We start from the raw sequence: 122,709 nt of genomic DNA, 5'->3' as shown, positions 1-122,709 counted from the left end.
AGACTGACTATTATATGTGCAGGAAAAAATTGTTCAGAATGATGACCTTGACAACATATTTTAAGGTCATTGAAATCGGAGGTGGCTCCCTTATTCTGTACAATTACCAAGAATTATTATGTACTTTATTAAATTATTGTTCAATTCTAATTGAAAAATATTAATAGACTGTTCTTCACCGGAAGAATGTTTCAGTTATTCTTTTTACGTGTAATATATGTGAGAAGTTATTGGTGTAAATATACAGTACCGAACAAAACCTGAATGCAATCATATTTTTTAGTTAAACAAATAATTCCTTGTTAATACATTGAAAATTTTTTGCCTCGCCAAATGTATATACATATAAGCCTTTAATAAAGAATCTGTAATCTGACTTCCTAACATTTTATTTCACCGTTTTCAAACTTGAACGTTAGTGTAAATGTTGATATTTCTATTGATATAAATCAAAAAAAGGTATGAAGAAGTTACACTACAAATACGGTCAATTATCGTACGCACTAATAACTGATTAATTACTGCCCACATAATAAAAACATTTCGTTAGAATTTTGATAATGAAAATAATTGAAAATATTATAATAATATTAATAATATAATTGAAAATATACATGGGTATTAGTACTATAAAAGACAAAAGGAAAATATTATTCGTACTTCTGAACATATAGATGGAAGTAGCTTAACTAATTCGATTATACTTTGTTCTTGTATCGGGCATTCAAATTTATGTGGTTTTATCGTGTTCACTGTAAATACACCTACAGCTGCCACCAATTAACATGGTTACACAATCTAAATGGAAGCATTCAGTTTAAAGTCGACCATTCTGTTTATCCTCCTGGAAATCCGCGCGTTATCATCTTCTCGGAAGTGAATGTTTCCACTTAATTCCCATCGAATTTACGATTATTCAATTTGGCAAATTAAGCAAACAATAAATAATACAGATGAAACATTAACTTGCTTCCTATACAATTTGTCGATCTTGTACTTAAAAATGATACAACATCGACAATTCTACTACTTTAAAGTAGACGATTCTTTTCAAAACCCTTACATACTGTAACCGATTAACAAAGATCTTATTCATGACTAAATCAAAATAAAAACTCATTTATTTCCTACTGAACACGGCTGAACAATGAAAAAAAAAGAGAAAAGAATTATTGTTCTGAGACATCTTTGCCAAAATTTTCTTTGTCAACGTTGGGTCATCACTTTCTACGTTTGCATAGTATACTCTTGTATACTGTAATTAAATGTTAAATTGTTAGCCAAGTGTCATATCTACAAGAATATTTTAAATTACAAACAAAATTTCCCTCTCTATCCTGTCCATTAAGAACTTCCATGTACACTAAGTTAAATTATACAATATATTACTACATATAATATAGTATAATTTGGAACATATACTGAGTAGACTGCGGATTTTCTGCATCAATAGCCAATAGGGATCTGTAAAATACAATAAGCAACAACACTTTCATTAGATTCAATATGATGCTTAAAGGGAGAAAGAAATTTCTACAGTTGCTCTTGTCTTTATGGATTACTTCAAACAATATCATTTTGCATAAAAATCCGCAGTTCAATAATGAGAATGTAAGTATAAATCACAACTATAAAACCTCAATGATTTCGGTAATAGTAAAACAAGACATCTAAAATCAGTCACTCGTATTTGGTAGGTTCTAGTGTCAAGTGAATAAATGTTTACAGTCTATTTTACAATTCACAATACGACTTTGTTCACCGAGCACGTCGTGTTATGAAATGCGCCTTCGGCAACGCAACCGGAACAGATTTAATTCCCCTCGATTAGATTGATCAGTTGCCCGAGCCCTTAACGAGAATTCTCTCAGCCGCCGGTTCGAAGACGAAATCCTCGTTAACAACCGCACGCCCGAACAATGAGTTCGCCGGCATCCTCGTTTCTCGGTGATTGCACATAAAGCTGCCATTATTAGAACTTCAGTGGGCGGCTGCTGCTTTTTCCAGCCTAGCGTGATCTTACGCACAATTCCGCTGGTGCATTCGCGTGCGTTTCGTCCATGTGGCTGCCAGTTGCACAGTCGTCGCGTCTTCCGCCGCGTTAATTGAAGTTACGCCGTGCAAATTGGCGAAGAAGTGATAGTGATTCTAGTCGCTTATTCATTACAGACCTGCGATACAAATTATCGTTTGGCTAGTTACCGACTGGATGGTGTTGTGTGGTGAATGAAAATGGGGAATTCTCACGTACATCCAGACACAATACACTTACAATTCCCTGCAAGCTACACATCATCGAGTCGTTGTTTTTGAAGAATTATTCGCGTGTTCCTTCGCTTGCCACGGCCGAAAATGAAATCAGAAATCCTTGTGTGACGAAGAACCCAACGATCGAACGATGTTTCGTGAATCTCGAGCTGAGCAACTTTACTGAGACTTCATTGGTTTCATCATGAAACGATTGAAGCTGCTCAGTGTTCTCCTGACCACGTGGTTGCTGGGCACAATCGCGACTAAATCGAGGGTGACGGAGTTTCTGCAGAGTCTGCAAGAGTACGAGATCGTCTATCCGAGGGTGATTGTCAATGAGAACGCTCGTGGACGAAGATCAACCGTGGAAAGGAGTGATGAGGAAGGAACAGTGATCATCGAAATCAATAAGTGGACATTGAAGACAGTGGTGAACGATAGACTGATACTTGATTCGAACTTCAAAGTGGATTGGGTCTATTCGGACCGGACGCAGTCTGAAGTTTATGGGGACATATTGGGTTGTCAGCTTCGGCAGGGTAGTCTGGATAGAGGCAACGGTTCTTTGGTAGTTGTGACATTATGTGAGAAGGAAGTGTATGCAATGATGGTGACCGAAAGAGCATCCTTTTTCGTGGAGCCTCTGGTGGATGGAAGACATGTGATGTACGAGTCATCAAAAGTCAGACGGTGGTCAGCGAAAGGAGATTTAGACATTGTGTCTCTCGAGCAAGAAACAGTGGCAGGTCTCTAGCGTTTGTGATAATAAATTAGAAACGTGACACATGAACCACTAAATGAAGCGAAGAATTTACATAGTTGGAATTCATTTAAATACTTAAAAAAATTAGATATTTGAAGTATCATTTAGGAACAGCGATATACATACATCGCTTGGTGGATATACTTTCAGTTCATTATCTTCACTTGTATCTTTTCAGTATTACAGACTCAACTACTCTACTAAGTTAACATTATTTATTTCTTCCTTATTGATTTTTCTAATGGACAAAATAAACGAAGTATGGTGCACAATAATATTATTAATTTCTTCCGTACACACTTTTACTATTACTATTAACACTCAAATAGATTTAATATGTATTCCACATAGATTAATATATTTCTTGACAAGTACTAAGAATTGACAAATAAATCGAATTATTAGAATATTATTTCATTATTACTTATCGAGGCTTCGTTCCGTGTGATTCAATATGGCGGATCACGGACTCATTAAAATGAGGCTGTATTAACGCAATAGAATTGCGTAACTCAGTGAACAATTATTAACTAGATGGTCCGCATAGCTCGAGTTACGATGGAATTTCATACGTGTACGCGAGAAATTCGACGGGTGCATAGTTCACGAGCTAATTAAATGATCTACCCATTAAATATAATTAATTCCTTAATGGTTCGTGTAAACAATTTCTTTACAATTGCAGGACTCAAGCATGAAAATGGAAAACCAAAACGTAGGAGGCGAGATTCTACAAATCATTACACACACGAGTTCTATAATCTATCGAATGATATGTTCGATATGGATTACCCAGAAGTTGAAAAATTAGTTTTATACGATGACAAAGATGAGATATCAAGCGAATATAATGACACGCTAATGGAAGAATTGCTGGTCAATGAAAAGTCGAAGGATCTTAGTTATTTTTCCGGTCCCTTCTGGCAGAGAAACAAAATACCAAGTGAGTGAATAGTTGTTTTGAATTTGATTTTAAATTGAACCACTATAATTTAAAATGTGGTTCGAATATGTAATTATTGATGTAAATTGGATAGCTGGAACTTCAATTTGAACACTAAAACTTGCAGTCTACTGCTAAATTATGAAATCAAACTATGTTTGATTTTATAGTAAATAAATAATACTCTATACAAATAAATACACGAGATACAATTTTATTTTCCATGTAGCCACTGAAATTTAAGTTTTATATTTGAGATTTTTTTAGTTACTTTTGTACACTCTTCAAGTAATTATTACATTCATTGTTATTAAACTAAAATAGAAACTGAATTATAGAAATTGTTCGTGTGCAATTGACACAAGTTTTAATTTAAAAAACAATTACGTATGGTCACTTTATATGGGTACAACTGAGTATTGAAATTTCAAATTAAATTTTTTTAATGTATTTCTAGAAAAGAAAACGATCATCAAGGAATCGTCACCGCGTTGGCTCGAACTCGGAATAGCTGCCGATTATTCCGTAGTGGATTTCCATGGAAGTCGTGTACAACAATATATTTTAGCTCTCCTGAATATCGTAAGCAAACACAGAAGTTTAACGTTCAATGAATTTTCTTGAAGAATATTTGCATAAATCTTGTGCATAAAAATGTGTGTTTCTGTTCTCTCTTATTACAATTGAATTATAAAACAATAGATCACGAAACCTATTTAAGATTTTTGATTATAGGTCAGCGCTATTTATATGGATCCATCGCTCGAATCAAATATGGTTTTAGTGATCGTACGAATGATTTTATACGCAGAAAAGAGAGACAGTTTGGTAAGTGGACAAAATATTTTTTACTCTCATTGTTCCCAACGAAATAGTTAAAAGCAGTGCAAAGTGGAAGGTTATCCTTTGAAAGCAGAAAACAAAAAGTAACAATATCTCGAAGTCCGTTTCGGGTCGTCACTATGAGGATAACCCAGAATTTTGAATTTATTTTCCGTTTGCAATAAAGGAACATGGTTCTGTTGCATTCATTTTATTATTACCTATTCGTATACAGTGCGAAATAACTTTTTTATAATTGGCTCAGTAATATTCAGAGAAATTACTTTATTGTACACGATAATATTAAACTAATTATTTTCACTGCTGATTTATATTCTTCTCTTGCACATTGCTACGCTACGGCTTTTAACCTTTCGCCCATTAACTAATTAATGCTCTTTAACCAACCGTTGCTTTTTTACTTTATCAAATAAATGAACAGATATTTCACAGTTATTGTCATAGTGATTTATAATAAGAATAAGAATAGATATACCCTTCTCATGAAAAAGTTTTTTCTAATGGTGTACTTTAACAGTGTACGGTACATAATACTAGCACAGCGAAATGATTAAATCATTAGGTTTGTATATTTTAAGTGTTTTATATAATTCGTCCCTTTTTCCAACTATTTATAGTTTCTTGTATAGATCTGCAGTGCTAACTACCTCCTTTCTTTACTCTAGTACGACCTTCTTTGGAACAATTACTGTATTCATAATTGAAACCTATATAATCCTGTCCTAGTAAAGGAAATGTAGAAACTTGCAATTATAAGAGGAAAATTATAACATTAAAGTCGTTCCCGTACTTATGGCCGGTACTGTCTACATACATATATTTGGGGATTTATCGTTTCATTTTATAATTTGATGAATTTATCTTTAAACCAAAATTCAACAAAGAGACATATGGTGTATATATTCGGAGAGTATACAATTTAGACAAATGTCGGGATATTACTACGTTATTAAAAATTGTGGATTTTATGTCATTATAGCCTACACAAAGCTTTGTGAAGTATAATAAAAAACAAAACTTTTATCAGATGCAACGAGTTTTCTATTTTATTTTCAACTCAATAAGATATTTAAGAGAAAAAAGGAACTTCTATATTTCCATCTGTCTTTACGAATTACTTTAGAAAATGTGATTTTGCCCCAAGAATCCGCAGTCTAATTAACTATTAATAATGGAACAGGTTCACCGAGGCGATGCCAGGCGATCTCTTGAAAACGTTAACAGATGGAATAGGAAAATGTTGTCGTCTGCAAACGTAAATCACGACGTTGCGATATGGCTGACACGTTTAGACATCGGAGGCCCGTCTGGATACGCGCCTGTCTCTGGAGCGTGCAATCCTGCGAGATCCTGTGCCTTGAATCGAGACGAAGGCTTAACCAGCGCTTTCATCATTGCTCACGAGGTCGCACATATGTAAGTGTTCCACAAATCTGGCTAAACCTTCATTTATATGGCAGAACTCTGACTTCGACCGTTGAAATTTAAATTCGAATCTGGATTTGACGCTTAGAATTTTAATTTACATTCCATGAAGCATGTTAAATTGTACTGTTATAGAGCATGTTGATATTACGAGCGTAGGGTAATTGCAATATAACCATGCGAATGTTCTTATAACGAATCGAACTGCACCGTTTGCAATTCACTGACCAGGAGTCACCTCAACCCTTGTGTAGGCAGCGGGGTAACCAGGTACCCATTTCTAAATTTACTTTCTCAATTTTTTATGTTTTTGTCTAAAACAGCACTTGGTATATTATTGGAAGGGAAAACTAACAGTTTTGGAAAAGTATGAAAGTAAAATTATCTATGTTTATCTAATCTGTCCGAATAGAAGTATTCCGATTGCTCAATAACCATGGATATTTTGGTCGTCTACACAAGGGTTAAAAAATGGATTTTAAGTTCGTGACATCAAAAGGGTCGACAAAGAAATTACCAAAAATTTTGACGCGAGGATACTGTAATTAAAGTGAAGTACACCCAAACAGAAAAGCGATAAGCTTGGAAATACGAGCTAAAACATTTGTGTTTCATTGTTATTGCAAGGATACATTGGGATTAGACGTCGTCCCTCTATTATTGTGCACATTATTCTAATGTGTAAACGCTCTATTAAATCGTTTTCGGCCACATGATTCTTAACACTACATTGCGCTACCATTATTAAAAGCCTGCTTACCGCTACCATTGTTACTACCATCATTAGCATATTTTAAACAGTCCATTTTAAGTTTTTCTAGTATTTCCATATTAGCAGATTAAAAATAACGAGAACTTTCCATAGATTAGCATACAAAAATCGCTACTAGAATTACCTATCATGCTCCCTAAAAGTTACAATGCTACTTTAAATAAAAGTAAACAACATAAGTACGTTTAAAAAACGGGGCAATAGTGAACTAAAATGTTATATGTACTACTTAAATAAATATCAAATATGCAGTAGGTGAGAAAGTACAATGTTTGGTTCAATTACTATTTTAATCTTCGGTTTCAATTCATATTGAACCAGTTGTGATGTTTAATTGAACAGCGTACAAACATATTTTCCATAGTTTAGGATTAACTCACGATGGGGACGAGTCTGCCGGAAACACTTGCAGGGACGAAGGATCACGAGGAAGCGTGATGGCGCCCATGGTCGCCGCAACGTTTCATCATTTCTATTGGTCCTCCTGCTCAAAGAAGGAATTCCATCGAAGGATCAAGTAAGAAAAATCATATTTCTCGAACAACATCCCTTTGTCGAAAGATATATTGCTGATTTAGACATTTGCAGACGGTGGTCCTGCTTATTAAACAAACCAACGTACGACAGTTCCACTCCTCTGAAGGCTACAATTCGAGAAACTTTTACAATGGACGAACAATGTCGAATGGAATTTGGCGATGGGTGAGTCTTTCTTACTCTCTTTAATTGATGCAACATGTCGTGGGTGTACTGGAGAAAGATGTTAAGTTAAAAACTGCCAATTGTTACTTTATGGTGACAACAAATAGAAATTAACCCTCCACATAATTGTTATATACACTAATTAATTATTAGTGTAAGTATTCTAAGAGCGGGTAGAAAAACGAAATTCTGACTATCTATAACATATTTTAGAAGTCGATATAAATTGAACTTAAATATTTAGTCTTCTGTATTGATACATTAAGAGACGCAAGTTTTCCAAAAACCAAAACAAAAGAGGAATTAAACGTAGCAACCACAAAGAATTATCAGAAAATTTGTAAACGAAGCATTCTCACAGAGCGTACGTGACCGGTTAAGTGTAAACAATAACATAGGAAATAAAGGATTTTCTACTAAATTAAGTTATTTATTCTCGATCTGTGACATGTAAAATATATTAAATAGAAACTTAATTCAGTTCCTGAGAAACTATACATGGTGACTTTTTACCATTACTCCCCCTACCCCCCTCCAAAATGCGGACTGGCTACCCCGTCCAAAAATGATTGAAATATGTAAAAAAAAAACATTCGTCGGTTAGTAGAATCTTATGTTATAAGCAGACTGCGGAAATTTAGGCAAATTCATAATTTCCGATATTAATATCTAAAAATTCAAATGTAACACAGTTTCGAATTCAGTACTAGAAACTTTATTACGTTAATAATAAATATATAAATAGTATAATATTTATTAAACCTTTATCTTATTGTATTTTCAAAGTTAAGTGATGCCATAAATGCATAAATTTCCGGAGTCTAGTTGTAAGAAATAAATACTTGGGCCGAAATTCAATACCCGACTAAATACAAAAAATACAGTACTATATTACTGCAATCAGTTGGGGTACCTCGGAACAGGCCACTCCGCGAACGTAAAAAGTAGCCTATTCGCGGACACCACTGTATTATTGAATTAATCGATAAATGCAAAATGTAACATTAAGTATTTTATTTTGAATCAGGTACGAACTTTGTAAGAGCTTCGATGTTATGGAGCCGTGTACTCGTTTATGGTGCGGTAATAGGAATATTTCTGAAACGTGTAAGACCAAGAAGGGACCACCATTGGAAGGTACATTGTGCGGTGTATCGAAGGTTAGTGAACTATGACATAATTTGGTACCATGAAATAGCATAATGGCGACTGATTTATTCTGATTTTTTCACGATAATTTCAGTGGTGTATAAACGGTCGGTGTCAGTCATCGAAGAGGAAAAATTTTGATTTTGGAATAGCGTTAAATAAACCCAGAGATGGAGGTTGGAGTCCGTGGAGTCAATGGGAGAAATGTTCGAGGACCTGTGGATTAGGAGTGCAATGCCGAACACGAAAATGTAACAAACCGCTGTTAGTAATATTAACTTAGCACTTAAATATACGGTTGATGGAAAATAAATGGCCATTTCATGCAAAAAGATAGGGAACAATATTAATGTATTTACACGGTATGCCCCAAAAGTTACCAAACTGAAATTAAAACAGCAGTTTAATTTAACAGCAGCATGATGGTACCTTTTATCATCAAATATTAAAAATTGTTTTCTTTTAAAGTGATATAGGATGTTCCTAATAATCATAGAAACATTGAAAATGGCACTGATTTTTCTTCAAGATGGTAGAAAGAAAACGATCGATACTTTTGGCGTTACTTGTCATGAGTTTACACAACATCTTGGTGTCAAAAGGTATCTCACAGTTTGATTGGCCTCCGTATTCGTCTAATTCAACTATATTAAACTAATTCCTGTTATCAGCACTTGAGGAGAAAACTACTTTCAACAAAAGCTGATGAAACGCGTAAATACCATACGAAAGTCTTGTTGTTTTAACTTGAATTCGGAAACTTTTGGAACAAACCGTGTATATCAATACGAATAATGTCTCTATAGAACACTTTGTAGATAAATTGCATACATAAAATATCTTACGTATTAGTATCAATCACATTTTATTCATATCTTTTAATGGCATTGAAGTATAAATCATTCATTAGATATTTTGTGATAGTAGAACTGACAAGACAGTCGAAATGATGGGTACGTAAATTCGTGTAAAAACTATTAAAATATTATAACAGAGCTTTACTGAGATTTTTTGAAATTTTCATTGTAGTATGTAAATAAAGAAATTAATTAGTTTCTAAATTTATGTATTTTTAACAATCTTTCATTATTATCAAATAAGTAATAATCATTAATTAAGTGGATAAAATAATTCAACTCCAGATGTACAAAATATACGAAATACTCTATATAAATGTATATTAATATTAGTAACTTTTTCTTGTACAGTCTTATAGCGATAAAATTAATGTCACTATGAATTATGTGAAATATTAAGAACTAAATGTCCTGTATATTAATATATACAATTACTTTATGGAGCACATTACAGATGTTTGAGGTAAATCAAATACTCTCTAAACTGATTTCAATGATTTCTTCCTTTGATAGTTCGTAGTTGGTCAAGATTAATGAAACATTCGTATCACGATAATTTAGGCATCCTATAGGTTTACGATATTAATTTCTTGTTCAAATATTTTGCTGTTTATTATTCACCAACCTAACAGGAAAAAGTGATACTAGAACAAAGATTTATTTTCTTTCGCTAAGTGTGCTCTTTCCAGGAAAAAGATGATGTAAGTATTGATCCCGTTTTCTCATTTTCTCTGTAAGGCCAGCCCATGGCGGAAAATACTGTTCGGGTCCGAGCGACGACTGCAAACTCTGCGATCTACCGAAATGTTCAACGTCGATCGATCTCAGGGCTCAACAGTGTTCCAAGCTCGACAGTGTTATGCACAATGATAGAATTCGGTTGAAAAACAACTTGTACACTTGGTTACCGTACGAGTCGAAGCAGGAGAACTTAAAGTGTCAGTTAATTTGCAGGAGCAAGGAGACAGGCGAACTATTTTACTCGAGGAAAAACCTGATCGACGGAACACCGTGCTCTTATGGATCCACAGATATATGTATACAGGTGATTTCAATCATAAAAATAGAACAATTTCATAAAAAATGTCACCATGACAGGAATATAAGCTTTTCTGCATAAAACATGATTCATTCAATCAATAGAAAATTTCAAATTTAATCGCAGAAATTGGAATTTGAATTTCATTGCGTAAAAGTTACGATTAAAATTAAATTTGATTCTGATCTTTGTACGTCGAATTTAACAGTTGGAATTGAAATCTGAATTTGACCCGCCACATTTAAATGTAAAATCGACCACGGAAATTTAACCTTCGTGTACTGCGCGGGTCAATTTGACTCGAAGCCAATATTTGATTCTTAATTATATTTGTTATTACAGAAATTTTTATATTAATTAGATACCAATAGCTTACATATACAGGGTGCCTCACCCAACATGAGCAAACTTTAGTGTCTCATTTGCTTTTGATTTGTAGAACATGTATTTTAATAAATGCTCAAAGTGATGTCCATCAACTTCAATACATTTGTGCATAAATCCCTCTGTCGTAGTTATTTTACTATTTAAATCTACTCTCGTACATTTGTGGATTTTTGGTACTGAAGGTCCCATGAAGGTCACACTATTACAAATCATTGAATTGGCCTTTATCACAACTATTATGCCATGCTGATAAAAGTATGTAGTTCCATTTAAAAAACCATCGATGACCTTAAAATTTTGAAAATTATGACCTTGAGAACAAATTTTTGCTTATCATAATATTTACTCCTTCCAACCAAATAGTACTTTCCCCTCACATATTTTTGTATCTTCAAAAACAAGTGAGATATTGAAGGTGCTCACGTTAGATGGAACACCCTGTATTATAATCTAGTGATAGGCAAATATATTTCCTTAATTCGTTTTTAATTCTGGTCCGATTTAATTCAAGGAATAATAATGCAATAGTTTGTTGAACAGTCCACAAAGGTTAAATTCTACAGCATGCACTTTAACACTTAATTCGAACCAGAGAAATACTGTTCACAGGGCGAGTGTCATAAACTTGGTTGCGATAATATCTTCGGATCGAAGAAACTGTTGGACCTATGTGGAGAATGCGACGGAGACAATTCCACCTGCGAGAATGTCATCAGCAAGTTCCAGCGAAAGCTTCGCAGAGGTCAGTCCAGTCACCGTTCAAATTGAGTTATTAGAAGTGCCGACCAAGTTCCCGTCAAAGTCAGATGGCTAGGGTGGAGTAACATCCCTAATTAGTTTAAAGCAGAGGAATGTCGTGAGTAAGAGAGAGAGGGAGGGAGAAAAGTGATTAGTTATTAGCCGGGTCGCCTGAGAGGAACGAGACTCGGAGTCTTCGTTTTTCTTTACAATTTCTGGGCATACAATAGTTACGACGAAACGAGCAACTTACATTCGCAGAAAATAAATCACACCCCGGCTGCAATACTGCCGCAAGTCAATAGTGCATAATTTTATAGAAGAGCTTATCAAAGTTTTAGCATAACATTAAAATATCTGAAATAAATGTCTATCAGTATCCCTCTACTAGAGAAAAGTAGGAGGTAGAGTTGTGCCAGGTTTGCAGCATGCAGAAATTTGTATTTACAGTCTTGCGACACATAAAACTAGAAATTCATATCTTTTTAGCTATTGCGGTATTGCACTCGGGGGTCGGGGTGCGAAATGGTCTCTTTACGCTGCATCTACACTGTATACAGCATAACACGTTATACAGTAAATCCTCGATGAGTGTTCGAAGGAATATTAAGGAATATTAAGTACTTCATAAACTAATCTCTATACGTGACAGAAGCAAATATCATTGGCCACAGAATTCCAAGCTCTAACACTTGTGATAAACGTCATTAACTTAGATTAAACTCCTTGTTAGTAACGAGGAGCCTTCGAACACTTATCGAGGCTTTACTGTATAGCGAAGTTATAAAATTTGTTAGATAAATAGGCACAAAAATGTTATATAACATGATGTTACATAACATTCTTTGTGTTATATAACAAGTTATATGCTATCCATCAAGTGTAATGCCATTATTAGAAATAATGAGAGACAAAATGTTGTGCAAACTTGTTACATCCTTGTCTAAAAAGTATAATCTTGTAACAAGTTATAAAAATATGTCGCATATATAACAATTTGTTACGTAACACTGTTTTCCTATACAGGGTGTCTTAGCTAACTTGATCACCTCGAATAATGACTCAACGGTACACTTTATGAAAATTTTGAGTTGTGGAACTTACATGGCAGAAAGGTGCACGTCTTATAAGGTACATGCTATTTTCGTGGGTGGGCGCATTGCAGAGATTTCAAGATCACCTTGAATTTTTTACAGAATGACCTACCTTTTGTACCGTAGATCGATAGAGTATTAAATTCTGAGTAAAAATATGTTGACCTTCATACGTTTTAAACCTAATAGTTAACAAGATATTTACAAAACAATTTCAGTAATTTTCAACTCAACTTCAATACAGTGATTATTTTGTAAATATCTCGTTAACTACTAGGTTTAGGACGTATGAAGGTCAACACATTTTTACTCAGAATTTGATACTCTATCGGTGTATGGTACAAAAAATACGGCATTTCGTAAAAAAATCAAGGTGATCTTGAAATCTCTGAAATTCCCCCACCCACGAAAAAAGCACGTACAATATAAGATGTGCCCCTTGATGCCTTTTAAATTCTACGCCCAAAATTTTCATAAAGTATACCGTTAAGTCATTATTCCAGATGATCAAGTTAGCTAAGACATCCTGTATAGTGTACACACAGCTTTGGTCTAATATAAATTCTCGTAGATATAGGACGTTTCATTTATCTTCGCACTTTTCGACACAGAAATTCTCGACATTAGCATACAAATACTTACAGCCCTCCTATAACACGGTCTTTTCAGAACATAGTTCTGATGTAACACTATCGAAAAATTACGGAACACCATCCTACAACATAGTATTTTTGTAACACGCTTTTCATATAACATAGAAAACTTGCGCGAAACTCTTCTATACTCCAAACATGTAACCTTCATATTGCACTGCCTTTTTCGTACCACTGATTCGCAAAAGTTTTAGTGAAATGTAAGGAAGATTGAAAATGTGTGTAGAATAATAAACATGCATTCTCGGAGTTTCGTTTAACACGGCCCAAATCAATGGTATTATTGAAGGGTTACCTGTATTTGTAGCTAGTGGGGTTGATTGGATAACAGACCGAAGTTCCAACTCCTACTGGTGGACGTTGAACAGCACCGACAACAGCTTCCACCAGGTCTTGGCCAAAAATTGACGAAGTTTGGCCAGTTCTTTGTAACTTTCGAACTAGATGTACCATAGCAACGTCTGGGTCACATAGGTCACTTGCTCAAAGGTACCTTCCCGAAGTTCGTTTTGTTTAGTTTAGCCAAGATTTACAATTAAAATCTGGATGACTTGGCTCTGCTCCGGTCAATGTTACAGAAAATAACTAAGTGTATTGGAAAAATTTCGTCCTTTTATACCTGTCTCAGTTTATGCCCCTACTACCACCGTTCGCATTGTTTTGTAACACTTGGTACCTGTAGCGCCGACCCGACGATTGCAACGATAAAAAAAACATAGCATTCCATTAAAAAAAATAGAGATGACCTTGAAATCTCATCTATGTCTTCATCAACGCAGAAAATGTCTGTGTCACAATATGCCCCCCTCTATACCGTGTAAGTTTTGTATATAACATTTTTTCATATTATCACAAATAACGGCAATATTCAAAGTGGACATAGTTATTGCCCCACCCTGTATAAAATGTCTTACACACATGTCATGTCCTGTTACAGGATATTCCATTTAAGTTCTTCTTTTTTAAAGTACTTCCAGAAAGTCGTTATCATACATTATGGGAAGTTCTTTGTACACCTGTACAAGGGTGATTCATCTAACTGGACTACTTGAAATTAGATGTAAAATATTTTTTGTACGAAAAAGTGTATGAAGCAACAGTTGCCTGATTCCAAAGGGTACATACATTACAATAATTATTTTTTTCAACATTGTTCACACATAAAGTTTCGAAGGTTACCATTATTTTGTCTAATGGAATACCCTACATTTCTTTATCGAAATTGAAAGAGTATTAAAAGCTGAGTAAATAAATAGGCAGTTATTGAAATATAAATAATGAAAGTTTTGTTATAAAAAGTGTTATGAACTATAATATTTCAAAGAACAATCGTGCATTTATTGCCAACTTAACGTTTTCTATTATTATGCGACAATGTGTGGAACAGACCTGGATATTTCAATAATTATTTAAATAAGAAATTCTCCCACGTAATCATAAGTTAAATATTTTTCTTCTGAATCCGTGTCAAATAAAGAATGGATTAGAAATAATGAAACGGAATGCTCCTCTGTTACAGAAGTGACTCGAATCGCTATAATACCTCGAGATGCTCACACTTTGCAGATGAATATTACGTTACTGGGTGATCAGTTCTTTTATGAAGATAACTTGACGATTGTAGTCGGCGATGGACGAAGAAGGCGAAACGTGCAAGAGAATTTAACTTCTCGTAAGGGAGACGTAACGATTGTACAAGGCGCAGCCTTTCGAACCCAAAAACGTAATAACACATACTCTCTGAAAGCAGACGGCACTGCTTTCGAAGACGTTGTGATTTTAGTAAGACATATACGAATTTTCAATTAGTCGAATTGTAAGAAAAACTTTCTTCCTTTGCAAACAAACGATTCTTAAACTCGACCATTGGTATTTCAGTTTGAGCTATAAAATTTCAAGGAATTACATATTTAACCGACAATCTTTGAATCCTTTTTCGGTTTGGACCTCTGAAGTTCTTTTTTGATTATTAATATTTAAATTGGAATTTGATCGTTGAAAGCTACATACATTGAATTTGCATTTGATCGTTGAAAGTTTACATTGCATTTGAATGTGACCGTTTGCATGTTAATTTAATTATTGCTATTTATATTTTAATTTAAATCATACCGTTTCAATTCTAAACTTGTATTCAGACTCGGATGAAAATATTTCATAACATTTTAAGGAATTTTCTGTTTCACGACATACGATTTTTCTTCGGATAGGTCGTAGCATCAGGAAATATCGTAGAGCAAGGGATCTCCGTGGCAGTTTCCGTGCAATATTTTTTAAATCGCGACGACAGGAACGCAAAGAACAGATACGTGTGGTTATTCGGGGGTTGGAGCTTTTGTTCGGTGAGTTGCGGTGGTGGAACGCGTCAGAAAATGATAGTCTGCAAGGACGAGCAAACTGGAAGAATAGTTTCACGGAGAAAATGTCCGTTGACCACCAAGCCGAGTCAGGAAATAGAAAAATGCAACGTTTTCAGGTATTAAAACATTCGAAACCTCTCATTTCAAAAAAGATATTATATTTCATACGTTTATTCATTTTTTACTCTTTGAATAATCAATGCTTCGCACAGCTGTAGCTTTAAATGGCTACCAGGGCCATGGGAAGGCTGCTCACATGTTTGCGGTAGCTTCGGTATTCAATTACGACAAGTTTACTGCGTCCATTCGGAATTTAATGGAACCGAGGTGAACAGGAATAACGAATTAGAAGTTTATCGAACGATGGTGCAACCGTCCATTTGCAAAACCACATCTATGCCAGAGAATACTCGAAAATGCAATAGGATTCCTTGTCCAGGACGTTGGATTTTTACGGATTGGTCATCGGTAAGAAAAAATTCTATGCACCCGAAATCGCTTGCTCGCGATCCCTATGGCCAAACAATTTTCAAGGCATTACGATACGAAGTGTGACCATAAAGTTTCGAGACTGATTCATTAAAATATTTTGTTTTTAAAATTTAACAGATATGAAGCTGTCATCTTCAAAATAGTCCTGTGTAATAGTCCCTCAAGATAGTACTAAGAAAATTAATTGGAACAAAATTATTCTCGATACTTTATTGGCTAATCTCATATACTAGATTGTTGCATGAGCAGTCCGTCATTTTTTCAGTAGAAAAGAAAGAATGTTATTCTATCCGAAAAAACTGCCCTTCAAAATAATATTCGGGAAATACGACCATTGTCAAGATATTATATACACTGCAAATATCTTTGTATAAATTAAAATTCTCGTCGAATGCATTCATACAATGCATTCATACTTTTTCTTTACTAGTCCAATAACTGTTAACCCTTTAACCGGAGAAAGAATTTTCGCATGCTGTACTGTAGAATATTTGACTTTAATAAGCTACTAAAAAATCTAATTTTTAAATTTAAGTATACACAAAAAGCGTGTTGTTTTCTTATAATATTATTAAAATGAAGTGATATAATGACCATTTTTGTGATGTCAAATTATCTAGTACCGACTTATCGCGACGGATAGTTCCGCTCTTTCCATTTAAGGGGGGAATCCTATTGTTCGGATGAAAAACTCGATTTTTTTACGAAATCCTTTAATTTAATGTTTCAAGAATATCTCCACAAAATTTCATGTCGAAGTTCGTAAAACTTTCGGAGTTACATATGTGCTCTTAACCGACTCGAGCGCCGATATAAAGTTCATTACGGGATAAAACTTTAAACGCTATTTTTCCGAAACTGCTTTCTTTCGGGTGGTGTGCATGATATTTCTGAAACCACTGAACCGATTACCTTCAAATTTGGTCTGTATATTCAGCAAACATTACTTTATCATTTCATGAACCAAAATAATGATAAGTTATATATTTTTTTCTATATATAAAAAAATTGATGAATTTTGATAGCAAAAATTAAGGTTTTGATATGGAAAATCACCACTTCCTCCATAAATATTTCTTTTCTTTTGGTTCGTCATACTGAAACTACATATGTATAAAGTAAAACGCCGTTTCATTTTTCCGTTTAAGATTACTTGGAAGATAGATATGATGCACACCAACGGGCGACGAACTTTGCGTGGCGTGATGGTCGATCGTGCATAGCTTCTATATTTATTATTAAAAATTAATTTAAAAAAAAAAACTGTAACACCTTCAAAAATGAATAAAAGCATGGCACAAATTTCAAATGAATCGAATCGCTAGTTTCTTTTTAAAAAATTCACAAATTTTGCTATGTTTTTAGCCAGAGAAATAGGAATCTCCCCTTAGGGGGTTAATATGTTCACAAATTTCACATCCCTGTGTTTTCGTAGTGCTCGAAGAGTAATGGAAAAGGAATCCAGTCTCGAATAGCTAGATGCATTCCACCAGAGAACGAAACATTCTACAGTTGCGACGGCGCTACTGTGAAGACAGAAATACGCACTTGCACCAACCACGTCACACGTGCCATCGACTTTCCATCTCGTTGCTGGGGAGACAAAAATTGGTTTTGTTCTATATTCAGTTTCAAACGCTATTGCAACGTGCCAGAATTTCGAAGAAGGTGTTGTCGATCCTGCGAAGCAACCAGCCATCGACTTAAGCTGCAAGAAAAGGCCAGCCAAGTGGTTACTAATCTCTGAATAATTCTCCGAGAATTCTTTTTTATCGTATACCAGCATTCTACAATCAAGCAAATCCCGAGCTACGAAGTACTGAAGTTGGCCTGACTATTTCGAAGTGTATAGAGTTACAGGTTTCACTGCTTTTTATAGACTTTACTATTGCCCATATTTATTTCAATAAATGAAAAATTAAGTTGAAATAAATGTCTTTGGACCTTTATTATTGGAATGGGGGTGGCTGTACAGGGTGTCCCGTAACTGATGATACAATCACAAGATGGTGATTCTACGTGGACAAATAAAATAGCTAACAATATAGTTTGAAATATTTCACTATTATACTATATCCCGTCGGTGATTACAACTAAACTTCCATAGAGGCGTATTCGATTAAAATTGTCTTCCGTTGACGTAGAATTTATATCTTTCCAGTTACACGCGTCACGGAACATCCTGTATAAAAAAAAACTGACTTCACTAGGCATTGCATATAGTTCTTTTAATAAGAAAACACATGTGTTTATTAAAATTTTCTTTATTCCTTTTTAAAAGGTTCACAAATCGGTTCACTCTGTGCCTAGAATTCTGAAACACACCAGTATAGACATGGGTATTCGATTCAAAATTACAGTGGAAATGATTATTAGTCGCAATTCGTTGAATTAATGCCCTTACTACGTGCTCGTTTTTCATTTTCGCTCTACAAAGTTACAATAGTAATAAGTATTGTCTGATTTCCAAGTGGATCCACATTAGTTTTATTTCCTAGTTTTTTTAGGGGAGGGGGCGGGACAGGCTGTTGGTGTATCGTCCTGGCGAAACGTTCTTGAAAAAAATTGTCGATATGACACGATCCTTTCTGCTCGTAGTATGGTACTTGTGATATCGGCGAAAAAGTCTTAGCTTATCCTGATTATGTTGCGTGCACTTTAACACGTGCATTGATAATTACGCCATTTAATGATATCTATAATTATATGTTTCTATCACGTCGTAACTATATCATGTAAACCGTCTATACATTATATAATTCATATATAACTCTGGGTACAAATAATCTTTACAAAAATATTAATTTGGGAAGGCAAACTTTCAATTACAAATCCCTTACCAATACTCATGAATATAACAATAACATGGCTGTTGTTTTTTTCTTTATCTACAATACCAAACACAGACGGAAACCGTTGTTCTTCGAAGTATTTCACTCTGGTATTTTCTAATTAAAAATCTCGAGATTGGTACGAATCTTGATAAAATATTCATCATCCCAGATACATTGAAACCAAGACAAATGCGCTACAATTATCAATCGGAAGATTTCTTGAGTCACTGCCGGCTCGATATGACCTCCACTTACAATACACACGATCTCTGACCCTCGAACAGCTGCTTTTGATATTGACAAGCTACCCCCAATGGCTCCGGTTCAACAATTTGATTAGTAGCCATCGAGATTAGCTGTTTTCAAGCTCTGATACGTTACAACGTCCGCCAGACTTCGCCTTCGTGAATGGTATAATAAATAACTAATCGTTATCGTACACTACTTACACATTAGGTAACTTTACGTTAAGGTTTTTGGTAAAACCGACGATCAGGTTGCCCCTGAGAGCAACGTGTTTGACGTCGCGCGATTGGTTAAGAGGAAGACTGTTTTCTTTTTGTCCCTTATTATCGACGCGTGAACGAACGAAGTTTCGTCTATACTAACGATTTTAGTGCTTTGGTAGAATTAACCTGCGGTTCAGTAATCACGGCTCGTTGCTCATTCTCACAATCTTTCGACGTAGTTTCCCGGGAAAGTGCCGAAGTAGCCGGTTCTCTGACTCGAACCGACGTACCAACCGTCGTCACATTTTTCCATCACGTAGACCGTGTCTCCTTCCTTCAATTCGAGCTCATCCTCGTTCTGAGGTCTGTAAGGGTAAAGAGCTCGATACCTGGAAGAAAGGACAAGAGGTTATCCTACATTTTATATGTTTAGTTTTCAATTACAATTTAGTACCGCGGATAGTGTCGAATATACTGTTGATACAACGGTATAAAGCAGTAATGAGTAGACTGCGGATTTTTATGCAAAATGACAGTTTATAAAGTAATACATGAAGAAAGGAACTAAAGTAGCAATTTCTTTCTTCCCTTAAGTATCTCAATAGGTTAAGAATGATATCGATAACTACATTGCATCTGATGAAACTATTTTTTTATTTTATTTCATAGATCCCTATAAGCTGTAAATGCATAAAATCCGCAGTCTAGTGATGAGCAACCTTTTTTTGCTGTGGGCAAAAATTGAAAACCCATACATCCAATCGGGCTGCTGATACCGCAACCTTAAAAAGTCTAATTTATCAATTTAGAAACTATTGATTTACTTTACTTTTTATTTAATCTTTTACATTTTAGCTGACTAAAATGGGTTGTAGAAATAATTTCAATAAGCCACGGGTTGCTCATCAGTAGTGTAAATGATTCTCGTGCCACTAGGGCTGTTACATTGTCTTCTCGATAGTATATTTTCTACACAGTAAGAAATCGTCGTGACTTTCTACACTTTGCCCCTCACTTTTACCTTACTAAGAGTGAAAGTAGGAAAAATAGATACTAAATTTTAGGACTTTAATTCTTAATACGGAATCAAACATTTTTCGTATAAATAATTAAATATTACGCAATCATTTTTGCGAAACGAAAAGAACCTCTGAACAAGTAGGTACCAGAAGAGCTGTTTTGTATCGGATCCATTTTACAAAACTTTAATCACATTGAAACACTTTTCCTACTCTGTTTACGATTTATGATTTGATCTTGTTCGCAAGCAAAACGTAGCAACGGGGAGCGCTCTTGCTCGCCAGAAATTCAGTTGGATATGTCTGTTCTACACGATAACAGCTCGTCATTGGATTTACCTCTTATCGAGAAGATACTGTAATTCACAGGTTGTAGTGACATTTAAGTTGATTTGAATTATTAAACAAATATAGTAGCATCGCTGAAAAGTTAATTAATTAGTGATGAACCGATGTGGTTTTCCCATAACCACCACTTTTATCAATAACTAAGTAATTCTCAATAACATATGGTCTTGATGATGTACAGAAACGGACAAAAAAGTCACCACTTTTTCAATTTAAATTAGTTTCATTATTTTTTAAGTTCAACTTTAAACTTCAGTATGTGTGTAATATTTATTCTGATAGAGAATTAAGTGCTGTATAAATCCCAATATACTAAGGTTTTTAGTAGATGTTAAGAAATAATAGAAATATAGAGAATCAAAGAAACTTTTATGTTCGCTACTGTAAATGACAAACATAAGAAGTCAATCATTTTGTATGTTTTAACGTTTTCTAATTATACGGCAATGGAATATATTGCCAAGTAAAAAAATACTCATTTTGATGAAATATGTCGTTTTAAAGACTTTGTTGCGGATAACCGAGTGGTGATGATAAATAAGATAAACAAGAAAGGAGTGGAAGAAGGAACTCTCGTGCTTTGCGACAACGGTTTGTTTGTAGTTTCAGAGGGATTACGATATTTATAATACTTTCTTTTATGTAAACTTACGGTATCGGCTCGGAGTGTGTGTCGATGTGCAGTGCTTCGTTAAGTTGCGTGACATGCAATTTGCTCCCTCCCATACGTGGCTGAAAATTTTATAACGTAGAATGTAACATGACAAGAACTTTCAAGAAACTCAAGAATTTTTGCTTTAAAGACTACACAATATTATAAAGAGACTAATTTAAATTTAAAATAATATAAGGTGACGTTTTATGTGTAAAATAATCCTGTACAGAAATTTGATTTAATTTACTTATTTTTCTATTATTGTCTGGAGACTTCACTGCTAAAACAAATCACGTGACTAATAAAGTACTCAGATAAGGAACCATTAAACAATTGAAGAAAGCAAACAAAGTCTAGGTCTAAACATATTTTTCAAATCCGCTGAGATAGACAGGGTGTGAATGAAAATGCTGCACATTTTCACATGCCGTACGAATTGTAAGACTGAAGTCAAGAATGATGGAATTGCGTTCGAGGCTTCGTTTCCGATTCACGGGTTCTATCGATGATCAAGTGAATCTAACGAATGAAATAAAATCAAATAAATGAAACCAACACCTGAAACAATTGAAGAATGCGCCTCTCAAGTAGAATAATCCACCGTGTCAGACGTATTTTGCACCTATTTCGCCCATATTTTCATCAATTAATATGATATTATTACTGGAATAATAATTATTGTAATAAAATATATTAATTTAACATTTAATATAATATTAAACTAATTATAATGTTATAACTTGGAAATAAGACCTCGAACGTAATTTTCGTCATTCTTGATTTTCGTCTTAGTTTGGCATACAAAATCCACCCTCGGAAAGTGTCCCACATTTTTCTTAACACTTTGTATACCTCATTAGCGGAAAGAAATTTTTGTGGAACTAACCAGTGAGTTATAGTGGGGCTGGGTTGTGTTTATATTAACTGGTATGGACGGCATGTAGTGGTGGGGTCCCATACTCATTTTTCCTCCAGCAGATCCATTAGCCAAGAGGCTGTGCGCCGCTGGGGAAGCAACTGGCTTGTTCTGTGTTGGCGTTTCTAAAACCAATCCCCGTCATTAATAAGCAAAGAAACGTGCAATAAAAAATAATTATTTCGCTACGTCAAATAATAGAATTGTCTTTAATCATGCATAGCTTAGCAAATCAAATTCTTAAGATTTAGTTACCTAGATATTAAATTAGCTTTACAAAAATTGATGGTTGGAAATTATGAATTCGGAATTGAACTAAGTGTCACTCATCTGGAAAATTTAGTATATCCGCCAGAAAAATGACGTCAAAATCCGTCAGAAACAGTTCTAAAAATTGACACAAATAAGCATCCGTTTATAATTTCTTGACTTTTTATGTTTTTTTTTGGATACATGTAGGTAAAGTAACTGAAAAACAAACAAATAACACCAACATGGGGTCCAAGTCCATTTTACGAGACTCAGCGATTTGCAGGTACAGTCCATCAGTCGGGCGGCGCAAAAGATACTGAAAGGTTGCCCGAATTTTTTCTTTCTTCTCTAGTTATTTAATTTACATGTATCCAACAAACCTTGAAGTCAAAAAAAATTATGAAAGAAATGTTATCTTTACGCATTTTGATAGCTGCTTATGGACGGACTGTGACGCTATTTTTCTATCCGATACTGAATTTTCAAGTCCAATAACTTACAATCATCATTTTTTAAGAATTAATTTACCAATCTGGGTAACTTGTTTTGTAAAGTATAATACCTGATCTATGCCCAGGCTCCGTGATAACTTCCACGTAAGATATAGGAAAAATTCCTTTTCTGTTTCCGATGCGTCCTTCGTACCAGTTTTCATCCACCCTTCTCGTCAAAACAACGAGCTCCCCTATAAATTAAATTCATACGTCACACAGATTTTTTCGAATTTTATATCGAATATTTTACCTTTGGCTAGCGACAGTTCCAGATTCGTCTGAGCAACGAAATTGAACTTAGCTCGTGCCTGTCCCTCGTAAGGTTTCTTTGGTGTTGTTCGCATGCCATCGTACGGTAAAATCTATAACACGGGTGAAACGACACTTATTTCGATATAGTTTACAGACACGTAAAGTTGTAAGGATTCAACAGAAGTCACACTATACCTTGTATAGTGTGTCTTCCACTTAGAGTCTGAGAATCGTATGGAACAATTAAACATACAATTGTACTTCCGTAAGTCGAACTAGTTGTGACGATTTTGAACTGAATTTAGTTAAACTTGAATACTACCCATTTTCTTTAAGTCAAAGTGAAAGATTCTTTGCTAATTGTGACACTTAATTTTTTAGCAAAGTGTACACTTATAATGCACACGAAATTGATTTTGATCCTGAAAAATTATGAATGATAAAGTAATTCCATTGTGCAAAGTTGTCAAGAAAATCGTAAGGCAACGGGTTAATTGATAAAGTCATGAGGACAGAAAGAGGAAGAAGAGGAGAAACAACGTGTAATTCAATTATAGGTATTACCTCAACATAATTCGACGGGAACAATCCGATCATGGCATTATGCTCCCCTTCGTACCAGTTCTTGTCTACCTGGCGACGCACAAATATTATGTCACCGCGACGGAAATTCAATTCTCTCGAAGATTGTCCGATAAAGTTGTAAAGTGCCCTGGCTACGAGACGTGGTTCCGGTGTTTGCTCCTGGGATCTGCTTCTGTGGCTGAGATCGTCGACAAAGTCGTCGTAACGGTTCAGAGGAATCGGTGATTTCTGAGATGGTCTAGAATAAACAATCATTTCACGTTAGTGAAACTAAGAAAGAATCAATAAGACATTGACAATGTTTCTTGTATGTTGATAAATATTCACAAACATTCAGGAATCATTCAGAAGAATTATAAACATATACGTTACCAGCAAAAGTTTGGAAACAATCGACGTTATAGAAAAATCTGAATTTCTTCGTTAAACAAACAAGGTTAAGTTGCTATAAATAAACAGTGATTAACAACAGTGGAGAAAAAAAAATTTTGGTAAACATGGCTAGAAATATCATCGAATCACACGAACAATTGACGTAAATCATAATTTAAAACTGGCAAGTGATTACAAATTTTCATCGGCATTGTGTATGTGTTCGAATACGATCTAGAAGCTAGAGATCAGGGTCAAGAAATGAACACAATCACGGTACAAATAGTGATGAAAATACAGAGTTTTAGTGACGATATATTATTACATCAGTAATATTTTATTAGATATTACTCATATTAATTATTTTCATTATTCTCAAAATATATGAGGAACCATTTATTGATATCAACATACTGAATTTATTTAATCAGTTTTCAAAGTTTTGAAGGAAAGAATTGTTCACATGACTGCACAGTGAATTGAATTACTGATATACCGCATATTAATAATAATAATATCAATGTCACCACTACAATAGCATATCAAAAAACAGGTACTGCTTTTAATCTACTGAAAAAGTTAATACTAATATACAGAGTGTTTTCGATTTTGTACGAAGAAGAAGCTGTATGTGTTTCATTTGTTTCGCACACCTGTAAAGAATTTGAGGAAGATATTCTACGGATCTATACACTGAACTGACTTGTTCCTGTTCCTCAGCGATAAAATATTTTCGGTAAAAGTAGGAAATGGGGGACAGTACTCACATGAAGTTATCGGTATGTCGTCGTGAATCGATGTCATGCAGTTCTTGGAGATATTTGCGACGACGTTCTTCTTGATAAACGCGTCGCATATTCTCCGCGCTCCGACGAGCGAGCTCTTCCTCGCTCAGTGGCTCTTTCGCCTCTGTACGCACTGGCGAACGGTAGTGGATGGTCACCTCGCCCTCCACGTAACGCCTCGGTGATTCTGCGACAGCGAACCTCCGTTATTTTCAAATAATCAATATTAACTGTGTTGAAAAATTAACAGAATTTCCTTATTCGACCGTTTTTGTTGTATTGACGATTATACGACCTACAATGTATTACTCTTCATCCCAAGTTACGCAGTGGATGAACAAAATATTAGCATACAACCACTTTTTTTTTTAAATAATTGCTTTCAAACGAAAGGTTTCTTATTATTGTACAGAATGAGTCATGGAAATCGAAAAACTACTTACATCAAATTATTTTCCCGTCGAAACTAATCAATTATTATCTGAAACATTTCTTCGGAATATCTTTGGAACCGTTGATGATACTGAAAAATGTTTCAGATAAAAGTTGAATGGTTTCGAAGAAAAAATAATTTGATCTCAGTAGTTTTTTTTAACTGGACGCGTAGAGGACATGTCTAGGTCAAATTTTTTTTAAAAGGTAGTCTTATATTGTTTAATCCAGTAATAGTAGTCGCTGCTGGTCATCATGCTCTATGAGAAAATATACAGTTATTTATCCCAAAAAGGTATTAGTTTAGGAGACATTTTAATTTTTAAATTTCGTGCGATACCACGCACTACATCTAACAAAAGGACGTACTTTTGAATATTAATTTTAAGGGGGTGAAAATCATATTACTAGTACCGCTTCGCAATTTTGAAAATAAAATATCTCCTAAACTAATGATAATTCGTCATAAATAGTTTAATAATTTCTTATAGAGCGTAACGAGCTGCATCAACTAATCCATTATGAAATATATGAGTCCATTGAAAAAAATAACAAATTTGACCTTCACATGTTACCTACGCGTCCATCAACAAAATACTATTAACGTCAAATTATCCGCCCCATCCCCCTCCAAAAAAAAACATTCAATTCTTATTTGGAATATTATTCGGTATCGTCAAAGATTTCGAAGATACAGTGGGGGACAAAAGTATTCGTATACCCTTTAAAACGGAACAATTTTTCTAAAATTAGTCCAAATGACTTAAGTTCTTTTGTGAAGTTAGGAACATTAGTTTACTAAATGATGTGTAAAAAAATTTGAAAAAGTTACAATTGGTCCGAAACGCGAAGAAAGTAGTAAAGGTTGCTTTTTACAACCTTTTTTATTTGAGACTGTAATGAAAATTTAATAAATACAGATCTAAGATTTATGTTAGTTATACATATGTTGAAAATTTCATCAAAATCGATTAACATTGCTACGAGATACAAACAATTAAAAATGTTGATAATCACAGTTTTTCACGACTTCCAACCTGCAACTATGGTAAATGTAACAATTCTTACATTTTTTTATTCCTGTCGCTCGTTTCTGTATCAACCGATTTCAATGTAGGTTTCAGTATGTATATAACTAACATAAATCTTCGATATGTATTTATTGAAATTTCATTATAGCCTCAGATTAAACAGTTGTAAAGCGACCTTTTCTATTTTCTTCGCGATTCAGACCAATTGCAACTTATTCAAATTAGTTTACACTTCATTTAGTAAACTAATGTTCCTAATTTTACAAAAAAAACTCAAGTCATTTGAACCAATTTGAAAAAAGTTGTTCCGTTTTAAAGGGTGTACGAATACTTTTGTCGCCCATTGTATGTATTCGAGGGAACCGATTTAAATAACTCACTCTGTGCAAGTCTGGATCTGTACAATATACTTAGTGTAAATGACCTGAGCGTGCAAATATTTCGCTTGCCACTGTATATAAAATTTCTCCTTTCGTTTCTGGTTAATAATCAAACTTAAATGTACAGCTAATAATTACTTAAAAATAGCGAAATGATCGTAAATTTCCACGTTACATCATTTATGTATTGTACTTCTCGTAATGAATTCTAAAAACGATTCTGGTTAATCATGAAAAATGAACGTAATATAATTACGAATGGAATTTCTAGTCGACATTCATGATATTATAATCGTAATTATTTACCGCTCAGACTCTGAAATCTCATGTTCTGTAAGATAACACTCGCGAAACGGGAGACGTGTATCTGCATATCGTGTATCGCTGTACTAGCTTATCTAGAATGCTGATCTACATGCACGCGAGATCACGCTAATTATTTAAATTTTGTGAAATGTGTTTGTACCTTTGTTACTACATTATACACAGAAACAGTTTTATGATTAGTAGAGTTAGTAGTTAATCAATAGAGAAATCACTCAAGTCGTAGAACGTCACTTTGCTTTTGGCAAATATATAACTTGAAAACGAAAGAATCGATACATAACTAGAAAACGAAAAAATCAGTAAATCACTGATCTCGGGTTCATACACGATGCACCTTTTTAGTAATAGGATAACCTTACGTAGTATGGAACACTCGATTTTGAAAGCTTGCCAAAAATGGAAAAACGGCTTTTTTAATCAAACCACATGTACGTAGTTAAAAATATAAACATTTCAATCTTTTGAAATTATAGTCAAAAAATTAAAAAAAAAGCCAGTATTGACGATTCGTAAAAATGATATCTAATATGGAAAATCTAGGAATTTTCGAAAAACTTTAGAAGCATTAAAAAATTTTACAGTCATATAATTTGTGTTCCATTATATTCCAGAGGACATTAAAACGAATTGAACCGGTAGAAAATGTGACATTTTTATTTACGCAATATTGAATTACAACAGTGGACATGGGAAAAGCGTACGATGGCTCACGAAACGACAGATGCGTAGCACGCTTCGACTCTGTGCTTTTATCCGGTCTATTGTTTTTATTATTGTTTCAGTATTGTGTAAATAAAAGTGTCATATTTTCTACTGGTTGAATTAGTCTCAATGTCCCATACAATGTAACGGAAAGAATTGTATGGTTCCATTTAAAAACCTCAAGGTGACCTTTGGTTTACTATAGAAAAAATGTATTTTCGCAATGTTTGTGATCGGTATGTTGTTCATATAAATAGATAAATTTTGGATGAATACTTTTTTTTATTAGACTCTTAAAAACAGCTAAAAAATTGTAGATATTCCTACTATTTTTAACCGTTTTTCAACAGTTAGAGTACTGCTTGCACGAAAAATTATTATATAACAAAAATATATAATAATATATAATATTAATATAAAACTTGTTTCATATTCACCACCCACGCGCTTCGACAGGAAAGTAACTATTGTAGTCAGAAGGAAATAAATTTATCGGTAAACACGTTTGAACAATCAAAACAAACATATTTAATCATAAATCATACAAAGGTAATATTTTTGAATACTCAGAACAAAATTGATCTACTTGACTCGCCTCTCAGAAAGTTTTGAGTACCTTCTAAAACAAACATGTTTTCCCTTCCACAGCGCATTTTTGACTGAAGCTCAAATGTCAATATAGCTGTCTTTTAGTTATGGGGTAATTTGTACATGCTGGTTGGTATATTTCGTTACTTATTTGTCGAAATCTTGGATGTCTCTATATTACGTGCGGTTACCCTAAATATTTATAAATATATAAATTTAGTTTTATTTATATACGGATTTGAAGTAGAAGTGTTTACTTATTCTCATTTACAAAAATCAATAGTTAATTCCCATAAAAATATTTATTATTGTTTAATATTATTGGAACATATTTATTACTACGAGAATTCATGAAATCATTCATATTGTGTTTTAAAAAAACATTAAACTATGTTATCCGCCGTCAAAGTCAACAGTAATCCTAGTTAACAGACCAAAAGTGGTTAATATTCTTATTATTCATTATTTAATTATCATATTACACGCAGTTCTTCATTACTGTTCTTAATGGCGTAATTAAACTACATAAAATCGTCCAACTATAGTCATTACTTTGCAATATTATGTATATGTATAAAATAAATAAAAATTTTATTTTTGTAATTTGAAATTATATTATTTCACCAAAGAAGATCACTGATAGGAAGAACATTCATTTCATTTGCATACACATATTGTCATTCGTTCGAAACTTTAGATTCAATTTCGTTTCTATCTGATTTAAGTATTTTACCAAAGATTTCACTAACAATTATACGCACGTTTATTTGCTTGAAATAAATCGTTGCCCCGTTAAAATCAATTTCTACAACCACTCGCAACTATTTTTGGAGGAAGGTCAGTCATAGGAAGAGAACAAGTTCACGAAATACGTATTATGTGCATGTTTACTGACTGTATGGAATCGGTCCGTAAACCGAAGGAAGCGTGGTTCCGGTCCCGGAAGCTCCACTGATCGAATTCAACTGATCGGACAAAGCCCTGGTCAACTCAGCTAGCCGTGACCTCTGTAGATCTGTGCCCGTTTGCGGATCGATCACAGAGTTTTTCGAACTGTTCACAAGCTGCGGCGAGAGCAGTTCCTTCGTCATCGACCATTCGTCTTCTTTTCCATCTTTTCGTTTCGTCGTAAATCTCTCTCGAAATGAGGAAGAAGAATTTTCTCTGAAACTGTCGTCATCGGAGCATTCGTCCTTGATCACTGTCGCCAGTCCCTTCAGAGGACGATCGTAATCGCGAATAAGGGACACGTTAACATTTTCTAACGCCTCCAACTCTTCGTACCTCTCGTTCACCTTGGACAGATCCAGAGGAGCTGGAACATTCGTGATCTTCACTCTTCTCAAGGCTAAGCTCTGCGGAAGACTCTTCAGATCGTTTTGAGAGGCAAAGCATTTGGGATTTTCGTGGAATTTCACCCTGGACTCGATCCTATATTTACACGGAGAGCTCTTTTCCCCGATGTGATAATTATTTTGCACAGAAAACGATAAATTCGGTAACGATTTGCAGAGATTCTGCTGGCAATAGCTCCCTCGTTCTTCCCCAGACGAAATTTCATTGATTTCTGTTGGAGTTTCCCGCGCAATGTCTTTTCGAGCGGGAGATTTAAACTCGTAAAGGTGTCTATTTGATGTTAAGTCTTTTATTTCATGGTTCTCGTGAAACTTAATTGTTTGTTTGCTCTTATCGTCATTATCGTGCCATATCTTGCCCGGAACGTTCGTTCTGTTTTCGAAATTTCTCAAACTCTGCCGATTGGTAGATTGATCAGCCGTGTAAACCCGCCTCAGTGACTCATCGTTAAAACAATTTTCTCGTTCATCTCTTTGTTTAACATTCTTTAAGTGAATTTGCTGAACGTTTGTCGGTTGTAAATTTTGTTCGGAGATAATGGTACGATTAAGAGCTCGATTATCCTTAGAAGTTTCGTGAAAATTCGACAAAGCATCATTCTTCGAATAATCTTTGGGTGAGCTTCTCTCCTCGAGTTCCGGCGTGATATTCACACGGCTTTGTGCTTTTCTATCCACGCTGCTAATGGAAGACTGATTACTCTGACTGGTCAATGTTTCCGTGCTACCGAACCCACTACTATTATATTTTCTTCTACTGTCGAGATCTTTGGGGAAATCGGTGACGTAGGTGGAGAAGAATTGTCTTCTCAGGTATTTGTTCCTCTCGAAGATTTCTTGAAGCTTTTCCCTGGTCCCACTGGAATCAGAATTCGGGACTTTCTCTTGGTTCAGGGGTCTTTCCTGATTTTTCTGACGCTCGTTGGAAGAACTGTGAGACTTCTGAGTATCGTCTTCGAACTGGTTCTGGCTATAATCGTCGAAGAAGTAGGTTCTTTCGAATTCTGTTTTGGGTTTCCAGCTCCAATGGTCGGGCGTTGGTTCGCGACGATCTTCAAAGTCGTTAATCCAAATGGACGTTGCTTTTTGCACCTGGGGCATCGAGTGCCTCTCATAATTCTGGTATTTTGGTAATGGCTTCTTGGAATGACGATGATTGTTTAGATGGCACATCTTCTCGAGATCGTTGATCTCGTGCGCCAAGCTCGTCCACTGAGGACTCTTCTCCAGATCCTCGATACACGGTAAACTTCTGTTCGACATTTTTCACTAGCTGTCTTTCATTGTTCAAACGTTAATTTTATTGTTCGTTGTTATTTCGATGGAAGCACTGTTTAGCGTCACCGAAATGAGGCATAATTAATCAATGACTGTAAACTCACATTTTTCGTGATTGTTCTTTAAGTATAGTTTTCCTGCTACTGTAATAATAATGTATAAGATTCATAGTTTTCTTTTCAATTAAACTACAAATTTCTGTGTAAATTTTCACTTTTATTAACCAATTTACGAGAACAAAAATTTAATAGAGCTAATCTTCTGCAACCCTTCTGTGGGAAACCAAAATATTCACCAAGTTATTCAGCAACCGGAATACTCCTATTCTGACAGAGATTAGATAAACATAAATCATTTTACTTTCATACCTTTCTGAAACTCTTAGATTTCCCTTCCTATAATATACCGAATCCTGTTTTAGACAAGCACATACAACATTGTAAGAGGAAATTTTGAAATGGGTACCTGGGTACCCGAGTACCATGTTGCTTACACAAGGGTTAAGGGATTAGCCCACTCTGACCGTTTGGAAATCATAGATACCTTCGAGAGTATTTTCTGGGAATACAATAAACTACACTAGAAATCAGTTGTAAAATCTGTAATACACATATGTTCATATATACAAAAATATATTTCTTTTCCATGAAAAATATAACTTTTCGGCCGACTGTTGAAACCAAAAAACAAAAATTTTTCATTTTCTAGAAGAAATTTGCTGGAGAAGTACGCAGAATTGCTAAAAAATGTTTAGTTTTGTAAAAATAATGAACATTTGGAATAGAAAAATCGATTTTAGCCAACAAGTTTTATACAAAAACATTTGTAAACAAGAAAGATTTTGAGATATCGAAAAAATCCTAGATACGTCTTCAGTAAATTTCTCCTAGAAAATGAAAAATTCTTGTCTTTCGTTTTAGCTCAAACCTAGTGAACGTGATTGATGCCATCGCACAGTCGGCTGAAAAGGTGCTTTACAGAAGTGGCACCAACACCGTCATTTTGTATGAAAAAAAATATTTTTGTATATTTTGAACATGTATACAAGGTGTCTAAAAATAGGTAGAACTTTTTTCTTAGCGAAAGGGTAAGGTAATAGAAGTAATTGACATTCAAAATGTATTGCCATTGACTTGGTAAAAATGGTGCGAAATATTGATGGTGAAAGACAAACAATTATTGAAACAATAAAAATCGCGAGGGTCCTTAATAAGAGATGATGAATTATACAAACGATAATAGATTCATTCCATTGGTATACCTAAGATAGATTCACAATCATGCATACAGTTACTGTCATTAATATACATCAATGTCAACTGCAAAGTATTCGAGACCAAAAACTAGAAGTTGCAATTCAACTCTATATTTCAACGACTTTCTAAATTTTTGTACTTGCAACATTTATTAATCGTTATCTGTACTATTAGAAAAGTTCTTTTTTAAAGATTATAACGAACGTTACGGTTGTTGCACAACGCCCGATGGTGTCTTATCTGACGAGCCTCAAACCTGCCGGAAATTTGCAATCCGCGACTTTCGTGTTTTCGTGCAATTGAAAGTTTCTATTTTTGTTTTTCTTTTTTGAAATAAATTAAAATTTATGTTTATTACATTTGTCGTATAGCAAGAAGCGTTACACTTATCCGATCGATTTTACACTGCGGTGAAGGACTTATAATTTCAATAAATCGTAATGAATCATTATGAGCATCATTTTCATTGAAACAGCTGAAATGTACACAGTGCTCTAATTATTTCGTTCGCCGTTAAAGTTTTTCAGGAAGAAATTCTTCGAATTAATAAACAATGTGTTCGATTTCTCTTAATTACGACGAAAATACGTGAGAAAGAACTATTGGCCCGAATGTACAGACTGTTATAGGAAGAAATTTTCCCCAAATCAGTACACTCTTCTTTGTGTAGTTTACGAGAACCGTTCGAATAATGCATTACACAGATTCTGTGGCGAAGAAGTGGATCATTAGAGTAGGTGAAAACGTTCCCTGATAAAAAAAAAGCGTGTTGCTCTTCCTTGTGAACAAACAATTCTACGATGCAGGCCGGGATGGGACTCCTAATTTGAATAGAATGCCAGTTATGAGCGTGCAGCCTAGCACCTTTCTCAAGGGGAGATTTCGCCTCTGAACGTAACAAAGTAATTGTGTTCCATTGCGGTAACCAGTTAATCTTAACAATCGCAGCGTTAGACGAAAAAACATTCAAAGAAAAACGTAATTTGACAGAGAGAATTTGCACCATGCGGTGATAATTTCTCACGCATTAAAATCTTATGGGCTGATCTATTGGCCACTGAAATATCGTTCATGTTCAAAATGGTATAACTTTAAAAGAGATTAATGAGTCTTAGTTTCACTTTCAATTTCATAAATCTCTCGAACGTGAACATAAATTTCACTTTCAGTTATAGTTTAATAATATTGGAATCCATAGAAAGAAATAAGGGTTTTTTAAAGAAACATATGTAAAGTTAAAAAAGGGATTGGAATGATTCTGAAATGACAGCTAATTTAATTGCACGATAAGATAAAATCTTATATATCGTGAATCACAGAGGAAACATCAAATAAATCGAAACATAAAAGTTTTATCGATAAATTTTTATTTTTGCAATACTTTCATTAATTCTTTCCAAAGTAGGTTATTTATTAATTGAAAAACGTTTTTATTGAAAAATAATTAAAAGAGACATAAGAAACATCTCGGGTTTAGAATTTAGAATTTCCTTCAAATTCGTAAAGAGCTAATCGTTTAGAAAGAAATAGTATGTTAATGAAGGTATCGAATATTCTACATAAAAAATGTAAGAAAAAGATATTTAATTTTTTAAAGCACGTGATTTTATGTGCAACGATGTATCAGATGATAAAGTTTCTATTAAATTGGTCATTTACTTGAAATTTTCTCCAGTAACTAGATCGTTGAAAATTGATGATTATATTTCTTTTTAATCGAAAATTCCACTGCTACGATGAAGGCTCTTCAAATAAGTATACTTTTTTCTAGCCTTGCCAGTCTTAATAGGAGAACCTAATTAGTCATTTAAAAGGTTAGAGATTGTGTGAATTGTATTTACTATCAGTACCGGCGTTTTCATTGTGTAATTAAGGATATTAATTAAAATCCTGGCCACCGGTTGCTCAACCAAAACACACTTTCTATTCCTCATCGTTGATTACCACGCAATTAATTCTGCATTTGATTGAAAGGAACTAGCCACGAAGTTTCTCCACGGAGAACGGTTCGTGGTATCGAATGTTCAAGTTCCACTTTTTTCTAGATAGTTCGTCAGGTTAGGTTTTTAGAATTGCATATAGCATACTTCGTTTACTTTGGCCATCAGGAAAAATTAGAAGAAATATTCATGTGTCCAGACTAACATCGACAACTTTCTCAAATATCTTGTAACTGAATGAGATAAATGACACATCCTCTACATTAATGTTAACAATGTTGTCTTTTTCGTTTATTATTATAATAGTACAAAGGAATTAAACATTTTATGAATTAATATCCAAAATTTGTTCACTAAAAATATTTGAAACTAAGTAAATGGAACACCCTCCTATAAGTAGTCATTATGAAAAACACGATATGTATAAATATTAATAACTTTTCCTAGTACATTTTTTTAATGGTTAAATTAATTTCAACTATATTAGTATCGAGAATTTTTTCTTGGAAGAGTTTGTACATGAATAATATATATGAAGCACCCTCTAGTTGTCTTGACAAATGCTCTATATTCATATTAATAGTTTCTTTTTCACCTATGTATTTATTAATATGACAATATATTACTTTATAATCATAATCCTCCTTATAAACAACATGCATGAAATATCTTGTATAATAATATTAAAAACAGTTTCTTTAACTAGTTTGTGGACAAGTAAAATATACATAACATCTTCTGCATTAATATATACACATCCTTCATCGTGTATTGTAGTGTCAAAAGGAATTGCACATCCTGCTGACGAACGAAATAAGCAGTTCACTTTGTACATTTCCAGTAAACACGATTAGTGAAGTTTAACCTTGATTTTGATGTAAAAAAAATTCAAGAAATTTAGCAATTCTTGCCATGTTGTATCGTGTTTTTTATCAAGATTAATCTCATGAAGAGTTTATATTTACGAGTATTTTATCAAACTCGTGTCACTTTACACGTACGCGTATTCTTGTTCGAAAAGTAAAGAGGAAATATGTTCGAATATAACTAAAGTAAGACTGCGACATGGATGAATATTATGAAAACAGATCTGACGTAACAGCCAAGAAGGCATTATTCAACGAAGAACGTGGAACTTCACACATTAAACATACTTCCGATGATGGATATTATTTATCGAACATTTCAACACTTTACACATTAATTATATTCCGTTGATCAGTCTTTTTACACTCGATTTTTAATTTCACGTTGACACTGTTCCACAATGAACAACTTGATATTCTCACTTCTTTCATTCTCTTCAACGCTCGAACTGACACGTTTCGCTTTCGACTCGCGAAAACTCAACTTAGTCTCGTGTGACGGAATTGGCGAAACAATTTCAGAGATTGTCAAAGGATTCGATGCTCCACCGTGGAGGCCAAACCGCGACTGATTGCGATGAAAACTTATGAGTCGATGGAAAAGCAGACTGAAACGCGTCTGGCCACGATGATCGGTTGATAAAATTATCGCGTGTGCACGTTGAACTCGCCAGTCACAAACAACGGTTCTTCTTCGCCGTGAACAGGCGAAACGAGCCGATTCGCACTCCCTCCACTTTCAACGCGATTCTTCCAATCGACTTCGTTTTTCCTTATAATTGTCTTAATCTCCGTGTGCTCAGAAAATTTTAACAATTTTTTTTCTCACTAATTATTTTACGTCCCATCCACTGCCAAAAGTGATTAGCAACGACGATGTTTAGTTATATTACACTTGTAAGTTCAATAAATCCTCGATGAGTGTTCGAAGGCTCCTCGACACGAAACTTTAAATATTTTATAAACCACTGGCCATATACGGCTGAAACAAATATTATTGGCATCAGAATTCCAAGCTCTATCCCTGTGTTAAACCTCATTATAAAGTCAACGATACACCTGTGGACCTCTCCTTGTCAGTGCCAAGGAGCCTTCAAACACTCATCGAGGAGTTACTGTAAGTAGTTTTGTTTCTTTGAGGAATTGGAGCAGTAGACGTATTTTTTGTATAGTTGGGAACTGCTCTTTTAAGGTGTAGCTTATGTTGTTTTTATTCGTAATATCGATCATTTACTGCAGTGTATATTTAAGAGGTTGACAGTTATGCTTCAAGGATGTCGAGTATCCTATCATCAGTAGATATTTTATTGTTGATTTTGAAAAATGCGTTCATCGAATCGGTGAAATTAACATATAATTTGTTTTCTTGTCCTTCACATGTTCCCTCTGCAGAGGTTTCTGCCAGGAGATTATTTTTGTGGAAAATGTAAAACAATTTACAATAATAACACGAAGAAATTAAGAAATCGGTCGACTTTATATCTAAGACTTAATTCAATTTATTTATGTTTTCCGAGAATTTACGTGGTAGTTTTCATTGTCCAAAACAAGTCCCTTATTTCACTCCTAGCAACGAAACAGAAGCATTAATAATTAATAAAGATCACAGTTTTATTGTAAATAAATGATGTCTCAAAAAAATGAATATTTTCTAATTTTGATTTTTGTAATACGGTCCAAGGGAAAAGAAATATACAGGAATATCCGTAGTTTATTATGTTAGCAATAATTTGAATGGATACGTGTTTTTGTTTATTATTTTTTAATTAACTAGACTATTAGTTTGAATTAATAATTTGAATACGTTCGACCAAGTTTTGCGAAATGAATATTCCAAACGATAGAGCGAGACGTGCGAAGCGTTATCAATCGTTGCCAGAGATTAGATAAGTCCATAGTACACAATCGATATCGTGACGTGATTCACTCCATTTTTGTAACGCGAATGATTTCAATGACGGATGAAGTTCAATTGAGAGTTCAACACTGTCAAGGTTTCCTTTCCATGAATCAACCTTGCGCTGCTTTGATAATACGTGTACAGAGCGTTTCATGTATTCCGTCGACTAACAAGATCGTTTATTTCACTGGACTGCTACAGCAAATGTGCGAGGACAAAGCAGTTGACATTAATGTGTATGCTTCAGAGAATAGCTGATGCACTATCTATGACTCCAAACAATTCTCCTCGTTGTTCATAACTTTCTGTGACGTTTCTGGCAAAAATTGAATTCCTCGTGGATAAAATAAAATAAACCAACTTAAATTCAACGCCTATTATTTTACGTACAACTAATACAAAATGTGTATTATTTACGTCGTTCATTAATGAAGTATTCAAAGAAATGTTTAATGTTAATATCTTGGACGTTCCATAATTTTTTATCACCATAAGGGATATTAGTGTGCAGAATGTTTTATGCCTAACAATCTATCAAAATTGACGTGTCTTCGGGGTGTTTTAATTATCTTGCTTACTTACTATGTAAAATATTAGAGATAATATGTATGGTACTAAACATGAGCCGGATAGTTACATACATATATTAAAACAAAATTACTGATTTTAATATACACAGTTCCCCGTATATGTATATTGTCCATGTATTCACGTTTCAACTTATTTTGTTCACTTACAAAGTACATATTTGCAGATGAAGTTATTGATAACTTCTCTACAAATACTAATATTTCTCCTCATTTTTTACATTACAGTTCAAGACAAATGATACGTCCTATATACATAAAATTATAGTACTTGAGAGATTTCTACGTTTTATCTTTGCATCGTGAGATCGTCCCATTCATGTTCGTACAATTCTATTACGTTTTATTTTTTTCATTAACAAATACTTCTATACGAAATACTACATGCCTCGTACACTTGTACATGCTTCATTCATTGCCAAACAATCACTTCCGCTACCGCATAACATAAAAGATGGCGTCTTATGTCATGCGTAGCGAGCAAATTTCATGCTCTGTTTCTTTCTGGAGCAGTTACACTTCACAAAAATAACTCGGATGATATAAAACGCACAAAAAACGTAAGCTATGCACAGTTACTTAAAAGCATCTCGATGATTATTCTTGATTTAATATAAAAATGAATAACACGTATGTTGTATGCTGAAAGTATTCGAAATAATACTTGCCACTCGTAATTCCCCGGTTTACGGTACGAACGGCAAGAATTATTCGTTCAGCCGTTTGCATTGGCATTTGATAACACATTTCTCGTACAATAAAAGAAGCTTTCATTATCAATGTTACGCGTCACATTTGCGTAATATTTTCGTTGTGAGTTCGATCGACACAGTACCATGTTAAGTACACTATTTAATAAATAACAACAAAAAAAAAGAAGAAATGATCAGCATTTAGCGTTACCTTGGCTGTCGTCTCTGTGATGTTGAGATTTTGGTGGCGGCGGGGGTGCGATCGAGTATTCTATGGCCGAAAAAAAAGGAAAATAATAATTAGCCGCGCTACAGTCAACAAACGAACCCAAAATCACTCGCCATGGAGCATCACTGTGGACATTCGACGAACTTTTTGGTTAATGAAGAACTCTATTGCTCGGCATCGATCGATATCGGTGTCTCGGAGTGATCTTTCCTTCTTTGGACGCAAACTTGAACGTCTAATTGCACTTGGAAAACTTTTAATGAATCAACAAGGAATCGAGGAGAATGCACATTCACCGATTTTGTTGTGTTTTTACGTAGGATCAACTGACTGTGCTGAGTGGAATTCAATGAAAACTTGGTATTTATCTGGTAACTGTTTTAATTGGATTCTAGTAAAATCTTAGATTCCAGTATCACTGCTACATGAAACGTAATGAAAAATTAAAATCCAGTAACTTTGTTTCTTCGAATATAAAGAGATCGTGAAATCCAATAAGTACATAAACTGTAATCTAGTAACTGTGCTCCTTGGAGTGATTATTTTGTCTATCAATGTGGAATCCTCAACATATACATTTCATTCGAGTACAACTACCGAACGAAAAAATAAACAAAAGAATAACTAGGTATCTATCTTGTAAATAAATATTTTTCAAGGAAAAATATTTATTGTTTGTCAGGCAATTTTGATCGTCCTAACTGTGACATCGTCATGACACTTAGTTACTGTGTTCACAACACACCGCGTAGTCACAGAATAAATCGAAATAAAGAACGAAATGGTTATTTAAAAAAAAATCGAATATCGATACTTTGCAGAAGCTACCGTTTACAATCTACCATTCAGACCTTCGAAGGTGACAGTGGGTCGGGCTGTGTAGATCGGAATTGGCGAGCACCAACTGCGATTCTGACGCAAGGATCCTGAGGATGGCGGCGGAGGTGGTTGGTACCTAAACCTAGGTCTGTGCTTGTCAGGATCAAACTGCTGATTCGATGAATCCTTGGCTGGAGCAACTCGCAGTCGTCCCAACTTCTTCTCTCCATTAATCTCTGTTTGCTTGGCGTTTTGATGGGCGTTACTTTTTGAAGAAGACTGTCTTCCAGCGAGATCCGGCGGTGAGGACAACGAGCGCATATTATCTCTTCGATTGGGGTACCTATGAGCTACCCAACGTCCAGCCAGATACGGAGCTATATCTCTCAACTCATGGACATCAGGAGACGAGGTGAACATTTCACCTAATATTGAAGTCTTCTGGCCAAACTTCTCGAACTTCCTCCTCATACGACAAACAGGCTTCTTCGCCTCCAGTTCCTCCGTTTCTGCTTTCCTTGCCAGACCATTGCTAACGGTCGCAGAACCCAACGAGTCTTTCAGTTCAGCTGTTTTGCTGATCACGTCGATATGAGGCATCGATAAGTCTTCTTTTTTGAGCGGAACACGTGGAATCGGTGGAGACTCACCCCTCCTGCCTCTTCTGGTCTCGTATTTCCTTCTCAGCCATGCCACGTCCGCTAACTCCCGAGCCCTCGATGTTCTACACTGGTCCACCTTGCGCAGGATACTCCGCGCCAGCTCAGGATCGCTACGAAATCTTTTTGGCGTCTGAACGTTGCCGCTGGAAAGATCTTCGGCGCTCTCGAACTTGACCCTCAGTCGCTTCACAGTCCCATTCTTAATCAGCTTTAAATAGGCGCGCCAATATTTGCCTGGATCCGGCGAGCAAGTTCGCTGATAAACACTTTCTAGGCTACAAGACGAACTAGACCGCGTGGTACCGCGACACGGACTGACGCTGTGTGGTCTGTCGCGTTCACGGTCTCGTGAGCAACGAAACTGTCGCGTGCTGGCATTCGGCTCCCCTGGCCTGCTTCCCGGCCTCTTTCCAGGCAGAGTTGCAAACTTGGCTGACTCTATTTCGCCGAAAAGTTCTTTCAAATCAGCGAAACTCTGCGATGAAGACAATCTGGCTGGCTTCGTTCTTTGAGGAGAGGTCGCTGTTTTAACGTTTTCGAAGAATTCAACTTTTCTCGGCACTTCCTCTGGCTGGATACTCTTCTGGATCACTGTTTTCACTGATGTTTCGGAGCTCTCTGTTGTACTATCCCTCTCGCTACTCGAGTTAACTGTCTTCGCTTGGTCGTTGTTCTGAGGTAATGCGATCGCCAGAAGCGGTGGTTTCCTCGACCATTCCTCCAGGACACTCTCTACCCGCTGTCTGTCCGCCGGGCTCCTGTTGCTAGGCGTCAGAACTAAGAGAAAGTCGTTCTTAGTCTTCGAAAAGTCTTCAGCTTCGAGAGAGTAGCAACTTCTCGGTGAAGTGCTCGTTACACTCGGTGGACAGTGTTCTTTTGGGGTTTTCTGTGTCGCTAACATGGCCGCTACGCTGCCGCGAGTCTCTCGAGGAGTTAACGCTACTGACAGCCTCCTCTGAGACACTCTGTCCAGGACTTCCCTTCCAAGGGTAACTGAAAGTCGCCTTTTCTCTGATTCACTCATCGTTGTTTGATTCGCCGGAGTTTTACGTAATTCTTCTGGGTACTTTCGAGACTCTGGACAACTATATGACAACTTCAAATCGCTTGGACCTGGATCAGACGCGATCATCGAATGGCATCGCACGTGTAATCCTTTACCGTCGTCGCGAGAACCGCTGGTTGACTCCGGCACTACAATTTCGTATTTTGAAATAGAATCTGGAACATCGACGACGACAGGATCCACCTTGGAGGATGTAAGTTTCTGTTGATCGCTGCCATAAATTTCATTCAACTGTTTTTTCAAAGTTGCCACTTGCTCGATGGACAAGCTACTCCAAAACTTGTTACTGCCTCCAAGACTCCTTTGTAGATGATCCAATTTTTCATTTCTTTGCCCCTCATTCGTCGACATCTGCATCGTATTCGCAACATTCATCACTGACCTGCCTCTCCAGAGAGGTTTGTACGCGTCTGCAGTCGCTTTCCGTTTTGAACATTCCGAGTTTTCAATTGACAGCTTCTTCAATCTCTGCACAATATCATCTACCGAGCGCTCTTTGCACTTCAGGCCCCAATCACCTTTCCACTTCAGCTTGTCTAGGTCTTTAGTACTGAACAGAAAATCCTTGTCTCTCTGGACAGCTTTCAGTTTCCCGTAAAGCTTACTCATCTCAACCTCAGCCTTCTCCTGAGTCCTGACCCTCCTCCACCGATCGTAATCTACTATGTCATCGCTTTTCATTCTTGCCAAATCGCTAGACGAGAAGGTCCTCTCCAGCTCCCCGAGTCTCTCGAGACTGGAATAGAAGTCGTGTAACTCTTTGTACCTCTCTGACTTCCTTCTTTCGTGCAACAATCCTAGTACATACTGATGGTATTCTTCGCGATCAGCCGGTGTTAAAGACATTGAACTTCTCGTTAACGATGAACAAGATCCCAGTTTCGATCTTTCCTGGTGTCCTTCGGCGCTTCTAGCCCTAGGAACGTCAGACTTGTCTTGCTTTAGGCTCCGTAGACGTCGACAGGCTGCTGATCTGATCACAGAAGAGGATTCTCCGGATTCCGGCTTCAGTGGTGGCTCGCTCAAACTTCTCTCCTTGATCTTCACCGAATCTGGACTCCGATTTCTCAAATTTGTAGACGATCCAAATTCCTCAAACTTATTGATGGAAGAGATATCCTCCCAATTCTTGAACCTCGAGTTCGATACGGGACGCTTGTGGGATAGATAAATGCTCAGAGATTTCAAAGATGGCTCTGATTTGCAAGTCTCCTTTGCGTTTTCCTGGTAGATTCTAGCGCGCTCGTGTACTATGGATCTCTTCGAGACGCTTTGTGTCGGAGGCACAGATCTTAGGAACAGATTCTGAAAGAACGCATCTTTTGATGGTTTCTGCCTGATATTGGGCTCCACATTTTCGATGTTCTCTTTCTTCGGATTCTTCGACTCTGGATTTATCAATTTTTTATCTTTCTTTTTCTTTGTTTCGATCTTCTTACTCGGACTAACGTGGATTGTTTCAGGCTTGCGTACGGTTGATCGGACGATAGTTTGAGGCTTCTCCAGGAGTCTTTTTCTTCTACTTGCTTCACTAATTGCTTCAGAAGACGAAGATGTCACGGAATGTAGGCAGTCCCTGCTCGAAACCAGTTTATTCGATTGCTTGATCGCTGCTCTGGATGGCTTTGCATCTGCGAACACTGTTGCAGAGGACTTCAATGACGATAATGTCGATGTTCTCGTGGTAAAAGGCGAATCAATCGACTTCTTAACAACTTTCTGACATTTCGATAACACCGTTGCCTTCGTAGATTTGTCATTCAAGATTTTTGAAGTATGCGCAACCACGTTTCTGCCAGTTGAAGCAGGTTTTTCGATCGTGTCACCAGATTTTCCTAGTCTCTTGCTCGACGGACGTGTCCTTGGGGTGTCTTTCTTCAGGCAGGCTTCAGATTTCTTCGCTGCAACAGTTTTCAAGCCTGAACTGCTGAAGGTGGGGCTCTGTAAACTTTCACGACCCTTTTTGTTCCTTTCCAGGCTGAACGAAATATTGGATAACTTGTCAGCGGCGAAACATTGTTTGTGTCTCGACCTCAGAGTCTGAATATTGTCTTTTGGTTGTTGCTTGGCATACATCTTCAGAGTTTTGTTGTTTCGCGAGGACTGTCTTCGAGGCGGAGACGGTGGCCTCAATGGAACTCGGGAACTATTCATTTTCTTGGTCGAATTCGAAACGACGGAAGTCCTTTTCAATGTATTCGTTGAAGATGCCGCCGATGATTTCCGGTGAACGCGGATACGCGTCAGAGTGGCCGAAATAGGGAAATATTCGACGCCTGAGCTGTCTGTGGACAAAGTTTTCATTTCGTTTTTGTGGAATCGTGTGAAATTCCTGGATCCCTCTCACCGAAAAATATATTTTTTGTTTTTGGTTTTTAAAGCTAGTGATGCTGAAATTTTTCGTCCAACGCAGCGTGAAGATTGGAATTGTTCCTCTTGGTGATGATAATAACTGCGTGTGCATCGTATTTAGAAGGTTTGAGTAGAATTAAATTTTGGACACCAATATCAATAGATACCGAGGCGAGCGGTGCTGTGTGTGACTTGTAAGGTTGAAAAATATGCATCAAAAATGGAAGCTGGACTAGCTAAGGTTATAAGCAGCGTTGGATAATATTCTGGTTTATTACCATAGTCATCATCAGAGACACGAAAAACGTCATGCTTGTAGGCACAAAGTGTAACTCTAACAAGGATCATTATTTAAGCGACACACACATATATATAGTTTGATGAGACTCTGCGAAGTATTTAAAATATGAATTTGTTCTAGGAAAGTACAGTATTATTTATTCCGATCAGCATACAAACATCGAAAGAAGAACTTACTAATTAATTATTTTCATCGATAAAAAAGTATGAAACGTAGAAATTATACGGGTTAACATACAGGATGTTTTATTTGCCGTGGCACATGAACGGTTTCTTAAATATTTAATGCAGTTACAATTTGTACATATGTTATACCTATTGATATAGATGTTGAGTTGAACACGATAAACATGAAATATGTACAGAATGTTTAAATGTTCTAGAATTCTTACAAAGTATGTGAAAAATTCGAGATATTAATATGCATACTGATATCGATAGGAACTCGATTACGTTAAAAGTATACAGAGTGAGTCGCGAAAAACAAAACACCTACATATGTATTTCTGTTGAAATTGAGGATAGAAGAATATGTTGAAGATTAAAGTTGTATTGTTCGAAGGGGCAAATGTGGTGGATAAAGAAACATTTTGTTTTATATTAATTGATTGTAGGGCATGAAATTCATAAGAACGTGAATATATTAATAACAGATGTCCTCATCTTTTCACAATGGTCAAGATAAATAGAACACCCTGCGTAAAACTAGAGAATTTAATAGTTGTTTCTACCAGCCTACGGATAAGAAGATATTATTATATTTCGAATAAAACTTTGATCTTTATTTCCGAGATCGAAAGAACTGTTTTCATAGTTGGTACGTGTTGCTTAAATAGTATGTCTCCAGCGAGATAAAACGAAATCAGTGACATAAAAATATCCATGCACAGATTCAATCAAACGTATCTACAGTTAGTAATAACACACAGAACGATAATACATCAGGCAGAAACGAGCAGTTTTATGCGTACATGCCTGTTTGCATAATATCAAACAACACCATAAAATAAAAAAAACTTAAGATTAATTTAAAAAAAAAATAAAAACGATTTCGAACAAAGAACATTTTGAATGACTCACCCTTCGGCCGTTCAGGGGCTGGTTTGCGGAATCCATGAAGGGGTACGTCACCACCGCTCTGCACGGTTTTGTAAGCCAATCTTTGTTCGAGTTGGCTCAGTGGACTTATATCCTCTTTGCGACGGAATACCAGCGTCGAGTCACTTTCGTAGCCAGATTCTTTGAGAGCACTGGAAACAAATAACAATACTTTGAAACATCGTTCTCGTATTTGCTACAATTATTCTGTAAACTATTTTACTTAGAAAGACTCAGTTCATGTACTTCCATGAATATATTTACTCTGTTCAAAAAGTTCCAGGAGAAAGTTGTTCGCAAAAAGCAATAAAACGTATCTGTACATTTACGAAATTGAAAATAAGTAGATGTTTAACTGATGGTAGGAGGTGATTCCACGTGAAAAAAATAAGTCGAAAATGTAGGTTAACTATTTTTCATTTGAGAGTTTGTTTTCGAGAAAATCAACTTTGAAAATTAATCTAAAACGTGTGTATTCATGATAGTTAGTAGAAACGGAATACAATCATCAGACACGCTAGCCAAGTCCTACTAAATTGCACGTGTATCCAGCAGATTTTTATTCTATATTTTCGACTATTTTTTTCACAAAGAATCACGCCATACCTGGCTGTACCACAAGTTGCATGATATGCTGCATAAATAAATTATATGTAGACATTATTAAATATGGTATCAACAAGTTTGTAACTCTTTGACAAGAGTGTTTATTTAAGAATATACACAGTGTTTAAAAAATACGGATACTTCTTTTTTAAAAATCAATCTCTTCTCAAACGCCAAACGAAGTAAATTATTTAAACTAACAGCGTGTTCACTTACTGTGTCATATACGGTTTCGCTGGACGATTGTCGCGTTGATCGAACGGCTGCAAGCAAAAATGAATAAAAGATTTATTCAATCGTTTTTTAATGAATTTTCAGCTTCAACGCGTAGATCATGCTTCCGGTGATCGATAGGAACAAGTGTAATTCTGTGTAGAAGAAGAAGAAAATTGTCGGCAGATACGGATAATCGATAATGTATCCATAAAACATGCGACATTCGGCTAATGCAAAGCGTTGGAAATCGAAAGAGCAAATAAAACGTGGTTTGAGTAATATGTCTGACAGAATAGAGAGAAGGTAGAAGAACGAGAGTATCGTGTGTGGACATCGATAGAGAGACGAGATAGAGACACTACTGAAATTGTGTATAACACATTCGACAGATTAAAGGGAACGACGAAGAAACTAAAACAAGAGAGAAGAAAGAAGAATATATTAAATCTACGGGAAAGTTCTGTCAAAGATTGCTTTCTTATATACCAGCGTATTTTGTAGCATACATATATTATAATAATAACTTAAAAAATGTGAGTGGTTTTGGGATACGATGGACACGCATCAGGGTGTATATCACTAATTTATTTGAAATTTGAATAGTTCATCAGAACTGTTCATGAATACAAACAGAAATTTTTCTAATTTCAACAAATGAGTCCAGATACGATGTATTAAAGACAATTTTGAATTCAACTGGATAACAGCTTCGATTAGACAATTCAGTATTTGACGACTGAAGTTCAAATTTGAATGTAACTGTTGCAAATAAAATTCATAGTTGACTGTTACAACTTATATTTTGCAGTTGAATTGAACATTGAATACTAATTGATATTATCAATTTGCGATGCAATCATAAAATTTGAATTTGAAGTCATCCGTCAAAATTTAAACGATACGACCTAACCCAGACCGTCATTTGGCATTTTAATGTAACCGTTGAAAACTTCACCTTTGAATTTCACTTCGACCGTTACTCGTAATATTTCGTACCATGAGAAAACCGTACAGAACTTTCCGATAGATCAATCAGAACATAACGATTGAGGAGACAACATCATCGTGCACTCTACTTGACGATGACTGCAGCCTCTAACCCGTGAAATGTTTCCAGTAAGAAGAGAAGGTTTCGCCGTTAATGGTGAGGGTATCATAATATGATTGTTGCTAGAGATAGAAGAAGACGTGGAAGAAGAAGAAGTAGGCGAGACACGATGGTGATGATAATGGTGGTAGAGATGATGATGGTGGGGATGACGATGGTGTTCGTCGCTGGTAGCCTGCAGGATCACCGATCTCTCGTGAATCGGCGAGTTCGAACGATGCAAGCAACGATCCGGTAGCACGAAGCTCTTGGATCTTCCTTCCAACATGCCAGCGTGCCAGACGCAGTCGGCAGCCCGATCAAGAGGTCGTTGGATCCGATCTTTCCAGGGATCGTCCTTGACGGTTTCGTTCTTTCGTTCGAGATTAATTAGTCGTGAACGATCGAGCACGCTGTTGCTCGACCATTGTTTCGTTCGTGGTTTAGCATGATGGATACCGACATGAAAGGATTCCTCTAAGGTTGGACAAGATCTAGGGACGACCTCGAGGGCTTTCGAGCTGCTGACCGCTGATACCCTTACATTGTCACTGAGACCACGATAGCTCAGCTGTCCGTTCCGAAGATCCTCCAACCCTGTACCCTGAGGATGTCCGTTGTCGTGCAACCACTGTCCGGTTGTTAGTGATGTACCAGCGTGATTGGTCGTCATCCACAGACCACAGATGAACGTTGAAGATGTACACGATACGCAAACAGCGAAGACACACACACAAACACACGGACATCGATCACAAAACGTGTACAATCTCTCAAAATATATCGTCTTATTCCTAGGGACATGAAGCTAGCACCATTTGCTAAATCATGACGCTGGTAACTTCGTCATCGTTTAATAGCAGGTTGTGTGATAGTAGTTAGGAGGTGCTAGGAACATGATCCCGTTACTATTATCATTTGCAAAATGATTTCTGTGATAGAAATTGGGAAGCTGTGTGGGATATGACCTTAGGATTATCTTCCGAGACATGACATTATTAACATCATCATTTAATACGAACTCTTATGAAAGAAATTTTAGTAACAACTCGAATCATTATGATGTATTAATCACCGAGTCGAATTCCAAAGCTCAATGAATTAAATCAACAAAAGTGATGCACTTTCTTCTTCAATTTCCATATAGATTTTAGAACTGAAGAATATATTTATAGAAAGATAGTTCACCAAATATTAATTATTCAGTTCGTTTGCTGAACTTAAGATTGATTAAGAAAAAGGCAGTATAAAACCTCTCAATGAGTCGTGTTGTTACAGAAACAAGGTTCTTGGTAGCTACCCGTCTAGAAATTCGAAACTGCTACGGACTATTGACAATATGAATCATTAAAAGGCATTGTACACACAGCTCACATAATTCGCTTTTTTCTTGTGTATTCACACAAATGCTCGAAGGGAATCTTACGTGAGATTTTGGATTACAGAAAATTGAAATTTGAACTCCCCTTGTTTCCTTGTGCGAGTGCATAGTAGAAACGCGAATTAGATGAGTAGTATATGTTCAGCAATAAAAGAAATTAGTTTTTCATTTCACTTCTTCCTCGCAAGAAACGCAACAAAACATTTCATTTTTGTCTATTCTATAATCTTTTCGAATAAATTTTTATCCTACTTGGAAATTATTTTTAAAGTGCAAAAATATAAATATATGTTTATAAACACATATTTCTATTTTTCCACTTTTTTTTACAAATACTTTGCTCTACAAGAAAGAATTTTAAAAATAACCTTACAACGAAATACTAATTAACTTGTTAATAATTAATTTTTTACATATATGGAATGTTTTGAAGCGCTTCCTTAGTTGCAGGCGTGAAATGAATAACTATTTTGTTGTTCAATAGTATATGTATATGATTGGTAGAAGATTAGATTTTGCAGACGAGAACAAACGACTTTGTATTAGGATGAATATTATTCACAATTTCTTTAATATTATTGCTTTTTTTTATTTGTATTATTATTATCAAACAAACTGAGACGGTTTCTTGTATAGTACTCCAAGCGAATTAGCATGCATGTTTGGATAACTGACACAGGAAATGGTGACATTAGTTAGACCGCGAAAAGCTGTTAATTATATCGTTCAACAATTCTAATACTTGAAATCTGAAGACGATAGAAGTATGTTCAGAATTGTTACTAAATAGTATTTCCAATCCTTATTGAATCTCTAATTCAATTTTACGTAACAATCTGCAGTGAAAAATAAATATTTATGCAAACGGAAATAAACATCTATGACTTAAACATTTTCAGCGTCGCTCTGATTTATTTATCTTAATTATTGAAATTATGTATTTCTTCTGTCGATAAAAACGCGACTACTTTTTATACTGACAAATTTGAAAAGAATGGAAATGATATTTCTAAACTGTACCGAGTTCTTAATGTAATTTTAATTATCAACTGTTTCATTTCACACAAATATTTCGTTAGATGACTTATTTTAATTTATTGTTTAACCAACTCAAATGCAAAGGAAGCGAATTCATCAAATTAATACACAAATATAATGGAATAGATCTTATTGTTAGTCCTCTTCTCATAATTTTCATAATATGACCAAATTAAATATGAATTACCAATTTGTAAACATAGAATAAATAATAGAGTAAAAAGGGAAACATAGGATGAAGAGAAAGTATGGCAACAAAAAATTAATACTCTTAATTAACTATGAGTATATGTAAAAATGGCGTACCCCGTCAAATATGTCCATGACCTCGTCCCACCACTAGAAACATAGAATTAATAAGGCGTTAATATACGCACTAATCGAGTGAAAGGTTAAAATGACATTAAAATTAAAAAAAGAAAACATATAACTGAATGATTAAATGTATTCGGTGACTACTTTCCATCTAAATTTTTCATCGTGACAACATATAAGTGGATAAGAAAATAATTTTTAAAAATTTGACACTAAATAAAAGTAGAGTTTAAATATCTCGTACCGTGGAAATCTCGAAGAGAGCAAATCGTTATTAGACGGAAAGTAAAGTCAGCCTCTCAACAAATGATCACTAGAAGCAGCGCTACTGAAGCGAACCAAAAACCGAGGAAGTGATCGAGAAATTACGAGAGTATAGGTCTCAGCGAGAAACGTTGAAAGACAGTCTCGCGAAGAAAAGAAGCCCCGAGAAAAACGGAGAAAACGAGTTTGCGGTTGCTTCGTAAACTGATTTCAATCGTTCGATTGATCGTTACCTTCCTTCTGGTCCGTGTGACAAAAGTCGGCTAGAAGCAAAGCCATGTCAGACGATCATGTTTCAGACACACTGTTTGCATTTCGAAATGTCTCGAAATTCGATCGAATAAATTCGATTTCGAATAACGTGCACAATATGGCGGAATTAGGGAAAGGAGATATTATGTACAGAGAAGAAGGACGTATGGTTTAATTCTTGCGAGTTGAATGAATATTGACAGTCACACGTTTAGATTGATTATTAGGTTTTTCTCAGGTGATTTTAGTGAACTTTTGTTTTAAACCAATGAATTCACGAGAGAATGCGTCAGTTTTCCTAGGACATAATATGCTTACCTCTTTGGCTTCCTTTTCGGCGATAGACGATCGTCCTGGCTCGTAGTCCTCGATTCGTCCTGGCTGATTCTTGTAAACGTCTGAAGAAAACTTCAACGTTCCATTTCTAAAATTTAAACAAATTTCAGTTAGCAACAATTCTTTATATGTATAAGCCATTCAGAGGTCAAAATGACTAGCTCGACTTTTTGAATTTTTTCAAATTTTAGTGCCAAAGTAATTGATCGGTGCTTATCCTTTTATAGTTAGAATTGATCACCACGGACTAATTCGGCTAATTTGACGATCCCCAATTAATTATAAACTAGTAATGTTACAATTAAACGCATATTATAAAAGTCAAACAACTTCCACCATAGTTTTTCTTTACATTCTTTACGCAGAAGTTTTTAAGTTTGGAATATTTTTAATGATACACCTTATGACTTTGAATTTTATAATTATTAATATCATTAATCAGTCATTCTTTTCATGACATGTAAATGAATAGGATACTGAAATGTAATGTATATGAACAGGCTCACTATATTATAGTAACATTAATAATTTTATCCTACATTCGCATAATATTTTAACGTAATAGAATATATTAATGTCATGAATTTCTACCTCAAATACGTATTTTGTAGGTAACTATTTCAAGCATTTCATACACTATAAGCACTTATAGTATAAGAGTGCACAAAACAGTTTTATTTATTTTAATCATTATGAAAATACAGACCGATATTAGTACACAATAAAAACATTTACGATAAAACATTTACCAAGGAAAAATATAATATAAAAAATTCATATGTAAGGAAAAAATTATTAATATTAATAGACATAATAAGATTCATATTTTTTTTCAATTCCATTTATAATTTTCTAGAATTATAATATGCGAAAAACATATTAGTGCCAATTGATAATTTCTGATCAATCCAATATTATTTTATATTTTTTCAATAAGTATCAATAATGGTCGATATTTATAAACGAGCCGTTCACAGACCAAAATGACTAACTCCATATTTTGAATTTTACTACACTTTGGCGAATGAACGGCTGAAACATTAAATATTAAGATTAATTAAATATAAACTGTATTCCTTACTTTCTGGGCATAGTAGACGTGGAGAAGTCATTTTCCTTGTTGCGCAGGCGTCGATGGCTATCAATCGTTGCAGAACGTTCCGAGTACAAGCGATGTTCCGGTTCGCTTAGGTAACCACTTCCGTAACCGTACCTCGTCCCTGAAAATATATGAAATTTCAGTTCATTAGAAAACGTACGTTTACACGTTTGAATACGTTAAACATCATCCATCACCGAGAAGCTATAAATAACTATATGCATTAAGTCCTAAATTCATTGTTAAGAAAGAAAAATAAAACTGTTACAACTGACTATGAGAAACAACTCTAAATTTCTAACAAACAACTAGGTATCGTGACTTCTCAAGTTGCCTCTGTGTTATAATTTCGGTTCTCGAAATAAGAATATTAATTTAAATGTAATTTTATCGTTATCATTTTTTAGTGCAAAGCAGAAAATAGGAAAATTAGTTATAAAACAATATAAATTGTAAAATTGCATAATATATACTATATATTTAATTCTTTACTATAATTTTTGTATTTAAAATATACGAAATTTCATCATACAAACCACAAACAATATTAAAAGTTATTCAGTTTGAAAGAAAATAATGTAGCTTTTTATAAGAATAATTTTAAAATAGCTTAATTCATGCATAATATAGCTCATTATCAAACTTAAGTTCAAGTGGATCCTGTCGTCGTCGGCTGATCTGCGTACGATCCAAACGACAAGAATCACTTCGTTGCATAAATTTGTGAATTAAACACAAAGCTGTAAGGAACATTAACTGTTAGCAGGATGTTAAAATGAAGAAGGATATTATTTGTATAAATTATTTATTGGTTACTTTCACGCATTAACAATTAGTTACAAGACACTGACGAGCGTGACCATTCTCGTGGGATGTTAAGTAATTTGGATAAGCTGCGTTATCGTTAGTATTTTTGCTATTGCAATATTGGAGCTCGATGCGTGTGTATGTATTCACCTCTTCTTGGTTTGTAACGAATGGTTACGTAATCATCTGAAAATTAGAGTGAAAATCAATCTCGCGATCTGCTTTTTCTCATCATCATTTACAAAATTATTATAAAAATTAGGTACACTGAAAAGTAATTTACTACTTTTATCTTTAACAAGATGTTGACATTGAAATGATTTTAAAATACCCCCTACTTCCGCTTAAAGAATCTTACGTAATTTGAAGAGTAACGGCGAATATTTTTAGCACAATAAATAAATATCCAATTTGGCAAAAATAGTGGATTACTTATCGTTACCTACTACTATTATTTTCTGTAACGAACGAGCTTTCATTCAGAGCAATGACTGGAATTCTCTATTGTTATTCCTTGAACCAGATATAATTGAACTATAATACTTGGTATACTTGAACTATAATACTAGAATTGTATTATAAATAGTAAATGTATGACAACTTACCGTTTTTCTCCGCGCGATGCAATGAGTCGTACATTTTCTTGTACCATTTTGTTTGGTTATTCTCCTTCACTTCCTAAAACGATTTTACTCAATTACGAATGCGCGAAAATAAGAGATAATAATTACTGTTATTCGATTTAAAAACCCGCGAATTATTTTACCCAACTTAATTTTGTATAAAAGTAAACGCCAAGGACAATGCTGAGTCTCATAGGGAATATTAATATACAGGGTGTGTCGTTTGTTTTGTAAGACAGCAGAGTCATTCACCTTTTTTAAATATTGTAGAAATATAATTTGTTCTATAAAGGGTGTTATATTTTGCGTTGTACCATTTAAGGAAGAATATAATAAAAATACACATTCGATCCATTGACAGTGATATCATTTCTCTCATCTGCTTACGAAATACTTATGCAATTAACAGTGTTAGCGATATTAAGCTGATCTCATTGAAAATGTATGTGGATATTATTCATACTAATATATAGAGTATTACAATTGTTTTATCCGTATGAAAGTTCATGAAAAGAAACTTGTAAATGTTAACCTACAAGAGACATTTACATAAAAACTGGAATTTACTTCAGTAAGAACCAACTGCCTTTATCTTTACACGAAGCATGTGAAATTTACAATGATATACGTTCACATTAACGTTCTCAAAGTATTAGTAGTTGTCATGACAACCTTATTATGTAGTCGTTATTTAAGATGGCGAACGACAAACCCATTGCAGCTATTGCGCAGCGTATCACTATTCACTTTCTTGTGAACAAAGATGTCAAACTCACTGAAATTTTACAAAAACTAACAGCATAGCTTGGAGGACAAACTCTGAAGAAGACACAGGTGTACGAATTGTGTGCACGGTTTAAAGAAGGGCGCGAGTCTGCTTCTGACAACTCTGGAAGACGAGGCTGAGATGCCACAGTACTGTATTAATGTGGTTCACACATTAGCGCAAATTCTTGAATTCTGCTGATATTAACGCATTAATACGTCGATGGGGAAAATGCTATAATGTAAATGGAGATTATGTTGAAACATAAATAGTCTTTATTGGTCACAATTTTGTCTCTTCATTTGTATAAAAATGAAATTCCGGTTTTGACGTGAACGTCCCTCGTATATAGGCAATTTTACTCACTTTGTCCACTTAAAAAATGTTAATAAAAAGAATACTGACAGCAGTGTAAACAACCTTTTTCTTCATGATTATTAACTTCTCTACAGCCTTTAAGTTCTTTTTAGTCCAATGGCGTTTTCATCTATTCAATCCAACAATGCTCCGCTCGAATTTTTACGCCTATGTAACTGCTTTGGTATTTCTTTAAAAATTTCTCTAAATTTGAAAATACCAAAGCCTTCTAAAAATTTGGTACGGCAAAAAAAATTCACGAGTTTCCTCTATACATATTGTCCACTTATCTGGAAGTGGAAAATTATCTGAACGGACTTAAAGTGTCTGAACAGCATCCAATATAGACTCCTCTCGATTATCATCTGGCTTGTTCTACACGATTATTGTCCAAGCATTGTCCCCACCACTTGGAGGAGGAGGAAGGGGGGGGGGGAGGTCGTGAAACCTGTCGAAGGTAGACTTTGTTGCCCCTCCGCTTTTCTTGCCGAAGCTCGGGCATAAAAAAAAACGAATTTACAAGGGTCTGAAGCATTTCTCCTTATAAGATTATTGTCCCGGCGCGGACTCGAGTTCGGGACGATAATCGACAGGAGTCTGTATAAGTATAATATTAGGTTGTTGCATAATAAATGTCGTCTTTCAATGCACTTTATGTTATGTACCCAAGAATCATTTAACGTGTGATTGAGCGGCTTGTGACTCGTTGGTAAAAATCTGTCGACCCAAGTGGATCTTTCTCCGATTAAAAATTGTCTGTTCAAAATAAGTCATAATCGTTCGAACCCTGCAGTTTAAAAACCACACTTATTACACAAAATAACCTAATATATGAATTGACTGCCCTAGTAGGATGAATTACGGTCAAGATAAACGAAGTACCCTGTTGTAACCACAATTATCTTCAAATGTCTCGTAACGCTCAACATTGTCCATCGAATGAAATTTGAACCAGACCAAACTACCATACTGGCAAAAAGTACTTCCTCACTTGTACACTAGTGAAACATTGTCGAAATTCAATGTTTCATAAAGTTAAAGCTTGAACACTAATTTTATTTTAAAATTAATTTGCTTCTCATTTAAACAAATTTTGACGACTATTAATTTTTATGACTATTAACAAAGTTATGATACTTTGAATTCCGACAATTTTTCACTGGTGCACAAACGAGGCAACACTTTTTGCCAGTAGTGTAATGACGAAATAAAGGAACAGAATATGTAAAAAAAAAATACATTCGATTTTTTTATTTTAAAAGCGGCAGTTAGGTTCGAAATAAAACTTGTGCTTGGTAATATCGAATCAGTCGACAAGTCAACTAAACCTACCGATCTTAACACAAGAGGGATACCCTCCTTAGTTGTTGGGCCAATACCCTCGAATTTACGAGGACCCAAATCGGCCATCTTCTTCGGCGGTTCGCTTTCCGTTTCCGGCTCGCTCTCGTACTCTTTCTTCACGGTGTAGACTGAGCGGACATCAGTTTAACTTCACAAATTTAGTTAACACTCGCGCAAACACGTTTTTGTTTCGCGGATAACATTTAACTGACGGTTTCGATCCGTCGCGTGCATCGTGCTAACGTATCGAGCCACGTGTATTCCATTTTATTCGACACGAAGAAAGTACATTACACTTTGAAAAATTAGTCGACGCGTGGAAACCACGGAGTGATTACGGACAACGAGATGTGGATAAACTTGAATGGTTAACAGCAGCAGGTTGCAAAGAATTAACAATTTCGCGTTTAAATCAATATTTTTACTCACTTATTTCACCTGGACTGATTAGCGGCCTCTCGTCGCTCGGTGGACGTTTCACTGTTTCGTTTTCTTCTAGATAAGCTGTCCCTTTCGGTAATTGTCCCTCTGAAACAATGAATTTCGCTTAGTTCTGATGGAAATTATGCAAGGAGGAAATCGCTAACATTAATACACAGGATCATCAATTTCTTTCTCTCATTGTGTAATTATTACACAGAAGAAATTACTGGAGTATGTACAAAATTTGTGTCATCTATGTTCATCACTGTACAAATACGTAAGGAAAATATAATTTATATTAATACGTATATAATGTTGTGTTTACTTTAATCAGTATAAAATATTGTAAGGAAAGAAATGCTAACGTTAATGTCAAGATATATGTATTTTAGTTATTATAAAAGTAATGTATACATATAAGATATCATTAATATTAATCTACAGTATAATTAATTAATTTTAATTCTGATACAAATATATGAGAAAAAATTACATATTGTTTTTAATATCTTCATTCATCGTTAATAACAAAAAATACAATTCTCTAAATTTTGTTTAATTTCCTAGATGTTCCATTTAAGATTTCATTTTCTTGAATCATATTTTTCAATTCATAATTGCAAATTATATTAAATTTATTTTACATTAAAATCCATAATTTCAAAAAGAATTTAAACTTTTACATACTTAACTATTTACATATGAATATTTATTGATTTTATCGTCCTTTGGTATTAGTTTCATTAAAAAAAAATAGCTTCCCTATTTTTGGTGAGCTTTTAAAATCGAATATTCCATATTACATATGGTTATCCTACACATTCTTAACATACGGACACAAAATATTATTACTGTCACGCATAACAAATTAAAACAAAGACTTAACAATTTATGATCGTTACCTCGAGCTTTCTGTAGCAATGTGATAGTCGGATTCTGAGCACGGGGCAAACGAGTCGTCGAAGCCAAAGAATTTAATCCTTGCGACGGGGCTGAATGAGAATTAACAATTCGGGAACTGCTGTCGTAACTAGTTTCTATGGTGTGCTTTTTCCCTTCTGCTTCCCAGGGCGGTGGAGCCTCGTGTGTCACCTGAAAAATATATGAAGGAAAAATGATTGAAATTATTCATATTATTCTTCATACATATACAATAGACTCCATAAATTTCCTTGGATTTGATAGGCTGCATATACAGCGTGCTAATAAAAATGTGGGACATCCTTATGGATTTTACATGCAAAACTAAGAACAAAATCAAGAATGATGAAATTGTGTTCAAAGCTTCGTTTTCGAGTTATTAAGTGTTGAAAATACAGACACAATACGCATAAAATACGTCTGACACGAAGGGTTATTCTACTTGCGAGGCGCGGTCTTCAAGTGTTCCACGAGTTGTTTCATTCATAAGTTTAACTAGGTCATCGATGTCGTGTATCAGCTAGGAATCGACTGTTGTAAGTAGTATAACCCATCGCAGCAGGCATTTACATGTTGCCCGTATTTTCAAGAATTAATAACCCGGAAACGAAGCCTCAAACGCAAGTTTGTCATTCTTGATTTTCGTCTTAGTTTTGCATGTACGAGGATCAGTCAAATGAAGACCGTAAAAACGTTTTTAGAAATAATTTATTGAGCGAATGTAAAACACATTTGCATTATTTTTCTACGTAATCTTTCCCACGCTCAGTTCAAGTTCCCCAACGCTTACAAAGTGCCTGAATCCCTGTGAAAAAATATTCTTTTGGTTGGCACAGCAACCAGTCATGCACCTCGGTGTACCTCTTCATCCGATCAGAATTTCTTTTCCACCATTTGTGAATTTTCTACTCCACTCGTACACTTGCTGATGTGACAAACATGCACCACCATACTTAGCTTTCATTCGACGATGAATTTCAATAGGTTTTACACCTTCACTTATCAAAAATCTAATAACAGAACCATGGGCGTAGCTAGGGCTGGGCGGGAGAGAGCACTTGTGGAAAAACGAGGCTTTTGCCCCACCCTACAAGAAAATATTGGATTTTGGCCCCCCTCCCTACACTGAGTTACAACATTTTTGTATAATATTTAATATTACAGTATAATTTTAAACATGACCAACAGCCTCTATTAACAAAACGCATACATTTTCAATGATTTATGATTTTAAAAACAAAATAAAATGTTGTCTGGCTACGTACGGCCTTTTTTACTGTGGCAGTCAATGTGTTAATCAGGGATTTCTACCGAAACATAAAATACCGGTATTTTCGGTTGAACCTTCGCCCTATATAACCCTATATAAGCCTTACCCTCATAGAAACCGAAAAGATACCGGTATTTATTTCGGTTTTCCTTGGTCGGTATACCTTTGATGGCATAATATCAGTATCAAAATCATACCGATTTAAGTCCCTGGTGTTAATATTTTTGCCCCACCTGCTTCTCTTGACTCATAACCTGGCTACGCCTATGAACAGAACGCTGTTTTTCTTTGGTGCATGTCTCAAGTGGAGTGGCCATCTTTGTACTGCTGGTATGACGACGCTTATTCATTTGCACTCTTCTGCCACCTACTGGACATTCCTTACACTACTAGCAACAATATTCCCAACTTACAGGACAGTGGCGTCAAATTTTTAATTTTTATTTAAAATATACGGTTTTCATTTCACTGACCCTCGTAGAATCCACCATGTGACAATGCTCCAGATTATTCTTAACATTCTGTATACGGAATGATCTTCGGTTCACTTATGACGTAATCGAAGGTGTTAACTTACTTCTTGCTGTGGCAGCTTTTTTCGACTTAGAATCGGACTTTCGAATTGCACGGGGCGAAATTCTTTTTTCTCTGGAACGGGGCTGGCGGTAGCGCTAGAAGGTGTCCAGACTGGTGGAATTCCAGCATTCTTCTCGGACTCTCTTTGATCGGGACTTGGTTCCTTCGGCGGTGGTGGTGGCTCGCTTCCAGGGGACCAAACGCCTAACAATCAATATTTACCTCATTATGTCATAATACATGATTTCTAAGAATTGCTATGAAAATGTAATATAAACGGAACCCAAATAAAAACTGGGTTTCCTACACAGTTCTATGTATTAACTGTACCAGTGAGTAATTTACTATTTTTGTTTTGACTAAAATGGTAACATAGTTTACATTGAAAACACCTTCCCACCCTTTTCAAAAAAGAAAAATTAACAAGGAATGTTGGAGAACGATTTGGCAGAATTTCCGAAATTACTTTTTTTTATTTCTTTGATGAATTTCACGTCAATACAGAAATATTACTTGAGAATAACTGTTCACAATCTTCAAGGACATAAAATAGTTAGTATGTATATACAAAGTAAAAAACGACAGGCAGTGTTATTTTGTTAATACATTTAATCATGTTCTAGGCCAGATGCTGACAATTGTCAAACAATAACTCGTCGTATCATTATTTTCGATTATTTTGACGCTTTATTGTTCAATATCCTTTTCGGTCGATGCACTTACAAGGGATGTTCTCAAACTGATACACGCCGATTTTTCTGTAACTGTACAATCAATTATTTATGAGACTAACCTAAGAATTTTGCGGTACTTGATTGGTGCTGCTGGTGGATAGATACATATTTACAATAAGGAAGCCACCTCCGATTTCGATGATTTTTTAATCTGTTGTGAAGGTCATCACCCAGAGTAATATTGTGAAGTTTTTGGTTGGGGATTGTCGTTTGAAAAAAATTATTATCAAAAAAAGTTTCGTATCATACTTTAGTAGTAATAAGTAAAATGATCGTTGACCTTGACCCATAAAACTTTTTGTTTCAAAATACTTTTTTGAAAATGTTTCCCTACCGATATATAGACAATAAAAAACGATATAAAATTTATTTAAACTTTCTTTTAATATCTTTTGTAGTTTACGAGGTACAAGCGAATAAGTGAAAGGGACGCTTCGAACAAAAAGGGTGGTTTCTTCCTTAAAGTCTAAAGTTAGCAGTAACCAAGCACGGAAAAATGCTTAGGTTGGTCCCATAAACGATTGAGCAAAGTTACAGAAAAATCAGCTTGTATCACTTCACAAACATCCTTTGTTAGAAACAACCGACGGATGAAAACGAAGTGATGTCGTTATGCAACCTTCAGAGTTTCAAAATTCAAATCAATTAATTACGATTATAATTCACGATTTCACATAACAATTTGTTTGCGCAATGACTATAATACTCAAGATGTTCCAAGATATGTGCACTTTTTTTGTATTTATTTAGATAACAGAATTAAAATGATTTTGCTCGTGTTCGAGGTAAACAATGATCGAACAGAACCGAAAAAAGATGCGTTAGGGTCTTTGCACCGTAGCAAACACGTGAATTCGTCGAGAACGAGCCAAAATCAACAGAGACTTGCTAATCTTGGCCGCGTGGGCGTATTATATAAAGACTTGTTCCTTCCTCGTCGATTCCTCCGTTCGTTACATCAACAGATTTCAGAAAACGTGAGAAGAAATTTATGGTACACATATAAACGATAATTATTAAATTAAATAGAAATAAACAGATCAGTGATATTTATAATATCTGGACTATTAGCACTTTGTGAACGAATGTCGTCGTAGTATCGTGATCAAACTTTTACTTCTAGGAACAAAAATCGTTACTGTGATAATGACTAACAAATAAAAAAAAAGACTAAAAGAATACATATTTTTCATGATTCCCAGTACTTCAATCTTCAACGAATAATTTTGTTTTATATGAAAATTATAAGAATATCTTTGATATTTAAATAAATTCTCGTTTGTAATGTAGTTAATAATAAAAGAATAGGATTCTTTCTCTTTTATGTTTATCATACGAAACTAATATTTCCATGGAGCTGTTTTTGCATAAACTTCCTCGTAAAACATATCTGTATTTTCGTTGTAAAGGAAGGAACATAATACATATTCGCCAAAATGACATATTTCGTGATATAATAGAATGGGAGAACAATAGAGACATTCTTATGAAGCGTTAACGTTACCCAATTCCGTTAGCATTTTAACGTTCATCAAGATGAAAATTGGCATTGCGTGAAACGTCTTGCTTCAGAAAGCCAACTGAGCATCGTATTTTGGTAACCATCGACCAATTACAATTAGACGTACCTTAATATCAACGTCCTCGAAAATCTAATTTTACGGGTTTTCAACTGCAGCTCGCTTCCTGCTCACGCGCCATATATAAATAGTGACAGCATAATGTATCATTTTGCTTTGATCATTTATCGCGGTACACACGAAATGCTTCATTTTCTTTAATTATTGTAGAAATATGTGAGAAAGACGATATTATTATTAACAAACAAAGTGTTTTAGGAAGTTATTTTATTCACTTACACGATACTCGAGACAGAAATTTGTTATACTAATATTTTTATTAATTTTAATAATTAATGCACATAATCCTTTCTACTAGAAAGAATTATTAACAGACTGATTAATAAAAAATTAAATTGAATCATATTAAGAATATAGATATGTACAGATACATTGTGTTTGAAAGACGTTTAATTTATTTATATAAACACAAGGCTATACTAATACTATATGTATACTGAAGAAATTACTAGTGTGATATATGTATAGGATGTGCCATGAGGTGTTTCATTGATCTAGTACCACCCATAGAGTTCTCGGACGAAATTCACAATATTAATATGCAATATATTCCGTTTATCTTAATCATTATGAAAATACAATACCAAAAACTTATGTTAATACATAACAGGATGTTTCATTTACTTTTTATACTTAAAACGGTATAATAGAACATCAATATCATGTAGTAATGTTAAGATTCTAAGACATTCTTGTTTATAATTGAAAAGGAAATGAAATATCTTGTATAAAACGCTAATACCGCGAAGATATGTATATTAATGAGCCGTTTATTCTCCGCCAATCTAATATATTATTCTTAATTTAAAATTTATTACCATCAATTGATTAATATGTACTTTTTTAATAGTCATACAATTCACAAGGGTAAAAACATTCCGTTAATGTCACACAGTCATTTGCAACTGTACCTGGTGTCGCGGACGAGGCTTTAAACGTAGGAGCGAACATAACGTTCTCTGAAATGATTAAAAATGATTTTAACAATTCCACCAGTTGCACTCAATAAGAAAAGGTTAATAATTACAACAATACACCTTCAAAATTCTACACAAATTTTCTGGACTTAAAGATTCAATGCCGCAATAAATAATCGATTACTAAACTTGAAAAAACCAATCATTCTGGTTTCCTGTATGCAATATTTATAATCAACACAGTCATATCTTTCACTTTAAAATCTCATTTACCGATTGGGAAATAAAAAGCTTATAATCCAAATAACTGAAATTAAATGTTTTCTTTAATATATAAGAATAATTTTAAATTTCATAAAAAATTATCACCTTTGCAGTATCAAAATAATTAAATGTTTACATTATTTTAGATTCAATGTAGCTTTAATTACATTTTCTGTGTGTCTTAAGAATTAAGCGTGCAACTAATTGTTTCTGATTTGAATCAGTGTGTTCAAATGGCAAGATATTTCATCAGTTTTTCGAAGTTTGAATTTATAAAAAGTCTCAGGGTATTATGACTGTAAACGTTGTGCCGTAGAAGGCTGAGACGTTGCTTTTCAATCTTAAATCGCGATAAAAGGCTCGCTTAATTGCTTCTTTCTGAGACCGGCGTAGGCCATTAATACGGAAGCAAGCTTGATGAGCTTGAAACGAAAAAAGAAAAGCGAGAAGACCAGAGGGAAGCGGAAGAGTCGTCAAGGTTAGGACTTACATACATTAACGGACACTGAATGTTTACTACCGGTCGTATGTACACGGAAATCTGGATTTTAAAATGTTTCATCTGCATATTTTCCTGTTTTAAAAATAGTAAAGCCTAGTTATCAGTCAATAATACCGAGTAATAAATAATTGTATTATCACCGTTTGCCAAACTGTATTGCCAATAACCTACAATGCAAGTTGTCGAATTATTTTTTAAGCACAATAAGACGGTTGTATGTAAAATCAATTGAACAGGAAAATATAACTAATTCTCTGATTCTTAGATCGTAAATTATGTCACTAATTTTACAGATTCCTTACTTTTCTTAAGGTTAGTTGAATATCGAGCATTTTTTTCATTATGAATAAATATATTGCGCATAGCCTAAACAGAATTAAGAAACTTTGAAACAAGTGAAACGTATGTAATCAAAAAATTATTTTATAATAATTTTCAATTTAGAATATCACTTTATATATGTATACTATAGAATAGACAATTACGAATTACTTTGATTTTGTTCTTTTTATTCTGTAATTGCATAATTCGATTTTTATTATACTAATATGTATAATAGACGTATACATTGAAATTTTTAAATAAATACTATACTGCAGATTTTGATAAAAAATTAAATGTTTTTAGAGTGATGTACAAAAATAGAAGTTAAATAATTTATATATTTCTTTTAGACTTTTACTTGATTGATAATACAATAATTACTTCACTAAACTTCATTGAATTTTTAATCCTACCTATCTCAAATATTCATACGGGTTTAGGTCCAATTCTATTAAAATTGAATTAAACCGAACAAAGTTTAATAAAATTACATTTATATTTTAATTTAACCAATCCATTACGGAAGGAACACGAAAGGGATTAATATTTATGTATAACCGTTTATCGGCGAATTAAGGATTTAAATTATTTTCTGCTATTATTTAAATCTCCGTTTTGCCCGCACGAATATTTCCGTCTCTCGCCGCACGGTACTCGTATATTGCAATTTCGTGCAATCTACAGAACGGTAACACGACACCTTTATGTAATCGGTATATGGCCACCAGCCGTTTTATGTTTTCCATTGGTCTACTGTTTCCCGTACATTTAGTAAAGAACACATTTCATTCGAACCCGATAATCGCGAAAATTCCGCTCGTAAGAGGTGAAAAAAATTCTATCGGACACTTGCCGCCTGCCTGTGCCGTCTTTCAAGCGGGGGCAACCTGTTGAACGAATCCTCGGGGCGTCGCTCAATGGCCAGTTTCGTTAATAATTTCTAAATTTAAACGTGGCTTAATGTGTAAAAATATAGTACAATTAGTTTAGAATATATAAATTTTCTTGGAAGGATTAAATCGATTATTAGTCCAATTTCATTTGAATTATCATGGTATTTGATTTTCCTTAATTTGTATTATTATATGTTTTGTATTCATTTGGTTTGCTTATTGCAGTTTGTAAATTAATAAAAAATGTCCAACAGTTTTTCCAAGATTTTGTTTGGAGCAGACTACAGAACGCAACACGATCTTCCCATTCCACCATTTTGCAAATCAAACGCAAAGTGTATAACAGAACCTAACAAATATGACTAGAAATGAAATAAAATGTCTGTTGGTTTATTGATTTTGTGATAACAATAATACAAAAATAGTGGCGTTCTATGAAAAACCATTCAAAAAACTACTTGATTTAATTCATTACTCCGTCTAAAATAACAGATAAAGTATTGGAAGTTAATTGTTAATTAATTAATTTCTACGTGTTTAGAAGAATAGTTATATTAATCTTTGATAAATGAAACAGTGTTTACATGAACCACTCATAATTACTTTAACTAATTTTGTTCTCTCGGGATTTGAAAAAAAGGCAAGAAAATATCCAAAACCGAAAATATTATTTGTTGTGGTTATCATCTTATTAGTGAATTCGATCTTGCAATTAAAAATACCGGAGAAATTCTATTGGAAAATTATTCTGTTTACTTCGGTCCATAATTGGTTTTGAACAATCAGTTTGATTTAAAATTAACTCAAACTGGCCACAGATGCGCGTTGCACTTTTCGTCTTTGATTTTTTTTGTTTCGTTTCTTTTCACTTCGCACTTTTTCGTATCAGTCAAACACTCACTTTTCTCTAACATGACTTAGCCTTCGGTTCTTTTTCCGGATCGGCAAAAGCTCGCATGCGTGATCGTGTTTCGCGCGGAATAGGGAAGCTCCAAGGATGACGGACTACTGAGAAGCGTCGCGACGCTGCCGTCGACACCGCCACACACTCCGCGTCGTCGTTTAACTACGCAGAAGCCGGGCGATTCAGAATAGTCTCGTGACGCTTAAAAATTTGCACAGCGTGAGTTCCCAACCTGTGATGCGATCCCACGCAGGCTCTCGTTTTTCACTCAATCAAAATTTGAGTCACCCATTTTTTTTAGAAATATAAGAAAATTTTATTTTCTTTTAGCTCCTAACTGGTAAAGTGGAAATATTTTATTACTTTCATAGATTTTAATTATTTCTTATTTTTTGTTTATTATACGACCAGTTGTATAAACTTGTGTTATTCTGCATTTTTATGGAAGAAAACATTGAAATAAATAAGTATCTCTTTAAGTAGCTAGTGAATAAAAATAAAATATTCATGGGGTTCCTCAAACTCCACCTCACCAGTTGTGTTAGCATATTACATATCGAAAATTTTATACTTCATTTGGTGATGGAAGTTAGTTATATAAATTATGAAATGTAAGTTATTATGTAGGTACTTTCACAATGGTTTAGGAAAACTGAGCACTCCGCACTATTAGTGCAATACAAAGAATTTGTTGTTCGGACTATTTATAGGTGTGTCAGATACATAGAATACTTTGTGCATTACCAATATTACGTTCTTCATGGGCTTTCATGGTAAAGGAATAGGTATTATTATCTGTATATGGAATATCAACAGTGAGAAATCCTGTATGTTCCTATCAATAATTTCTTCCGTAAACACTTTGCAATACGACTAGATAAATGAAACTTTTTGCGTATTAATAGTTATGACTTCTTTTACGTAGGTTTGGATAATGATCAAGTTAATGTGTCGGCGCGTGTATTGATGTTAATGAAACATCTGTAAGTGTATAAGACAATGAAAATACCATGTAAATAAATTACATAAATGAAACGTCTTTTGTATCTTGAAATCAATACGATTTTTTTTCACTTAGTAATAACAAAATAATGTAAAATATAAAGGAGTACATCGTAACTAACGGCACCTATATTTCTATTTTTCATTTTAATATGAAAGATAATTATTTAAAGGTAAGCTAACTTCAAATAATACAATATGAATAGTTTATCGATGTATCACTATTTTATATTAATATTTTAAGATATAATTATCATTATTTATTCTTATTTGTAATAAAATTAAATCAAATATGTAAAATCTCAGTCTTTTAAAATTTATCATTGATGAACCCTTAATGATACTTCATCATTACGTCTTCCACATTACTCATAATAATTAATAAATCTAAACAAATAATTCTTCTAACGGTTTGTTTGACAATTTGTCATTTACTACTGCAATCAGCGTAATATTTACTGAATTCAAGTTAAAGCAACTTAATAATCTTTTTTCTTTAGTTACCAATCTTGCCTATTTCTGTCAATTTTTCCACATAATTTGTAATTAAAAATACATGCTTGTATATTAGACAGTAGGACGTAACTGATTTAAAAAATTTGTGAAATTTATTTATAAATCATATCTATTTATTACGCTATTCAAATTTATTCTTATGCCTAATATTTACCAATTATTTAAACTTCAAAACTTAATTTTTTTTAGAAAAGCATGCACCAGTTAAACGCACCTTTACCAAACAGAAATCCTCGGCCCACCTTCAATGCACTGTCAATCTCGTGCAGTAGATCGGTCTCATTGCCATAACCAGCTCTCTCAACTACAAAAGCATGCCCAATACATCCCGAATAGAAAAAAAATAGAAAATAATAATTATAATTAATTATATACACATATACGTAATACATACATACATACATATAAGGCTCAATCTGTGTTATTTTAAATGTGCAATTTAGTAATGCTTTAGAAGCGTTAGGAAAAAGGCTCGTGGAATATTTACGCTTCCTCCCTCTTGTGTATCTAGAAAGCTTCGTCTAAACTGTGAATAATTTTCTATTTTTACCGATCCAGCAGCTGAGAGTTCCGAAAAATTGAAAAAAAAAATTCAGAAAAACGAGCTCCCTGTGTCTACCTAACTTAATTACAATTCCTATATCTTCCATTATCCTGAAGGTAACTGTTCTTTCAATATGTATCACAGTTTCAGTATTGAAAGTTCATATCTACTTATAAGAAATATAAATGATAACGTAAGAAAAAATCATATTTTCGTGTTAATGCCTGAAATATTCCACGACGTTCGTTTTGCGTTAGTGAGTTTGTTGATTGTTACGGAACAGTACGAAACCGGTTAGTAGTTTGTGTTGTTACTAAAGCCATGACTTTTGCCAGGATCTTGTGCGACAGGTAGGTAAACTGGAAAAGGGTGAAGGTCTTGGAGGCAAGGAGACCCGTTTAAAATGGCGGATGTTGGCGATGTCGCAACCGGTCGGAAATAGCCAAAATGAAGACGGTGGTTCCGGCGTGTGAAGCTGGACACGTAAGCAAATGTTCTACGGTTCTACGAGCACTGGCCTATTTCTCGATCCTCCCTATATTTAGCTCCTTATTTTCGAATGAATCATGAACTCAGGTTGCAACCGACCAACCTGATCTGTGATTCGTTCACGTGATTCGACATCGAAGACAAATAAATCGTGTAAATGGATATCCGTCCTGCTTTCAAATAAATAAATAAACTGAAGTAAACTTTTCACACCGTTATAAAATTTATAACAAATGTATCATAATTTGTATAAAACAGAAGTAGGTTTTAAAACAGCGCGATCTTACGCTGAATCTCGTTCTTTAGATACTTCTAAACAATTATAATTTGATGTTCGTTGTATAATCTACAGTATATAATAAAAACGTAAAATAATAATAAAAAGAAGAACGTAAATCTATCATTTCTTCAAGTATATACTATTTCATTGATAAACTACAATGTATATGAACTTTATTATGGATATTTTATAATAGATTCCTTTCAATATTACAATTAGATTTTTTTCTACTTTATTAACAAGTGGAACTGGTTGACTTTCAAAATCATAAATTTTTAGGTGAGAAAATTAAGTAAAAGTTATGAAAAGATACTAAAAGCTCGTGGGAACAACTATTTCTGTGTTATAAGGCAGCCATTTTTCTTCCGCCGCACCTATCTAGATAACCTATGATCTACGACCAAGTTAACAAGACTCATCTCTCGACGTTTTGACTTTATTGGCGATAAATCATATCACGGTTCGTCTTCTTCATTCAGTTTCGTTAGTAACAACAACACGAGACATCTATATTCCGGGATAAAAATATAGCACACACCATATATTCTCATAAACATTACTTTCCACGCGATATATCCGATTAATCGGTATAAATTTTGTTACAATTCTAAACAACAAACACGAGAATTACCGGCATTTTTGGAAGAAAACGGCTGCTATAAAATTTACGTTCAATTTTCAATTTACCGGTGAAATTAAAATTTAATATAATCCGTGAAACTTGTTTAAAATCTGATTTTCATTGTTGGAAAGAGAATTTAAATTCGAATTTTCCCTTGCTACCCATTGGAATTAGATTTTTGAAACTTGAATATTATTTTCTGCAAAAATTAAATTTTAATTTACATTCTAACGGCAAAATCACATTTTCAAATTCGAATTAAATTCCAAAACACTTTAATTCGTTGCGAAAAAAAAACACTCAGTTCCCCCATTCTTTTGTAATTGTAACAAAATTAGTAGAAATCCGTGGGAAGGAAGTAAAATTCACAAAAAAAAATATTGTCAGTATCACGTGCTACAACGCAACTCACGATACATCTATTAATGGTACCTGTTAGTGGCTGTTACGTACTCAATAATCCTATCCAAGTAGCGATCGCTTCAAGTTCACAGTCAGCCTCAACATTCGAACACTCAAACGGAAGGTCCAAATTGGCAGCGATCAATCTTAACAACGACCAACAACACAGCAATCCTCGGTTCGCTGGGACTCACCGTCGTCGGGCATTTTCAGGAATTCTTGAAGATGCTTCGGCAATTTTCTCGCGTCGTCGAATTCCCGTCCATCGATCAGACACTTCTTCTTCACTTCCTCTTTTCCCACAGAATCTTTCTCAACTTCCGATTCACTCTCGTCCAGTTTAATTCCGAATTTGTCCAGCCTGTTTCTCGCCTTCGTGATAAATTCCATCTCGACGTTTGTGCCATTTTTTTCCAATTTCTCATCCGGCCTATGAATGTCCTCGTGTGTACTGATCTTGACCACCTTGTGAAGCTTCCTTTCCTCCCTCTCGAGAACTTTGTGCACGTACTCCTCGTACATACGTTGACGAAATGCCTCCGAGTTCTCTAATTTCCCGCCCTTTCGAGTATCATCCGACTTCTGCCCGTTTCTATCTTCTTTCTTGGTGATCACCACACTTTCGATATGCTCGGTGGATTCCTCCTCGCGAAAACCATCTCCTTGACGGACTTCCGTCTTTAGATCCCTCTGTCCGTGTTTGTCGATCATCTCAGAATGATCTTTGTCTAGGTTCGAGGACTTTTCGCTCCAGCTTTGACTCTCAACCTTGGCGTCATTTTTAGAGGTACTGGCGCCTGTCTCTTGCGTCTTCTTCAGTGTCTGAAAATCCTCGAACGCCTCTTTCTCTTCCTCTTCAGCCAACAGAACATTCTTCAGTTGATTCTCCAGCAATTCGATGTACCTTAATCGTTCCACCAAATACTCTCCCGGCAGATATGGCTTCCTGAGATCGTCAGTCTCAAGTTTCTTCAGGCTCTCCAGGATCTCCGTAGCAGTCACATGCTTCAGATCCTCTTCGTTCTTATATTTTCGCGGCTCCAGATGCTTTCTGGCCGGGCTCTGGTCGAAAATACTGGTTGTGTCGATGCAAGATCTGTCCACGTTCACCACGCGTTTCGCTGGCGCTGGCACCTCGACTCTGTCGTCTATTAGAGCTGGATTGACACCATGCCGGGGCTCTATGATCCTTCGAGGCGTTTTCTTGCCTCCAGTGTCCGGCATGCCCGGAGTTTTCTCGATCAGAGCGCTGTTCAGAGTGATGGGACTCCTTCTGAAAGGCGTTGTGCTTTTTTCTGGCGAATTCACGCCGAGACTAGTCACTTTCGCGACGTTCGACCGATTACTATCACGGTTATCAGCCTGTACTCCCTCACCCGACGGTTCTATTAATAAATCGTTGGAGAGAGACGTCGCGTGACTGGAGATGTCGCGTCTAGCTAGGTTCAACCAGTCACGGAGCTGGGTGACCTTCAGACGCTGACCTTTGTCACCGCCTGAACGCTTGGACGGATCTTCGGGCGTCACTTTCGGCTGGCTCGAGTTCTCTTTCAGAATCTCGAGCAGCCTGGTCGGTCTGTCTGTTTCAGACTTTTTCACATCGATCTTGTACTTCGGAACTGCAACGCAAGGTGATGCGTTCTCGTGGTACCTGTGTCTGTTCAGGAACTTCGCGTGAAGGTTCAGCAAGTTATCGGGAGTAGTTTTAATCGCGGTCTTTTGCTGGGACGGCGACAAACAGACGAGTAGCCGGGGGTCCGTTGAAGTGGACAGGCCCAGCCAACTCTCTGCGCTGACTTTGCTCATAGTTCCTAGGTTGCTCCGCTCTGAAACAGTGGTTTTCCGAGCGTCAGGTGTTAGTACAGCCGTCTCGTGCACACTCGGGATAGAGCGGAGGCTTTTAAAGATGTTAAACTTGGGTACTGTTATCTCGTTGATTATTTGCAAGCCATAGGGCATCATTAAGATTCGTTTTATACAGAGATCCTTCAGGGATTCGGGCCAGGCGATGTTTTCCGACTGATTTCTTACTGAACTACTGCCAAAATCCAGGGGAACGTAGTATAGATCCTCCACAGGCGAATAGGGTATGGGTTCTGGGGACACTTTTTCTCCATTTAACATATCTGATTCCTCAGCTTTCAGTAACGAAAGTTTGCTTTTCAAACTAGAAGAGTCCAAGTCCCTTTCTCTACTTTTCCTAGCTTCTTCGGCTATTATAGAGCAAATGTCAGCCTGCCAATCCTCCATAGGATTATACTTCACAGTGCTCAGAGAAGTCGCGCTGCTGGAAGAGTCTCTGAGTTCAAACTTTTCCGTGTCCACTTGTTCGGTCGATTTGTAGATCTCTTCGAATTCTTCTTCGCTGTCCTTCGAAGCAGTTGCCTCGTTGCCTTTGTTTTCAGTAACTTTCAGATATTCTGGAAGATTCTTCGGCGATTTTTCGGCCATCGTTGTTCGTTCAGCGCGACGTGCTGTCGACGACTCGGGTATCACCCATTTTTCGCGCGACTTTTCGGCCAACCAGTCACACGTTATTTCAGGACTCACGCCATTGCCAAGACGATTATGCAATGAAGCGATGCTGTCACTTTGGAAATTCCTGATCCCGTGGGCCCTTAGATCATCGATGATCTCGCGGAGATTCTCGGGTAGCGCCGACGCCGTCACCTCCCTCAAAGCATCGCGAATATTCTCGACGGTCGCGTCACTGCTCGATATAATTGTCAATAAACGTCTAACGATGCTCGGATTCTTATCTATTGCCAAATTTTCTGCTGGCAGAGGCGGGCGACTAGGTGGAGGATCAGTTGAAATTATTCTGGCTGGAGGGACCGGAGGGTCTCGAGATTTTTCTTGTAAATCAACGTCTGACAGACTAGACGACCTCTTTGGCGGCGTTGGAGGTCGCCGTTCCTTCGTCACTGCCACATTGTTTATTTCTAACTCAGACTTCGTGTGTATTTCGTCTTCTAGACTGGATTCGTTGCCCTTTACAGTAATAATCTCAGTTTCTAGTGATGGACTTTCTAACAGGTTTTCCTTAGTATCGCTTTTTGATGGTTTCAATAAGAGCGACTCTTTGATTTCTTCTGTCTGCTCTACTTTCAACTCCTTTAATTGTGTATTGGAAATATTTGGATCGTTGTTCAAATCCTTTCTCTCTTCAATTTTTAACTGTGATGTTACTTGTTCAACTGGTACGATGGCATTTACACAAACTGTTTTGTTTTCCTTCTGTTTTAGTTCTAATTCTTCGTTAACATTTGCTTCACTTTCAGAATTCAATGAAGACTCATCTTTCAATACAATATCTTTAGTGGATGCTTCATCAGCTTTCTTCATTTCTAATGTTTCTGTGTCTACGTCTTCTTTGATTTCGACATCTAACTGTGATATTGTCTCCATTTTTTCGATTTCAAGCCGAGACTCCGTCATTTTATCGGTTGATTCTGCTATTTCGTTATAAGTAGCATTTGTATCTTCAATGTGAACCTCGTTCTTCACTTCGGGCTTTAATTCTTCCTCGTCTTTTAATTCCAATCGTTTGTCTAAATTTACGTCTTTAATGTTCACTTTCAGTTCTTCATCTTTTACTGTCTCATTTAGTTTCTCATCAATCATTTTTAAACTTCCTCGGCCTGATTTAGGATCATCAACTTCCTTGAATTTTAATGTCTTTGTCTCTGATTCTTCTGTTACTTCGTTAATTAACTGCGATTCTGTGCTTTCGCGCTGAAGTTCGGCCACTTTGTCAGTCGATTCAGCATTTTCTACGCCAGTTACATTTATTTCTAAAATATTGTCCTCTCTTTTCACTTCTGCCCTCAATTCTTTATCTTCTTTAAGTTCTAATTGTTCGTTGGAATTTCTCTCAGTGCTATTTATTTCCATTTCTTCGTTTTCTAATGTTTCATCGTCGGGTTCCATAAATGTTAATACTCCCCCCTCTAAATCTTCTTCTGTTTCGTCGATAGCCTGTGATTTTTCCGTCATCTCTTTAACTGATTCTGCATCGTTCACATTAAGCACATTGCATTTTATAACATGTTCCTTCTTCTCCTCTTCAGGCGTCGCTTTCTCTTCTTTCAATTCCAATAACTCATTAATATTTTTTGCAGAGTTGCTCAGTTCCATCTCTTCGCTTTCTAATGTTTCGTCGTCGGGCTTCATGCATTTCAATATTTCTATCCCTGAATCTTCTGTCGTTTCATCAGCTGCCTCTGATACTTCCGGCATATCTTCCGTTAATTCTACAGCATCCACATCAATAACAGTTATCTTTATTGAATTCTCCGTCCATTTCATTTCAGGCTTCAGTTTATTCTCTTCTTGGAACATTAACACTTTATTAAAGTTTTCTTCCATGCTATTCAATGTCACTTCATGTTTCAACGTTTCAGCAACGGTGTTCCTGAATTTTAATACTTCTATTCCGGACTCTTCGTATATTTGACGAGCTTTTTCTAAATTTTCTTGTCTTTCATCGCTGTTAAACTCACTTCTCATAATTTTCCCATCCGATTCTTCGTCTTCCTCCATTGCATACTGACTATCGGTCCCGTCTTTCGTTGCCAGCTCCTTATCCCCCGAATTCCTCCGCCTCCCATTAGACGGTCGTTCCTCCCTCCGATATTTGCTGATCTCTTCATTAATGAAGTCTCTAATATGCTGCTCCTCGTCTTCAGACAGTTTCTCACCCTCTTCCTGTATGATGTCTAGGAACCTGTTCGCCTGACAGTGTTCGTGATTCCCGCGTTTCCTAACCTTCTTGCACGTCGAGCTAACTCTTTCCTGCCTGCATGTCTCCTCCTCGCAATAAGGGGGCAGTTTCAGGCCTTCGATGAAGCTCCTCAGCTTCCCCTCCACCTCCTTCGGCATCACGGTGTCCCAGACGCGCATCGAGTCTTCCAAATCCGTCTCCATTTCCACGATCACCGGTCGAACACTGTCAGCCTCCACGTCGCAGTCGCTGACATCGTGGATCTTCAAGCCTTCGACCGTTCTTTTCATCGACGAAAACAATTCCGCTGGCTCGGAAATCGTCACCACACCTTCCACACTGTCCTTTCTACCGATCTCCAAAATACCCACTCCCGGAATGTGATCGATCTTCGCAGCCAGCGGTAGGCTACTGATCGTCTTCACCTCGATAACCCTCACTTCGGAGTTCAAATTCCGTTTCTCGATTCGTTGCCTCTCCTCTTTCAGTCGTTTCACCGCTGCTTCTTTGGCACGTATCGTTTGATCATCGTCGGGTTCGGTTTCGATCGTTTTCTCTAGTGACTCGTTCGTTGCCGGATCCTCGCGAATTTCCGCGTTTTCCGGGTGTTCATCGTCCTCTTTCGGCGTTCTCTCGGCACGCTGGAACCGTCTTCTGTTGCGCCCCCTACGATTCCTGCGGTTCCGCGAACCCTGTGGCATGCTAATCTCTTCTGTGTCTGTCGCGTACTCCGAGGATTCGTGAAATCCTATGGAATCCCGGGACGGGCATCGTTTTTAAAGTGATCCGTGATTACGCTCGAATTTACTCGGGGTTTGTGGTACAATGAGAGAAAAAAGTATTCGTACGGAGACTACTGGGAACAAATGTCTGCTGTACTATTTCCCGTAAACAGTTTTTGAGATTTATAATCGCCTGTTCCCGCTTGCACAATAGAGCTACTATTATTAGTGAAATTTTACAAGCCACGAGTTACCACTACTAAAAAATTCTGTCGCACAGTAGTAATAACAAATTTGTTCATAAAACAAGTAAAATTCTATAAGTAAATTTTATAAATTACAAGTCAGCTTATTGTCTAATTTCATGTTATGAAATCGTGTGCACGTTGATAGAAGGGAATTACTGATTTAATATAGTGTGTTTTCTTTTATTAACAGTGGGTGTGCATTGAAAACAAATGCTTACTATTTGGACAATTCAGCAATAAATAATGAAATAAGAAAATTATCAACCATGTCTAAAATATTTCAAATTAAAAGAATAAATAAGAATTCAGTAATCAATAGTTAGAAACATTAACCTGTAAACGAAATTATCAGGCTTCCAAGACTTGTAAAAATTGTAAAAGTAAATGTAAAATTGCATTCATTGTGCAATAATCATTTCTAAAATTTCCTAATAATGTTTACTAATTATTTAATTTGTAAAAATTGTTTGTACAACAGAAGTCTAGAAATTACAACTTATATCATGTAAATTCACTTATGGTAGTAGTTTGCAAATTACTGTGCAAGAGGTTCCTGACAGTAGAATGAAAGCTATTGATCGTGATAAACGTCAAACTGATAAACTTGACGCAATTGTAGGAGTACATTTGAACCAAGGAAGTTACTTTTATGCTAATAATCATATGTAGTCCAGTTGTGCTACCGTGTATTTTTTACTACCAAGTTTTCTACGTAACGTACCGTTGCATATATACCGGATGTTTCATAAATACGTAAAAATACATTTGACAGCAAGTTTTCGCATTCAACTGTATGAAAAACAGTTTTTACATTTCAATAAATTCGAATTAATTTTTTTATCTTTTTCGTGAATCATAAACGTTATTATCGTATGTAGTTTACACGATAAATTTTTATTACAATATTACAATTCACGGACTATAAACAACTATCTTATACCTCTTTTATAATTAGTGTCTAGAATTACTTTGTAGACTGTTTCTGTAGTTTTACAAGCCACTCTGTATAGATTCCACCATCGATCAAGAAATTATTATTCGTTCGAATACTTTTATCCCTCATTGTATGTTCACTTGAATTTATTCACACAGAATTTTTTAGTTTATTTTTGGGACACCTGGCGTAGTAATAAACTAATTTGGGATAAAAAGACGAAGAAATCTAATTTTGTTCTAATCCGATCTAACTTGGGTTATTTTAATTCTTCCGAAAATTCCTCAGACAATTTCTTCTAAAACCTGTTTCTACCGGTATCGTATTAATATTTTCTAGTTATATTAGTTTCTTGAAGTATAACGCCGATTACGAGAAACGTTAGTTTCTTTTTTTTTCTTTTTTTTATTTAATAGAGGACCTTAGTCTCGATCGATTTTCGAAGCGAAAAACGGAAAATGCACGCGAGAAATGGTGGAAGAGAGAAGAAGCGTGTTTCTTTGCGTTCGTGCGACAAGCATGACTTAATACAGCATTCCAAGGTGTTGAGTACCATGTGAAACAAGTGGCAACGATTATTCTTACTTGTTTTAGTTTCGTCTCGTTGCTCGATCGAGGAACTCTTCGGACCACCGTTTTGGTTTACGTAGCTGTGACCAGATTTTGCGTCATCTGTAAATATAAAAAAATTTATTATAGTTTTGTTAACATTCAATAACATAATTTAATTATTTGCTATTAACAACGTACGAAAAATCAGACCAGGTTTATTAATTTTCACTAGTAATGCCAAATACAATAAGAATAGTTAGAATTAGAATAATGATCGTATAAGACGTAAAATTATGGGAATACGACAAAACGAAGTCGTAGGATTAAAAATATGTATCTATGAACGTATTTGAAAATAAATTATTCGTACGTATAGTATAGAACTCTAAAATTGAAAACATAAAATTACGATATTTTAAAGGGGAATTCATTGAATTGCTATATGAAACTGAAGGTCGTAAGATTTTCAACAATCATAGAAATCTTATATTGAACGTGCTTAACACTTGAAATTAATACTAAAATTAACATTACATCAAACCTGACAGTTGAATAAAATTATCTTTCCTTGATTATTCAAATTAACTATTTTATTAGATGACAACTAATTTTAAAATGATCAAATAATAATTTAATGAATTCATTCATGTTAATTTTATATTAATTGTTTATACGGAATAAATACTTCAAGATCAATAAGTATGACATGATAAACGAAGAAAAAAAGTAATAACTAAAATATATTAATCTAGCACTATACACGTTACTTCGTTTATAACTGGACAAAAGGAATTACAAAAAATTATAATCGAAAGTTCAGTATGTATGACTGCAAAAATGGAAACCACATTAAAATATATTTCCATTGTTTCCAGTTTCCGTAAGCCACAAATAGAACAGTGATTTTATTAATTTTTTTTCACTGCATTTTTCATACACTTATAAATGCATAATGTTTATAGTATAGACATCATAAACATACGATCTAACAATTGAATTCACCACAAAGTATTCGACTCAGTTTTACAAAGAAAGAAATAGTAGGACTCTAACATTATTATAAATGAAAAAGAATAGTTTCTGCAACCGTTTTGCATCCAAATGATCTCATAACTGCTTGAAAATAGTTGCGTAGGTAATGGAATACGCACGATCTAAACATTGCTGTAAATTATTTTTAAGGTAGTATTTTAGTCTTGACCTTCCAAAAAATTGATTAATTTTTGTTGCATTTCATGATACTATAGGTTGCTATATGTCTGCAGAAGAATTTACTCGTATTTGTAAAATTAACGAAGTTATAGATGCTTTAAAGAAAAACCTACAAAGCCTAAAACACGTTTTTTTCTAAATGGTATTTTTTTAAATGGCTGATACAATATCTTAAGGTTCTAATTGACTGATTGACTTCACATTTGGTGTACATTTCCGTAGGTGTGCCGTTAACTTATAAACCAGCATTATCAACAAATTATTTTCTTTCCTAGCTTCTTTAATCCGTAAATCGCGAAAAAATCAAGAAAATCGATATTTAAACCTCAAAACGCCGCCGCCATTTTTTACATTTTCTATATTTTTTTTCATACTGGTTCACGCCACAGTCACACTTATGCTAATCAAGAATCTGTTTGGCTTTTTGGTGTCAACCAGTAGAACACTTTTTTTTAAAGGACTGCATTAAACGATTTATAATTCAGTCAATTATGATTATTTTCACTCAATAAAGATGGTCAATATTTTTAGAAACAAAATTGAATATGTATGCAACAAACCGATATCAACAAATCTTATGGTTTCTTTGTAAAAAGAGTCCAAAAAGCCGGAAGAATGACACTTTTGATTAGAATTACCCCTTAATAAAATATTTCGAAATCTTTCACAAATAACTGAACAATGGAGAATTATTCGAAACGGACCTGATATGCACGGAAACCATCGAAAATCGCGGTACGTTCGCGTGACATCCACTTGCGAGTTTCGAATGAAATGTCAACGGGCCTCGAATCACCGGCATGGCCTCTAGGGTCCATGAATCGCGAGAACTAACTGACGATGAGCGCGAACAGGTCCGCCAGCCGTGAAACACGCTCGTGTCCCCACCCACGCGTGTATTGTTTATGTAATTTCTCAAGTCGACCCTTTGATTTAGTGCTGCGTCGAAAAATCCATAGGCGTATTCGATACATCCACTTAAAAAAAAAAACAGTTCCCTCGAGTAAATTCAACTTCTAATAGGTAAATATAAAAACTATTTCTTTTCGTGTGGAATATTTTTTGTTTTATTGATTCTTCGATTTTTATAGATTATTTATGGAAACTGGAATTAAATAGATAATTATAAACTCTGTTAGGGATTCTTCGGAGTTCGAAATAAAATAACAACCAGATTGGACTTTATTAACCCTCCTATGTCACACCTTTTTTTTCAAACTGTTGTTTAAAAACTATTTGTTAAATTAAGCCGCAAAAACTTCTGAGATGAAATTTGAACATTGTAGATTATATCTTTATCATTAAAAATTAACACTGAAAGTTTCATGTTTCAAAACATTCTTGAGAAGAAAAATAAAATTCTGAAACAAGTTCCTTTTGCATATCTGAAATTACTACTATGTATACGGCGCTAGTAGTACCATGTTCAGTGATGCCTCAAAGATATTTTACTTCAAAAGCAAATTTTGTATCAATTTGACACAGTGTCACAACAGAAGGTAAAACATTTTTTCCACACTACATTTTAGACAACCGAGTTTTCTATAATGTATAAAATTCACAGTCTAATTATTGCGAAGGGAAAAGAATCTCGATTGTTTAAAATGAACATTTCGCAAAATAATCAAAATTGGACAAGCAAAGATAACACATGTCCGTTTTCTCTGGAAAAATGGTCCTCTAATTTGTAACAAATGTAACGTAAAAATAAGTGTCAACCACTCAAATGTATTGTACGTTGCAGTAAATATTCGATATTACCACAAGAACAGAACGGAAGCTACAACTTCTTGAAGAGAACTTCTTGAACGATTTAAAAATACAGTTACTGTCTCAATTCCTAAAAGAAACAAAACTACTTACAAGTGTAATCTAACTGATCATTGTCATCGATACTAACCTTTTGAGGAAGAATGAGAATAAGGAAAATGATTTAATTGATATGGTAATAAATAAATATTTAAAAAATGGCACACCCAAGTGGGGACAGAATTAACAAGCATTTAGCATATGGCTTTCAATCTTGCTTTATATATTTCAAGTAATGCATTAGCGTGCATTAATGTTTAATAGGTGAATAAGTATAAATAAATGCTTTACTTTAATGAAGATACAATATAGCCTCTACTCTTAAGGTGCTTTTTTAGCGAAGTTTTTATATAATATCACAGTCACGTAAAGTAACAAGTTAATTGTAAATAATCATGGAGAATTTAGAAAGTATCCACAATGGGTACTTAGAAAATTATTCTTGTTTTATATTAATTATTTTAATTAGCTATGCATGTAAAACAATTTGTGTTATCTTTACTCTGCAGTATATTAAAATAGACACTAGTGGGAGTTATACAAAATAATGTCAAACGTAAAGGGTTAGAAAATATCAAAGAGATGGTAAAACATAAGAAATAACAATTATGAAATTACTCGGAAATAAGTGGCTGATCGCAAATCATACCTCTAATTTTATAATTGTATGTAGTTGAGATATATGGGTTGAAATGCTATCCATTAGATATGCTTTCAATTGTACAAAGTTTAGTGTTCATCATCTCATAAAAATAACCGAACAAATTGTACATATTTTGTGTTTACAGTATGGGCAAGACTAACCTTCACTTCGTCAAAGGATCATTTATTTTTCACCAATGTAATATTCATATTTAGTTTTCATCTATTAAAATATTCATGAATATCTACCGATCTTTACCTTGATGGTATCAAATAACTGAATCCATTTAATTCAATTGTATCGTTATTTAATAGAACGTATTCAATGCAATGGAATAATTGCCATGTAATAGTAGACGGCAAATAATTTACTGTATAATATGAAATGGCCGCTGAAATAGTTAGTAATACAACTCTGCTCTTTTATTCTACCCACGGTGGGTAAATCAATACTGTCTGAGCCCAGTGGGTTCGTTGCATTATATCACGAGAGAAGTCGTGCAACCCTTTTGAAATCTCGAGAAGCTAAACCTAATTAGAGTGTCGTTCACCTTTCAACAACAAAGAAAGGGAAATCACAGAAAATCTTTGAACGTCGGGACATCAAAATTACTTCATTCTTTTCGCAGCAACGCGTTCGTTTCACATTGTAAACCTGAATAAAATGACACAAAAGTAATAATCAGAAATAAACGACTTGTCTGAACTTACTTTATTATGAATTTGCAATTTTCTTTGAAACGAACAGAAATGCTAGGCGAAGTAGGTATCAGTTTATTCGGTTAATGAAATAACTTACACTTATTGATTTTAAAATTAAGCGAATTAAATAAAGCATTTCATATTACAAATTTGATATTTATATTCAATTTATATTCGTCCAAGAGGAACTAACATTGATTTAGATTGTTGAACTTTGATTTTAAAATTTATCGTTAAAAGTTAAACAGGACGTGAAATTTGACTATTGCGCATACAGAGATTAAAGACGAAAATTGAATTTTATCTTCTGTTTTTAATTCTAAAATTCGATTTTTTAGTTGGACACTACATTTTAATGGAACTAGTACATTTCAATTCAGTCAGTGGCAATTACATTAGTTACCACAATCCATCATTAAATTTTCAATTTTTTAACAATTAAATTTCAATTCAGTCAGTGGCAATTACATTAAGTACCACAATCCACCATTAAGTTTTCAATTTTGTAAATTTTTTAATATAAATATTGAGATTTAAGCCTTTCATTGAAATATAAATAGCAGCTGTACTAAAATTCGAGATTGTAAAAAGACAGATCGGTGATGAAAATTAAATAAACGAAATTGAAGGTACGATGAATGTCTACTTATGAAATAAAGTCGTGTGTTATATGAAATAGTGTTTTTGAAACAGTGTTACTTCAGCAGTGGTCGGCTCTGGTTCACGGACCAATCAAAATGGAGTTCTGGCTAGAAAAAGGGCAATGTTCTAAAAATCGATCATTCCGTTTCCATTCGAATCCTTCCGCATCGAATTCGTCGCACAGTTCTGTTGTCACTGGTGATGTAATGAAAAGTGTGGAAAATGAATGGGTGCGCTCACGATAGTAGTCGTTCTACCATTGTTTACTCGGAAGGAAGTTCAACTCGGAAATGGTGGTATTCATGAACGAGGGGTGAGACCGTGTGTCTCGAACACCTACAAAACTTTATTCAAGGTATGTATGTGTGCACGACAGAAATGAGGTACACTGTCGACAAAAAGTATTCTCCCGTTATGACATTTTTTACAAAATTTGTTTAAAAAAATATATACTAACAGAGTAATTTAAATTTTACAATTTAAATTCTCACTTGTCATTCATCGTTAGGTTTCGTGGCTAAATTTTTTTTAATTGAAATGTTATTTCCAATTTAATGTTATTCGTTAAAAGTTAAACTTAAACGTCAAGATTTAAGTCTAAATTTGTATGTACCATCTGAAATATATATTTCGCTACTGGACTTTTTAATTTTTCCATTGTAATTACCTTCAAATTTAATTTTATTTCTTAACAATTGAATGTGATCAATGGAGTTTTAATTTAAATTTACATTTGAATTCAATGTAACATAAGTATCTTGAATTTGAATGTGATCGGTAGAATGTAAATGTGAATAAAAATTTCATCACCCGATCGTTCCTGTGACTCAATTATTATTGTAAGCGTTGTTTAATAAATTGTACAATTTTCTTGTTTCGTATGTTATAAAAACAACTGGACATTAAATACTCCTATTTTTATAAAATCCATTTAGCATGGCACTCATGAGGACATTTATTTCTCTGAGCAAGCAAGTCTTTTAGAGCGTACCTATTATTCATCTTATCCATGCACACAGTATTTACAAAAATTACAAATGTTAATATGCATATATTAATTCCCACGTACTTTTTCATTTTTTCTGTATGTGTATATGTATCTAACATCTCCAATTTTGAAACTTTAAACGTACGCAATGTTCGTTTAAAAAATATATGAATAATATTTTTAAATACCATTTAAACCACCTTTTCTCATCCCTTTGTTTCAAGCTCGCGTAAAAAATCGTCGTCGAACTAATGATGACGCACACCGTGCTTATTAACCACGTAATTGTTCCGGCGTTGAGGCCAAGAAGACCATTCGTAATGCTTCAGCTAATCCGAAATTGCTATAGAGTCAAGGACAATAGCAACAATTATAACAAAGGGTGTGGTTAACTCTAGCAAATAAATTTGTTTCAATCGTTCGATTAAAAACGAAACCCATTAAATTCATTAAATACAAATACAAATGATATAAAGTTTAAATTAGACTTGACAAAAATGGCGCAGGATGCTAAATTCATAGAATAAACCCTCTTTGACTGGTATAGCTATTCGTTTATGTTTCAAATAAGTATCAAAGTTGGCAAGGGGTGGTCGATTGTATATTGATATACCAAATAATCCAACTAATTCTTATAATTAATGAAATAATAATAGTATCAACGAATTTATGGGTAAGTCTGTGTGGTTATCGGCGTCGAACAAACTGGACGGGGACGCATCAATAGGTGCGCCGGTTGGCGTCATGCCCCGCAGAGGCCAAGCCTGCATTTCCGCAGCCCGATCTTCCATCTTTCGTCCTTTACCTATGCATTCGACACCCATTAACCGAACCCTCGACAGAGATTCCTACGATCTCGTTACCTATTTAGTTATGTCACTAAACGTTCAGATATATTTTATTGTTTCTTTCATGACTCATTGCGCAATTAAAAGGCTGCGAGCCCTCCATTTTTTTTTCATATTCTTCATTCTGACTCGTAACCGTCGAAACTGGAGTTTGAATTTAAATTTCACTTTTCTAACTGAAATTTAAACTTTAGCATCTGTGTTGAGATTTAATTTCGGATTTAAATCTCATCGATGATACTTATAACGTGTACACTACTGTAATTTAATTACGAAACCATTTGTCACAGACCACGCTAGATTGCCAATACGCTGTTTAGTAGATTTTTCAGTCAGAAAGAAATCCAACACATGATTCGAATATTACGTTACGTATTCTAATTTATGTAAGTAATAAGCCACATAGAATCCATGTGTTAATTAATTTTTATGGCAAAGTTATATAATTATTACACATACGTGACAATATTGAACGGATTGACTTAATTTGACTCTTAAAATATAAATGTAAATTTTGCTTTGACTATTCGAACGTAAATGCTATTGTTGAAATTTAAATTTAAACATGAATTTTCCGAACGTTAATTATATATGAATATTAAAATTCAATTTGGAATTTGAATTGCAACAGAGGTGTTCAAATTTAATCATTGGAATTTTAATTACACTTTCAGAACATACAATTTCAATGGGACCGTTGGAATGTGAAATTTATCCTTGCAATTTAAATTGCTGTCGTGTATTTCATCGTTGGAATATAAAATCATGAGAATTTACATCTTGTTTGAATCGAAATTGAAATTTGAATTTAAGTTCATCATTTTAAGGAACCGTAGATGTAGTTCAAAACTTTCAGCAAACTTTACCGTATCGTTCAGCGACATCAGACTGCAGATCGAAGCTTTCATCGGAACAGATCCCTCCACTGTTTGATAAAAGACTACTTTTATCAACAATTTCTTCCACAGACACCGAACTTTCTTTTTCTTCCGTAGCGCCCTTGTCATTTTCTTCCATTCCAACATCCGTACTCTGTTCATCCAATCCATTTCGACTGTGTTCTTCCTGGAAACGTACAGTTTTAGCCTCCAGAAGAATATTCTGCACAGCTTCGACCTTCTTCTTCTTCAAAATGGACGGTCGCACGAATAGGTCGATCACAGTCCGCTGAATGTCGATCGTTTCGGCGCAGAATCTTCCAAAACTCGATCTCCTTTTCTCAGATTCACTAACATAATCCCAGTTCTTCGTTCTCTGATGATTCCATGGGCACACAGTAGAACCAGAATCGAAATATTCAGCGATGGGAATAGCAACGGTGTTCATCTTTCTCAAGTCCAACGTGTTCAATTTATTCTCCAAGGTTTCCCTAGTTTCGCCGTTCCTGAAGCTAGCTGGTGGCTCGATGAGAAACTTCAAGGGTTCCAGCTGTTCGCAGTAGTCACGCTCGAACTGTTTCTCGTCTCTTCTACTTCCGTTTCCCTCAACTTCGATGACTTTCGCACCGGAGTTTCCTTTGGAAAGCATATTTTTCATCTTTCGTTCGTCGAAACTCGATTTAGGAATTTTTATTCGAATTTTTCGTGTATTTAGTCGCGTCTCCAACCTTCTCGGTCTGAATCTTCTGTTACGTTTCAAGGAGAGACGAATCGAACGGACCAAAGCCAGGAATCGAGAGCCTGGACGACCAGAGGCATGTTTTTCGGTGGATTTTGATCGTTTTATCGGTCGCTTCGTAGTGACCAATGGGTCCAATCCTTCGAATGATGGGTTTGAAGGGGGATTTGTTTCTTTTATGCTTGTGAAGCATCGCGAGCAATCGAAAAATCGCATTTTTTCCAAAATTCTTCTATATGTTCGTTCTATATTTTCTTAAATTCTGTTGTGTGGTGACGAAAGCGTCTTGATAAATTTTCGTCGAAATCAAAACCAGAAACGACTATTCCAAATAATATTTGTAAGAATTATTTTTAATTATGTTATTTGAAATTGTAGGAAATAGTGATTTCTCCGAAGTAACAACGATTTAACGAGATTAATGAGTTTATTTTAACATCTGAAATGGGTGCGATAAAATTTAAATTTAAGTTATATTTTTAAAAATTTAATTTTCTTTATTGATAGTCCTGTTAAATTAAGAACGTGGCTTTTAAAACTCGAATTGAACTGGTTGCTTGTGAATTTTATCGTTACAACCCGAATTTATATTCGATTGTCGAAACGTAAGTTTTAATTTAAATGTGCTGCTTTTTGGAATTCCAATGTGAGAACTGACATTTGAATTGAAAGTTGAATTTCACTTTTGGAATCTGAACTTTACCATTTAATTTCGAAACTTATTACTCAAATTTAAATTGCGACGTTCACTGTTGAATTTGAATTTCTTCGTTGAAGCTTGAATTTACCCTCGACAATTTACATTGAAACTCGAATTTTTCCCTATAATTTGAACTTACTCGTGTAACTTTGATGTTTATGGTTAGAATTAGAATTTCAATTTGACAGGTACCTGAATTATTGCACAGCCAGAAATATTATTGTTGCTAGAATTTCGTCGTTTATCTTTTCGTCAAACAATTACAACGATCCTATCAGTTGCTTCACATCACAGTGATCATTAAGGTTATAATCATTGAGATCACAAATGTATTTCCGTTTTCAATTACTGATCAATCCAATAGTTCCGGTCCGAATTATGTAATTCACTATGTAACGAACCGACTGATACACAAACGGTAAATTTCCTATGAACTCGATCAATCGTAACTACATTGCAAATTTCCCACTCAAAGTAGAACGACATTGACAGTCTTTTTACCTTCAGGTTTTGAAATAATTGAATAACTACCCCAGATTTCGTAATTTGAATCACCTGTTGCTTCGCGTAAATCACTATGTTTCCGATCTTCAAGTAACATTGTTATAAATAAAACGAAAAAATATGATTTTTCGTTGTCATTTCAATGAACGTTTCGCGTAATCGCATACGCTGTTGGAGTATAATATATTTGTCGAGTTCAACGATAATTCCACACTTTCCCCCATCAAGAAGTTTACTAAAGGAAACACGAACAAGAGTTTTGCGAGCACACTGGACAAGGTGTATGTGGATACTGACAGAGAGGTGAGTCAAGTAGTTCGAAAAGGAAAAAGAGGGTCGCCTTCTAGGGCGTCTTCCAAGTGAACGAAGGGGTGCGGCCATCGTTCAAGAAACACAAATGGGACCTACGATTATGGAAGCAGGTGCATTGTAGAGATGGGTACGATATCCTCGCGAGCATATCAATTAGCAGGCCTGGATGAAATACATACACATGTATGTGTTTCACATAATAGACAGCAATTGGGCAAAATTTCATCTGATTAGTAATTAATAATACGATTAGAATGTACTTGTTGATTTAATTACTAATAGTTTTCATATGTGTTTCAGATAGTACACAGCAGTTAGGGAAAATATCATCTGATTAGTAGTTAATAATACGATCGGAATGTACTTGTTGATTTAATTACTAATAATTTTTATATCTGTTTCAGATAGTACGAAGCAGTTGGGGAAAATTTGATCTGATTAGTAATTAATAGTACGATCAGAATGTACTTGTTATTTTAATTACTAATAATTTTCATATGTGTTTCAGATAGTACACAGAAGTTGGGGAAAAATTCGATCTGATTAGTAATTAATAATACGATCGGAATGTACTTGTTAATTTAATTACTAATAATTTTCAGCAATGGTTCATTGCCGCTGACTATTAAAATGTTGAGTTTAATTTTAAATAAATTTAAATTTCAATTTATAGTTATATGTAATTACAATTAACCCTTTCTGATTGTGTGATTCCATTTGGAGTAATTAACTTACTTAGTGTTTATAATTCATACTAAGATTCCATGTGGCATGATTAATTAATTATGTGGTATAATAAATAATTCTTTGGTGTGATTATTTGAAAAGAATACTGCAAGTTCACAAAGAGTTTAGTACTTAGGTATAAGGGCTTATAAATATTCCAAAGCAATTTTTGCTTCAATATATGAAAATTTGTGGAAAGAAACGATTATCATGAAAAATAGACTTTGTTGCGTCAGCAAATGACCTTTAAGTTTCATGTTACTGCCATGAAGAACGTGAGATTTCAATGACACAGTCACACTCACGCGTGGATTAAACAAAAGCGAATACACACGTACTGTACTTACTCGTTTCGTTCTTCTTGCTCTCTGTTGTTATAATCCGTGTGTTCGATGTACTTGTATTTTTTATCGTCGTTGTCTCTGTAAAACGAAAAAAAACATTCTGACTTAAATCATTAGTCACGATTGATAATAAATCGTGCAAACTGTGAGATATTACGTAATACATACTCATCAGTATTCAGATAGATATAAGTTTTAATATGACAAGATTAATTAATATGAAAAATGACTTCTTTAAACTGGCTTTTTTAACCTTTGCATACTGTTCAGTAAATTGTGGCATTTACATTCCTTAAATTAAAGTTCTTCTAAACTAAAATCGAATTAAAGAAATATACTTACACATCGCTTGATCGTTACATATGTAAACTACTGATGTCAAATTAATTTACGAATTTCGCTGATGAAGAATATAAATCAAAATTAAAGTCTGAGTTCGGGTCAAACTGAGCTGAACAGTACACGACGGTTCAATTTTGTGGAAGTCCATATGTTCTGCACTACGTAAACTATAGCAATTTAGTTCTAATTTGATGTATTATACATGAATCAGTACTATAGATCATAAGAAATTCTATTCTAGATTCCTTGCTGTTATAATACAATTAATCAATTGCTGAATACATATCTGTAAAGTACATAAAAGTAGAACCGAATTGCGACTTTTACAAGAAAGTATGAACTTTCCAGTTTAAAGAAGTCAGTCAAAAGGTATGAATTTCTGTCTTCGTATTCATAAAACAAGCATATTAAAATAGCATTGTTATTTACACCAATCAGAATTAGACTGCGATGTTCATTTATTTATAGTACATACAATTGTTTAAAATATTTTATAATAATATGTTTAATAAAATATGATAATATTTTTATTTGATTTATCCAGAATAAAAAAATTTCTGTTTGCTTTATGTTCTTAGAAATTAAATAGCAACATTCTATGTTTATATAAACTTCCGCAGTCCATTCTTTATTTAATCACTTCCTATGTCTTTTATAATTAATGGTATAAAGATAGTTTTCTTGTATAACCGCTGTACCAGAGTTTGTTAAATTTGATCTGATAAAAAGGATATTTCTCCTGTTTTGATAGGCTATTTCGATGATAACATTTTATATTATCAATATGTCAACCCATCTGCTTCCGAAAACATAAAAGATTCGTTTAAAAGCCAAACAAAGATAGATGAAAGTCTGAAATTGTAATCTTGAAACTATATTCGCAAAACACTGTCGAATACTTCTGGTATCTATCCGTATCACTTTATTCTTGTGTTTTCTAAACTAATAGGTACATGAATTTAAAAATCAACCATATGCTTTCACTGTTCCTAATGTATACACATATAATATTTTCAGTAATGATAAAATATCTAATATTTTCATGTAATATAATAATACATTAGTGCCCATATCAACAACAATCTTAAAAATTAACTTTTGCAGACAATATCAGCAGACATAAATATCTGGTTATCAAGACTAGCAATAAAATAAAACATAAGCTTTGGCAATTGTATTATTATATCATTTGAAAGAAATGTTATAAATTTATTCAATAAACATAATGCTTTCTGTTAAATATTATACATATTAAATAGTACCACATGAAAAAAGTCGAAACAAAAACACTATGCCATGAAAAACACCATTTTTACTAATTGAAATGTACACCATTAAAATTAATAGCTTTTTCCAAATTATAACTAACTGATATATTCTATTTTTGCAATAATCGTATATCTCCAAATACTGCAGACAACTGCTTCTTGCTGAAGGAATACTTAATTTTTTAGGAAGAGCTTCGGATGCAGTAAGGTGATTAAATGACCAAATTACATAATTGAAAACAGCTACCTTTGCGATGGCTTAATTTAAATTCGTACAGAACCAAACGTAATTCTTTCCTGCATACCATACGGTGAACTGAATTAGGATAATGAAACAATTACAAAAAGAATTCTATAGTCAAGAAATTAGCGGAACACGATACTATTATAATACCATAAACAGTAGAACAGACAGTATTAGTTACATTAAGTTCACTGACCGTGGTTGACCAGCAAAGATTCGAATATTGCCAATTTCATGTGACACAATCTAGTATTATCAGTAAATAAAATCATTACTACAAAGCAATTCACTTTCGGTTAAATAAATAGGATATTCATACCACAGTAAATCGAAAAATCTAAAGCAAAACCCCTCGCTTACTATTAGATGGTTTTATGTTGTTATGGGGGATGATAACGCGTTTATAAAGAGGACAACAAATCGTGATTATAACGAGAGAATACCGTGTACACTCTCATCCATAAATGTTAGACCACTTATTCTCACTGAAAAATATCAAATGTTTTATACATATACATTATCACAGTATGCTAATAAAAACGTGGGACATTTTCACAGGTTGCATTCCACATGTCAAACTAATTGTAAGACGAAAATCAAGAATCACAAAATTGCGTTCAAGGCTTCGTTTCCAAGTTATTAATTGTTGCAAATACGGTCGAAATACTTTAGAGGCGTGTTCTTCAACTGTCTGACGAGTTGATTTCAGTCATTTTACTGCATATCATCACCAGACGTATTCTACGCGTATTATGCTCATATTTTCATCAATTAATAACTCCGACACGAAGCCCTGCACGCAATTTGCATTCTTGCTGTTTGTCTTAGAATTAGCTTGGCATGTCGAATCCACCTTGTGAAGGTGTCCCACATTTTTATTAACGCTCTGTATACTCTACTGTAGTCAACGTTATTTTTAGTTCTTGACATTGGCATCAGAATCACGTATTCAGCTCTAATATACTTTTAAAAAGTAGGTCTTTAACACACTCCCAATAATTTCGTAATACTTCTTCGAATTTATTTTATACTTAGAATGTGTCCGAATACTTTTGAATGAGAGTGTACGTTTCCATTGTTCCGTAAACGAACTTACTGATTCAAACCAAGTTTCAGGTGCTCCCCGGAATTTCGTAAGAGTGCATGCGCCTCGCTGTTTGTTAGATCTCGGGTGCTTCTTCCATTAATACTGCTAATTAAATCACCCTCTCTCACCCCCTGTTGAGCCGCTTTACTGCCAGGGTTAACCTGCAACGAAAATCCAAATTTCTTCCTGAATTTCGGTGAAATTCCAATAATATACAAGACTTTGCTCGCGTTATATTTAGTTACAGATAACTTATTTATATATAATTAAAAAATGACAGATTACCCATCCTTAAAAAGCAACTAAATAAATTCGCTTGAATCGTAAAATAGACCCTTAACAAACGTGTCTTATTTAGCACGTTTTATACAAGTCTTGCCTACATTATTCCGTTATAGCGCCTCCAAAATAATACTGATTGTTAAATTCTCCACACCTTACGTTTCTGTCAGTTCTTTCGTGGAAGTGTCCGAAGCACGTGTACTTCTGACCGATTCAACAGCCTGAATCTCTGACACCAAGCATAAAAAGTAGTGAAATATTATAACCAGGAAAGCTGTAAGAGGAGATTTATGCCCGACATTATGATAGTAGGGAATTGTTCGGAGATAAACCTAGGTCTAATGACTATTTACACTGCGGATGTTTATGAATTTATAATAAATTTTCACATTCAAAATTTAGTAAAATACTTTAATAAAATTTAATAATATTTATACATTATTATCTACATAATAGGACGTCTAATACAGGAAATAAGTTTCTATGTAATTATCATGTTTATAATTTTGTGTCTATAATTGTGAATTTGCATAAGCATCCGTTGTCTACTAATGACCTTAGTTTTGCCGGGCTCCTAAAACGATTTTCTATTTATGGCCTCATTAGGTCAAACATTTTGCGCTCTAAACTGGTTTGTGTATGTATCTCTTATTAATCGGAATTTTTTCACAAACGAATATTTTTAATCCCATTGAATTACAGTAAATCCTTGATGAGTGTTCGAATGTTTGGCACTGAACATTAAATATTTCATAAACGAATAGCCGTATGCGGCTGAATCAAATATTATTGGCTTCAGAATTCCATGCTCTATTGATCTGTTAAACCTCCCTAAAAAAGCCAGTGTTACACCTGGGGACTTCTCCTTGTCAGTGCCGAGGAGTCTTCGAACATTTATCGAGGATTTACTGTTGTATGTAACAGTTCTCATTTTGTTAGATACAGTAGATTTGATCGGAAAAGATTATTTTAACAATCAATTGAATCTTGTGCTGATATTCATCCTTAAATCGTCTTACGGGAAATATTCGAACTAAGGGATACATTGGGCTAATATTTCACTATACCACTATCTCCAAACATACCTATATGTACATAGGTATATTTGGCCCATCCCTGTTATTAATGTATTCGCTCGCTCCTATTCCCTGTGTCTATTTCAGCTGACAACTATCGTTCCTAAGCTAAAAACAATATTTTATTCAATATCACATAAACTTTCATTTGCGTGGATAATTGACAGCATTCGATAATGTTCGAATTTTAATGTCTAAAGTCATTTTTTATAAAAATGGTTGACCAGATACTCCTAATGTTTTACTCGTTGTTAACTCGTTGTTTAAGATAAATAATAGAGGAAGACGATGGAGTAACGTATTAATAGAAGTCAGGAAAAAATGCGTAAGCAGAAAAGTGTATACTCTTTTATAGACTGTCTCTGAAGATCTCTAGACACTTTGCTTGAGATTCTCACCGTGTACTTTCGTTGCCCTGACGTTCGGAACTTCAACATGTTGGGAACTTCCTCGACGTCTCTTCAGTTGTCGATACGTCAACGAGAACGACAGCGAGAATCGATTAGTCCTCTCTTTTACACGCTTCGGATACTCGAAACTTTTCGTCTGATGCAACAAAGACTTTTAAAGAATTATTACGACGAAGGCAACAGTGAGACAAAGTTTTGCAATAGATCTCTAGTCGGTTTATGAAACTGTTGTGAAGTCTTTAACTTTTCACGAAACCGTACCTATTGTTCGAAGAAAAATGTCTTTGCATATGCGAGTTACAAATTATCCCGTGTGTAGGCAACCAAAATATTCACGGTTATTGAGTAATCGGAATACTCCTATTCTGACAGATTAGATAAACATGGATAATTTAATTTTCATAGTTTTTTGAAACTGTTAGTTTCCCTTCTCAATAATATATCAAGTGCTGTGTTAGACAAGAACATAATGGATACCTGCGTACCCGGATACCCGGTTGCCTACACAAGGGTTATATGAGAAAGTATTAATGTAGACTGCAACACAATGTTAAATGTTGATTGAATTTATACTAACAGTTTGAATAAAAATTTACTTGCACAGCAAACAGGAAATAGTATAAAACAGAGATCAATGATTTAAAAAATACACACTCTACTAACTGAGTATGGTATAAGTTTGATCTAACTAAAAGTAACAGACAATAGTGAAGTAGCCATTTGTATGATTTAATGAATTGTACCTTCTTATTGCCCAATTCTTTTCATAAATTGTGTCACTTTAATTTTAATACTAGTGTATAATTTTTTACATTAACTGATGCCATCAGGTGCAATCATCGATAATACAGTACTTTACGAGATATTTCGTATTATTTTTTTAATACACGTGTTAATTGGATCTTAGTGTCGATACAACATTTACTAGCATTGTACATATTTTTTTACTGTTAGGAAATTATTATATTTGAAGGTATATGCGTCTAATTCAATGAACAACCATTTACTTTCGTAACGTGTATTAGATTATTTTTGTTAAGTCATCAAATGGATTTAATAAATGACGAAAAGTGAATACGTTTGTAATTGTACATTAAATGCGATAAAAGTTCAGCAGTTGCTGCAGAAATCTGTCACAACAAATATTCTAATCGAGCATAAACCGAAATACGTTCAATTGATATTAATACATTTGACTTTTTGTCGTGTTGTTTTGGAGAAGTCAACGTACATTTATTTTCGTTTATTTCATTAAATAATTTTAATAAAACTACGAAGATTAATTGTAAAAATGTGAGTGGTTAACCGTTTCATTCCCAAATTATTCGGCAATTACAAAATAATATTTTTCTGTATTTTTATCTATATTACACAACATATAAGTAACTTACTATGTAATAAACTTATATTATAATATTTTTATATACAAATAAAAATAATTTTTCTTGCATTTGTAAGGTAAACCCTCTCCAAATATTTGAAAGATATTAAGATTTATAAATTTGTAGTGTATTGCTAACAGTGGTCCATTTGAATTCCAGCAAATGAAAAAGAAGAAGGGCAATAATGTCTCCTTATAAGCTTTTAACTGCTCATTAAAATTTGTGTCATGTCCTCTATACAATGCTAGAAAAAACTATTATTGTATACCCACAGATATGGAAAAATACATGATACTAACATTCAATTTCGTAGTTTATAATGTAGCCATAGGCTAAAGTAGGAATGGGAAAATTAACAACTAAAAAAAATTCAACAATTAACAACAGAATGATTGAGTACTTGAACTAACGTTCTGGATGATATAAATTATTTTGTAAAGTGTTGTTTACTGAATGATTATACTTATACTTTTTATATGATTAGTTATCTAATTATTGTTACTTGAAGAATTAATTTATGTAGGAAAAATTATTCGATTGTATTTGAAACAAAAGTGCAATTGCCGCAAGTAAGTTCACAGATTCATTGGTGAAAAGTATTGTATCACAAGGAGGCACAATTTATTACATCACGTTACCTTTATGACTTTTTATGAAACAAATTCGAAATCGCAGTAGAGTTCGCTGTAGCACAGACGAGCGGCAGTCTGATTTACCAACTGAAAGTGATGGTAATAAAGTGCTCTACATTTGAGAAAGAAGCGTAGAGAATCATGGAACTACAACGGAAAGTCTTTCGATTTTACCGACTAAATATTAAAAATTTCCGCGTAATTTTGTAAGACTGCTTTGTTCATCTGAAATTTTAATTTATTAAATATTTTATCAATATGAAAAATTAATAATAGTATTATAAACATACATCCTACTCAATATTTTTGTATTCAGAAAAATTAATTATTAAATATTCGATATAAAATGATAGATACAAATTGATTTAATTACGTTTCATTCCTAGAATAATATTTATTACCATTATATTTATTTACCTCTTTTATGTTCAAGATTAGTATAATTTATATTAATATAATACATAATACAATCAATACAATCGGTGTAATGATATATTTGCCCCTCGAGAGTAAAGAATTTTCGATTAAAAATACTAATAATTATAAAGAAACATTGAAATATGAAATTATGTATATAAATTGTATTAATCGACAATTTCAAATAAAAAAGAAAGGAGTTTCCGTAAATGTTTATGACTTCAATCGGGAATTCCATTTAATATTAATTAACGACGTCCAAACTATGAATTAAATTACGCACTTCATATGTATAAACCAGAAAAGAATAGTTCTAACATAATAATTATAAGGATTATATCGTCATATGTGACATGCAATTTCGTTTTAATTCAGACTTTTTTAAAAATGAACCTTAAGCAAAATTTGTTTCTTTAAAGTGTCAATTATGCTAAACAAACCCTGCTCCGACGATCGAAACCTTAGTTAAGACGTCTTTAAACCCCATAATAGCTGTTCGTCCGCCACATGTCGAGTGTCTCGAGGTTAAATGGGATCAGTAACGCGTTGTCCCTACTTGCCGTTAATTACACGAGGCCCTATCACTTGTACGAACCGTCGATCTCACCGTGAATTAATTCAATTCGGACGAGACGAGAATCAAGCCGACCACCGAGCACATTGTCCACTGTCCAACGAGCAACTCAAACCGCTAAATTGTGTCCATCGAGGACCACGGAAACGCCCACCTGCATTATCGGTGCCGAGAAAAGGAAAAACAAAATTTGACGAGAAGCAGATGTTGCTTTTCATCCATAATCAGCATTCACGCTTAAAAGCGGCTTGCCGCTTAACGAGATTCCACCAACGCAACGGGCGGCTGTCAGCATTTAACATTCTCTAATCGGATTTTATTCCTGTCTGAACGGTGTTTCATAACAGAGCCAGCTGATAAAAATATGGCGTGATTTGTTATTTAAAAAATAAAGTATAGGTTGCAAATGTTCTGCTATTCCAAGCAGGGTGTCATTTAATTCGAGGTCAAAACGGATTAAAAAAGTTACAAGATAATAGACTTGAGATAGATGTACATTATATTCTCGTGACTTGAAAGTCAAGCGATATTGTAGGGTATAAAAGGGTTAGACACAATTATAAAGATGCATTGCGAACAGTATAAAATTTAATTTTACTAAACAAAAAGGTGTATCAAAGAAATTTTTGAAATTAAGAATTGTCAAGAAAAAATATTCAAAGAAACTGGTAGCGACAGCCTGAAGGGAAGAAAAAAGGAGGGAGGAGAAGGAAAAATGTGCAATAGGGTAGTAAGAAATAAATAGTAAGAAATAAGTTAAGATTTAAAATGGAAGAGATTAATTTGGAATGAGAAGAATACGTGGGTTAAATTAGTAATGTATAGTTAGGATAAGTTGTAAACCAAGTCCAATTTTCTTGGCTGTGAGGCTGAAATAAAGAATATAAGTATCTATCTATCAGTCTGAAATGACGAGACAATAACACAAGACTAGAAAAAAATATTAATAACCCTTATACACTCGAAAGGCGATGTGGAAAAATTAATGGAGGTATCCTTTTTAAGATTGTCTTATAAAGTTTACGTCAACGTCCTAAATGGAAAATTGGAAGAGGAAATGCTTTTCACCGAGGTCCCGGTGGGGATTTAAAAAAGGTAGCAAAGCAATGACAATATCCCTGCCCAGACGGTCAGAAAATATATCAAGTAAAGTGGAAACAAAATATGCTGCTTTTTTTTCACCTTCAAAGTAGACTTCCACAAGATGGTGCTTTGGCAAACATTGCGCAAGAGGACATAAGTAAAGGACTAATAAAAAGAATAAAAGGAACCTATAGGAAGACGAAGGGTAGACTCAAAGTGGGTAGTGTTACCTCACAATCAAATGGTTTTTATTAATTGAAGATATTTCGCAGACATGCCGTAATTAGTAGGCGACTGAAATTTTGTAGGCTTGTGTGGATTTGAAAATTTATTCATAAAAAGATGTCTTTCTTAGATTACTAAAATGTGAATTTTATCCCAAGGTATTGCCTCCTAAGTGATCCTAGAAACTTCCATTCAGTTATCTCTCACCAGTTTTATACAAAAAGACTTTCAAAAGTGTCTATTATTTGCGACTTCAGATAGCGCAGTCTACCCTTAGGTCAGAAGTAACTTTTGAGAAAGAAACTTCTGATAGATTAACTGTAATGGAAAAACAGTAGACATCCTAGTGTTTGTGGACAGTATAATGATACGAGACCTCTCTAGTCTTCACTCCTCAGTGAAGATGAAATACGTGTATAAATTCTGAATCTCAAAAATTAAAGAATATTATTTGGAACAGGGTAAGGGGAACGGAAAAATGGGACATAAAGATGCGAGGGAGAAGAAATAGAAGAAGTTAAATAACTTCAATAGCTAGCATATTACATAAAGGAAGGCATGATAAATTCCAAGCATATAAAATAATGAATTAAGACATGGAAAATAGTTATGATATAAGAGTGTGGTAAATTCAAATCTGAAAACTGTGGCAGATTCAACTCGCTAGCTCAAATAGTCTTTGAAACGTATCTATCTTCACACGAGAAAATATAAGTTTGGGGAAATACGAATTAGAGACGAAACTTCGTTTCTCGTTACTCCGTGCTGTTGATGCCGTACTCTTCGACTTTAACACTTGTAATCGGATAAACATACAAAACGTATATATACCCTATTTTTGCCGTTTATGGATATATGCCAACGTCGAGAATTTAATAGACCTGTCATCCTTGTCCACCGAATTGAAATACAATGATTGACAGAAGTATTCGTATCCTCTTCATCGTTCAGTTTAAATGATTGATATCTTTTTTAGAACGCACGTTTTGAAATCATTACCGATATGAATGCATGTGTTGTACTGACTAAGCTTGCAATTGATATAAACTTCATTCAGAAGTATGTAACAGTTGAGCGTCACAGAAATCACAAAAATTCTGTCAATCTTGTATTTCAACCTATTTAGTTAGAAACTTATACATACCTACATTGAATACTTTTATTAAAAAAATTAAATACTATTCTGATGTTAATTCTGTGACAGTCAACTTAAACTTCAATTTCTGTTACTGTAAATTACTGTTTCTTAATCAAGTTTATATAGTCAATTAGGGCCAACAACCAATTTTTTACCAATCCCTATAATTTCTGATAGTATTCGACGAGTAGGATCCAAAGAAAACAGTTTTAAGGTTAGGAAACTTCCGATTCAAAAGTTACTTCCGGTCAAAGAATGATACAATATTACCTAGAAAAACAGTCCCATTAACATATTGAATGCAGCATAAAAGATCAAAAGATGTCCCAGGTGGCGGATTTTTCCAATAAAATGTATCTCTTCGTGCTATTTTTGAAAATGATAAGATAATAAACGGAAATAAAATTATTTTTCATAAAAAAAACTTGAACATGGACGTAACGTCACCAGCCATAGGAAAGGATATATTGCCATGCAATTATCTTAATACGTTTACGTCACCCGTACTAAATGTGTTAATCAATTATATCAATCGAAAGCTTAGTTAATATAGTAAACTAGCCTCACCAACAAAGATTTTAAAATGTGTAAAACGTAGCAATCGTTTCAAGTCAACAGTTGAGGGGATACTAATATTTATATTACCCAATGTACAACGAATCCAAGCACTACAGTCAATGTAGGTCATCAAAGGATTACCACCTGCACCTACACTACCAGGTTACGGTTTCTTGAAAAGTCTATTTTGGTCGACGTGAGTCTTTTCCGACACAGTATTAGCTTTGCAGGTCGATACACCGGTTGGATGTCATTCCCGACAGCAGCTCACATCACAGGTGCATCACCCTACGCTGCGATACGGAGTAAAAAAACTGTCATCGTGACAGTTCTACCTTATTATAGACGGTATTCCTCCCCTGAGACTTGGAAGGTGACAGGGGATAAAGCATAAAGCCTTCCATGCAGCCTCTTAAACTCACCGACCCATGGTACCATTTAGGGTACGGTTTTCCCTTTGTAAGGTGTAAGGTCTCCCCCTCCCCCTTTCTAACCAACTTATCTCGCGATTCTTCGTATTAGTAGACCAGCATGCACACATACCCCTGGGTCGCTAACTCCCCTATTGTACCTCAATGTAGCCATTGGGGGATGTTTAATGAGACAGAGGGGTATCGTTGCAACATAAGAGATGTTAGTATCATTGCGGTGAACCGTCCAGAATATCTGAGTAGAAAGGGTTATCAATGGCACTGAGAAAACTTGCAGTTTTTTGCCAAATACTGTTGATTGAATTATTAAGAAGTCAACTGATACAAGTTTTGTCGAGAAAAATAAGAAAAATCATGGAGATATTTTTATAGCATGTAATAAAAGTTCCAAGAATATGGCACACACTAATAGAGGCTCGTGCTAATGTATGGTTCACATTAATATACAGGGTGGACCAGGAAACGCGATTTGCTTAGATTATTCTACTGCTAGCTGTTCGATCAAAATTTGTTTCGGTTAATACATCATTCAAGGGTAGCTTTAAAGTAACTGTACCAAATTTTTTGTCAACCCTCTTTTTCCAGAGTTTTCAAAGTCACCTGTTTTTTATATACATGTAGGTAAACCTATAATCTTTTATTGAATATCATGACGAATTCGGCAAGCATCATAACAAACCATTTTCTTCTTCTAAACCGAAAAACATTAAAATAATATAATTTGCCTTAATTAAAAAGATGTTCAAAATGGTGTCCATCAGTTGCAGGAGATACACTCGCGTAAACGATTAAGAAGCGACTGCTTAGTTCTAGTTATGACGAAGAAAAAATGTTTGTCATGATGCTTGCGGAATTTGTCTCCGTATCCATTAAAAGATAGACGTAAACAAATTATAGGTTTATCTATAAAAAGGACTGAAGCTGATCCAGAAAATTCTGGAAACAAAGGATCGACAAAAGATTTGGTAGAATCATTTAAAAGCTCTTTTGAATCATGTTATACCCATTAGTCACTGAAATTTTCGATCGAACAACTAGCAGTAGAATAATCTAAGCTGATCACGTTTCGTGGTCCACCCTGTATAATATACGATACCCAAATGGAAGTACCTATGTATCATAGATCGCACATGCTACCATAAGATATTTCTTGTTCCATTTGAGCTCTCCTACCATCCCTTAAAATATTAAAACGTACACCTGGGACACCGTGCATACAATGTGGGACATTAGTAGCGTAATTCATTTTTATTCTTGTATATTTGTCATTATTAATGACTATGCACATTATAATATATGAATATACATACATGAATATAATTAATCCAACATATTAATAATAAATCTTACTATCTCCTATATTCCTCAATCTCTATACTATGTTAATGTGTTAGATACTATAAGAATATAATATAGTTTACAATAAAAGAAGAAAAAACTGACCCTCTGTATAACATAATAGATCGTTGCACATGAAATGAACGATTTTACTGATAGGTCTAATTGACATTACTTTTAAGAATAAAAATTATTAACGTAGATCCTTTCTTCATTGCAAAATTATACAGTATGCTATACTTGTGTCAAGGTACTATCTGACATAACAATAAATCAATTATGTTAGACACTAAATTTAATTAAGCTAGAAAATCCATTTGATCGTGAGTTAAATTCAAATGTAGTATAATAAGAATGTAATAAATATAACCTGAATGTAACACTTGCATGTCAATGAAAAACATATATAGAGTCTATTTAATCTTACTTTGTCTAATAAAATTCGTATAATGTTCAATATAATATCAACTGCCTATAACAAACCGATCATTTTATGTGCAAGAACCTTATTGTAGATATCGATTCAGTGCTTTATAGAATAATCTATAAACAAAAATGAAATAAAAAATGAAAATCAAATAAAAGAACAACGATACATAAAACATTCTGCTTAGCAAAACCGACAGTGTCTTCATTACATATTTTTATACCAATCAATGTAAACAAATCAACCTCTGGATTAATATTAAAAATTTCTGCCCGAAATACTTACCAAGCAAAGTATTTTTTCCGCGCTCTCGGGCTCGTAGCATTAATTATTCTCTTTCAGCGGCGCAGTTTTTCATTTCGCAGTCGTTATGTCGGTTTACCCTGGATTTTAATTATTTCTTTCCCCCCTCTGAAACTACTCGTCTTCCTGTATATTTTTTCCGCGATCGTTAAACTGACCTTCGACTGATGAGCTTGAGGAAAACATAGTTCGTTTTAAAATAGCCATTTGCTCGCCGCGTCTCAAGTTTCGCGCGATTTCTGGCGGAAGCCGACACACGCCGGCATACCATTCGATTCCAATTCAAATTCCAACGGGTCGATTCCGAATTGAAGTTACAACGGTGAAATTCGTATAGAAAATTCACGTGGCACACAAATGAAATACCAGATGTATACTACATACCAATGATTATTTCCCAATTTCTCAAGCACTCGGAGCACATCGATTGAGTACTACTCACTGGTTACACCCATTCACTGATCGAACGTTTAAAAAAAAAAAAAAAGGAAACACCATTACGTTACTGTTCAAGAATTTACGAATTATTTTCCGCGAGATCGACGACAACGAGTCGACCAGTGTCGATAGAATCGAGACAGTCGGTTCACTGCGTCCGGCTTGTCGCGAGCCACCGGCCAGCACCTAGGACAATATTAGAATCGCCGCCGATTTGTAAGCGTCTCTCCCTCTCTCTCTCCCTTCGGTTCTCTCTTTGCCGACATTCTGACGTATTTCGTCTGTTTGTCTCTGTTCCCCCTTCCTGGACACCACTCTGTCTGCTTTCTGTCCTCTTTTCGCCGTCGATTTCCGTTTAATTTTATACCTGGTTATGTTGTACTTGGCTCGTTGCATAGTTTTCCTCAGGTCCAAGGACTTCCTTCGAGAGGTTACCAACCACAATTGGCGACTGCTCGGATCAATTTTGATCTGCATACGGATCGATCGAATAAAGACCTCGGTGAATCGAATTTGCATTCGAACGTTCTTTTTTTTGTTGTTTAAGTGATAAATAAATTCATTGTTATTCAGAAGCAACGAATACAGATCGGAGTAACGGTTGCTGAAAGAAGACAGGAGATCTGAGGTGCTGCACTCGGACTTTAATGAACTTTTGCAAGGTGATAGCGCTTGGAGTATCAAACTTAATGACGCGTTTCGGGCGAACAAGGTCACCGTTCTATAAGGTGTTTTAAGTTATAATTTCAATGAGTATTTATTAATGTTAAAGATACTTCACGTTAAAATTTAATTGCATTTGTTTACAAGTAAATTTAGTTCCATAATGTACGAGAAATGGCGCTTCATTTTTCGCCTGGATTCCAGTCACGTTGCGAATTCTCCATTTATTCATTCTATCGACTTACTTTACATAAAATCCACTGAACTGCATTAATTTATATCTTATATCAGTTATGAGCAACTCGTGACCTCGCCAAACGTTTGCTTGCGGCCTGCCGAAATTAATTGTACGACGTACTTTAATTAGCTAAAGTGAAAAATTAAATGAAAGGTAAGGTAGGTTAATAAATAATGTTGCCAAAAATATGTTGCTTATGGTTGTCTTACATTATATCTATAAATATCTCCTAGTTTCGTTCTTAAGTAGAAATTTCAAATTTTGTCAAAAAAGTAACCGTTTCTCCGTCCAAAAGAGTGTACTTAAGTATAAGAATCTGATAAATTTAGTTACACGATACAGAAAAATAACATTTTATAGCTATATTAGGAATACGTGTCCTCTAAGGTATAGTTTGGCGGTATCAGATGCATTAATTCTAATACCGTTTACCTAAAATGAACAACCGTTTATCTAAATAATGGATTCTCAAAGTATACACGTGAAAAACGAATTAATTTAAGAAATAAACTCTGCCAAATCGAATTACCATTTTCGGCTAATTAGACATATTTTTATCTATGAAACGAAGTAAGACTACATTTCTTCATTTACTTTAAGATTCTATTAGAATTTTTAATTTTAAATAAACGATATAAGTATTACCTCAGCGGGCAGCTTTCACGAATACAGCTTCTCTTTACTTTACCTATTAAGATATCAAGTTAAGTACCACGAGGTAACAGATAAAATCAGCAGAAGTAGTAGTCTACGTATAACGACATCCATTAGCTTGAAACTAACAACTAGTTCAAACTTACAACGAAGTCGTTTTTCTCAGAAATGAAGCAATGTATGCAAAATCTTTATTTTTTATCTCTTTCAACTTGCTTTTTTTTATAAAGAACTATCCGGTTTCCTATTAACTCATGTTTTCTAGAACATCGTACATGTATACCTAAGTCGGAAACAAGTAGCACTAAATAGAAACAAAATTGTAAATATAACAGCTTAATTGGTTTTGTACAAACAAAAGTATGGTGTGACCAGAATCTCAGAAACTTCTGGAGTTTATTGTGACATATTTTTAAACTGTTCAGGTTAAAGTAAACTTGTTAATACACGTTTTGCCACTGAGGACCATAAATTATCCAGATAAGCATGCATGTTTACTCAATTCTTGGAAACCTCTATAACGCATAAATGGCAACATAATTTACTTGGCTGTTAAACATGAAATGGTTGATTTTAATGATAGGTATATTTTGACGTTACTTTTATGAGTGGATATTATTAATATAGCTCCTTCGTTCATTGCAAGATTAGATAGTCCACTCTACTTAAAGTAATACCGGACATCCGTAAAATCAATTATATTAAAAATTATATTTAATTAAGGTTGAGAATCTATTTGAATTAAATTCGGCCATTTCATGCGCGGTCATTATAAGATGGACATTTAATCCTTAACTGGTGAGGTAGAAACAAGAACATAGGCCACTGAAAACGAAAATGTCTATTGAATACTCTGAAATAGTCTACCTGAGTTAAGGCATAAAAATCAACGTGTCGCAGTTGACTGGCGCGTTCCCCTCGGTTCTTTTATCTCAATGAATGCCGTAACTTTCGTTTGAGCTACTTCTTCACCGGAAGCAACGAGGAAAGTGTTAAGCTACTTTTCCATTCCCTGTGGAATCGCCGCCCGAAACCAAGATTTTACATAGAGAAATCGGCAGAAACGCTTCGACTAATGTTACACACGCGTCGAGACATCAAAGTTCTGCCTGTCGCGAGAGCAAACTCTGGAGAATAGGAAAATTCTCTAGTAAACACGGACAGCTGATAAGGAACATCACTCAAGATTTTATGCAATTTAGTACAGAAATAGTATTTTGAAAAATATTTGACACGTATGTTTTTTAGTTGCTAACATTCATATCTAAGGGATGAAAGCAGCCAACAGTTAGTAAAAGAAATACGAAGAAAAATGTTCATTTTTAATATGTCATTTAAACAATTTGGTATTTCGGAAAACTTCTCAAGTAGTTATCTGTATTACTAAAAAAAATACACAATTTTTGTTAACAAATATTTGGTTCAAGTCGAACAGTTTGCGAGATATTAAGAAAACTGTATTTTCCACTCCTGACTCTCAGGGCTGTTTTCATCCCCTAGATATGAATATCAATAATTGAAAAAAAATACATGTCGAATATTTTTCGAAATACTGCCTCTGTACCAAATTGCATAAAAATCGGCGTGTTACATTCGAGTGGTGTCCTTTGCGAGTGCGATTCTTTGACGGTTTACTTTTCAATAGCTAAACGCATTTACTCTGAAGAGTATAACTCACAGGGGTATGGTCTCGAGTGGATATGTACAGGGACACGAGAGTCTGCCTGGTGTCTCGCGTGAACACGTAGCGTAAGATTTAATGGCGGTAGAAGTTGCGCGGTTCAACCAGTCAAGTAATAGACCCCGTTTGCGAGCCAACAGCGGAAAGAAATGCATTCTCATAAGTGGCACGAGACGTCGAACATTGAAACGACATACGCGGCGTGTACCGAAGCCAAGGAATTTTGCTTTCTACGCCGCTTCTCTCTTCGCGGCTCCCTAATAAACCCGCCAGCCGATTAATCATTATGTCGTTCATTCAAGCGGCTTTATTGGAGATGAACGAAAACAGGATGCCACGAGACGAAACTAACCGTCGTGGCACAATGAAAACAAGGAGTACTTACTTTGCTGTTGAAATAAACGGATGATTGGGGTATTACGTTATTATACAGACTGTTTCGTTTATCTTAACGAACAAACACAAACTGGGGAATATACAATTGGAATCGCGTATAAAATTGTATTGATGAAGATATACAGCATACAGATGATTGGAGTATTACGTTAGTACACAGACTGTTTCGTTTATCTTAACGAACAGAAACAAATTGTGGAATACACAATTGGAATCGTATATAAAATTGTATTGATAGAGATATACAGCATAGAGATGATTGGAGTATTACGTTATTATACAGAATGTTTTGTTTATCTTAACGAATATAAAAAAATTATGGAATACACTATTGGGATCAGTATAGAATTATATTGATGGGAATATACGACATAGTAATATATAAATTACGGATGATTGAAGTTCAGTGGGTGATAAAATTATTATGAGCACATGGAGAAATTATATGTTTTATGTATTCGGTATTATTATGACTTCAATAATAATGAAGTAATTCCTTCCCTTTTTTTTTAAGATAAAAATACATAATTTAACTATATTTTTATATGTTCAGTAATCAGTGTACAGGAAGACGCATATTTGTACAATATAAGTTACCAAATTATGCTACCGTTGATAATTCGTAAATATGACTTGTTACTGCCGAGTTATGTTTTTTTTTTTTGTGAATTGTTGGTTTCCCTGACTATTATTTGTTCGAACACTATTAAATTATGTTGTGTCAAAAAAATATTGAAGGTATGCTAAGAAGAATTTAAGCTATTACGCGAAGGGTAGCGTGACGAAATATTGTTACATATTATTTTTTGAGAAAGTATAGTCGTTGTCATACATATGTCAGTACAAATATAACAATATGTTTTGTAATAAAGAAGTTATGTGCTATTATAAGTGTATTTTCAATTCCGTTTTTAATAAAAACTCAAATGAGTGCTACATACTTTGAAATGTTCATAATAATTTGATCACTGTATTATGATACTATACAGAATATTCCGTTTATCTTAATGAATTGTGGAATACACAATTGGAATAGATATAAAATTTTATTCATGCAAATATAAAATTACTGATAAATAGACTACGGAAGTTTATGCAAATTCACAATTTTAAAAGCTAATAATATCAAAATTGAAATTGAATAAACTCTTACTTCCTGTACTATGTAGTGGTTTTAGTATGTTAACACGTTCACTACCATAGTGGTCACCGGCGACCGTCGCGACGCACTACATTGCACGAAGAATCATTGAATTTCGAAACAGGAACATTTAACACTTTATAAATATGATCAGTAGTAGAGTAGTAATGAACGTAATGAGTGTTCAAGTCAACGCGTAAATCCTTATATTGTTAATGATAAAGACCTAAATAAATATATCTCATCATGATACTGTCCCAAGAGTAAAAACTATGGCGTTCAACCTGTTAATAATAACATATAAATTATATGAAACTGTACTAAATCCTTTATTTCAATACACTTTGCAAATTACAAAATGTTATAAATGCATAAACATCGACAATCTATTGATAATGTATTGATTTCATCATAATCCGCTATTGTTTGAGAAAAAAATTTCCCTTACGACTGCAGGAAGTTAAAAGTATAGTTTTAGTGTCAGTCATAATTAGCTGATAATGTATGAATAGTCTGACACTTTTGGATTTTTTTCGAAAATATATTGAATTCATTCAGATCGTTCAAATGAAAAACGTACCCGAAAGTGTGAAAGGTACTTCGAAACATTCGATTTTCTCAGGCATTCAAACTAGTTAGGATTGGAAACTGGAACTGAAATTTTCTGCTGTTTACTTTTGTAGAACATACAAATTAGTTTTATAGAAAGCGTTCCGAAGAACTCAACAGAATTGTAGAGAGCGTTTCATTTATCATGACGATATAAAGATTTCAGGAAAAAAAAATGAGTATTACTAAATTACGGAGTAGGTACTCCATTTCTTTTAATTATCATTTAAACAAACAAGAAAGAATCGTCAATATTAATGCCGCATTTTTTTTATCAGTTGTCACAGTATGTAACGAAGAAGAGTTGTTTGTTTATGCTTTATGTTATTCACATAGACAGTAGTATAAGAATTTCTTTCAAATATTAATATTATATTTTAGCTTTACATTTATTTTCCACTTACATAATTCCAACATAAATTATTTTAAAAATGCAACAGTGTATTCATTCTATCGGAGTACGTTGTATAGTGACAGTTCCACGGTAATTTTATGTTTTGCCCAGTTCTAGAGTGAATATTTTGGAAACAATAATTCATATTTACATATTAATGTCAATTTAAAAAAAAGAATCCCTTGTATCAGCATCGATAGTATCTTCCTTTAACATTTTGATGGCGATTAAAATTAATGGAATATTCTATTCATTAGTATTTAAAATTTCGTCCTTAATACGATGCAAGGGAACAAGATAAATTAAACCATCTGTAATATATTACCATTAACCAATACTAATATAAATAACTTACTTTACACTTATCTTCATAGTTCTTAAGAGAGATAAACAATTCTTCATTTATACCGGGAATTCACTTTCACGCACACTTCACAGAAAGATAAATGAAATAATGTTTCTATTAATATCAGTATCTTTACTTCACACAATTTCATAATTGCCCAGAGAAATGCAATATATTCATGTAACCAAATATTATGAAAGTATAAAATAAACGAACCATGTTACACTTTTTGCATTCTTCGATAAAAAAGCAATCCACTATGTTTCGTTCCGGTTCCGTGGGATAATAATAAATAGGAATAAAAACCACTGAACAAGTTTAACGGCTCTATTTCTCTTCCGCCAACCTAGCAAACATTCTATGACGTCTAAACGAACAAGAAGGGTGCAGCACACTGAAAAAAGGAATAGGCTTAATCTAGCGTACGAACCTTGTTCCGATAAGTGCTAGGCAGACAGGCCCACTGAGCATAGCTCACGTGAACCATCGCGGAAGAATTTCTTTTTATCCAAGCCCCTCGTGTACCACTGCTCTAAACACCACTTCGCCCAAATTGCACATCAACACACCGTGTATCACTGTACCATCCCCCAATGGAACAACACTCCAGGATCCAAGTGAACGATCGAACTGACGGAAATCGGTATCGTACAGCGGCGAATATTCAATCTAGCTGTCTCAAGACGTTCGATAATTATACTCCATGACCTTCTCGAACGCGATATCGCCGATTGATGATAAAATCTATCCTTGAGAACCATTCGATAACGATCGCTACCAGCGTTCCTCGTTCGATAAAGCACGAAAATGTCCGATGATCGGTGCCCTTGCACGTTTACGACATGCGAGAACTTGAGAATCGATCGCGACGCGTTTAGGTATGTTAGTTGGGTCTCATGAACTTCGTGAGGGAACACGTGCGCGTTCCAAGGCGTAGCTATTGGTACTCGCCGCGCGAACGATTGTACTCGAGAGTCAGCGATCGCTGCCACTGAGCCAACTCTTGGGGAACCTCGACAACCGCTTGTTAAAGTCGAGCCATACGGGACCCTCAGGCCCGTACGAACTAACCACCGTCGACTTAGACACCGCGCGCCATTAACTCTTACCATTTCGTCTTCTTATTTTCTAGCCAGAAGAAAATTTATTTAAGCCAAGCGTATTAATATCGATAACACGCTTCACACACGTGCATTTTGCTAAGCACAATTTTATTTGAATAATACATAGTGAAACGTAGCAGTATCTAAGATCGTCATCCTGACCTTTAAATAGTTAATAAGATTGAATAATTGTTTGCCAAGGGTCTACTCATTCCAGAAGAAATATTATTTTATTACTAAAATTCGAATATCTATGTTAAATCAATTGGAAATGACAAAGTATCTTCTTATCTTTTATTCGTTATTCGAAACGTTTTATCTAGATAATGAATTTGCCTCCATCTCTGGTGCATAGGGAAATTGAAGCACCTTCTACATCTTATTAACAAGGACTTTTTTCTCGCATAAAAGAACATGATAAATGAAACGACTTGTATATTAATGTCAATAACTTCTTCCTCGTATACTCTAATAATGATCGAAACACATTTTGTCTATGTGTAATCACATTATGTCTTATCCGTATGTTCACATGTTAAGGAAGAAAAAGGACATACCCTGGCAATTCATTATAACAATTACAGCTTCTGTACCAGGTATTGTGACGGAAATGAAGACTGGATAGCGTGTAGGAGAACAAGGAATCAATCGGATGCAGTACCAGGAATCGACCTTTGCTTTGACCACTATGCTACTCGGGTCATCGGCGATCCTTCTTTCCCGTAATACGTTTGCTTCTTCGGTCGCCTACAATTATTAATTAACAATCACTAATTTCTTTATGAAATCTAATTGGTTGTTCATTTAACATTTATAAAACTAGAATCAATAAACTTGCAACTCGTCCGTAAAAGTGTGTCAATTCATATGGATCTCATTTCGATTAAAAATCGTCACTTCAAGGTAAGTTACAATCATTAAAAACATTCAGTCCAAAAACGGTATTTATTACGAAACAACTTAATACATTGTAGATTGTTAATATAAATATAGCAACCTAGACTGTCCTGCTGAGTTTGTAGAATGTTTCGATCAAGGGAATTTGCTATCGAATCGAAATCTGGCACACTCACCGAACGGTTACGTGTGCGTGCCAATAATTATTTAAGTGATCCAAATCAAAAGTTTGGGCAAGTTGATGCTACGATTTTCTATTACACACAATTCTACATTATGATAACATATAAGTATTTTTTGTTTTAAAGAAATAGCTTAAATCGCTCAATGGTATAATGATTATGCTGTTAAATAGAATTTCGCTGGTATCCCAAGACGAAAAGTACTACCACTTTCCTGATCATCAACGGACATTTTTTCTTGCCCATTTGCGACACGCGCGTTGCATGTTGCGGTTAACTGTATACCTTCATGCTGAATTGACTATAATTACTATTATATACCAGTTCTGTATAGCAAATGATGCCTGGTTTTTCGTGTATCGCGTTCGTCGTTTAAACTTTCTTTTGAACAGCACTCTATCTGCATTCCGAGTGCAAGGAGGGGCCCCGTTGAGTTCATTGGTCATTCGGTAAGTCGGTGACTCATGTGCGAGCCAACGTATGTGCCCTCCCCTCGGCACAGTTCGGCTCTTCGCCCCTTTCGAACGGAACACACGCTTACGCCCGCATAACGCAAAGCGTAGAAAACACACGGCTATGCCTTGTCCTCTCGATACTTAACGTCCGTAGACCAAGCATGCTGCTCAGGGCCGTTCATAGCTGTAGAATGAACCCTGGGCCAGATCAGGGTGCGAAAACCGAAACCGTACAATTCAACCCTCGTGCACCGTTTGGATTAATTTTACCCGAAGCGAATGTTTGACTGTTAATTGATTTTTTTAAATGTAAAAATTTGTAAATTAATTTAACACCGATAGCTTAGGTATATTATAACCTAGAAATAGGCAAATACATTTCCTTAATCCAATTCTAATTCAAGGAATGGTAATGCAAGAGTTTATTGAACAGTGAAGAGGGGTTAAAACGAACATTTGAAGCGACGCTAATTATTATTTAACGACAGATATACAGGGCGTCCCACGTAAGTGTTGCCACAAAATTTCAGGAACATACTTAAATTTTACAAAAAAATGTGTTAAACAAATGTTGAACTATATTTAACTGTGCATAAGTTTCGTAAATTCGAGTTCTTTGTCTTCATTTTTTTCGGAGAAGTGGATGTTACCGTTTGTTTTTTACATAACATCTATAAATATGTTACAAAGAATATACAAATAACATAAAAAAATCAACAGAACAGGTAGAATATCGTGTGGTGTATGTAGATTTATCAAGGCGTTCGCTTCAGAAACAATCGTACTCTCAAAGGTACAAATACAACGCGGTGTTACATAACGTCTTTTAACTTTTTATATGTTATTTGTGTCTTTTTTGTAACATATTTAAGTCGTTAAATTTCTTATGATTCGTACTAATAAAAAATATTTTAGAATGTTTCGTTAAAAAAAAAACAAAAGCTAACATTCATATTCCCGAAAAAAATGCAGATTAAGGATTTTGATTTACAAGAATTGTGCACACTTATATACATATAGTTTAATTTTTGTCTAACGCAATTTTTTATGAAGTTCCTGAAATTTCGTGGGCCACTTATCTGGGACACCCTTTACATACATATATCTCAACTGACGTCATTTTCCTCACTTACCTAATTGAACGAGTTTAGTGTATAGTAAAAATAATAAATTGTAGAATAACTTGTTTAACAAAAACTAATTTTTATTTGTTAATTAAAATTTGACTGGTTGATTCTAAACGTGGAAAATTAGGAAGATCAGAGTAATTGAATGTTATGCATTACATAGTGATATAAATAGTACATAATAATTGGGCGGTTTGGTGTTAATTGCATATCAGCGCAGCTAAAATTTGCTTTACCTCGAGACGTACCTCGCTGCTCAAACATTTGAGTTGACAGCGATCGAAATTGGAAACCGTCAATTAGCGTAGCGAATGAAAATCATCTCCCTTCTTAGTATGGTATTCTATAAATATTACCTTTGCTAATGGATAATCATGAAGCATCTCTGAATTTCTGGGATCAAAATAAAAAAATTGAGCGACATCGATTTCCGTTTACGCCCGCAATTTTCTCTGTACACTTTTATTCTTAATTGTTCAATGTAGAATCAGTAAATACTTAAGTATATTTTATTAAGAATTGTACTTAAACATTAAAACAATACATCAATGTAGACTTTTAATTATTATACATATGTCTAAGAAACAAAATAATATTATGTAGTACACTGCACGTTGTGTAATCATCTATTGTTACGAATAATTTGTATATTTAAATAACAAATACTTCAATCTGTTATTTCCAGTCTTTTTTACTGTTTTTGCAAAACACTCCATGAACTATTAACGCTATTTGTGACATAGAATAAACGTTTTAAAAACATTAGAATAATATACTTAAAATGTGCTCAAATCTCTCAAGTACCTGTGTATTTCATACATGTTGTGTACCTTTCAAATTATGTAGAATGTATGACAATTTAAAAAGATTGATAATTATGTCATATAGTAGGTAAATATATAGCATCAGTTTCACTATACCTCCTACTTTCCATATCAATATGTATCTAATTTTATTATTAGTTTATTTATGGTGTTTTTGCACGTTTATTTTACTACATACGATAAATATATTATTATTAATAATTTATTAATCGTGAACACTGATGCATACGTTAATAATTATAAACCGATGTGCCTTGCAAATTGCAAGTAAAACTCATTTGTTAGGCTGATCACTTTTAATGATGACAAACCGTCAAACTGCTTACATTAAATTTTATTACCTAACCATATGCAGTGCACAGTAATTCTGAAGCGCAATACAGTGATCCTGTTATTGATGTCGCGTTTAATGATTCTATAACCATTTTTAATAAAGAGTTTAGAAACCTTCTAATTAAAAAGTCTACAATGATATTTATTACTTCAAATAATATTTTTAATGTACTTATTTCAAATTTCATCCATCTTTGTCCTGAACTTAAGCCTCTTTTTTACTCGAGTATTATTAGTAAACTTCGAATTTTATGTATTTATAATACTCACGGACGTAGAAAAGTTGATAAGGTAACCAATTGACCAAGTTTCACATCAGTTTTATGTATGACATCGAAAACTAAGTGGAGAAAGTACGATTTTCTTTAAAGCAAATCTTGCACGACACTCCAGTACAGTACAACAGAACATGATTGTAACTACCTACATCTATTATGAGCAGCAGTGGGAATGCAAATGATGAATACCAAACTGTATGAGTCATTAGTAAACTTCCATTGAAAACACGACGGAATTCTTCCTTGCACCTAGTAAATTATAATAATATACGGGCTACTTCCTCTATCTTTTAAGAGAAAAACAAGTTAATACTAATATCGACAATTTCTTCCTTAAATAATTCGGAAGTAGGTACCTATCCATGATTCGTGAAACAAGCTGTACATAAAGGTAGGGATTAATGTAATAATACTAATTGTAAGAAGAAACTGTATGAAAAATTCACACATATTTGGATCGAAATTGCGCAAAAACTAATTAATAAAAAGTTAGTTCATAATAAAGCATGACTTATTAACGTGAAAACGAAAAATTAATGATTTTATTTAATTACGTTAATTTCCAACGCTCATGAAGATCCAATAATTATATCCAACGATATTCCATTGTTTTCCATTAAACAAAAATTCCCTAACTACTCCTTTTCGAAATTTTAGTTAATATTAAACTGCAAATCTTTGTGTGTTTACAATTTACAAAAATATTTAAAGAACAATAAAGTAGTAACTTCAATAGAATTCAATGTAGTTTTAGATTATTTTTGTTTACTGAAACTTTTATTACAAGAAATAAAGTTTTCCTTTATTTCTGATTGCTTTATATTTACCTATCAAAATGTAAATTTGCAGAAACCACCGCCATCTACTTTATATAATGACTCTCTGACACACGATCTTAAAGATTCATCTATGCAAATTCCATTTAATTCTAGGGCGTGTTTGTTTGAACGATAACAATAAGCATAAAAGGGGCGAGTTTCCCTATCAATGTTCCTCCGTGAGACCTTGAAAAACGCAAAGGGACGGTTCTTTGGTCGTGTTCAGAGGTAAAAGTAATCGATCGCGACGCCTGCAGACTCGCGCAGCACAACTGCAGCCTGCACGGCCGGCTGCATAAGGGTAGGCGTGACTGAATCAGCCCTAAATCCAGACTACGCCAATGCAGCCACTAAACCAAACCTGGGAGAATTCCTTTTGAAATGGAAATATCAGAGAACTGTTTCAGGAAATATTTCTGATTATCATCTGACAATTATTTTGAACTTTTTATTTGACATTTAACATTGTGTTTAATACTGGTACGAAAGTTCTGAACGATAGGTTCAATATACTGAAATGATACTGAAAAATAGACATTTTTTTAAGTCCTTTTTGCAGAACTGACAAGACCCAAATTGTTTCTGGGATCAATTAGGCAATGGTTTGAGATGAAATTCACATTTTGGTAATGCAGAAAAGACATAAAATGAATATACTTCCAAATCCACAAAAGTCTACAAAAATGCAATGGTCTCGTGGCGTGATTATTCCTCTTGAAGAAGGTGTAGAACAAAAATTCAACTGGGGTCATGTTTTATAGATAGTCCTTAATTGCACAGACTGAAAGAATTTGAAAATTTTAACAATTACGTATATGGCGTCGTTTAATAGAAAAATATTTGTGGTAAGAATCGAACACTTTTTCCAATACCAAAAACACAAAGTAATAAAGTTACAATTATTACTTTGGTTCATGCTACCTATAGAGACATTTCTTCTAAAAGTATGTGGTAAGTTTCAAGTGAACCGGTTCATAACTTACCGAGTTATCCACAACACTGGATTGAGGAATCTTTAGGGATATAAATGAAACAGTACAGATTCCTGATTTCCATAAATAGATATATTGATTTCATCAAGAAATGGTTTGTCAAGAATGATGGATTACTTACTGGTAAATTAATAGAAGTGGCGAAGTAATTTGATTTATTAATAAAACGTATTAGCACCGTAGTTAACTGAATTTAACCGATAGTGCAGGAACTTCCATCATTATAGCTTCTCGGATCCAATGAACGTCAAAAAATGAATCGTGTATGAGTCTAAGATTCGAATTTTCATTTTGTTGGAACTTTTGCTCCGAAGGCATTAAATTTGTTTATCAACTTATCGACTTATTAAATTAAACGAATTTTTTACGGCTACTAAGTCGTTTTCTCCTTGGAATCCGATTTTTTCGGCAAGACTGGTTTCTACGTTACAAATACCTCGATTGGTCCACGCGTTTCAAATTCCTTCGCGATGTTCGAACACTCGAACCTCGTCAACGTCTATTTTTAACGATCGTGGTATTAGGGCCAGTTCGAATGTGCACTCCAGTTAATTGAAACGGATTACTTTGGCAGAATTTCATGCGGGTGTTTCGCCAACGAACAAAAAAAAGCTACAGGCAGATTGTCCGATAGAACCGCAGAACACGCTGCCAGTTTGTTTGCTCCCAGTTCATCGATTCCCAGTTTTTGTTATTCAACGTCATTCGAAGTTGTTCAAGAAAGAAATTTTTTGATATCCTTATTAGGCAGAAATTCGACTGTAAAAAGTACCCAGTCGTAATTTGTACGAAAAATAAAAGCAAGAATCTTTGGAGCGAATGTAGCCAGATGGTATCTAACATTCCAATATGGCGGCCATTGACATGACACATTCGAACGCTTTCGGTTGATTTTTTGCATTATTACAGGTATTTTAATACTTCGCTGCGACTGTTGGGCATTATGCATTTGTATTAAGTATTCTATGAAATTGGAGCAATTCGTACAATTTATAATTATTAAACGTACTTCCTGCAATAACAGAAAAGAAAATATTCTAAATGATATGATGTTAGGACCCATGCTAGTTGGACTCTGTCATAATATTGTTTTTGAATTATACGTCAAATACGAATTATAATTACTGTTTTGATTTTCCATTTTGCAAAATTAAGTCTAAAATACAACAGAATTTGAATACAACATACAATAATTAATTGTAACGGTTTCTATGCAATTCCTATTCATATATCCTCATTGTCTTTAATTTTATCACTTTGTTCTGATAAATTTTTCTGATAAGTTTGACATGAAATTCGCAATTTGGTACGTAATTTAGTCGAATCAATGTGACAGTCTTTCGTGAACAAAATTGAGAGTCACTGTACTTACATTATTACTAAATTATAAATACATAATACCTCCTAAGAAGAATCATTCCGAGGTAATGAGAAGTTTCTGAGACAGCGTGTCAACAGGATTAAACTATGAATATGATTAAATTATTTGAATTTATGCAATCGAATGTAACCTTTCAAGAATTTCTAGCATTCAACTGTCCTGCTTTGAAAATCGGTCTTCTCTAAGGGTCAACAAACTTATTATGACATGTAAACCATGCCTCATAACCGTAACAGTGTCAACTAACGCAAGCTGCATAATAAGGACGACAATCTATGTTTCTGATTGGGGTCATACGGGCCAACGTTGAACAAGCAATGTGAATCTACGATGACTAGCTCAACTTAACCAGCACTCGTTACCTATATTTATATTACATATATTAATTAATCTATATCACATGCAATGATTGTATTACATGATATTCATTTTTCAGAAAATTAAAAGTTGCGCAACTCCATTGATACACATTCTCGTTCTCGATCATCTTCCACTATTTTTACGAAAAAAGAGCTGGAATAAGTTTTAAATTGAAAATACATTACAATTTTATCCAAACAAAATGGTGGATTACATATTGAATAACAGACACCTAAATACAATATAAGAATATCAAAAAATGCTACCACCTTTTAAATGTTTAGAAATTCCTAACCAAAGTACGGTACAATATATATGTATCATACAACGGACGCGATTTAACGATAATTGTTCTTACTAAATTTAACCTTTAAGAACTTATCACGAAGATGTTCCAGACGTTCAGAGAAAAATTATTTGATGCCGTTACTTCTTACTGCTTTCATTTATGAGAAATAGGAAACTAACAATGAATAGATCTTGCCTGCGTTTCCTGCGCAGAAGGATACACAATTTGCATTAATTCCGTACTGACGGCTCCGGAAGTGAGTAGTACGAGTTACGCGTCACGATGCATCGGAAGCGTCCCCTCGCAACGTTCCTTGCAATTGAGAAGCTTGTAATGCAAACTTTTCGATATTTCTGTTATGTCAGGCGATGACGGCATGGTAATTCAGCTGAAATAGACGCGAGAATACAACCTGGCTGCACCTATACATCATTAGTGTTTTATTTATATTCGCGTGCGAGGACGGTGGCGCCGAAAAGCGTCCGTACTCCGGTGAGCTGAACTGTGAAAAGCGCGACAGAACGTCCTAAATTCCAATTATAATATTTCCTATTAAAAATTACTGAAAATATAGGAAAGACCTTGCTTTTTATAGGGACAAAAATTATTAGGTGTACCGACGAGTAACACATTATTTCATTTTAATAAACTAGTAGCATAGTTTAAATTTAAAACATCTTCCTACCTTCTTCTACTTTCAAAATGGCGGGAAACATTAAGGAATGATGACAAAAGCAGTGAACCAGCATAGTCTTTTGATTTCCTCGAAAATAAATATCCAATTTGATAATATTTAATGAATTATTTATTGGTACACCTGATATTTTATCTTAATCTAGTACTAATATTTTTTTATTAAATATTCGAAATATGTAGAGTAATTGTTTGAAAGCAGAAACAAACATATCTTCAGCTTGATACGTTTTTAATTAGTTTTGTACTTATCAGGTAACAAAGTAATTATTATCAGTTTTAAACTCTTCCTTAAATTTCTGAAAGTATTAACTGTACCTTTTGTTTTGTAATATTTTTTACTGAACACTTATAATTTCACGGTTTGTAGTTTACAAGTTTCTGAATCTTTATTCAGTGATACTATTTTTCTGAAAAAAGAGTTAATTGTAGTAAATGGGTGGGCAGAACATAACAAGTATCAAGGAACCATTTGTACACCTTTTCGAACGATGATTATTTGATAACGTATTTATTAATAGTATACGAGTTTTCCTGTTTACGAATGAAAGTTTAAAAATATTGGAAGATGGCTTTTTACTTGAAAACTACACATTACATTGTATTTCACGGCCACTACAGGATAGACACTGCATATTTGAAGTATTCTACGACCTCGAGTTATTTAAATGTCTCCTCTTATCACTTATCTATTCCTATTCAGTTATTCCTATATTACTGCTATGTTTCAGTTGCCCATTTACAGTATTTCAAAAGTTAGTTAAAAGTCTAACTATTATTGTCACACAAAAATTTGTTTACTACATGTTCACACATAGTCAATTCTAAGAAAAATTTTCACAGACGCTAATTAAACATATTATACATAAACACTACTCTTCTTTGAAATATTTACAATTCACAATGATTCCCTTCAACTCAAATTCAAGGAATACACATAACGAAATGTTTCATATTTCCGTTATCTTGACTTTATTGATCTACCTTGTGTCGACTGCGCCCGCGTATTTGCAACAACGTACCTGTCTGTAATAACTTCTCGTCGCTAAAAGACATCTCGTAAAAAGAGAAAAATCGTTTCCAAATATCCGGTAAAACAGAAAAAAAATGAGAAAAAATCTTGAAGACGATAAACGTATTAAACACCGGAAGTAAATAGCAGAACACGTTGTCGACCCGACAATGGTATCAGATTTCAAGGTCGCGGGAAACATTGTAAAGTAGGTATACATATACGTGCATACACTTTGTGACGTAACACCGGGCGTGAATGTGCGACCTAAGAGAGCCTCGAGGTCCTTGTGCAATTAATGCGGTTACGCAAGAATCATGAAAGGTGAATTGCACCGTACTGCCATAGCATGCGACAGCAATGTGTCACGCTTGTTGCTATTGTCAATGTCAGGTAGAAGCGTGCGAAACGAGAATGATGGAAAATCCAAAAATTAATGTTCTTTTGGCGCACAATGTAAAACGAATACCTAGATACGTACATAGTATATGGAAAAAAAACTCAAAAATCAATATTTCGAAACTAATTTTATTTAAAGGTCATTGATATGTTGAACATATTTAAACACTACCAATTTAATTACTGACATTTAATAATTATTTAGAAACTATTATTCAGTATCAGTTTTTTTTAAATAACTTTTATTGACAATAAATTTGAATTATTCATTATCATTACTGTCCTCATGGGTTTCAGTTGAATTTGAAAGAAACTCTAGCTCTGCATTTTTTTTGAAACTAACAATAAGTACTGTGGGTTATTGCTTGCTTGAGTTTAAAAAAAATCTCTCGACCGAGCGCTCGGGAACAAATAAAATTAATATGAAATAAAAGAGCAAAAAAGCACCAGTTTTAGTAAAAAAAATTAAAAAACCGATATTTTTCTCGAGTTTTTTTGAAGAGTTCCTTTGAGTTTTAATTTATAGAAATTGTTCGGAAGAACCGTATCCGAAAGTCGATGTTACAAACTTGTTCGAAGTTTAAAAGATACCTAGTATTCCACAGCATTATTGTTTAAAACGTCGTGGACGTAACTGCGGTGATAAATACTACTTTACACTCATAGACACTAATAGATCATAAAGATCATGTCCTGTCCCTATATCGAGCGACGCTTCTGTTTAACACGTCGCGTCGTGTCGGTTCCATTAGTAGATGAACTGACCATTCCCTCAAATAAGGTTCTCTTCTGTTCAATTAACCAGCTAACAACATATTGTGAGAATTTTGCGCAGAAACGTCAACAGAAGAACTTACTGTAGTTTGCAACAATCATTTTCTTTGTGAAGCGAAATTTGAAAATGAAGACGAGAACGAATTATTGTCAAACAATGCTTCACAAAGCTTTGACGATTTGTGCTTTCGTCTTCGAGTTACTCCTTTTTCCTATTTTTTAATGTGAGATACGGTATTACTGATCATATTGTTACGAAATATTCGTTAATTCTGATCAAGTAAGAAATATTAAATCTAATGACGCACGGTTTCTTAAAATATGAAACATTTTAAAGTCAATAGCTTAAGTTTTTCGTAAATATGACGTGGCTCCTGTTATAGAATATACATGAGTGTCGCACATACTAACAAATTCAAAGGCGTAAAGAATGAATACTGATTTTCGGTAGGAATTGATGTCTTCTTTCTCATTAATTTAATTAAAATGTATAATTGCATTTTACATCTTAACTGTAGTATAATGAATTACTATACATATGTATATTCACCTTGAGTTTTCAAAAAGATGGATTAGTTCATTAATTTCCTTGGAAGAATAAAACGTTGTTTTATTAACGTGTTGTTAATGTTTGAAAATGCCTTGTTAACGTTATAAAATATAACTTTTTGTGGCATATTTGGTTTATATAATTTAATATTAAGCATTAAAAATAATCAAAATACTAAGCTCGTACATTTTGATTAAGGTGAATAAAAATAAGTTTTGAAAATAAGATCTCTTACATGAAACATTATATTAATGAAAAAACAAGTTTTTTAGCTTGAGCTTGTTATAAATGGCCATTTTATTTTCTACCGCTATAAAAAGAAGGTTATTTTAACGTCTTCGTTTTCATGTAGATACGTCATATTAACACCAGACAGTCCATTGTCTTCCATAAAACCCATTGTCTTTCCGTATATGAATAACTTATAAATGAATAAAATGTACATACATACATTATTATCTTTTTTTACCATGATCTGATACACTTTCATCAATCGGTACTCCATATTATACATAATAACAAAACAAGTAGAAGTACATAGAACCAAAGTATACATATAATACATACATTTAATTCGTTAAACGTAGATATTAGTAGTGTAAATAACTGTGTATATTTATGTAAATTAAAGTTTAGATACAAATATACAGAAATCAGTATTGTACAGAATCCAATTCCTTTTATTAAGCGTTCTAATGTATTAATAATAACACATAAATAGTATTAAGCTCCGCTTAAATGTTATTTTATTATATACACAGCTCAAGAATTGTTATAAATACAATGGATGATCAAATTATTAGAGCCACCGTACGAAAAATATATTTCCTTCTGTTTGAGTAGAAATAAAATCACAACATAAAGTTCTTTACATTGGATAATATTCAATTAACAATTGTCTACTAAAAATATACAGAAAATTGGACTTACCTTATGAAATTATAAAAAATACAGTTAAAATCGTAAAATCATCAATTTATACAGCTGAAAAATCCAGAATCTAAATAGTTATTACTGTACACACGTATAATATAAAAACATAAATATGTACTTGAGTATAATTAATAATATAAAAAATGTTGCACCATTTATATTATTTTTCGCTGTAGATATATATGTACTACTGATTCAATTCAGGGTTATTTTAATAAAGCATATTTAATTTAAGTACTAAAATAACTATTGGTGAAACTTATATTATCGTATCTGTTCTCAATTGTGTCTATTACTTTTGTGAGTACATGATATTGTACCAATGCGACATTTTCCATGTTTAATAAAAGTAATAATGATAGTCAGAATATCATGTATTCGGTTATCGCAGCTACCGAGGCATACAAGTGTTGCGTACGCTATCCGATTTATAAAGAAGTAGCATGTGTAATTTTAGACGATCGCGCGCCGCTTAAGCACAATAGTACTGTAATAAATGCCAGTGTCAGGTAGTTATCCGAATGTCAGTCACTATCAAGGTCGTAGCCTAGCTACTGCGTAACGTTTTCGGTTCACGAACAGGCACCCGCTTGTAATTATGCGCGTACATTAATACACAAGGCAATCCGAATATTTTAAGCATTCGGATTCGCTGAAATCACAGTCGTATTTTTAAAATCGAGGTATAATGTTCAGAGTGAAATGAAAAATAATAATATTAATCACGTTCACTAACATCACGAATTCAAGGATTTTTACAGTGGCCAAGGACAAATTATACGCGTATCAAGCTTTCTGTGTAAGATTGTAAACTTTGTGAATATAACTAACTGGGTATAATAAACATATATATGTATAAGCATCACGATAAACAGTAATTAAAAAATTAGATTATGCGAAACTTTCATACCAGCACTTTTTTTTAATAACATTTCTATCGTATTTTGGATAAATGATTATGCATTTCTGGTTCGTCAAAACGTACTCTTAAATGTTCTGCACATTTTCTTCCCTGAGTAGGCCAAACAAAGGGCACTTTCGACTACTACTCTTCCGTCCTCGAGTCCTAAAAAGTAGGGAATTAATGCAATCTGAGAGGTTAGTCCACCTGCGTGTGTTTGAATAATACTTGTTTTATTATTGTTTTTAAACAAAAAATCAACAAAAGTTTGTTGTTACTTGGAAATAAATTCCCAAAAATGCGGTATTTCCTGAACACATCAAAGAAGTCAACATAATCATGCACACGGGGTAAATAAAAATTCCAAAAAAAAGAAACCATGGTGAACGAACACGTGAAATTATTAATTAGAAGAATTGTCCCGGATTATTTTTTTAGAGTTCTCAGAAGTTCTGTTTTCCGAAAATCATTCAAACGACCCACTTTCCTCGGTTTTTAGGAATTCCGCAAACGTAACTCTCGGACGACCGTCGATTTCTTTCGACCTTGCGAAACTCGTTCCGTATTAATGACTTCAGTTCACCTTTGAACAACACTGTGCGCATAAATAGACATTTCATAGTCTCGCTATGGCATTTCTGATAATATCGAGTAAGTGTATATTTTTGTAAAACCTTTTTGAGAAATTTCAGACTAGAATACGAACGACACTGTATTTGTTTGACATGAATTCTGACATCAGCTGTTTCGTGATTTGTTTGAGCTTGAACTGTTTCGATCTTGCGTAGGTATATTGGAGCGACAACGGAGATGACTGTAAAGCTGCGTCTACACTATACATATAGCATAACACGTTACATAGCAAAGATATAAAACAAGTTAAAGAAACCAAAAAAAATGTTAATAACATGATGTTACATAACATTTTTTGTGTTATATAGCAAGTTATAAATTATCCATCAAATGTGAAGCGATTATTATATAATAACATAATATTCTACAAACTTGTTATAGATTTGTCCAATAGGTATAATCTTGCAACAAGTTATAAAAACATGTTGTATAGCAAGTCATTCAACAATTTGTTATATAACACTGTTTCGTTATACAGTGCAGACGCAGCTTAAGATTAGGATACAGTGTCATGGACCATGAATCAGAAGTCACTGACACAGAGATTAGTAAGCAGACGAAGATATTGAAAATATTTGCTAAGAAGGGATTGATTATGTTTCAACGACTTAATGCATAAAATTGAAGAAAAGATAATTAAGTGTCGCGGAGTTGGACAGCCGCGAGAAAAGAGATTCACAGATCTACGGAAAAATCTGCGTTCGATACGAGAAGCGTCGGCCATTGTCGTAAACTTGCTCGCAGCTTTCTTTGACAATGTAAGCTCTCTCT

At 34.4% G+C, this 122,709-nt stretch overlaps 2 protein-coding genes across 6 annotated transcripts; one reads left to right on the top strand and one right to left on the bottom strand.

Annotated features, from left to right (window-relative positions):
• The first annotated feature begins 2,452 nt into the window (after positions 1-2,452).
• On the top strand, positions 2,453-18,214 carry LOC107190423 (A disintegrin and metalloproteinase with thrombospondin motifs 3-like). The gene is made up of 15 exons (XM_015579221.1): positions 2,453-2,989; positions 3,707-3,956; positions 4,414-4,538; positions 4,692-4,784; positions 5,980-6,215; positions 7,361-7,513; positions 7,585-7,698; positions 8,726-8,858; positions 8,942-9,111; positions 10,443-10,749; positions 11,740-11,872; positions 15,135-15,397; positions 15,826-16,091; positions 16,188-16,443; positions 17,903-18,214. Exons 1-15 carry the CDS (start codon positions 2,453-2,455, stop codon positions 18,212-18,214), a joined length of 3,348 nt encoding a protein of 1,115 aa, XP_015434707.1.
• Positions 18,215-18,715: 501 nt separating this feature from the next.
• LOC107190464 lies at positions 18,716-76,283 on the bottom strand. 5 transcript variants are annotated; one of them, XM_015579266.1, is made up of 22 exons: positions 76,215-76,283; positions 69,197-74,473; positions 62,255-62,302; positions 58,971-59,173; positions 57,105-57,294; positions 56,209-56,307; positions 55,768-55,907; positions 53,295-53,367; positions 52,840-52,875; positions 51,865-52,003; positions 50,766-50,871; positions 49,923-49,955; positions 47,742-47,828; positions 46,111-46,157; positions 45,271-45,440; positions 25,411-25,615; positions 24,251-24,509; positions 23,685-23,796; positions 23,503-23,625; positions 22,659-22,813; positions 21,770-21,849; positions 18,716-20,139 (listed from the first exon to the last, which is right to left on the bottom strand). In XM_015579266.1, the coding sequence occupies exons 2-22, from the start codon at positions 74,424-74,426 to the stop codon at positions 19,971-19,973; spliced, it is 7,704 nt and encodes a 2,567-aa protein (XP_015434752.1). In that variant the 5' UTR covers positions 74,427-74,473; positions 76,215-76,283; the 3' UTR covers positions 18,716-19,970. The 5 variants fall into 5 exon arrangements, with proteins under 5 accessions (XP_015434752.1, XP_015434753.1, XP_015434751.1 ...); XM_015579267.1 differs by lacking the exon at positions 47,742-47,828 and adding an exon at positions 38,974-39,033; XM_015579265.1 differs by lacking the exon at positions 62,255-62,302 and adding an exon at positions 38,974-39,033.
• Between the last annotated feature and the right edge of the window lie 46,426 nt (positions 76,284-122,709).

This window comes from Dufourea novaeangliae, unplaced genomic scaffold, assembly GCF_001272555.1.
Source record: "Dufourea novaeangliae isolate 0120121106 unplaced genomic scaffold, ASM127255v1 scaffold199, whole genome shotgun sequence".
Taxonomy (NCBI): domain Eukaryota; kingdom Metazoa; phylum Arthropoda; class Insecta; order Hymenoptera; family Halictidae; genus Dufourea; species Dufourea novaeangliae.
This window is presented reverse-complemented; position numbering and strand designations above follow the sequence as displayed.

What these genes read in the sequence shown, in the direction of transcription:
- LOC107190423 (XM_015579221.1), top strand. Translation starts at nt 2,453, where the DNA reads ATGAAACGATTGAAGCTGCTCAGTGTTCTCCTGACCACGTGGTTGCTG. An exon ending in TTTTAGCTCTCCTGAATATC is followed by an intron (nt 4,539 to 4,691) that starts GTAAGCAAACAC and finishes TTTTGATTATAG; the next exon opens with GTCAGCGCTATTTATATGGA. An exon ending in CGAAAATGTAACAAACCGCT is followed by an intron (nt 9,112 to 10,442) that starts GTTAGTAATATT and finishes TTTCTCTGTAAG; the next exon opens with GCCAGCCCATGGCGGAAAAT.
- LOC107190464 (XM_015579265.1), bottom strand. Translation starts at nt 74,426, where the DNA reads ATGCCACAGGGTTCGCGGAACCGCAGGAATCGTAGGGGGCGCAACAGA. An exon ending in CCGAAAAGGAAGCCAAAGAG is followed by an intron (nt 49,956 to 50,765) that starts GTAAGCATATTA and finishes CTATGTTTCTAG; the next exon opens with TGGTGGGACGAGGTCATGGA. An exon ending in TCACAGAGACGACAGCCAAG is followed by an intron (nt 25,616 to 38,973) that starts GTAACGCTAAAT and finishes TCGCTGTCGCAG; the next exon opens with AATCACCGAGGCGTTACGTG.